Source organism: Calonectris borealis, chromosome 16 (genome assembly GCF_964195595.1).
Source record: "Calonectris borealis chromosome 16, bCalBor7.hap1.2, whole genome shotgun sequence".
NCBI lineage: Eukaryota > Metazoa > Chordata > Aves > Procellariiformes > Procellariidae > Calonectris > Calonectris borealis.
The window spans coordinates 8,517,550-8,641,634 of record NC_134327.1 but is presented as its reverse complement, the minus strand read 5'-3'; the positions used below and the strand labels follow the sequence as shown (position 1 = coordinate 8,641,634).

Genomic DNA, 124,085 nt, shown 5'->3' with positions numbered 1-124,085 from the left:
AAAGTGTCCTGGAAACACATGGTGTTACTAAATGCGACAGATGGATCTCCAGCATCTTGGGAAACAGTATATGGCACTGGCTTCCATGCTCAGCACAGACTGAAGACTGCTGCTTTTGTGAATAAGGTGCATGGGACAAATAATGCACGAGAGGAACCTACTGCACTCCCTTCGTGTGACTGTCAGGCTCTGGCAGAATCATCCGTTCTCTCCTCCTCAGCATGCCTGTCTTCCTGTTTTCCCACCTGGGATTGCTGTGATCCATAAAATTCATTGAAACATTTCCAAGTGTCTAAAAAGCTTTCTCAACTGAAAAAAAAAGAGAGAATAGAGCATGTTCCCACAAAATTCCTGGGAAAGTCAATCTTGTTTCAATTCCTCCAGTCTTTATTTAAATTTGTTCTCACAAGGTCATTAACCCAATACTTTTCTAGCACACAGAGTTTCAGAAAGAGTCTAATTAATCAGCAAGTGTATTACTGTTCTTCTTTGTATTCTTAGTGGTAAGAAAAGGAACATAAATAAAGAGCAAAACTGACCCCCCAGACATCCATAGGGAAGTCTTACACCGTAAGTGTTCCTATTTAAGGCAGAACTGGCCCTGCTCTATGTTCACAGCCAAAGACTGCCCACGCTTGGCTGGCTTCAAAGGACCAATAAAAGCAGGTACCTGGGCTCTGGTGGTGCAATACACATTCATATCTGGCATATGAATCGCACACTTAGCATGAATGCTGAACAATACTAAAGGATTTTTCAGAAATGCTTCCAACGGGTTTCAATCTCCAACATTGAAGTTGTTCAAAGAAAGCCCATGAAATGTGACGCTCAACCAAGGAACCAAAACTACCTGTGTAACGGGCTTCACTGAGGTATCCAGCTCTGTTACAAACAAGACGATCCTGCATGCTCTCAAGCTGAAGCACACCCAGCCTCTCGGGAGGGCAGCAGACAGTCAGGCAGCATCAGTCTTTGCTATATAAAGAATCCCACCTGAGAAAAATCATCCTGGAGATCTGTGAAAAGCAGAAGGGGAAAAAAGCAATGGGGTTGAATTCCTGCCCTCTTGTAGCCTCCAGAGTGACCTATTGAAGGATGAGGGCAAGTTATAGCTTATTCTGATGGAAAAATAGCTAAAAACCCTCTTAGTTATATTCTAGACCAATCTACCAGCACGAAGGCAAGAACACTTACAAAGTGTTTTCTTTTTTTTTTTTTTTTTAAAGTAGTTCAGTGCAAAAAGGAAGTTCCTGTACTTTAAATCCATGTCTCTGTATTTCGCAATTCCCCTTGAGATATATCTTTCTCCTCTGCCAGTACTACATCAGCTTACTCATCATAAACAGGTACATCTAAATTACTTTGAGAACTTACATTTTTATCAATAACATTTTATTGTTTTATTATGAAAACTGATTATCCACATAGATTTTTATTGCTAATAAAGCAATTTGAAAATCACATACCTAAGCTGGTAACACATAGGTGAGATAAGTTAAGAAATGTGCTCATTTGTGTCTGATTCAGCATCCTGGAACCCAATGATGACTTATTTTTAAAAGTACTGCAGAAAGTGGATGAGGAATGTTCAGAAAAATCTGGTTATTAATTTAACTACCAGTAGAATACAGTAAGAAACGCTAGAAATGCCTTTTTTTCCACATGTAATACTGTTGAAACTACTGGAAGTTTCATTTTCTTTTTTGTTAGACATGCTGTTACTTTCACACTAAAGGCGAGAATTATTCCAAGAAGTAAGTCCCTCAGGGATGTTTACTACAACACAAAAAGCACCCTCACTGTCAGATGGAAAAAGAGATCCAAGCATCTACTGACTTTGTTTGCTCCAGTTCATGCTCAGTTTTCACATTCAAGGGTAAAGTGTTGTTTCCACTGCAGCCTGTGTCACTGGATCTGATTGCTCAGAACAAGCTCCGGAGTTTGGGCTAATGACCTAATGGGAGTTGACCAAGTATCAGAGTTTGCAAGAAGCTTCTACAGCACCCAACACCAGCATGGACATTTAATAGTAACAGAAGACATCGAAACAGAGCCTATTTCTAAGGCAAACACCTGTGAGAGGCACCTGGCAGCCAGAAAACCCCGCTGCCCTGCAGGCAGGGTGCTTGGGCCTTGCCTCATTCTAACAGAGAGGGTGGTCTGCTCGCAGCCTTTACACCCGGCTGTGTTTCTCCACGATACTTTTAAACCCTTATTTTAAACCGACAAGTTTGACACAACGCGATGCCATGGAGGGAGGGAGGCCGGGAATAAAGACTGGGTGCTCGGTGCAGGAGGGAGCGGGCCTCGCGCGCCTCAGCCGCTCCCCTCGCGGCGGGCCGACCCCCGCCGCGCCCCGAGAAGCCCGGCGGGACCTGCCTGAGGGGCGAGGGCGGGCCGCCGTCTGCGGGGAGGGCGGCTGCGGGCGCCCCCTGCGGGTGAGGCGCCCCGGGGAAGGCGGCCCCAGCGGGGAGCCTCGCCCCCGCCCCGCCAGCGGCCCCGGCTCTCCGGCAGCGGCCGCCCCACAACTCTGCCGGCTCCGTTACGCCCGGAAATGGCAGCGCGGACGCGGGGCTCGGGCTTCCCCCAGGCAGACACGAGCGGGGCCGCCGCGGAGCCGCCGGGCTGGTGGCTGGGCAGCGGCAGCAGCGGTAAGGGCGGGGGGGAGGCAGGCACCGAGCGCCGCGGGGCGCAGACGGGGAGGCAGCACCCACCGGCGGGCGCCCGCGGCTCCGGCAGGTGGTGAGGGGAGGGAGGGACGCGCGGGAGCGGCGCTGCCCCCGCCTCGCCTCCCCCGCCTCGCCTCCCTCAGCGCGGTGGGGTCCCGGGGCGGCCGTGACAGGGCGGCGGGCGGGTGCCATGTTGTGGCGAGCCGCGCTCCGCAGCCCCTGTGCTTCCTCTCTCTCGCAGAGGTCTTTCTTCCTGAGGAGACGCGCGCCGCCGCACCTGTGGATTTCCTGCAGGAGCTGCCCAGCTACCAGTCGGCGCTGAGGCGCCGCGCCGCCGCCGGGGGCACCCAGGAGCGGCGGACGGCCCCGCAGGGCTCGGCGGGGCTCCGCGCTGCCGAGGCCCGAGGGCCGGAGCAAGAGGGAGGCGAGCTGGGTGTTCGCCCTGCGAGAGAATACCCCTTGAGTATTGCGGAGAAGAGGAGGTTAAGGTTAATCTTTACACGTTTTTTTCTTTTTTTAAAAAAAATTACCTTTTCCTAAACACATCACAGGTGCGATGGAAGGCTGAAGCAGAATTGGGTTCATCTGTATCTGTTTCTCCCTGTGGCATGTGGTTTTGACAAGAAGTTGCCCAGGTTCTCATGCCAAAATGTGGCAGGCTCCCTGTGGCACCTCCAGCTGCAGGAGTGTGGCCGAGGGCTCTTGGGTGCTGTGAGGGAGTAGCTGACTGGGGGGAGGAATAGGTTGAATTGGAAGAAATGAGTCAAAATTGGGAATTACCTACAGCAGCCAAAAACGTTTCTCTTTGGCTTCCTTTTTTTTTTGCCTCAGGGTTTTGTGCTTTTAAGGGTCACTGTGGGTTATCTGTCATCAGCAACCCCCTTCTGCTATGAGTGCTGCTGTGTTTGAGTCATCTTAGCAGTTCTTCCAAAATACATTGCGCTCTCTCTGGTGTGGCTCAATACAGGTGAAAAGAAGCTTTGCAGGACCATTTCTGCTTTTTTTTTCAATATCGCTTTTTACATTGCTCTTTGCTGTGAGCTGTAAGCAGTTCCTGCCCCTCCAGTGGTAAACCCCCAGCAGGGAGGGGATTGCAAAGCGCATGCCTTGCCCCGCCTGTATTCCTCTGCTTGTTGTCTCATGTCTTACTGCTAGGCTGAAAGCTCCTTTGAGGAGAGAGAATACAGTATGTGTTTTTACATTGTCGGGGAACAGCTGCACCTTTAAATCAGGTAGTTGTGGTTATGAACCAGGAGAGAGGTGAAAGTACAATTAATGTCTGGTGCTACACAGAGAACAAGAGTTACTCGCTTGCAAGAGCAGTGGGAAACAAGTTACAGCCTGACCCTGGAGTTAAGTTTAACCCTACAGCCTGTACACAAGGAACAGCAGAAGATCCAGGTCATGGTAAAGGAAAGAGCTCAATACATTGAATTTTTATTTGAAGTTGGATATCTAAAGCTCAGCTCTTCAAGAAAAAGGAACTGCAGTCCTGTGGCCATGGTGCATGTTAGGAACAGAGTTGGGATGTCCCAAGTTTGTTTACATGTTTTAGCACTGAGAAATTCTGGTGGGGCTTCTTGGCACTTCAGCGGATCAGTAATCTGTGCGTATTGTGCAGCAGCTGCCAGCACAAAGTGCTTGGTATAAATGTCCTGAAAACTGAACACTCAGCTTCTGTAACACAGATGAATATGCAGCCCACGCCTCTATTTAAAATGCAGACCAAACACAGGCCAGATAGTTCTACAAAGTGTCTGTTTAAAACACTACATGCTGCAGCCTGTAGTTTCCACAAAATTAAATCTTTTGAGAGTAGCTGTATTTGCACTTAAAGGTGAGGTCACCTGCTGCCTGCTTGATTGTTGCATATAGTGTTTAATTCGTCCTCCTGCCAAAATGCTGATTTTACTTTCAGCTGAGAAGTATATGGAAACTTTTTCAACATAAAGCACACATGGCAGTGGCATGGCATGGCATGGCAGTGAGTCACTTACGCACTTAAGTAGGGTTGTGTATAAAGTATTTTAAAATTGAAACCTTTGTCTTCTACTCTAGCACAGTGTCTTCATGGGTACTTAGCTGCTGCCCTTCTTCAGTGGCATCAGAGGCTGGAGCAGCATTTGCTGCGTACAAGTCAATCTTCAAGCTATGTTTCTGGGAAGTTTTGTCTGTTTCTAAGGTTCCTTAAAAGAAAAAATGAAATGCAAACTCTGAGCCACTCAGAATTCTCCTTGATGCTGTCGCTGACCATGCAGCAATTTAAAAAATGCAAATGTATGCATATAGTATGAAAATCTATAAGTGGGAAGTGAGTAAAAATTATAGACAGTTTGTGGCACATCCTTGGTGTTTGTTTGCAGCTTATTATCAGAACACTACACTCCCACACATGTTGGCAAAGAAATATGTTCTCAAATTCATTGAATTGGCACTTTTCCAGTGAATTTTTTAAAATACTGTAAAAACTAAATAATGAAAAATGGATAATTTTAATAACACTTGTTTTCTATTATGTACTGGAATGTGATATAAAAGTTAAAATTATAAAATCCAAAAGGAATATTTAAGCCTCTTTCTAGCTCTCTCTCTATTTTTTTTTACCTTTTTTTTCCCACAACATATTTTGACATTTCATTCTGATTTTGAGATCTGTGAATTTTCTACAAAAAAAGGAATAATATTTTATTTTGAACAGCTGCATTTATAACATTGAAAAAGGAAAGCTAAATATTTTAGAGATTTTTTTAAGAGCCTCTTGGTGAAGATGCTCTGGTCAGAATTTTTGAGGAAAGAATATTCTCTTCCTTTTCCAGCCATTTGTAAATATGAAATCATTAATAGCAACTTCCCTGAGATCCCACTGGGAAGTTCAGCTACATGTCTTTTCTGTGTTGTGCTATTGTCAATTGGATATTTTTTTTTCTCCGAGAGGCAAGTATTTTCTGTGAGAGGACTTGCTATGTTTGAATTAACTTGATGTTGCAGTTACCAGGAGGAACAGATCGGGACAGCTAGCCTATGTTACTCCCATTTTTAGCACTGTGCTATCCCTCTGAAGGCTGCAAGCAGGCTCCGTTGTGCTAGGCCCTGTTACATGTAGTGAAAAAGTATTTCTTGTGCTCAGTAACTGTTTTCTTGATTCTTAGGGACTGTCAGCAGGCTGATATAAAATATTTATCTGGATGGAAGCAGTGGAAAAGAACCAGCAGTAAATCATTGAAAAAAGTCCTCAATGAAGCCAAGGAGTTGTCATCTTACCTGGAGCTTTGGCGACATGATATTCGCAGCATAGAAGGTATTTACTGTCTTATGTCAATTTCTCCTCTTTCAAGTTGCTTCTGTTATTGGTATTTTTACCTGTGCAAGCATAATTTCAGATATAACTGTATGTGTTTAAGAAGTTACCTGCTTCCTTTATTATTGCTGATGTAAAATCCATATAGGGTAGAAGGGAATATATTGGACAAAATTATTAAAAAGTCGCATTTCCATTTCAGTTATATTGCTAAAAGCCTGCAGTAGTTAAAACTAGCTTTAGTAATGTTTTGTCAGTTAACTCAATGTAACTGAAATGATAATCTGCTCATTCTGTATCCTCCGTTATTTTATTGGCACATGTTTCTTTTATTCCCAGGGAAATTTGGTACTGGCATCCAGTCCTACTTCTCCTTCCTGCGTTTTCTGGTTCTGCTGAATTTTATAATTTTTATCCTGATGTTCAGTTTTGTTACCCTTCCCACCATAATTTCTGAATATGGGATATTCAACAGTAGCTTTGCTAAAATTCCTCCAAAGAACATAGGTAAACATCTTCTCTATGTACTGCTGTTGTTTGTAAGATTCCCCCTTTCCATCAGCTTCCCCTCCACCTCCCAGGGCAAAGAAATGCTTTTTTTATAAGAACTTGCTGTGTTTGAATTAACTTGATCCTTCAGTTTAACGGGCATTACCATTTGAGTGACTTTTCCTGCCTTTCTTTTGACAGAACCTCACTGCACAGTTTATAAACCTAGTGGTAATAAGGGACTTGTTTACTTTTATACTTACCTCAAAGATTTGCTCAGTGGCACTGTAAGTAATGAGAATTTTTTTTAATTAAGTTTCTGTGTCTTGCATAAATAAAGCTTTGATAAGTTTGAAAAATGATAAGGCATATGCGTCACTGGGGTAAAACGAGTCTTTATCCTTTTATCTGTGAGAAGGGGAGTTTTCAAACTGACTTTTACTGAGCGTCCACAAGGCCTGGTTGGCCCGTGCTGCAGCCTGCGCCTCTCCTCCCCAGCTGCTAAATGTTACATATTCTGGAGCACACTGCCTATTGTGCTGTCTGTGTAGGGTCTCAGTGTCCTTGGCATAGAGCTCTTTGATTGGAGAGGGGAGGGATTTTAGGCACGTAGTGTCTGCATTACGGTTTAGTAGAGGCAATGGCAGTATTTAGAAGCTACAGACTGTTGTGGCTTGCTGGGGGCCCCAGTAGTAATTTTAAATTTACAAAATTATTGCTTAATACCAGGTTGGATTTAACTGGGCAGTTGCTGCTACTGTTACAAATTCTATTTAAACTTCATGTTTTTGCAGGGGTTCCTTGAAGTCACAAGTTTGTTTTATGGCTATTACACAATAGATGCCGCGTGGCTCAGTATCCTGAGGTACAACTTGCCACTAGCATATCTGCTGGCCACATTTGCCTACCTTGCATTAAGTCTCCTCTGGATAATAAAAAGGTAAAGATGTTGGTATAATTTATTTACTGCTACCTGTTGCACAGTTTACATTGCATTTGTGCTTGTAGGGAGCATGCTGCATTCTAGAACTGTTTTATACGGAAATGGAGAATCTTTTGCTTGAGGATGCAATGCCACAGTAGCTTTTGTCTGTCTTTGGGAAACTGAGCCAGTGAAATAAATAAAAATAAATAAATTTGAAGTATTAGTTTTTCATATGTACACATACTTATAAATAAAAGACCCTCAGCTATACAGTAGTTGTTGTTGGAGGATTTTATTTTGGGTTTTTTTTTTGGGGGGGGGTTGCCATCTCAGTTTCCCGCACCAGCTCTTTGCAGTGTCAGAGAATCACTGGATGAGGTGAGAAGGTATGACTGTGGCTAAGTGCAGAGGGAAGTAACCTGTGTCAGTCATGGCTTCAGCTGACTGTGATTGCTGCAGAACCTCACGCTGAAAGCTTCCCAGAGACTTGCAAAAGCAAATGCGGCTGTTTGCTCGGTGGAGTGGGTCTGTCTGTGTGTGTCATTTAGGCTTTGTTGGGCCAGTTTGCTTGAGATGTGTTTTTTTGTTTTGTTTTCTGTGGATAAAATATGTCTTTTCATGAATGAAGTAAAGTTGCATTTTTCTCTAGGTCTGGGGAAGGATTTAAGCAGAACTTGGTGCATGATGAAGATCAATTTCAGAGTTACTGTAACAAAGTCTTTGCAGGCTGGGACTTCTGCATTACAGACCCAAATGCAGCACAGCTAAAACATCGCAGCTTGCAATATGAGCTTCAAGTGAGTAACTTTTATTTTTCTATGATTACGGTTTCATATAGCTTAGATGGCTAAAAAAGAGAGGTGTATAATTCTGCAGAAAATGGAATAGGGTTAAGAAGGATTGAAGTAGTTTATATTGGGGGCAGGGCAACCCACATCCTCTTGCATGCTTTCTAGGTAGCTAGAATTGTGGTGCAATATGAGAAGGATTGGCACTGAGGTTGACGGCCCTTCCCCCATCCAGTGGGAACTGAAGCCAGCCTGTTAACTGCTTGTCTTATCTGCCTCTTCCTCACACTCCAGTCCTGCTTCCTGTGTTGGTTTCTACATAATCCAACAGGAAAAGCTATCCCAGCTGTGGGCAAAACCCCTGTACTGTTGGGAATCAGTTTGAGTATACTGGGTTATAAGTCTGCAATGTGGTAGGCAGTAGTTTGGGGAGGAATAAAATTCAGATAGTACTCTTCATACAAGTTGAGAAGATACTGAAAGTTTTTCACTAGGTGTCTTTGACATACATGCACATACAAAATGCTGATGCAGCTAATAAATTTCCCAAATCATAAAACTCCCTGAAAAGAGAGTCTAAAAGGCTTTTCTGGTGAAACCAGTGCCTTCTTTTTGCTCTCTGTACACTGGAAACAGATTTGTGTAGTGAAACAATTACCTTTGAAAAGATACTTCCACTTCAAACCGCAAAGCAGTAATTACAGATTTCATAAATTACAGTGGGTTGCTTTCTGCTCTAGTAAAGTTCACAGTCATCTTTTTTTCATCATATAACGAGAGCCTCATTCACTTACCACACTTTTGCCTCTAGAACTCACACCTTAGAAAAACTTGCCCCTTAATTTACTGTTTGATGGAAGTAAGTCGTCAGAAAATACCTGGGTAATCTGTGGGTTTGCCCAGGTTAAATTGCCTTCACAGGCAATACTGTATTTTCACATCAGCTAAGGTGAAACCTACCAAGTTTACGTGCAAGCTGCTCAAGACTGTACTACTTTCTCTCTGTGCCGTCCCCCAATTTTCCTTCACAAAGAGTAGGAGAAGGAAGTTCGAGTCATAGCAGTGAGGACTGGTTACTGCTGATTTACCCATTTCAGAGTTTAGTACCAAGCTATCTGAGATCAGTCTCTCACAATAAACAGACAAGTTGTCTTTTTGTCCTCAAGGAGATAAGTTACTGATACAGTAGAGATAAGAGGATTAGGAGACACTTGTCTTTGGCTACAGGGCCCTCAGCCTGAAGAGACTGAGCACACTGGGGCTTCCAGTCCTGCATGGACCTGTTTCTGTCAATGAAAAGGCACTCTCAGTTCAGCGTGCTTGGGCAGGCGGTGGAGTGACCCTCCTAGAACAGGCTATGGATTTGCACATCCCAGAGGTAGAAAACATGGTGTCAAGTGTTGTGTGCTGCACCAGAAAATTACACATCCTTTTTCTTTTGTTTGTAGACAGACTTGGAGGAAGAAAGACTGAAGCGAAAAATAGCTGACAGGACAATGAAAGAAAAGCTACGCATCTACTCTCTGAGAATATTTATAAATATAATTGTCATTGCAGTTTTGTCAGGATGTTTCTACTCTATTTATAGAGCAACTGTCTTCTCTCAAGAAAACTCTAATGTAAGTATCGGACATGACATTAAGACAGATTCAATTGGGGCTGGTGATTACAGCAAGAGGAACTATTGTGAAAGAGTCAAGTGTCTTAATATAGCACCTTTCATGCAAGGGATCTGAAAATGCTTTCTACAGACCTCGATTTTTTTTAGTAGAGGAGAGTGAGAAGGATCAAGAAGCATGTCCAAAAAAACCTCAGTGATGTCTCCCTTTGATAGAGGCTCCGGTGTTATCTGCCTTGGAGTTAATGCAGCTGACAAGAAAAACAGCCCTTACTTCCCTGTAACTGTTCTCACCTTGCTGTGATCTGCTAGTACAAGTGCTTGTGTGTCTGGGCAGTGAACTGGCTCAGGGAACTGATCTGGTTAAAACAAACTTCATTGTGATCAGTTTCTTCATCGGGTTCACTGCTGAACTGCAAAAATGAACAGCAAGGGAAGGGGAGAGTAAAGATTATGATCTGTATTGTGGCTTGAGTTACAGCTATGTGGGGAAACAGGAAGACTTTGAACATGGAGCACTTTGCAGAAGAAAAGGTTCTTGCATCAGTAGTGGAAAGAATCAGGTTGGGTGAGGTTGTTCACCCCTGGCAGGACAAGCAGATGGGAAAAGTGGTTCAGAAGCAGAACAACGAGAACAGACAACAGTTTCAACAGTTTCACAACAGTAATTGACTTCTCTGTAGGACCCCAGGGTTGAATTAGACTGACATGAATGGAGACTGCACTTTTTCTCTCCCTCTGTTCATTGGTGATGTGATGGGCACTGACTGCGTATGCGGGAAGTTGTGCTCGTAGTGGACCTAACTCTTAACTTCTGTAAACTGCCAGGATTGCAGAGAGAAGCAGGAAACGGGGACTAAAGAAGTGTTTGTGTCAGGTATTGTTTGGGGGCAGAGGCAGAGGATAGCACAACACTGAACAACTTGAAAAATGGCCTCACTTGCTGTCGGCTTTATGTATAAGGGTTGATATCTTGACCTTGCCTAAATGAGTAGGTAGAGGAGCTTGTTAAGATGGTAGGAAAATCAGGGGAGCTGCTTGGCACCGGTGCAAATAACTTGAAAAGTGTCTGTACTTTGGCATAGGTGTAGAAGCTGGTAGCTGTAGTGCTGGGTTAGACAACATATCAGACACAAGGCTTGGTGAGATGAGACTCTTCAAACAGAAGCTTTGAGGAGGCACTAAAATACTCATACCTGGAGGTGGGGAGAGTTACTGGTGAAGGGAGCAAGAGAAAGCAAGGGTGTAGCAGCAAACTGAAGAGATAGGTAGCAGGGGTATGGCCTGTAGTTCCAAATGTAGGTGGAGGATGAAGGCATAGTAAAAGATGCTGAATCCTGGATCGCAGAGGCTGGTGGGTAGCTGGAGAGAGCACAATGTCAGGAAGGTACGTTTCTCTGAGTATTATCAGTCTCTCATCTCTTCTTGTACAGGATGTCAGCAATACGAACTTCCAGGCTAATCTCTTAGTGCAGTATTTACCTTCCATGGTGATCACATTGGCCAACTTCATTGCTCCTCAGATCTTCTCATTTCTCATCAGATTTGAAGATTATTCACCAGCCTTTGAAATCAGGCTGACACTCATGAGGTAAAGATGTTTTTATTGTGGCCTTGGATGTTTCAACAACTTGTTCTTGGTGTTATAAGTATTGTAAACATTGAAGTATCAAGAAGCAGAGAGGTTGGACTCTCTGCGCTGGAGGGGCTGGGCACTGGAAGCCAAGCAGGTATTGTTTGACTTATGTTTAGTTGGAAACTTTAATTTTAAATCTGGAAACAGTCTCCTGTTTTGATGACAGTACAGTGCAGTCATTTCAGTGTCCAAGTTTTTCTCTCAGTCCTATTTAGCTGTGTGATCTGGACATCTTCAACAACCTGAATAAACCGTCAGTAGAGAATTCGTGGCTGCAGAGCTGTGGATTCACACCACTTTGTGTGCTGCAGTTCCTTGAATGAGCAAATGTGTATGTACAGCAGTGACTGAAGCACGGCTTTGCTCAAGGCAGAAGTTAAAAGTTTTGGGCTAAAAGATACTTCAGTGTGAGAGCATGAAAAACTGGTGTTTGGCAGCTTAAGGCAGTAAGATCTGGGTTGAAGCATCTGAACTCTGCAAGCCCCTGTGCTTTGTATTTCTGGTTTGGCTAAGTGCCTCTGAAGGCCTGGAGCCACGTGAGAGGGAAATGCTGCACACAGAGTTGTCACCTGGCCTCTCAAACTGTACTTGAGAGAATCGCAGCCCATTGCGAGGTCAAGATCTGCAACTGAAATGACTCATATAGGAACAATGCAGAGAAAAGAAACAAGGGATTGTGGCCTAAAGCAGGGAAGGTGAAAAGCAATTTAACTTACTACTAAGGAAAGAAGTGTGTTTATTAAATAGCTTGTCGTTCCATTAAAGCTTTGTACAACCCTTTTGTGTTTCGAGCCTTCCTTGGGCTCCTGTGCAAGTTGAGCCGGGTGTTAGAATGGCTCTTTTCTGGCAGGTTTGGAATGGGGTTCTGCCTTTCTTCCAGGTGCATCTTTGTGCGTTTGGCCAATATCGGTGTTCTCTTGTTCTCGCTGTGGAGTCAGATCTCCTACTGTGCCACCGACAAGTGTAAGGCCTGTGGATACAATTACGAACTCTATCCTGTAAGCAGATTTATCTTGGTCTTTAATCATCTGAACTTGTGAACAGAGATTTGTTTTCCATGAAACTTGCTTGTCTAGAGGTATTCAGAATCAGACCTAGACCTGCCGTTCATGTTATACCTGGTGCTGATTCTTACTGCTTAGTGCAAACCAGTACAGTTCTTACATATATCTTTTGTTTATCTAAAACTTTGATTAGAATTAGAATAAACTAAACTATTTGTGTAGCATAGACTTTCTGACTACCAAGAGGATTGTTTGAGGTAGCTCTGTTTTGGAGACAATTGTGTTACTGCCTTTTGCTCCAATAAGACAAACAGTCTTTCCTCAAACAAAAAAAAAACAAAACCAGAAAAACAACAAACCCAAACAAAACACAACAAAACAAACAAACAAAAAACTTGACATGGAAGCTCTGAAACACATATTTTAGAAATGGGAGTTAATACAATTTGAACTTTATGGTGTTAACTGGCTGGGAAGTTTGTTGCTTTAGTGATTGACAGATGTATTTTTCACTTGTTATTTAGATTCCTAATCTTATTTTTTCCTGACTTGTTTTTATAGTGCTGGGAATCTGAAGTTGGGCAAGAAATGTATAAACTGATGATATTTGATTTTATTATAATTCTTGCTGTGACTCTCTTTATAGATTTTCCTAGAAAGTAAGTATCTCTGCCTTTTGATCATACTTTTGCAAATGACTTACGAAACCTGTTTCTTTTTTCTGTTATTAATTCTCCATATTTCTAACCAGATTACCAGTTTTAAAATAAAACATAAATATATTTCTGATAGTTTTTTGTAGCTGAGTCTTTTTTTTTTTCCCTTCAGACATTTTTCTGTTATATTGTCTAATGCTTAAATGCTAAATACCTGTGTGTTCCAAATGTGTTAAAATTCAGCTAAGCTCTGTAACTTCTGTTTAGAACTAATGATGTTCTTTGGTTTTAGGTTGTTAGTTACTCACTGCTCTTGCAAGCCAGTTCAGTGGTGTGGATTGCAAGAATTTGGAATTTCTGACAATGTCCTGGAAATCATTTATGGGCAGACTATCTGCTGGATTGGAACCTTCTTTTCACCACTTCTCCCTGCAATAGCAACTATAAAATACTTCATCATCTTTTATGTTAAAAAGGTAATAAAGGTTTGTGGTAAACAAATAAAATTGAGCACATCTCTGTGGCTTTTGTAATGTAGATATGCAGTTGATTTAAAACAAACAAACAATCAATCCTAAAAAAAACACCCAAGGATGCAGTGTACTGGAAATGAGGTAATGGTATTCCATTTTCTGTAGGTTGTTTGCTTTTAAGAGAAGGTAGAATATTGCTTTGAAATCAAGCAAAACAACGTTTTAATAATTACCTCATCAATTATTTGTCTGATTTTTAAAAAATAGAATCTTTTTATGTAATAAAGCTAGTTTATAACACTTCTCTGCAATAATCTGTTTACTAGCAACAGAGTTCAGAACTTGGACAAGATTTTGCCAAGCTGCTAAAAATTTGGAAGCAAATTGGATAATCCAAGCTGGACTGGATGTTCAAGACGTGGTTTCTGCGTATCAGAAGCTTTGTTTTATGACCAGACAGCTCCTTCTGTGCAACAAATTCTTACTGATATTTTAGTTCTTACCAGGGGGAATGAATCCAGTGAATCATAGAATCATAGAATCATTAAGGTTGGAAAAGACCTCTAAGATCATCGAGTCCAACCATCAACTCAACACCACCATGCCCACTACACCATGTCCCTAAGCACCTCATCGACACGTCTTTTAAATACTTCCAGGGTTGGTGACTCCACCACTTCCCTGGGCAGCCTGTTCCAAGGCCTGACCACTCTTTCAGTAAAGAAATTTTTCCTAATATCCAATCTAAAGATTTGGCAGATCAAAGCTAAAGGCTGTGCCATGGATCATACACCAAATGACTATGTCAGTTGACTCTGTGCAAGTGTATGAGGCCCTCTGGATTAAATTCTTACCCAAAATAGGAGACATTGACTTATACCAGAATGTGAAGCATTCTTATCTTAGCCCTTTTCAGTGAATGTACATCAAAGGAAGGATGATTATGTGGTAGCTGATAGCATATTTGAGGATGGAAAATTGAGTTGGTGGGGAAAGTATACTTGGACGTATGTATATAGATGTACTGGTAACAGTCTTGCTCACTTTCCGTCTTCAGATCAGTTTGATGCACACACGTAAACCTGCAGCTAGGCCTGTCAGAGCATCAAGTTCCAATTTTTTCTTCTTGGTGGTACTGTTGATTGGGCTCGTCTTGGCTTTTATTCCTTTGGGAATCAGCATAGCACAGTAAGTGACAATTTAACTTCTATGAAGTTGACGTTTGCTCTGAGGTTGTCAGTTCCCTAAAAACAGACACGCAACCTTGGAATGATAAATTGGAATAAAATATACTGTGTATAATAAATCAAATTACTATTTAGTTCATATAAATAAACATTACAGTTTTAAAGACAAAGGATATTTTTACCCCATCAGCAAAATGATGGTAGGCTTGTGTTGCATTATTTTATCTTTACATTTTGATACAGCATCTCCTTTCTGTTCTGCTTCTTTGGCAGTATCCCCTCCTCCAAGGCATGTGGGCCATTCAGGAGTTTTAACACTTCATGGGCAGTTGTTCCAGATACAATACTTGGGTTTCCGACAGGTCTGCAGCAGGTCCTTCATAGCATAGCATCAGAAGCCTTTGCAGTGCCTTTTTTTATGGTCATCTGGTGAGTACTGTGGAGACCTGATTCAGTCGTGCAGCTGCATGGTTCGTTTCCTTCCTTACTGAACTGATACCAAAAAACTATTAGACCAGATTTTTCATCTGCAGTCAAAAGCATCAAAGCCCAAACCTTGGTTTAAAAAAAACACCAAACCAAACCAAACAAACAAAAGCCCCAAAGCAGTCATTTTGTAAGATAAAATTATATAAGTATAGAATAATAGAATTTTTAAGGTTGGAAGTCACCTCTATAGATCGCCTAATCCAACCCTCCTGTTCAAAGCAGGGTCAAATAGAGTAGGTGCTCAGGAACCGTGTCCAGTTGGGTTTTGAATATCTCCGAAGATGGAGACACCACAACTTCTCTGGGCAACTTGTTCCAGTGTTTGGTCACTCTTCCAGTAAAATTTTTTTTTTCTTATGTTTAAATGGAATTTTTTTGCATTTCAGTTTAACCCAACTGTTTTCAGATCTTGGAGCCTTGCTACCTGATACTTTTGACAACTTCTATGCTTGAGAAACCATGCAGTTTATTTCAGACTCCACCCAGCCCTTTCTTCCATAACACATGTTTTCTGTTCTCCTGAACGGAACCTTTTACTGTGTACACAGGAAATATCAAATCCTCTTTTTCGGTTTGGTTTTTTTTTTTTTATTTTTTTACTTTATCATAAAGCCTGTGTAAGAGGTGGACGATGACTTCCACTGCTACCCTGCTACTTATTATTTGGAAAAGAAAATACATGATTTATATAGGCATTTGTGCCATTTTAGTTCTTGCTACTGCTCTTCTTCATTTAATGCACTGTGGATAATCTGGGTCACAGATTACATCTGGAATATGTGCTATAAGGAATGGCTGCAATACTGATCTGTGGCTGCTTACCATAGTTACAAACCCCAATGGAAGCAAAGAGTTACTCCAGTGAAACCTCATTAAACTTAATTTCTGAGGAGCAAAGCCCCCATGCATACACTTGGAGCAGGGCAGGAGCTGACAGTCTAGAGAGAGCTGTCAGAACACAACACGTAACATCTGAACGTGGCTGTGCCTCTACGTCCTCTAGCACTGTCCCTATCTGCTGGCAGCACAAATATCTCAGGAGATGCTTTTGAGCAGAACTATCCCCAACCTACCCCAGCTGTATATTGATTTTTTTTAAAATTTTTTTTTCTCCAGTAGCTCCTCATCTGAAGCAAATGCATAAACTGACAATTTCTCTAGCCCATAACAGCCTTTTTCTGACTAACGCTGTTTTGCATGATGCTAACATATAATGTTGGTTTGTTGTTTGTAGCCTCGTTATGTTCTATTTTATTGCCTTGGCTGGAGCACACAAACGAGTGGTTGAGCAGCTGAGGGAACAACTGGTTATGGTAAGATTTGACCCAGTTTTCTGTACCCCTAAAGTTTTCTTTGTTTTGTCAGTAATCAGGCATGCAGAGGAACAACAGTTTTCATAGTCTTCTGGATACTTGGTGTTTGCATAGGCAGTGAAGAATGTTTTACAAATTACACAGGAAAAATAACTGACGCACTATAGTGTTTCTCAGACTAGTTGGTTTTCTTGGGTGTCAGCTGCAACTGCGGCAACATCTGGTTATATCAGGCAACGTGCATGAGAGCGGTGCAATGAAGCGGTGTCCCTCTTCTTCATCTGTTGTCTTGCTTAAACCCACCCATCTGCATGTTTTTTTTCTGCCAAACAAGAACCTGGATCTTGTGCTTCCTGTCCCCTCCACCATCTTACACATCGCCGACCTCTGTTTCCTTCTCCGCTCTCACAAACAGGCACCCAACTCCCTGCCCTTCCCTCCAGCTCTGTCTTCCTACTTCATCATGTCTGGTTTTACTCCTGAGTGCAGGTCCCAGCACCACTTGCAACAGGTACTCAAAGTGGGGCAACTGACTAACTGGTCCTTTGGAGAACGGTGCCGGTGCAGGCGTGCTTCTTCGTGGCCGTCAAAAGCTGCTGCCATGTGTGACGGCATTCATATACTGTGGTCTGTCGAACTCTGCTCTAGTCGGAACCTAGCCTCACTAGTAAGACTTCGCACTTTCTTAGGAAATAACCAATTTGTGGTATGTGCTGCTTTTAGGTATGGCATTTAACAACCTGTCCTTAGAAAAACACTGTGCTGGGGAGAGATTTTTGAAGAATGAGGAATTTAGGAGTAAAAGCCTTACTGCTTTTTCAAGGGTTCCAAAATCAGTTAGGAATTCTGAAAATCCTTGCGTGCTTTTTATTTTTGTTTGTTCACTGTTCTTAGGCTTCTTGGAAGTATGGTTTTAAGTTTTTAGGTGTGTGAGATGCTTTTACTAGGCTCAATGCAGAACTGTTAATATGTGACCTAACATGAGATAAATGAAGTCAAGACTATTGTAAGCTTAAAATTGTTCAGGCAGTTGAGTGTGCTGGGAGCCATTAATCAGAGTACAATGTGGTGAGTGCCCCTATTTATTTCTAATAAAGAAATGAGCTGTTCATAGATAACTTGTACTACTTTTGTTAATCTAGAGCGTACTTTTTATTCTGTCTTTCCAGGAGAGTCGTGACAAGCTGTTCCTAATCAGAAAGATAACGGAAGCTCAGAGGCATCCTTGAAAACCACGAAAAGCCAGAAGAACTTGACTTCCTGAAACTCCCAGAACCACTAGATAAGAGTAGAAGCAGCAGCAGCACCTAAAAACTGAGCAGCTGACTGGCGCCCTGGCACTGCGGTCTATGTAATAGACGCTTATGGTCTTAGTCTTGATTATGCTAGTGGGCCTTAAAGTTTCCAAGACTGGAATTTTAGCCAATTTATTCTGGGTTAGACCTGTCCAAAAAATTGTATGGTTAGGACACTTTATTGCTGCTACAATTTCAGGGTTGTTGGGGTTTGTTAAGTCCCTATTTTGTCAGGGGTTTGGGGTAAAATGTGATCAAAACTGAAACTCTGTTTAAGAGTACTGTTTTTACAAATTATACTTTAAGAATCGGGAGGGAGGGGAAAGGTGTGGTTTTTACATATTTCCAACTTGCTTCTCTTTTAAAACCAAAGCAAAGGAGAGACTTACGTCAGTATTTTGAAATGGTGCATAGGAAAGAAAATATGGCATGGGTTTCAAATCAGTTTTCTAAATATTTTTAGAGAAGAGACTTTGATATTTATTTTGCTCTGAAATAGCAAGTGTGGTTAAACAGTGGATAACTTCACAAAATGGTTCAGAGAAAAGAAGCTGATAAAAGAGCTCTGAATAACCGCTGGGAGTAGGAAGAGACTGCCAGCCAGGTCACTGAACGGTGCACGTCTGCCGCAGGGAAAGCCATTGCTCGTGTACCAGCCTCACTGCTGTGGAGTAGCCTTTTTTTTTTTTTTTAAAATGTGTTAAGGCATTATTACTTGTGTTTTGTTCTTGTACAAACACCTTGACTACTGTTCTCTTTGTTCTAAAATGTGAATATTTGAGAGTTAAGTTATAGTTTGGAAATACAGCATTCAGAAACTTGTGTGTCAGTACCCTTTAAATTCATGTTTCTTCTCGCTTGAATGAAATGATGGAGCTGCGTGACTCCAAGGGACAACATTTCTAAGGGATTCCTACCGGTTTCCTTATTTAAAGATTGTGGTTAAGGATTTTCTGTACAGAGTTGTGTTTATTACTTGAAATTTGCCAGTAGCACACTGTTAGTATGTGAGAGACTGTTCTTTTTATATAAAGTTTTGGAATGTTTTCTGTCTTCATTTCAAATAAATTAACATTCAGCAAATGATTTTTTTTTAAAATATCATGTCTGATGTTTTTAAAATTAGTTTGCTTTGACTCGGAGAGGACCGGCCTTTGTGCAGCCTCCGCCGGGCGTGCAAACGCCTTTCAGGGCCCGGGGCCTGACGCCCCCCGGCGCTCCCGCCCTCAGCTCGCGCCCCCGGGCGCTGCCATCACCTCAGCCGGCACCTCCGCGCGGGCGGGGCGGCTGCCGGCGGCTCGCGCTGCCGCCTGGCGGGGCACCCGCCTCACTGCGCCTGCCCCCACAACGCCCCTTCACGCCGCAGGCGGTCGCCCCGCCCCCGTTCCCATGACAGCCAGGGGACGCCGGCCCTGACTGACAGCTCCGCTCTCCAGTGCGGTGGAGATGGGGAGCCAATCGGAATCGCGATAGGGCGGGATGGTGGCGGGAGGCCGGCGCGGAGGCGGCCCGCGGTGATGACGTTACGGCGGTGCGACGCGCCGGAGGAGGCGTCGGGGTCAGCGGGATGGAGGTGGCCGCCGCCCTGGCTCCGGCTGTGCGGCGCTCGCTGGGGCAGTGCCGGCCCCTCAGCTGCGGGGCGGGTAGGGGCCCGCGCCGGCTCCCGCGCCTGCCCACCCCTCACCTGTCGGGGCGCCGCCCGGGGCCGCCTCAGGCCGCCCGGCCCCGCGGGTGGCAGCGGGGGGCTGGGCGGCGGCAGAGCTCGCGTCACCTTTGTGTCTCCGGCAGGTCTCCGCGGGAGGTGGCCTTTGCCTCCGGCCTTTGCCGGAGGGGTTTCCCTCAGGCTCTGCAGCACGCGGGTGGCTCTGGAGGACATCAACAAGCCCGTCATAGACCGCATCATCCGGGTGGACCACGCGGGGGAGTACGGGGCGAATCGCATTTATGCGGGGCAGATGGCCGTCTTGGGTAGATCAAGTGTGGGACCGATTATCCAGGTTAGTGGACGTAAAAGTGATCGCTGTGTTTCTGGTTAATTTGCATGTGATTAGCAATAGTCGAATGAAGTTGCAAGACCATAGATTTCATAGTAAAATAGCTGTCCATCTTTTTCTAAACACGTTTAAACATGTGGGTTTATGAAGAGTGGCGGAATTACTTGGTAAGGGAGTTACCAATACTACAATTGCTATAGTAGTTTCACAAAGACTCTTATTTTGCAAATGTTTTTATGTTGCCTATTTATAACTATCCTCATCGGCTTTTCTTTAACATTTCTTCTTTGTGATGTGAATAGTATTACCTCTGCAGTAGAAGTGTGAGTGGCCTGAGCTGGTTGTTTTTCTTTGTGTTTATTAGTTTTATTGGAAATGTTTAGTTTTTCTGGTTTTATACTTTACTGTGATCTGGTTCTTTTGCAGCAAATGTGGAATCAAGAAAAAGACCACCTGAAAAAGTTCAATGAACTAATGGTTGCATACAGAGTTCGACCTACTGTTCTATTGCCTTTTTGGAATGTAGCAGGTTTTGTTTTAGGTGAGTCTGTATTATTACTATTATTGTTTTGTGAAGTCTTCAAATGTATAAATTATTTGTATTGCTTAAGATTTCAGTGTTTGTATATGTTTGCTACCACAATCACAGGGGCTGGAAGTGCTTTACTTGGAAAGAAAGGTGCAATGGCTTGCACAGTGGCAGTGGAAGAGAGTATATCGGATCACTACAATAGCCAGATCCGAACTCTTATGGAGGAAGATCCAGACAAGTACAAAGAACTATTGCAGGTATTTAACTACGACTTAAAAAGTGGTTTAACATATTCATTGAATTATCTAACGTGACTTCAGTCTTTTAAAATAATATGCTCATAGAATTTACAGTAGCTGAAGTCAACAGAAACTTTAAGTTTCTTATAAGTAAAAGGATGTTTTTTCCTTCAGCAGCACTAGATTGATCAAGCAGCAAAATTAAAATGTATGTTGGATTAGCTTCAGCATTTCCTTTTTGAGTGGGAGAACTATGCTTTAATTTTGATTAGTTTTCATTGAAAGGAGGGGTTTAGAGGGGAAACAAAAGGAGAAAATATGATTGTGTAGTAACATTTTGCTTATAGTGGATATGATTATATAGTTAGAATAGAATAGAATAGAATATTTGAGTTGAAAGGGACCTGCAATGATGATCTAGTCCAACTGCCTGACCAGTTCAGGGCTGACCAAGTTAAAGCATGTTATTAAGGGCATTGTCCAAATGCCTCTTAAACACCGACAGGCTTGAGGCATCAACCACCTCTCTAGAAAGCCTGTTCCAGTGTTTGACCACCCTCTCAGGAAAGAAATGCTTCCTAATGCCCAGTCTGAGCCTCGCCTGGCTCAGCTTTGAGCCATTCCCACACGTCCTATCACTGATCCCAGGAGAAGAGCTCAGCACCTCCCTCTCCACTTCCCCCCCTCAGGAAGCTGTAGAGAGCCATGAGGTTGCCCCTCAGCCTCCTTTTGTCCAAACTAGACAAACCCAGTCTCCTCAGCCACTCCTCATAGGACATTCCTTCCTTCCAGCCCTTTCACCAGCTTTGTTGTCCTCCTCTGGACACATTCAAGGACCTTCACATCCTTCTTAAATTGTGGGGCCCAGAACTGCACACAGTATTCAAGGTGAGGCCGTACCAATGCTGAACACGGGGACAATCGCCTCTTTTGATGGCTGGCTGTGCGGTGTTTGCACCCCAGGATGCGGTTTGCCCTCCGGGCTGCCAGGGCACACTGCTGACTCACACTGAGCCTGCTGTCAGCCAGCACCCCGTTCAAGTTCTAGTCTTGAATACTTTTCAGAGCATGTAAGGAGCTAATGTTTGTTAGCTCTGCAAGAAAATTGTTTCCCAAGCATTTTAGGCATCAGATTGGGACGCATTCCTGTAGGGTGCTCGTGAGAGACTGACCTGTTTCCACATGCAGCACATCGAGCTTGTTTGTGCTCTGTTTGGTGGGGGCTTGCTTTAGGGTCCGCGTGTTCATTTCCAGTTTTGCTGACTATCAGTATGTTCCGTTGTGCTTAGTTTAACATATAGCCAAGTCTGGTTACTCCAAATGTGTCTTCTTGTTGCAGAAATGGTATCTGAAGTAACCCAGGTTTTGGTGACATGTGCGCAAGGGAAATACTAGCCCTAAAAGTAAAGACTATAAACAGAGGGCACAAAACAAAGAGAAAAAGCTAAGCAGCAAGGTTATTCACAGTGTCAATATGAGGAGGACTAGCGTTGAAACCAAAAGTGATGCGAACCTGTTGGGTAGGGACAGTGCTTGGGTGTCTGTAAACCCTGAGCACGTTATTAAGCAATCCTAATTGCTTAATATCTGCAGGCATCTCAAGAGAAAATTCTTTAAACCTTTTTGTCCCAGTTGACACTATTTTTCTCTTCTAGTTTTTCCGTTAGAGCATGCTAGAATGGACAAAAGCCCTGTTGGCTTACAGGGAAACACCCTTGCTGATTATCTGGCAAGACAGGGACTTTAATTTCATTATTTAAATTGTCAGAATAACTTGTATATATGAAACTAATTAGTGTTATGAGTTACTATGACTATAGGTTACAGGTTTTCAGATGGTGCATGCAATGGTCTGCAGCATATAGTTTCATATACTATCTGCCTTGATTTCTCTGCAAAGTAGACTTACTAATTAACTGCTACTTTTAAAGGTAATAAAGCAATTTCGGGATGATGAACGGGAGCACCATGATATTGGGCTTGAGCATGATGCAGAAGCGGTAAGTACAATATGAACTAATTGGCACTGTTAGTTAGAATGTAGATGTGATGTAGTTCTTTATTTGAAAAATAGAAGATAAGGTGCTTGATATTCTTTCCCAAAGATAAATCTAAGAAAACATATTATAGCTTTCATTTTTCTAGAACAGAATTGAATCTGTTGGAACTCATGTCAAGTGTTTTCCCAAGAGGTGTCCTCTGCACAGTTTTTAATTTTATTTTAAGTTTATTTTTGAAGATAAGGGTAAAAAGTGCTATCCATACGGCTGGGAACTTGAGGCATCATCTTGGTAGACAAACACAACCATGTTAGGAATTGTGAAATACAAATTCTATGCTCCCTTGAATACCATATGAGGAACGTGTGACTTCTCTCCTTTCTTTCTCATACATTTGTGGAGAACTGGAAACATTCTGTGAAGTTGATAATTTTTAATTTAGTTTTCTCTAGGGTAGGTTAGTCTACAAATACAGGCGTGTTTTGGTGGCTGTTTTTTGTTTGTGTTTTTGCTTTGTTTTGTTTTTGTTCTTTTAGATAATGCTTACTATTCCTTACCACAAACTGGTTCAAACAAAACTTATTCTTTGTTCTACAGGCACCAGCTTACTCAGTTTTGAAGACAGCTATACAACTTGGATGCAAAGCTGCAATATTTTTATCAGAAAGAATTTAGTGATATTTTCCATAATGTTTGTGGCAATAAACTGTGACACAAAAGTGTATGGAAATTGCAGAAGACTGACAGTTATTTTATTAAGCCTTTTAAAATTTTCTTCACTAAGCATCCGATTCAGCCATCCTTTGTCACACTGAGTACCCGTTCAAAAAGTATCTATATTTTTGAGCTAAATGTGAATAAAGATGGCAGAATTGGGTCCGTATGAACTCTCCGTATTCAGAGATTGTTCACAAGGTGGCAGCAAAATATGTATGTATATATATAATATATGTGTGTGTATGTATACACACACACAAAAATGATAAATACGTTCTCTGTTGCCTTCAAATTTATATGTACTTGAAATAAGCTGGAGCTCTTCAGCTCATTTTAAAATGGTTAATACTGACTAAGTAGGATATTTGAGTTCTATTTTCAGGGTAAGTAAATGCAGTACTAGTAAGTATTTCTTTTCAGTCTATCTTGAATAAAGATTGGTATTTTAAGACTTTCATTTGAAGACTTGTTTGTGGTTTTTTGTGGTTTTTTTTCATGCTCAATTCTGAATTCTTTATTTAAGTAGAATTTTTCTTCCTTTGGGTTTTTTGTTGTTGTTGTGGGGGTTTTGGGTTTTTGTTGTTGTTTTGGTTTTTTGGGTTTTTTTTTTTTTCCTGAGTGTGTGTGTGTAAGGAATGTATCCCTGATATAAAGCAGGTGGAGAGAGCAACTTGGAGCACCTGTGGAATTGCACTTAATATTCTGTTAGAGCTTTCAAGTTTATCTTGCTTTGCTTCTGGTCTTCAGTGGCTCTTGAATAGAGACACTTTTGCTTTCTCAATGTTCCAACAATTTGCCCATGCTTTCTGTTGACAGCCTGGCATGGAGCAATAAAAATAAAAAAGACAAAAAGTTGTGCATGTCTGTTCTGTTAAACTCTAATTGAGGATGATAAAAGTAGAGCAATGGAATTAGTGTGTATTAAACTGGTGGGTATGAAAGGGACTTCTTGCAAGATTGTGTCTTTTGCTCTTTATGTCTTAAGAACTTCCTGACTATTCCATTCTTTTCCATCATTATGGAAATTGGCTAGCTCTTCAAATGCATATGGATTATATAGAAGATCCTGATATCTTGATACAAACATTTAAAGTCCCTGTGAGAGACTTCCATTTTTATAGCTGAGAAGCATGATCTTTTGATTGTATGTGGCAAGGCACATTCACAGGGAAACCCTGTGAATAAAATCGCGGGTCACACAGAAAGCACATATCCATGCTTTTCCCCTTATATCCACGCTTCTAAAACTTTGGGGAGACACGGCTTGTTTAACTGCCATAAGCTAAGGTTTGTTTCCCAATTTTATGGGTTTTCCAATTTCTACAGGTTTGTGGGTTTTGTTTTGTTTGGTTTTTTTTCTTAAGAATAGCTCAGCTGGACAGATCAGGGAGGAGAATTTGTTGTATCTCATTTTCTGGTTAAAAGCTGTGATGTATGAGAAGTCACTATGTCTTACCCCAGGCAATGGAGTATAACTAATTGAACAGGTCAGCTATGGATGTGGGATGTAATGGATATAAACCTAGCTGAAAAGGAAAGACTTGGAAACCAAGAAATAAAACAGCAGCAAGCGTTGGCCGTTACTGTCACGAAGAATGGGGCCGCTATTGCCGGTCTTGACTTTTACCTTATCTGGCAAAGCCACACAGATATATTGAGGCCAGTTGAGTAGTTTTACTGAGTTTTGCTGTGTGCTGTTTCCAGTTCTGTTGCGCTGACTTTGTAGCTGCTTTGAGTCCAGAGGAGGATAAGAAGTGCGGAGCTGCCGGCAGGAATCCAAGGCCTGTGGGAGCATCTCGGAGCATCCAAGCATCTGGGAGCTCGGTGAGGCTTCAGACAGCATTTAATCCAGGTACATCTGAGTCTACCTTTCTGAGTAGCTCTGTTAGTGTTTGTAGGCACTGATTGGTGTGTAATTTGACATGAAAGTCTTCTTAAAGAGGATTATTTTCCCTTTTTTTTGTGAAGGAGCTTAGACTGAAGGTTGAATCTTAATATAGAAACTCCTGTTCTGTATGATTTATTATGACTGACACTTTGTACATTCTTTAAGGATAATTTCTATCACTTACATCATTGCAAGTGTGGCCTGGTTATACTCAAACTACTGATGTTATTTACATTGTCCAAACAAAGTAGTGCTTGGTTCTCTATCTATGACTGGTTTGCACACCCACTGGAATAACTTGACTCGAGGAACTCAAAGCTAAATCGCAGATTTCTCAGGGACTGCGTAATAAGAAGATAGCTCTAAGGGATTCTCATTTTACGTGCCTCACTCCCAGAGAGTGAGCAGCATGCATGTAAACTTGAGTTTACTAAAGGTACGTCAGATTAGACTAACACAATGTCTTCCCTAACTTGACCAATTCTCTGAACAAAAGTTACATCTAGCAGATTTCTTGCCTTAATTTCTCTAAAGCATTCAGTATGCTGTCATGAGGAAAATTCCTAGGTAATTTGAAGAAGAAAGGAATCGGCATAAAAGAATGGTTAATTAAGGTGGCTAAAGGGGTAACAAGTGGTGTTGAAAGAACATGCAGTGCAGTCGTGTAAGTCATGGACTTTAATAATTGAGTAAAAAGAAGAGGAAAGATGGCTTGATGAATAGTCCATTGTAAAGCCTTTAATAACAGGGGCAGCATGGGACGGCATCTTTTAAAGTCCATTATTAGAACTGGGGAGGGAGGGGCACAGTATGGTTTGACTCAAAGCTGGAAGTTGCACACCCAAGCGTACAATGGTCTTGTGATATAAACTGGAAACCGAGCCAGAGAGTTTCCTGGTCTCTTAGCCATTACATCAGGATTGAATACTGGACAAGGCATCCGTGGGGCTTTCCTAGCTAGCTGGTACTCAGCTGAAGCCTGATATTCTCCAAGGCAGTGGTTACAGAGATTCTCTGAAGATGTCTGTAGTGGTGTTTAACAGTTGGGGGATTTGCTGCTGACATAGAGAAGCGTTCATGTGATCCTTTGCCCAAGATGTGGGTGGCCTCCGAGACCATCACGCACGGCTCACTTGGGACAACAGGGTTTAAGAGACAAATCTCATTTTTAATGCGTTTAGTTTGGCCAAAGGCTGGGAACATCAAATACCAGGAAATCACCATGTGAGGTCAGTGTGTTTGGCCATATCTGCAGTAACTGTGAAAGTGCTCACAGCCAGTTCTTTGTCCTCAGCAGCTGAAAACATCCTGCACATTTGAGTAGGCGTCAGACAGCAATACTGCCTCTAGCTGCGAGCATAAAATACGAATCAGGAGAACAACTCTGCTTAATGCTCCCGAGCAGGATTTGTTCCTTCTTTTTACTGGAGCAGCATATTTGCGCCCATCCATTAAAGTGTGGGTGAGCTGTTCTTCTGCCACTTCCAATGGCTGTGCATTTCCCTGCCCACTGGCAGTTACTCTTTTTTTGCTGTTTTACATAGAAAACGGAGTTGCTTTTCATTTTCCTCATGCAAAAGGGACTTTTTTTTTCTTTGTTTAAAAAGCTGTTTCAGATTTTGAAAGACTACAAAATGTGGTGGAAGGTTACAAAAGAACTAGAGATGCTCAAGTGCTGTACAGAGCTTCTATTGTACAACTGCTGCAAAGCTGTAGTTTCTTTTTTATGTTATTTTGAGGCAGAACTAAAGCTGACTAATGTCAGCCATCCTGGCAGGGGTTAATGGCAGGCAGAGGCCAAACTATATAGCTTATACAAGTCTGTTATCATAGTGATTCTCGATGAACTCTGGTCGTGTTGTCAGACGAAAAGGAGCTTGGATCAGACAGGGAGGCTGTGAAATGATGCATTTTCAAAACAGGGGGTGAGGAAGATGACAGGGTATTCACCATGCCTTTGGGTTTTGGGGCTCCCTTCTGAACTATAAGATAAGCACGTAGTTTGGGTCTTGTAATCCTTTCCCTCAAAGTAATGAGGGTTTCTTCTAGCTCCTGTGACAACCGAGGGCTTGATCCTGATTTTCTCCTCCAGAAGGAGAAAGGGTTTTATTTTTCAGTGAGGAGGAGCAGAGGGTATCCACCTGTGTGTGTAGGGGACATAGGGCTGTTATCTGCTCCTTGATCAGCATCTCGCCCCGTACTGTTTCCTCCTGCAGTCAGTGCTGGGGATGATCTGGCCCCTACTCTCCAGAGCTGCTCAGAGTCAGAGATTAAGGTAATGACGGTGCTTGGAGGCAAGTGACTCCGCCAGATGGTGCGGTCCATGTGCTGCGCATGGGGCTTTTTCTGGTGCTCTGACAGCTCTGAAGCAGGATCTTCGCACCGTCTGTATGCACCACGCTGGCTTGGGAGGAGGAAAACCCAGCAAAGGAAAGCAAACAGGCAACGGCAGCTCTGTCTCACGAAGCAAGAAGGATGGTTATGAAAATTCAAAGCAGCTCTGAAGATCTGTGGCCTGTCAGTAACAGCTACCAGGGTGGCAAGGCGCACGTGATGCCATGGCGGCGTAGGTCTGGCTGTGCCAGTACGTGTTTCAGCCTCTTGCTGCCGCAGCTAGGCTAGGCAAAAATCAAATCCGCATGGCTGTGATTAATGTGGTGATGCTGACATAAGCTGAATGGACTTATGCCACGAGTTATGTAAAATGGGACTTATAAGATGGTTTGGCAGAGAGCTAAATCATAGTCTGAGATGATAAATATTACAGATAGAAGAAATATCAGATCTAATGGGCTTGATCTTTGTCTGGAGTAAATCTGTGTGGCTCGCTTGAGCATAATAGTGCTAGGCTTGCTACAGATCGACTGAGGATATGCCATGCAATTCCCATGCTGGGGATGATATGGAGTGTACATCCCTATTTTTTCTTAGCATTTAAGGGGTTGTTTAATGTATACAGTCCCTTGTGTCTGCCTTGTTTCTTGACTTTAGGGAAGATATAATTTCAAATGGGTACCAGTCATTTTTTGTCACTAGCTTCAAAGCTGTGTCATGTCACTTGCATTGAATTCTGCACATATTTTCAGCTTGGGGAGCTTAAAGGGATAAGTCAAAAATATTGGCCAGTTTAAAGGAGGAATGTGTGTGGTAAAGGAGGAGATTGTTTAAAGCTACCATTTTTCTATTTGTTAATTCAGTTTCCCCAGAGTGGCTGAGATGAAAAATTTGAATAGATTTAGAGAATGACAGCAGCTTTGCAGAACTTAACTCGCATTGAAGAAAGCTTGCTGACACTCCTGTTTAGAGTTGGGGGGCTGATCTAATGTTGAGTAAGTGAATTAACAGTTAATTGGAACAGGTTCAGTGGGTAACAGGTCTCTAAAACAACTTGACTCTGTTAGAAGGAAAATTCTATTTGTTATCATTACATGCTTTCAATAAATGTAGCCTCCTGTTCACTTCAGGTGTTTTTGAGAAGTACCACCTTATACTACAGTTTTACAGAGCAGAACCCAAACCTAAGCTGACCAGGGGATGGTACCTCTGTGTCCAGTAACACAGCTTATGGCAGCAGCATCATTTCATCGTGTTAACATGCAGATAAATACATCTATGCTGATATTAAAAAAGCTTTTTTTTTTTGGTGCAAAGTATCTTTGTTTCACAAATTAAGGCCATGGCCCTGCCTTTACTTGTGCTTGTTCTTAACTGGAAGTAGATGATGTTCTGATGGAAGCCCAGGAATCACACAGTGTTGCTTGGAAGGGAGCTCTGGAGGTCATCTCGTCCAACCTCCCGCTGGCGGCAGGACTGCGGCCAGCACTAAAGCAGGTCAGCCGTGATTTTGGCTAGCCAGGTGGTGAAAACCTCCAAGGACAGAAATTCCACAGTCTCTATGGGCAGCCTGTTCCAGTGCTGCATTACCCTACCAGTGACACTTTTTTTTCTCCCGCCCCTCCAACATCCATCCTAAACCTTCCGAGATTGTGGCTGCTGCTGCTTGTTATGTCATGTGCTGCCGTGGAGAAGAGTTTGGCTCCACTATCTTAGTAAATATCCTTTGAGTAGTTTTAGGCAACTACGATCACCCTGTTCTTGCCTCCCCGGTGTACACGTCCTTCACCGAGCCCCGTGCTAAAGAGCAGCCTGGGAGGCGGTGAGCGAGGCGGTGGGAAACGGGGCACGGCTTGGTGTGCGCAGCTCTCCCCCTCCGCATGGCTGTATCGCTCCTGCTGCGTTTCCACTGCAGTTACGGCTTTCACAGCCAAAGGTACCTGCTGGCGGGACTGTCTCCCCAGCAAGGAGGGTGCAGAGCTGTAGCTCTCCTTGCAACGCCTGGTTCCTGAACTGGCACAGAGGAAAGTAAGAGATGCATCTAGTGGCCACCTTGGCAGTCTCATTATTTGTTTTAGACTCCAGGCTTCATATGAATGCCTGAAGCTGTCGTCTTTCCCTGCAGGTATTTTCTACCCAACTGTTTGCCTGTCAGTGATTTGTTTTTTAATGTAACCTGTGGCTAGGACAGATGGATTTATGGATTTGATGGTACAGATGGACATGTGTAGACCAAGGTATTAATGAAAGCAAGTCATATGCACACAGTGGGTGTTTTTCCCCTTTAAAATATCTTTTCTGGACTGCAGAATAAAAAGATTATTTCTGGCACTAGAAGTGCTTTTCTGTTTTCTTTGCGGCCGCTGGCCAGCTACCTGCCAGGGACTGCTCGGGTCAGAGCAGACGCAGCAGCGGGTGGGGGGGGATTTGAATTTTTTTGTGGTGCATTTTGAAGGCAAGCTCTGCCAGCTACATTGTAGCAAGCTGTCATGAATTTCTCCCAAGTTTGTGGTTTGAGGGCAGCTGTATAGTCAGAGGCTGCTAACTGTGTATGCAAATGGCTAAAACATTTAATGGAGTGAAAAGCATTTGCCTCTAGAAGACAGTCATGCAGTGCCAAGGCAGATGACTCAATCCCGTTGATCTATCCCATTGCTGTCTCTGGATTACAGTAAATCTGCTCTTTAAACAGCAGCCTATATCTAATTTAAAGCTGTCTCTCGTCTTGCTGGTAGATTGTTTCCTCCCTCCTTCGGGGGCTCCAGAGCTGGCACCCAGCTTCTGCGGCAGGAGAACACACAGGACTTGCTTTCCCAGGGCTAGTGCCCAAATGCCAAAACGCAGCGGGGCCTCTGCTCTCCGGGTGTATCGCCCCAAGTCTCCCCAGCCGATGGCGCGGGTCCCGCGGCGGGCGCAGCAGAGTCCCAGTCTCCTCTCAGGAGTGATCCTATCTGTTTAACAAATGTCTCTTCTTCACTAGCCCGCGGCATTCCCGTAAGAAAGGGGCTTTGCTTTAGGGCTGGATTAAGAGAAGGCTACTGGGTGCAAGTCTACTAGAGATGTAAGTTTATGCTTAGCTCTTAGCCCCAGAGCAACGGGGATAATTGGATGCTCCAGGCTAAACTTGTTCTGAGGCTTTAGCGAGTTGCCTGTGGCCACCTAGCAAGTCTGTGGCAGAAATACACTGGAAATACAATTTGAGAGGAGTTGAATCTCCCGGGTGCCTGCACTAGCTGTACAGCACTCCTGGCATCTGGCGAAAATGTGTAGACTTCACTGCTTTTAAGTGTTTTTATCCAGCAAAAGAATGGCAGCAGGACTTAAAATCACTGGTGAGATTGTTCTGCAAGTATAGCTTAATGGCTCAATTCCAGCCCTGACCTGGAAAGCTAACTGCTAGCGATGGATGAGGAGCTGTCTTCCACATCTCATCTTGTCAGCCCTCATTGTTCTGACTTCGGCAGGAAAAATGCAGTTTACTTGAAGACTTCGAAGGTGGCTGAAATGTTGTGATTTTTCTAAAAAAATACAACTGTCCACTTTTCAATTCCTCCCACCCAAATATCGCAGCAATACTTGCTAATGAGAAATAATTAAAACTCAATTTTAAGTGACACAAGTGCTATTGTTTACACAAAATGTGAGACTCTAGTAAGACATCAGGCATATGGTTAGAGGGATAATGCATGAGAAATCAGCTGTCTCTTCTCAGGGAGCTGAGCCTCGCAAGGGAAGATGACAGATACGTGTGTTTATAGACAGGCTCTAGAGCTGGTTGTATTTGCTTATCATTGTCATAAATGCGGAGACTTGCAGCACAAAGTACTCGTACAGCATAAGCTGGAACATATGCTCCTCTCCAACAGATGTGGCACCAATCCTAATGCTCACTGGATGTTTGAGGTCGGTGACCAGCCAGAGGATTTATCCTGGTAAGCATGTATGAGTAGCCTTGAGCCCTCCTGTGGGTTGTTGCCTAATCCACGGAAAAATCCCAAATGGAGCAGGCCAAGTACAGCCGGCGTTCAGCCTGCATCGCTGGCAATGCGTCACTGCTGAAAGAGCCACCTGGGCCTCCCTCATGCATTGCTTAGATATGATGTTGCAAAAGTGTTGGGATAAAAATGCTTACTTGAAGCTATTGCTTTGAAGTGACCTGTAGGCTGACCTGCTACTTGAATATTTCTTTCCAATTGACTCCTCATTCTCCATAGACTTGGTATTCAGACAGAAATAACTTTCACCGCTCACAGTAGTGAAAGCCCTGTGTCTTGTTTTCAGTGACTTTCCTATTAACAAGAAAATTCATGGTTATATTTTTCCCTCTTTTTGTCTTCCTTGCACTTACCAAAATACCTCTGGTAGTGGTACAGCCTTTGTTTTTAGAAGATGTGTTATAATGCACCCTCCATATGTCATCTCATACTGAGTGCTTATTCCAGGCTGAGCTGTAGTGAGTTAAGAATAATTAGCAGAACTCTCTAATATACTTGTCTGTCTGATTTACTGAAAAAACCCCAAACATTTCACTTACAAAGTCTTATTGTCAAAACCCAGAGAAACTAATAGAACAAATTACGTACATGAGCTGCATGTGTTCGGTGTGAAAACACAGGAAGAGGAAAAGTTTACAGAGGAGATTTCCTAGAGAATATTAGTCTCCATTGTAAAACCAATGATAAATCTTGCTGCATCTGGCAATTATTATGCCACACTCTGTTCTTACTCAGTGTTCACCCTGTTCATCTTAGGCAACACGTACTCATTCCCGAGTTCTCCCACATACCAAGATATTAATCTGCTTTTCATGTAAACAGTCAACAATCTGAAATCGCTACAACACACCATCATGGACTTGATTCAGTGGCTGCCTTGCTTTCTTTTGGTTATTGTTAAGGGTAAAGAATCCAAAGGGGATCAAAGTCCATTCAGTCTCTGGAGCTGGGCCCGTGCCCCTGCTTCTTGCCCCTTTGTTTAGACTTGCATGCTATGAAGTTTCAGAAGTCGTATCCACCACCCATCTGTATTTGCCTGAAATCAAGCAACTTCTTAAATGGATTTTAGGTGTTTCATTTTTCTTTGCTTTGCTGGGCGTAAGTAGGGTCTGATTTTTCTGTGGGCTTTGCTTTCCTTGGCTTCTAAAATCATTTTATAAGGTGTTGCAGATTCGAATCATGAGGTCACTGGGCGGGCCCAGCTGTGCCCCTTACCCAGCACTGCTCTGCTTCAGGGGGCTACAGAAAGAATCAAACTCTTGTGCTGAAGGTAACGAGTTACAAGTGCAAGGATTATCGTGACAATTGATTGTGACTATTAATGGGTGGGTGAAAGTCTCTATGCAAATGCACATCAGTGCGTGCCTCTTTATTAGTACTATATATCTCTGAGCCGAGGAATGGACAATGTGCCTTTTATTCAGAGAGAGTCTCCACAGAGATACGAGCTGCTACAGCCCCGCTTGCGATCACCAGCAATGAGCCGCGTCCAGGTGTGGAGTCGACTGCGCCCGGGTAGGCGACAAGTGGATAGGTGGTGGCTGCAACGCGGCTGTAGATGGAGCCATTTACATTTGGGAGAGCTGGCAGGACCATTTGACTTGCCACGTCTTCAAGTCCGCTGGGTGCTCTCCGCTGGCTCTCCTGGGATGCAGAGAGTGCACAGGCGTATTTTGGCCTTTCCTGGACTCAAAGCCTTCCAGCCCTTCTTGGTGAGCTGGTGACAAATGGTGCGTTCACACTGCTGAGCAGGAGCGGGGTCTCCCTCAAGCAGAGAGCTGGTTTCATGCCGTTACGATGACCTGCAGCTGGAGGCCAGGAGAGGACAACCTGGCTGTTGTTGGACTTCCACATACCGGACCACCGTGCCCTGTTCAGGGATATTTTGACCTGGGTGGCTTGCCTTTTGCTGACGGATGAAGATGGCCACTGAAACCAAGTTATGTTTGTTTCTACTCTTTTTTTTTTTTTTTTTTTTTAATATCTCTCCTCCCCCCCCTTCTTTGATCAATTGACAGGGTGTAAATGGACTTGTTGGCTGGCTGTTTGGGAGATACCTATTCTTTGTACAAATACCTGCCTTTGATTAATCTTATGTTATTATTTATTTAGTCATCTAATCAGGGAGCTAAATCAGTGCTGTAGCACATATGCACAGCACAAACTGAAAATGAGAAGAGGGTATTGGAGGCAAATAGTGTCCATGAAACCCACTGGTTCAAAATTGCTTATTCAAAGTATTTGGTGAAGAGCTTCAGGAAAGATAAATGTCCAAAAGTCCGTGAATGATTCATTAAAACAAGGGAAATAAATCCAATGAAGCATTCAATCATCATGAGTAATTCATTATACTCTAATATGTTTAGGAGAGATATTTAAAATATATTTCCTAGGCTTATAGTTCATAAACCTGACAAAAAACTGATCTAGAAAGAGGGTATATTATTTATTCCAGAGCCAAAGGCTGGTGCTGAAATTGTGTGAACTGAAATCTCTTAGTGAGCTCAGATGCAACCCTCGGTCTTTCATACTTCTGAAATGACTAAAAATCTTCCTGCAGAGATGAGTTGTTAAAGCTCCCGTCAGATCAGATCCCAGAAAAGCTATAACCACAGCGGAGCAAAAGGTATGGAAATTTCAAGTGTGTAACTTTCAATATCAAACTGCTCTCAGAGAGAGCTTGAAATTTGTTCAGCCTGAGGCATCTCCCCTTGAGCCTCTGTCATCTGTCACGCTGTGGCAGCAGACGGAGCGGAGAGATGGGAGGGGAATAATGCATTCATACAAGGACAATGTCGTGTCATTTAAAGAGCGGCAATCCGAGAAGCAGAAGTCTTGTTTTGGGTGGGTAACCATTCCTCTTTATTCTTCAATTCAAGCTTTTTGTTCTTTGGCCACCATGGATATCCCTTTTTTCTGCTACCGTGAGGATCAGCAAATTATTGCGAGGATGGCCAGTGACGTCTCCGCTCTGCAGTGCCACGTCCGCAGTCCCTACGTGTGATGCTGCAAAGGTGCCTGAGTCTGTTTCACTTTAACACTTTCTGTGTGGTCTTTTACTGCTCCATGCTTTCTCCAGCATTTGTGTCTTCCTTTAATTATGAGCATGTTCTTTTCCATTCAGAGAGGACCCAGACATAAAGATCCCAGAGGCACTGGTGACCCTACTGCTAGGGAAGGTGGTGGGTTTGGGCACTGCAAGACGAGCCCGATGCTGATGCGAAGCCGTCTGCAGGGAGCCAAACGGGCCTCTTGTCAGTGGAGATCAGGTACTGACGGCTGCCAAGGAGGACGTCTCAGCATCCTTCTTGCTCCTCTGGAAGGTGCCCTTGTGTCCCACCTGCAAAACCTCCCACTAGTTTCTCTGAGCGCTGTAAAAGCCCCCAGAGAGGCATCCACTCACTTGCAATAGCAGGACCTCAGCCAGGTCATGGACGTGTCCCTTCCCACCGCTGCCGAGACAGGGGAAAAACAACCTTTTGCATTCACCGTTCTCCTCCCCCGTTTGCAGGTACCACTTCAGAGACAGCAAAGGGAACAGGAGACGGAACATGTTCCTGCAGGTAAAGTAGGAAATAAAATGCAGCCGTGAACCAGCTTGTTGTAAAGACAGTTTGGGCTTGACCTCAGCCTCCCTTAGGTGAGCCTGTGCGGTTCCTGTTGTTTCGGTGGGTTTGCTCTGCATTTGTACCTATGTGAGATGAGAAGGATGACTCATATCTTACAGTTCCAGGGAGCAAATATGATGCCTTCCGTATCATAAATTAAAGAAATAGATTTAAATTTAATTAGGTAGGACATGAAAGATGATCCTACCTCTGTTCAAGGGGTCGGCACTGTAATAATAAGGAAACCTATGACACCAGATGTAAAAATAGCTGTCATTTAATGAGCTTGTCTGACTGGCCTTAAACAAAGAGAGGTATATTGCTGCACTTGCTGTCTTGCTAATGAAGTAATTGTGTTGCTTTGCATCGATCTGTGGAATGTTTAATCTTAGTTAAAGGGGCGCAGCCTGAGGAATCAGTGCGGAGGGATGCTGGGAAGAGATCAGGTTTAGCCTTCCTGGCGGGATTGCAGGCTCCAGCGCCGTAATGCTGGTCCCCTGCAGGGCAGGCGAGCAGGTAAAGAATTTCCCTTGAAGCAGGAAGATTACATGAGTGAGGCTGATTTTTAGGCATGATTTAAACAACTGCATGTGCAGACCTCTCCTATGCCAGGCACTGTGCTGCAGGGTTTTCATTTCAACCGATGATGAGCAGTGCCCGCAGCATCCCCCCAGCATCTTTCTGCCCAAATGGGGTGGGCCAGAGCAGTGCAGAGGACACTGCCCTGCGTGGGCTGGTGTTGCTGGGGTGGCACTTCCCGACGGAGATGCTGCCAGCTGGGGATTGCTGCCAGGCTCCCTGTGTAGGTGTGGGGTGAACCCTCCCTGAGCCCAAAGACCTCTGCTACAGCCCCTCTGGGAACGCAGGGGTGGGAAACAGTGCTGGCTCAGGCCCTTTTATCAGTTTTCGGGTTGCTTTTCCTTTTCTACGGGCCATTTTCCTTTTAAGCCATTAGCTTTTCCCCTCTCTATCCTTGACGGTAAGGGTCTAGGACAAGGCTTCCTAGAGCTACCGCTGCCCTCCAGCCCTGCAGGACGGGTGCTGTGAGCCAGAGCATCAGCTTTTCCCACCCTAATGTGCTGATAAGCCGGTTTCCCTGGACCGATCCTCCCTCGCTCAGGTTTCCTCCTACGCTGTTTTTCCCCTCCTTTTCCCCGGGTGGGTGATCCGGCCCAGGCTGATCAGGAGGAGTGTTAGCTGAGCCAGGATCATCTCATTATTTGAGGCTTTAAGCCTAAGCTTGCTCCCTGTTGTGCACTCACCTTTGATTCTATGTGCTGTATCTCATCGCTTTGTGCTGAAGCTTCATCTTTGCAGCTCGCTGCTGCAAACGGGTTATTTGTCAGGCTTAAAGCCCCTTCTCTAATTTCGTGGCAAGCTTAGGGGTACAGAAGCCCAAAGCTGAAAGACACGGAGGCCAGGCAGGCTCACGGCTGGGACCCGGGACCGAGAGTCACTGGGGGGGAGGCGGCTGCTGCCGCTGCTGCTCTTTGAAAGCCGTCAGTGACACAGACACAGCGCTGCTGAAACCAGCGGAAAGCTCTGGGACAAGCCCGAGGTCTCTTCTCTAACTCCCTTGCACTGGTTTATGAAAACCAGAAGCTTTTTTATTTTTGTTGTTGTGGTTAAGGTGATACTGTCGCCGAGGAGCTGTTTTCACTGTGTGACTCGAGACTCTGCCAGGATAAACTCTCAAATGCCGGTAGGGGGGATTTATACGTGTAGAGGTGAAGGTGAGGGAAGTTTTAGCCTGCTTTGTGAAAACTTGTATTTTTAAAGTTAAAAAAGGAACAGGTGATTCTCGGAGCAGCCAATGAGGTTTTGGCTTTATTGCTCTCAAGTGGAATGAGACGGCCAGGCAGTGCTGATATCCTTCTGCAGCCTGAGGACCTTAACAGGATCTTTCTTGTATGAAATTGCATACGTTAATGCTTTGGACATCTGCTTTCCTTCCCAATGCCTAATTTCAACCAAATTGATTGCAAAGTTATTTGGAGGGGGAGTGCTGGACAAGCAGCATAGTTTCTTTGGGAAGTAAAGGGAAAAGTGTGTTCCAATCATATGAGCAATAAATAGCAAGTTGAAACCTGTGTTAAATTCTCTTTCCTAAGTCCTCTCTTTGCTAGCAAACAGGCATTAAAGATCCAGACCTATTTAAAATGGTCCAATCTTGCTAAATTGGTTTTAAAATCAATCAAATGGCACAATAACCCCAAACAAGTATAACAAAACTGTTAACAATCCTCATTTAAATTATTCTGCTTTAATCAGCAAATTAGAGCTCAGCTACGTGATCAGTTTTTATTAGTTTAGCAAGTTATGGTGCAAATACATGTTTAAGTGACTTAACATTAATTAAGCTAAACCATTTCAGTCAGTGATTAAATTTACATTTGAATACACACACGTCCAGGTTTAATTAGATTGGTATTAAACTGTTTTTTGTTTAACACAAGCACATGATGCAAGATTTGGCTCTACCTGATGCTTTTCAAACCTGGGGGTTACCTGGCTCCATCTTGGGGGTCCTCAGACCCGTGAGCTCTGCTGAGCCCTGGGGGTGGTGGGGAAAGGGAAGGGCTGAGCAGGCTCCTGCTCCCCGGGAACTGCCCTGCACGGGGAGGGTGACATGCCGGGGCCTCGTCCTGCCACCCGAGCTCTCGGGTAAGAACCTGAAGTGCAGCAGGTAAGGCACGGCCACAGGGTTGATTTTTGGCAGCCCACTCCAGCAGGGCGCTGGGAGCACCAGCACAGCGCGTTAATCTCCCCCACTGCCCTGGGAGAGTTAGCAGGGCTTGTTGGCTGGAGCCTTTAACGTACAGCACTGGAAGCTACACATCAGCATGACTGTTGTCATTCATATTGGATCACATCAAATAATGAACTTAAAGAGCAAGCGCAAGACACATGACCTTGACCTGGAGAGTTTCTGTGTTTCCATTTTCAATGTAAGAAACATCTCTGATGGAAATACCCTTAGGTATCAGTTACTGCTGATTCCCCTTCCATATGAAGGCGGTATACTTGCACTCCCCTTGCTGAAAGATGTTTCCTTTCAATGATGCTGTAGTTGGCTTTCTGCACAATCCCGCGAGCTTCAGCTTTCTGGAGGACATGTGACGGCAGCTCCCATGCTCACAGCTTGTCTGATAGCGCTCAGCGTGCCGACTGAGACTGCTGCAGACAGGCTGGGGTTTTTTGTTCCTGTTTCATTGCTTAGCTGGAAATACATAGGCATGGCTTCCTGAATGCCAGTGTAATGGGTAAGTGTAAATGCCCTGCTCACACAAGTTTCTATGCAAAAAAAAGTCCTTGAGGGTTTTCGAACAATATGGGACAAGTTGGAGATGAGCCAGCTGATGCTGGTACTGTTCACCAGCGTAGAGCCAGGGTATTTCTGTCTGTGATGAGGACAGGCTTGGGCAAGAGATTGTGGTACGAATTACTCAGGAAGCCATCCTTCTACAGCAAGGAAATCCTGTATTGGGCTATATGTGGTTTATAGCAGCCAGGTCTGCTTGCGGGCTTTCTGATTAAGAAGTGCTACACCCTGCTGATAGCTAATAAGCAAACAGACTGGCAGAGGTGGGAAGGACATCCCGCTTATTAAATAGAAAATATTTTGAGAGAATGTGCAGTAACACCCCTACCCCCAAACTCCTCCGTGTCCATGCACGTGCTCTGGCGGTCTGGATTGCTGAGTCTCCTCAGCTGTCTGTGGTAGCAAGACACCCTCTCCTGTTTTCCTGTCCCTAAATGGGGACTCAGTCACCCTCCTGCTGTGACTGGCAGAGATTCGTTAGTCCACAATACAAAATGGATTCATGTCTGCCTGAGCGTGTTCGTTTATAATTGTAATTAATAGTATCCTGTAAAACCTGGGAGTCAGAGGAGCGGCAGGTGAAGGATGTTTATTTTGATTGTGACATCTCCCTCGCAGGACCACCCAGTGAGCTGGGGGAGGAGGTGTGCTAGCAGCTTTGCTTTCAGAGGAAATACTTAGAAGAGTAATGACTGGGGCTTGAAGTCAAGCGACCAATCTTTCAGACTTGTATTTTTTTGCAATCCATTATTGTACTCTTCTGTATAGACTGTTTAATAGTGCCTTATAATAAGTTGGAGGTATAACCCACTCACTGTAGGAAAGCGGCTGTACATCACCGATGCAGGAGGGGATCCCCATATATTTCCTCGCACAAGTTAAGACTGCAATAGACTCCATGCAGCTGTGGTTCGCCGGGGCAGATCCCGACCTGGGACAGCTGGTAGGAAGTGTGAGGCTTGTGTCTCAGGTACATCGTGAAAGGACCAGACAAATGTCTGTGCCTTCTGTCTTTCTGCCACTTTCTTCTACCTACTCGGACGGTGAGCTCACTGGTGCAGACTGCTCTTCCCACGTCTCAGACAGCGTCTGGCATACTGTAGCGTTAACAGATCAGTTACACAGATGTATGAAATACTGCTAACTGTGGAGAAACTTCAATGGATGCTGTATACCCAACACTTCCTTTTGCCTCTGCAAATCTCCCCCAGAGATATCAAGCAGATTGTATATACTGGGATATCTATTTTTAGCTCAGACTTGTATGTGAATAAGTATAACATTATTCCTTATTTAGTGAACAGGACATCCTGGATATGGGACATTCTGAAGCACGTGTTTAGATAACATCTATTTAAACAATGGGTGATTTAAACAATGGTAGTAAAAATTGATGTTGTGAATTCTCTCTGGTTCTCTCTGGTCCTGATTTTGAGGTCATCGTTGTTAGTGTACAACCTATTATTTTTCTGAAGTACACAATTGCTATTAAAAACCTCATAAACCTTTTTTTTTTTTTTGTGAGTTTTATGCAGGAGCAAGAAGACCACTGCTTAAGCGAAAAACGAGGAGCATCAGCATTATAACTCGCTAGCAGTGGAGTTTACAGATATTTTAATCCAAGCAAATGAGCTGCTACTTCTTTGGGAGACACAGAAAGAGGGAAATAAATCTGATAGCCACCACAGAAGTAAATGTATTGCATGTGGTCCAGCTCCTGGGAAGTGGTGGAAGACCATGCAGGAGAGGTGAGTCGCATCACTGCGACTTGTTCTCAAGTTCAACATATTCTTGTTACTAGAAGTGACAAGGGGAGCAAGGTACTCCAGACAAGATAAAATGGTTTGTTTCTTTTCCTCTGTGAAGGGTTGTAAAATGCAAACTATGGATAAGCTGTGATAATGTGAATGAACTGTATCCATTGCAAAGTAAATACAGCCCCTGCAGCGTAATTTCAGTGGGACTGGAATGGTGGATAACGAGGAATGATGCTTGTTGCTATTTGGTAACTGAAAGCAGTTTTGTGTTTATGACCACTTCAATTCTGGTACAGCAGCCATCAAATGCCCTTAACTTGTGCGAGCAGATAGATGGAGTGGCTCTTAAATTGGCTCTTTCCAGGTAAGGTCTGGATAGTAAAGCTGAGCACCTCTGTGAAGTCTCCCACCTCTGACATATCCAGTGTTTTGCCCAGAGACCCAGCCTGTGCTCAGGGAGCAGTGAAGCAGCCAGGGTCCCAGAAAATAGGCCGTTGGCCATCTTCTATCAGCCCCAGGCTCTACAGCTCTCATCTTGCCACTGGCTGAGGAGGTGAGAAAGGACTAGCTGGTAATTTAAACAGCGGTAGTAAAAATCAGTGTTGTGGATTCACTCTGGTCCTGATTTTGAGGTCACGGTTATTAGCGTACAACCTGTTATTCTGCAGCTTGGGTGAGCCTGCGCCAGGCCCCTCTGGCGCGTGTACAAGCATGTGCTGAGCCGGTGTTTGCACTGGCGGGTCTGGTGTGACTGGTCGCACGCTTCCTGCCAGCTGGCCCCGGGGCTTGTCCCCACACTGGCTGGGGTGACATCTGCATTTTCTCCAGCCTGTGGGGCCCACGGCTGGCCGGGAGGCTGCAGCCGTTCCCCTGGACGCAGGTCCCACAGCGATAATCGCCGTGCTGCTAAGCTCTAGGTCACCCCGTGGGCAGCAGCTGCCTGACAGGCACGAAGGGCCGTGCCAGCTCCTGCAGATGTAGCTGTCTGTCTCCTGCGCGTGGACGTGCAGCTAATCAAATCAACCTTGCATGAAAGAGAGCGCAGGCTGTCTTGAAAAATCAGTATGCCTGTAGCAAGACCTGATGGCACGTGAAACATGCTGGGCTTGAGGGTGTAAAAAAGCACAGGCTAGTAAAAATCGAACGTATGGGCCAATGGGTTCATAGAGTTCAACGGTATTTTTCAATAAAACATCTTGAAGGATAGGTTTCATACCAGCACAGCTGTGCTTTTTAAACATTTTTGGGTTTTGGGTGTGCAGAACAAAGTGTTTGAAGTGATGGGTCACAGGCAATAAGCAGCATGATGAATGTTTTTGTCCTCTTATCTGGCTTTGTGAAGAAATACAGGAAAACATGAAACAAGGAGTGGGAAGAAAGATGCTTTTTGCTTCCTGGTTGTTTTCAAAGATATGGCTGTTGTGGAATGACATTTCTGAGTAGCAAGGTTGTGGCTTCAGCTGTCCCACAGCTGTCAGAAAACATGCTCTTGGTCATGGGGCATGGAATATTGTGCTGGTTGAGATGTCATAAAATTGCCTACGGTTTCTTACCTTTACATCTACTTTATTTTTAATTAAAAAAACAAAACAAAACAAAAAACCTCTTGATTATAACTCCAAGGGTCAGTGTTGGAGTCGTTAGGGCATTTCTCTGTAGCTCTCAAGTGTATTCGGACTCTCATCCTGGTTTGGTTGTCTGTGAATTAATTCAGGCTGCTTGACCTTGGTTACCTAGTTTGACTTTGAGTGCAGCATCTTGGCTATAAAACATAAGCTTCTTTCTGTGAAGTATGATTTTTATGTACTTGAAGTCATGTTTTGTTTCATATAAAGACAAATTACATAACCAAGCATTTGTACAGCCTCTCCCTTGCACTTGGTTCTCTGACCTGCTCCTTGTTACAGCATTTTCAGCTTGCTGGGTTCAGTCTCTTGCATTCAAGCACTGCTCCTTCACCTTCATGGGGCCACCCATGACATTATGCAGATGCTGCAAGTTGCAGTAATGCACTAATAACTTGACCACCTCAAATTAAACCACAACAGAATGCTTTCACAGATGCTCCTTAAACTTCAGCAAACAGCTTCAAAACTCAGTAAACATTTATTGAACAAACAGAAGCCGAGGATGATGATCCTGACCCCAGCAACATCTGAGACAGAGCTAACACCCTTCCAGCAAAATACACATTTAAAAATGATCTTGAGTGTCTGTGCAGAAAGGTGGGGGGACGAATTCTAGAAAGAAAACAAGAGCAATACACAATCCAGTCAAGAAATACAGTGACAGATAAATGCTATATAAAGAAGTCTTGTCCTAAACCAGAAAAATGTCAGACCATCTTGATGACTGGATCTATGTGTTACTATGTGGCACAGTTTTCCTTTTCTCTAAATTTGAAATGCTGCTGTTACATCTTTAGGTAATTGGAATCTCCAAAGGCTTGCAGGAGCTTGATATGCTCGTTCCTCAGGTTTAATCATATCACCATCATAGAGCTCTCTTCAAGCTAAAGCTAGTTGGGACACAGGGACACATCCTGAAATACAGCTCAGCTACACTGGGGATGGTACAGCCCATGAGGGAGACGTATATGAGATATGAGGAAAGGTAGGCCCTAATCATAGAATCATAGAGTATCTCAAGTTGGAAGGGACCCATAAGGATCATGATCTCTTCAGACCTGCAACGCCCTGAAGCAGAAGTTTGGGTGAAGAAGTCTTAGTGACAGACAAGTCCCAGTGATTTCTATGGGGTTTAACGTGACTGCCCAACTCTCCAGAAGCGCCTGGAGGCTTTGGACGTGCAGTGATGTTTTTGTGCCCGTCTTTTGACCTGAATGTTTGGCCTGCTGTTTGCAGGCTTGGGATGATGGCCGAGGTAGCCCTCGTGTGTGTGCATATTTCTGAGGGATCTCAAATTCTTCCATTCGGTTCGTGCTGAGGGTGGTGCTGTGGGCAGAAGCGTCACACCAGTCGCAGTTAACACCAGCAGGCCTGGTATCATAGTGGCCGTCGTACAACAGAGGAGGCCCAAAGTCCCTGTGCAACAAATCCGTAACTTCTCCCAGCGTTATTTCTTCCTTTTTAGTTCGTCAGTGTCCAAATAATTTGGGCACAAGGTAAAAAACTCGGGCTTTTGAATGATGTGACTGCAAGCAGCTGTTGGTACGGCAGCAGACCACACACACCCCGCTGAATTAGCGGTGGCGGCTTTGCTGTCCCTTTGGCACCGAGACCCTTGGGCAGAGCTGCGAATGGGAGAGACTCCCTTGCAGCGGGACAGACCTTTAACACTTTTAAGGAAAAATGTGCATCGTGGAGCTTGTGACACAGCACTGCTGCCTGGGCAGCAGCACTCCCCAACGCCACAGCCCTCCCGCTGATGTGGGGGTACAGAAACACTCAGTTTTACACCAAGAATCCCTGCCGTATCCTGTTGCAGTGAGGGGGGCACGGAAGCGTGTTTGGCGCCCACAGAGCAGCTCCCGCTCTGCCTGCGGTGCCAGCGCAGGCAGGCCGCTGTGGGAGACCCTGCAAGGCGCGGCGGGGCTCTGCCCTCGGGGAAGGAGCCGCCCGGGATGTGGGGGGCCCGGCCTCACCCGTGGCACGGCCCGGGGCTTCGGGGGCGCGGTTCGGCCCCGAGGCTCGGCTGCCCTCCCTCGGCGCGGCGGCGGCGGGAAGGAGCGGGCGGCGCCGCTCCCCGCCCCGCGGGCGGCCCCGGGCCGTCCGGCCGGCCCCCGGGCGGACAACGCCCCCGGCCCTCACGCCGCGGCCGGGCCCGCCGCCCGTGGCATTTCCTCTGAGCTCACTCGGCGGCTGACGCGGCGCCGCTTCCCTCGGAAGAGGAAGCCTCGCAGCGGAGCGGCGGCGGCAGGCAGGGGGGCGCGCGGCCACCGCCGTGCCGGCGGCGGCGGGGCGGGGGGCAGCAGCGCGGCCCGCGCTGGGGGCGGCCGGGGCGGAGGAGGGGGGCGGCGGCGGCGGGGGCGGGCGCTCCCCGCCCGCGGGGCCGGGCGGCGGCCACCCCCGTGGGCCGAGCCCCCGCCGCGCCGTGCCCGTCTACACCCTCAACTTGCGGGTCTTCTGGCCGCTGGTGACCGGCCTCTGCACCGCGCTCCTCTGCCTCTACCAGGCCCTGCGGGGCGGCGCGGCCGGGGAGGGCGCGGCGGAGGCGGGCTCCGTCCCGCTCCTCAAGGGCTCGGCGCTGCTGCTGCTGGGCTGCCTGTTGGCCCGCTGCTGCGGCGCGGCGGGCGGCGGCCCGAGGCCCGGCGGGGTCCGGGCTGCGGCGGCGGCGGCGGGGTCGCGGCGCAGCGCCCTGGAGAGCTTCTACGCGCGGCAGCTGCGGCTCTCGCCCCATGTGCTGGGCCACAGCAAGGCGCACGTCGGGCGCGTCGTGGCCGAGCTGGTGCGCGCCGCCAAGGCGCAGGGGCTGCAGCCCGGCCCGCTGGCCCTCAGCCTGCGCGGGGACTTCGTGCGCATCGGCAGCGCCTATGAGCAGCACAAGGTGCGCAGCCCCGACTGCTTCGACATCCTGGTGCCCCTGCGGCTGCCGCCCCACCTGGAGCCCCAGCCGCGCTGCGCCGACGGGCTGGGGCCGCGCGGCGCCTTCGTCTGTGGCCTGCGGGCGAGGGTCGGCTGGCCGCGCCGCTACCGGCCCTTCGCCGAGGGCTTCTGTGTGGAGCTGCAGGGCCGCAGCCACCTCTCCTCGGGGCTGGTGCTGCGCTGGTTCCAGGGCCACCTGCAGCGCTGCCTGGGCGCCGTGCGGTACCGGCTGCAGGAGCGCTGCCGCATCAGCCTCTCGGCCTGCCCCGGGCGCCCGCCCACGCTGCACATCCTGCCCTGCTCCGACTACGTCTGCTGCCACATCTCCATGGCCGTGCGCCTCATCCCTGCCATCCCCCTCGGCGACGCGCTCTACCTCACGGCCCTGCCGCCCGAGGGCCCGCAGGCACCCCCGGCCCCCGAGGGCCTCTGGGGCCTCAACGCCTCCCGGCAGGAGCAGCGGCTGCTGAGCTGGCTGAAGGAGCAGGCCCCGGCCTCCTCCTGCCACCTCAAGTGCCTGCAGATCCTCAAGGGCCTGCGGGACCTCCGCGGGCAGGGCCTGGAGGAGCCCTTCTGCTCCCAGTGGGGCCGGGTGCTCTCCTCCTACGTGCTGAAGACGGCCCTCTTCTCCCTGCTGCTGCAGGGGCCCTTGGAGGCCTGGGACGAGCGGTTCCTGGTGGAGCGGCTGGAGGACCTGGTGCTGTACCTCAGGGACTGCCTGCGCAAGCAGGTGCTGATGCATTTCTTCCTGGGCAACGCCAGCCTCCCCGAGGCCGTGGCGCTGCCCCGGTTCCTCAAGGAAGCCGCCCCCGTGAACTTGCTGGCCGCCTTCGATGGGCCCACGCTGGACCTGGCCGCCTTCCAGCTGATCAACACCTGGATCCAGGCCCCGCACGTCATCAGGATGTACAGCAGCCCCCGGTACTTGCGACCAGCGCTCACCCCGTGCCGGCACGTCGCCGAGGCCAGGCAGGAGCCACCGGGAGAGTGAGCCGGTGGCCGGGTGAGCCAGCGTTGCCTGCGGACCCTGCCGGGGCAGCGCACACTCCCAGCCTGCCAGTCCGTCGAGAGCCCGCATCTGCCCGAGGAAGGTGGGATCCGTTTAAATGTGGTTGTGTGGTTTTGTCCCTGACCTGAGAAAACTAGGAAACCAGAGGCCAAGACTTAATGAAATTGTGATTCTTGTTTTTTAATCTCGTTGGTTGTTTGTGGGAAAATTCTGAAATTTCTGGGGAAATCCCTTAGTCAAGAAGCGTTGGGTTCAGTCGACTGTTTGCAAACCTGACTCTAACAGGCTCAAACTGACATTTCTGGAAGTCCATGTTAACTTGTTGTCTTAGTGGCAAAATTGACCTTTTTCTGAGATTTGCTTTTTATGATACAAAATCCATTTGGGATTTAAAAATTCTGTAAGTGCAAACAAACCCTCCCTAATGTACAAGATGCTCTTAAAATGCAATGAGCACTAGAGCATGGGTGTTGATCACTGCTTGAAATGCTCAATGACATGCTTCAAATTTCCTGTGTAATTGAATACATTGTGCTGAATAGAAATATAATATGCATGTTAATGTAAAATTGAGGGAAGAAGTGAAACCTCTCCGACAATAGTATGAAGAATCTAGTTGCACGTTTCTGTGTTCAAGTGAAGGTTAAATTGAAGGGTTGAAATATAGATAAAAGGAAACAAATAGCACTTTATTGTCACAAAGGCCTTCTTTTTAGGTTAATTGGCTGCACTAAATACTTGCTACGGAGGAGGCATTAGTATTTTGTTAAAGGGATGATATTTGAATCATCCTGAAGAAAACCTTCTTTTAAAGAAATACTCTGAGGTTCATTTGTTTGTGGGTTCTTGTTGAGATTTTTTTTTTTTGCCCCGGCTTCGAGTATTGTTTTCTTAGAATTTGCTTTACCTCAAGGACCAAGAAGAAAATTAAGAAATTCTGGTGTTTTTTTTTTTTTTTCTATTGGAACAAACCTTAAAGCAGTCTGAATCTCAGTGCTGTAAGCTGACTGCTGCGCCCTCCTGCTCTCCGGTAGGAGTTTGGTGGGATTTTTGGATGACTGCCTGACCAGTTGTCTGATTGTGGTAGTGTTTTGACCAAATAACCCAATGGGATTTTCTAGTGCTGTGCTATGGCAAATTGTTATCTTACTGCGGGGAGGAGGAAGTGAAATATTTCAGGGTACTTCAAAATTACTTTGCGCTAATTCATGGTACAGTGGCAGTCTTAGCCTATGGATTCTGGTCTCCTGTAAATACAGACATCAGCCAGATAATTTCCACTTCTTGCCTGGTTATGTCCCAGTCGCTGGAATAACCTGGCAAGTTGTAACGCAGCCAGCTCTGCAAATGTCCTTAGCTCCCGGTGCAGGTACCTGGGATACGGGAACCTGATGTGTCCGGGGGTGTCAGCAAATTCAGAATTTGAAATCCTTGCTTTATTGGTCACCTGCTCAAGTATTTGATGTATTAATACCCAAAATGTGTTGCTGAATTGCTGGTTTTCAGGAAGCTGAGCGTGTGCCTTATTATCCACTGTACTGTGTCCTAGGTGGGCAATCTGAAATGAATTATAAATGACCAAGTGTAACTCCTGGGAAGCTTTAGGATATCTAACATACTCCTCCTGTCCCTGATGTACACAGAGATACCAGTGTGCTTTATTCACAGTTCTATGCATCAGAGCACAAAACAAACATTTTCAAAATCTATGAAGCTTTGTAAAAATCTATTTTTCTAAATGGAAACACTCCCTAGGCAGATGTTTGCCTACTTCTGTCTATTTTTTTTAACTGCTCTTGCAGTCTTATTTTCAGGTAATTATAGCCTAGGTCACACCCGCAAGTTGGGTTATTTTTATATATGAAGCACTGTGCTTCTTTCTACAAATACAAATAGTGTATTTATAGGTAGTGTTGATCAAATGTTCTTTGCACATGGTATTTAAGGCTAAGTGAGCTACCTTGGTGTTTTGATATTTTTTTTTTAGTAGTAGACCATGATACGTACTATTTTTGCAGACTTGTGTTACTTGGTATTTGAAATAAAATGCAGTTCTGCAATTGATGCCATTGAATCTTTTGCCCAAAGAAGGACTAGATGACCAGCCCAGGGTATTGTGGCTGCCTGAACGCATGACATAAAAACCCTTTAGCTGTTAATTCTGGCATCATAACCACTTCAGTCAGCTGTTGGTTTGTTTACATCACTGTGCATCCCTGTCTCTGAAGAGTGATCTTTTCTCTGAAAAGGGATGCACATTTGGTGTATATTTAGTATTGCTGCAATACATGGAAATCTGTAATAGCCTTGGTAAGGACGTTCTCACTAAAATGTAGTAATGCCATTAGGAAAAGACAGTTGCATCAGGAAATGCGTGACAAGGAAAGATGGTGAGAATATAAATAGTTTAGCAAATGAAAGTTGGGCTGAGGGATGAGTGAGAATGATGGTAAACTCTCAGTGAAGACGCACTGCAAACAAGCCAAAGGACATGGGAATAAAATTGGAGGAGAGCTATTGAAAGCAAGGCAGATTTGGAGTGTAGGGAAAAGAGATTTGAGAGGGTTTTGCTTTGACAATATTTCCAAAGTGGTTGAATCCATCAGGGCTGAATAGTGAGGCAAACCCTCGGTTTATTAGCCTTGTAGGCAGATCTCCAGTATGAGTTCTTGCTCAGCAAGGCATTTTTGAGTTTGTGATGGCTGGTGATGGGAGAAAATGAATGCATTTGCTTTAACCTTAGGCTTGGGCAAGCTTTCTTGAGAGGGGGCTTCCTGCCAGTAAGGCAATGTACATGCAGTTGGTGGGAGGTCTGAGAAAATCTCTTAGACTAACTTGTGGCTCTGTTGTACGACTGAGATATTAAGTGTATTTTCTTTATCTTCTATAAAGCATGCATTCATCAATACGATAGACAAAAGGAGCTGATGAAAGTTGGGTTCTGTTATGGTATTCATCTTATTCCACAACAAACGTGACAGCACTGGTACCTGCAGCGTCCTGGAGCTATTCCAGGGCCTTATCTGCAAGGAGGTGTACAGAGAACTTGACCTACATGAGTAATCCCATGGGCCTTTTTCCTCCTTCTTCTCCCAACCCATGGTTGCTGTACACAGAACAAGGTTATGAATACGTATTTGTTAAGGTCGTAACTGTTATAATGTACCATAGATTCAGCATGGTTGCCTGTGTGTGTGTAAACTGAAACACAAACATAGAAGAAAGAGCGTGTTATTTAGCACTAATGTGGGTTCTTGGTCCTCTTTATCTGCAACCTAATTTTGCAAAGACTCTATGCAAATGAAGTTTTTATTGAACATTGATTGGGAAGAGAATAAGTTTATTTACAGTACCAAAATGCATAAATGTGACTTTGTTTTGTATTGAAAAATGCTGTGTATTTCTCAAAGACGTTGTTATTTCTTATCTGACTAAATATCTCGAAAACATTCCTCTTTTGATTTTGAATCTCTGCAGAGTAATGTAAATTTTAAGTATCTGTTTGCAATAGAGATTCTTGGTACAACTATTTTTTGCTGGTTAATAATCAGACCAAAGATTAAACTAAAATGTTCAGCTGCTATTGTTTCTTTTTTTAAAAAAAAAGTGTTTCTAGGCTCAAAGTGTCAGCCCATCTTAATGAAACATTTATAAATTCATTTCCTATTTAATATCAAAATACATTTGCACTTTTATTGTTTCCATAAAAAGTTGGTGGTTTTAATATTTCACTGTAGTAATAAACAGCTGTTTTAAAGCATCTATGCCTCAAGATTTAAATTCCTTGTTATCTTTTTTCAGTAAAGGCTACCTGCAGCCACAAAAATGTGATTGGCAGGTTTATGTGCTCTTTAGGAGGAGACTATTAAAGTGGCAAAACCATGGGAAAGCAGGAAGTCCACGCCTTGGGAGTTGTGCAGAGGGATATGGGAGGAGAGCCAGGAGAGAGACTAGAGCACGGCTGGCACCGTCTGTGGTGTTGCTGACTTTTGAAATGGAGCACGTTGGGGTTTGTGGCTGTCTCGCTCAGAGGTTAAGAAGGCATCAGTTCATGTTTCTCTGGCTCCAGTTTCAGGTTGCTGCATAAAATCCGCTTTTTCTGGTGCTTAGTGAAGAGCTAGGACTTCATTTCACAGTATCTCTGTGAGCTTTTCCGTATGGTATGTACAGACACGTCTCCGTTCCAAACTGCGCAGGTCGCGCTTTATTAAATATGGAAAAAGTCCTGCTGAAGCCAGCAGGAGTTTTGTGGATGGGCCAGCAACTTACCTGTCCTTTATTAGTCTTTGGTAAGATGCCAGAACTGTACACTCATGGGTTGTGCTGATGTTCCCTGTTAAAGAATGAAATAACAGCAAGACCCATAGCTTTTTAATCATTAAGTCAAAGCTAGGCTGCAAATAACTATCTCCGGATCTTTGTGTGCCTGCCTCTTACCTTGCAGGGAGCAGCTTCTGTGAGAGGGGCAGCAGTGGTTGGTACAGTGCTGAAGCAGCCCAGCTGGCTAACGGACTTCTCGCTGGCAAAGACTGGAAGTGCCAACACTCAGTCACCCAAGTCAGTGTGGAGGAAGTATATTTAGATCTTTTGCCTCTCTAATAGCATTATCTCATGTTAATAGCTTCCTTTAAAAGCAATAACCATCCTCTGGTCTCCATTCATTCCTTGCTCTGAAATATTTCTCTGTTTGAAGCCTGAGTTTCTATTCAGCAGAAAATCATTAAAGAAACATAGGAGTTTCCTTTCGCGATAAATCTGTTAACAAAGAATTAACTGGCCTAAGGACTTGCATGCTTGGTGTTTAAAGAAAAGCCTGTTTGCATCCAACTCATTGGATAAATTGTTTAAAATCTTTCCATCCCTGTGCAAATACCTCCTTTGTAATGCAGCCAAGGTCAGTAGTGAATTGCTGATTAAGGACTGCTAATGCAAGTTAAAGTTGCCTGGAAGGGAAGGGACTTTTATTTGTGCATCCCATTTTCATAAGGCTCCAAAAGAGTTCAGACATGAGAAATTTGCTTTTCTAGGCTGGTTTGTTTCCTGTGTCGCCTCCTTAAATGTCTGCCTGGTGAGTCTTCCCTGAGGTAGGTGACATTCTGACTGGTGATAATTAATTTGAGTAGCTGGCAGAAAAGCAGCCAGCCCCACTTCGTTGGGCCGATAGCACTGGGAAGCTGGCGGTCGATGTAGGGGCAAGGACCTGTACCCCTTGAAGCACAAGCACGTGGATTTGCTTTCAGTGCTTGCCGATGCTTTAGAGCAAGCGCTCTGCTTACTCGAGGGGTCTGAGTAGCTCACAACTCCAAAATAAGCAGGATATGGAGGGCTGACCATACTTAGATCTGCCTGTACATTATATTACCGTTGTGGGTTTCTCAAACATACGGTATGCCTAATTAAGAGACTACCTGTGCTCTTGTGTGTGTGCCTGCAGTGTCCTATTTTAAATATGTAACCAAGAATTGGCATATTTGCAACTCCTTCATAAGAGATTCAAAGCACCGTAATACTCGATCAGCAACAGAGCTATAGATAACGTACGTTCTGTATCTATGCGACAGTCTGTTAGGATTCAAATAACGATTTACATGTAAAACTCTTAAAGGTTGTTAGAAATGCGTATGCATCAAATGTCATCATGTTAAGGAAGCCTTATTTTTCCCCCTTAAAGGATAGCGATGCTGATTCAAAGACTCAGAAAATTTCTGTGTACTCAAGATACAGGCATCCATTTCTTGAAACCCCTGGGAATTTTTTTTTCCCCCTAAAAGCAGGACCAAAGGTGCATACAGGATAATCAGTTTTGGGGGCTGGACTGGATGTAATAAGGGTTTGCTAGTGTTTTCATGACACTCGTGATCCTCTATAGGCTTCTATTCCTGCCACAATCCTGTCCATACAATAATCTGGGTGGGAAAATAAAAGAGAGAGGCAAGGAATCAAGAAGAGAGGAGTGACAGGGGTTATGCTGTAAAGGTTACTAGCTATCAAATTAAGGATGAAAAATTACCCATGTGATGGATTTCTAGCAGAGAAAATGGAAGAGTTGCTTTGGAGAGTCTTGCTGTTCTGACAGAAACCCGCTAGCTGTAGAAACAGAGGAAGAACAGTAGTAAAATCCAACAAGATAGCCCACTTCGCTGCTATTTCAGTCTGCTCCTTTCCGGTTTCAAGTAGGGGAGAAGAGAAACTTAGAGCTGAATTCACTGGTAAATTAGCGTGCTTACTAGCCACGCTTCAGGGGAGGGCAAGGGAGAGAGCAACTCTCGGCTCGTTCTTCCAATGTTTTATTGTGTGCAACATTAAAACGCTGAAATACAATACTCCCATCAAGGGAGGGAGCGCTCAGGAACCGTTTGCAAATCTGCCTCCTCTGCTATCCCAGATGACCATCTGGGATCACTGGTTTTAAAGACAAGTCCCGGTCGAAATTCAGCTAGGTTTATGTATGCTGGAAACTGCTCCTGATTTTCCCAATTCCTGCTGGCACGGCACAGGGAGCCGCTCCGCTGCCTGTGCGAGTGAAGCGCCGGAGCAGGAGCTACAGAGGAAATGAGTCATTCCTCTATTTCTGTTGCAAAAGACTTCTCTGTGCTGTACAATGCGTTTAGGAATATATTCTTATGGCTTCTTGGAAATTCGCCTGCTAGGACCACGTTTAGGCATACAAACATCAGTGTATTAACAGGCACATGATAGACTTTCATTTGATTTTAAATATGTTGTGCAGACTTGGCTTCTGCGGGGAGGTGTTGCCCAGGGTCTTCCTCGAGCTGGTATTTCATGCAGCTGTCAGTTCTGGGTCTGTCTGCTGACGGAGGGGCTGCTGCCAGAGGTGGTTGTGTGAGGGTATTAGTGCGTCTTCTGAGCATCTTAGTTTGTCATACACGCTTGGAGGCTTGTTTAAGTGCGTTTCAAAAAGAAGAAACTCGCTGGTCATAAGGATTGTGAATCATGGGCACTTCTCCAAAAAGTATTTCTGTATGGAGCCTGTAAGTGTTTTCACAGAAGCTATTTGAGATCACCAGCCATTCAGACCCTACCAAAACTAATGACATCTCCTGAACATTAAAAAAAAAAAGGGGAGTTTGTGGGAGAAGAATAGCAGTAGACTCTGACAAACCAATAAACCCATTTCTCCCCTTTTATTTCAGTGTGGTGTTTTCCAGAGCGCTGCAACCAGACGTTAAACTGGGTGTGGGGAGGATGGCTGGTTTAAGAGGCACGGTGCGTATGAAGCATTACCTGATGAGACAGCATCAGTCCTCTGTCTCCTCACTGCTGCCCTGGCAGGTGGATGACTGAATGAAGTGGACTGGCACTCAGCTGTAACTTCTGCTGCGAGAGCGCAGGAGATCTTGGTAAGAATTCGGCAAATTGTCTGGTTTCAAATCTCACAGGAGTCTAACTTGTTTAGGAACAAAGCAAGTCTCAGACAAAGCTTTGTCTATGCTTATGGATGAGTTTCTTCTAACAGTCTACTCATCTCTTGGCTCCTTGAGTGGCTGCCTACCTTGAAGTGCAGAGTCTTTGGGATGTCCTGCATGCTTCCACCTGGCTGAGAGCACCAGTTCCAGCAGAGCATGGGGGCAGCGCAACTGTCCTGTGGCATTTACCCCTCACATTTTAGAGGTGCTCCTTAAAATGTTCCCACTTTCAGTATAAAGACATGGTGGGTGCCAGAGGGAGAGAGACTGGTAGCAACTTGTGTGGTATTCTCCTTGGAAATGCTAGTAGTACTCAAAGAAACGGTGCAAATCCAGAGCTTATGTGAACAGCGGTGTTTTAAATTTGTCTTTTGAAATCATTCTCATTACCCAAAACGTTTATAAGGACACACAACGAGCTTTCAACACTCAATTCCTCAAGGAAGAATCGTTATGGTCGTGCAAAATGGTCCCTATGTCAAGTGGCAATTAAGAGCTAATTATAATGAGATATGGCGGGATGAAATTAGTATCCAACTTAGAGCAACCACAGAAACATCCATGTAGGTAAGCTAGAGGGGAGATGGTGGGAGAAAGGGGAAAGTAGGGAATGCAGCAGCTACGCTGCAAGGAGGGGCAGGTGCATCACCTTGGAGCAGATGGCGACGAACTGGACGGTCATCAGAAGAGTCAGCTCTCAATAGAAAACGTGACGGCTTTTCTGAGGGCTAACTCTGGGATTTGCATGAACTTCTTCGGCAAAAGCTTTCAAGGCTTGGAGCTTTCCTGGAAGAAGATGTGGTTTGAGCGCTGCTTTCTGCCTTCCAAAACGTCAGCTGGTGAAAGTGCTGTTCACCCATCTCCGGCAGCTGGAGGGGTATGATGTCTGCTACCTGAAAAAGGGCTGTTTTGGCAGTGAAATTAATCTCTGTGGCCGATAAAGACCTTTATAATGAGACTTGCATATCAAAGGGCTCTGGGAGTCCAACAGTTTGAGTATTTATTTGCCTGACTGCCACTGGAGTAGCTGCATGTGAAGTGCACAGGTATTTTATCTGAATAAAAATTCTTGCTCTCAGTGGTTGGCAAACACAGCTGCTCAAGAAACCGGTGAGTTGCAGAGCAGAAGTTAACTTTAGGTGGATAATGTGATTGAACACAGGAGCCCACACATACCGGGATACGCCGTGCTGGCTGCTCTGGCATGTCTTTGCCTCTCGAGAGCGGCTAGGGTTTGTTTTCAGCAGATTTTTCCCCTGCGTGATGGGTCCGGGCTTGTAGAGGAGGCAGCCCCTTGCAGCGAAGGGAGCAGACGGATAACTCCCGTCTCCCTCCCGCGCAGTATTTTCATAACCTTTTAATGGCATCCCGGCGGAACAGGGACAGGATGGCGATCGCGCGCTGGCCACAGCCGCTCCATTTCTTCCAGTGGGGGAGGAAGCCAGGATGAGATTGGATTTACTTTTTTCCCTTTTCTGCTTGGAAACTTATTTGCGTTGCTAACGAGGTCCCCAGTTCAACGCCGTAAAAGGGATGCTGCAGGGAGGGGGACAAGTACGCTTCCTCCCTTGGGAAAGGCCTAATGCAGTCCTTGACTGATATAAACTGCTTTTCTGAGGTCAGTGGGCATGCGGTTAGTCACCCGCGATGCAGGTGATACTGGTTGAGCTATTGGCACAGTGGGATGAGGTGGCAGATAGAGCTGGACCCGCACCGGGACGTTGCTCAGGAACAGAGACATCTTCCCTGCTGGCACCAACAGATCAGCTGCAGGTTTCTGGGCACAATATGAGGGGAGGAACATACCCTGCTGCTCCCCGAGTAACGTGGGGAGCAAACGTGTTCCGAACTAATCCATAAGAAGAGGTTTCTTCAGTCAGAGCCCGGGGGAACGCCCAGCGGCAAGGAGGAATTCTATCACCTGGAATTGAGCTGCTCCTGCAGACTTTTGTGTATGAGGTGGCTCGGTCTGTGATGAAGAGAGGTTTGCCTTCCAAGTTCAGCTCTGAATCGGAATGGTGGAGAGCACAGTGTGTTGCTCTGTGTAGTGATTTTGGTTTCCATTAATGTCCAGAGACGAGATTCCTCCTGAGAAGGAAATTTTAATTTGGAAAGGACTTGGTTCATTTATATTGGTTGCATTTAACTGGATTTACAGATTCCCTCTTCAGCAGGGCTACGTCCTAGTGAAAACACTGCAGGGTAAACGCATAGGAATGGGGTGTAGGGGAAAAAAAATTAACAACAGAAACAGACAGGTGAAACCGAGGTCCCTATGAGGCAGAAATATTCAGTAATTCCATGTATTTCTTAGCTATAGCACTGCAGGGCTTTAGAATGCAAATTATTCTGTTAACCCACCCAGTTTAGCTCTACTGCGTAATACAGTATTTTGCACATCTGCTTAATGAGATGGGAAAACCAGATGTAACGGTCACTGCTGCTGCGAGGGGAGGATTGGAAAAGGAGCCTTTTGTAATAAAAATAGCCCTGCCCTTTTGAACCTGTTGAATTCTGAAGCCGACATGGGCATGTTTTTGCAAATGATGATTTGGTATTTGCAGCTGAATGATCCTGAACTCATTCCCGTAGCTGTTCCTTCGCAGCTCAGAAGTGGGTTTTACTGCTGTTGATACTGTTTTTTCCAAAAGCTTTAAGCAATCTTTTATTTTTCTGTTTTGGTCCTTTCTTTCATAATTTAAGAGTTTTTCTCTTACCAGCCATGTTTAAATGGTTTTGGATAACTTTTGCTACATTTTACAGCTGCACAGCCCCGGGGCTCAGTTAGAAAGCCTTGCTGATTTAGTTGAAGAAAGTGTGCTTGACCACCTCTGTTTCTGTGTTAACTTACGTCTTTAGGCCACTGCTGGAAAGGAGAAAACTGTAAATGCCAGTTCCTCCCCCTCCTCTTTCTAGGTTTGATATAGTTTTTAATATTCATATGAATAGGAAAGGAATATTTAAAATTGTGACTTATTAAAATCAGTGTGAATCAAATAGGAAGAGTCGTAGCACAGTTATTCAAACAGCTTCCAGAGGATAAGAATGCTCTTCTAAAATAAGTCATCCATGAGTTTGTAACGCAACCAAAACCCTCTGCATTTATCTTACAATTTTATCCTTGCGTCTCAGAGAGACAACCTCGAGTGAGCCTGAGCCTGACTTTGCCTTATTCTATAAAATCCCACATTTGGACCTTCTTAGAAGATATCCTCTTACTTTTTAAGATAGGCACTCAAGATATCGTGAGTATCTTTATCTCTAAAGTTGTGTCACTTTGGAGACCTGGGTTCTGTCTCCCATTTGCTCAGCCCCCCCTTGCCGGGGTCGCTCTGCATCCCCCCGGTGCCTGGGAAGCCGCGTCTGCAGCTCCCATCCAGCTCCTCTTGGTAGGAATGACTCTCATTCTGCTGAATTTGTCTTCCCGAGAAATGGGGATAATACTTCTCGGCTTCAGAAAGGCTGATGTTGCTCGTTTCTCAGTCATGAGAATAAAACAAATACTAAGTAGAAATTTTCTATAAAAACAGAACTCGCTTCCTTAGGAATTTGCTTCAGTGGGGACTATGAGATAGTCTCTCTCTAATGATTTATATGGTAAAAATAGCTCTGTCCTATGTCTGCAAACAGTTAGAAATGTGAGCCTGGAAAAGAAATCTAGCAGCTAACTCCTCACCCTTACAGCTGGAATAAACCAATCGTAAACAAAATGAATTACAAAAGAAACTGAAAAACTGAACTTCCCTATAAATACAACATTCTCTCCTCGGAAGTCTGAAAATACTCCAGGCTTTTTAGCATGACCCAAAATGTACCGTATCCAAGCTTTTTTGGCCTAAAAGCAAGGAGTGAGTTCCAAAGCAGAAGAGTCCTGGCAGCACCGAGCCTTCTCTGGGGGACTCTCCAGCTGCCGAAATTGCACCGAACCAGGAGGGACCCTGCAAGCGAGTCCCAGGCAAGAGAGGTCCCGTCTTTATTGCAAAATGAGGTCGTCGAAAGAACATGACCTCAAATTCATATTTACACGTGACCTAGCAGTCACCACTTGCCTTCAACACTGTTGCTGATGCTCACATGTAGTGACACCGCGTGAAGCCACCGAGGGCTCTGCTACGACGGGACTAGTGCCGAGACGTGGTCAGCGTGTTGGAACCCAGCACCACTTAACGGGGCGGCAATGGCTCCCTCCGGGGACGGGTTTCCTTTGAGCAGGAACTTGGATTCAAGTGCTTGATACAATAGTACGCGGTGCCTGCCTCCTCGGAGGCTGCGTGCCCTTTGGCTGTGGTTTTTATCTCTGTTTACTATAGAAATAGCTTTAGTAGATTATGCTGCGTCATTCAGTTCCCTGCCAGAATGTATGTTAAAGACAAAACAGAAAGCGTGAGTGCAAGAGAGTAGCTGTAATTTTTATAGCATAAGCAGGGCCATTATAAATTATACGAGGCAATGAGGATCTTAGGATTTTAGATCAAATTTAGCCACTTTATCTGGAGACTTAAGAAAAGAGAAAAATGTGCTTTTACTGATATTGCCAATTAGGGAGCTGCCAGGTGGCCAGTTAATAATCCAGATGCGCCGCAGAAGATGCAGCATCAGCAGAGGCTGTTTCTGAAGTGAAGCAGGGGAGTGCTTTCCAGGGCACAGCGAGAAGCCAGGGGAGCGCCAGCGGTTTCCTCCCGGCCACGGGCGTGAGTGCGGTATGGGAGATGTGACAAGAGGGATATCCCGGGGCAGATAATGCCAAACCAGAAAGGGATAAGAGCTTTGGAAAATTGCAGAGAAGGAGGATGTAATATAATATGGCAATGTAATATAAAGAACAGTTGGCTACTGAAAATGCAGAAGCCTGGGAAATGGTATCTTGGCTTCGAATTGGGCATATTCATAGGCATCCATGGAGTTGATCAGCTAATTTAGAGACGGTTGAGACCAAAGGCTGGATGAGTCATGGAAATGGGTTGTAGCACCTTCCCCTTTTGTCACTAGCTGGAATCTGTGTCTGTCACACTGATGTCAGCCCAGTTCCTGCTGGAAACTGCATCATCGCTGGCACAAGACCCACTGCTATGACCCTCGTATGCCTCAAGGGGCCAGAGCTTGGGACGGAGGCGCTGGGGACCCAGGCTTCTTGCTGAGCCCCGGAGTGCAGCGGGAGTGATTGGGAGAAGGGCATAACCTTTCCCTACTCCAAACAACGCCGTCTGGGTACACTGCTACCTGGGAATTTGGGAGAAGGGATTGAAGGGAGCACGTGAGCCTGGGTGGGCAGCCGGTGGGGTTTAGCTTGCACCTTTGCCGTCAGCAGGAAGCAGAACTCAGCTCAGGACACTTCAGGCATTTTCTGCACTTGTAACGAGGCACGACACAGACCCTGACACCGACTTAGTCCTAGAGCTAGAATAAATACAGGTTCCTACGGCAAAGTTGAAGCTAAAGCTAATCCTTGCTGCTGAAAGACTATGAGGTGTGGGGCCAGCATGGCAGAGCTGTCCTGCCCCAGAGCAAACTGTCCCTCTCACTCACACTGCGTGTCAGGTCTCTGCTGGGACGCAGCTGGGGGCAAAGGCAGGTGAGCAGAGTTTGCTGCTTTCTACTTTGACAGCTGGGGTAGATCTGCTTCTCAGAGCCTGGCTTGCACTCCCAAATAGGGGTATTTACCCAGTTTTTTTCCCCCATGTGCCACTCCGCTGCTCAGGGTCTCTGCATCAGTGCCCACTGGCCCTTCATCTCTCCCAGGTGCGGGTTGCAGGGGACAGTCAGGCTCCTGGTTGCCCAAAACTTCTTGGATAAAACCTCATGGACTTGCCTCTTCAGGGTACAAACACCAAGGCAGAAAAAGGCCTGAAAAACCACAGAGGGAAACCGCGTTTCCATGAAACTTGTAAGGAGACAAGCATGTTGCTAGAGATGGCTCTGGAAGAGTGAATCCGAGATGCTTTTGTTGGAGGGGTGATGCTGTGGGGAACGAAGCTAATCCTGTAATGATGAGAGACACTGGGCCTTTATGGGCTGCCAACACCTGTGGGGACGCACCAGGTACAATGGCTTGCCATTTATAAAAACATCTGGAGATAAGAAGCTTATTTTTAGGCAGAGTGGTAGCCGACTATTCCAGCAGGCTCAAGGGATGATGATAAGGACTTGGCATATGAACAGCAGAGTAAGACATCTCATCTTATCTTGCGCCACCACTTTTCTCCTCGCTTTCCCCCTTGCAGCAGAAAAAAGCACTGCCAATTGCTTTAAGAGGATTCAAATGAAAATCCTTTAAAATAGTCATCAGATTTCTTTCCTTTCTTTCGCCACTCTTTCATCACTTTTTCAGAGTGATGCTCCTCTCTTAACTTTAAGGCATGAAGCAGCTGAAAGGCTTTGACTAGGGTTTGGAAGACACGCGCAGACATGGCATTTTGAATACCTGCAGCCCTGGTTCTGGTTTGTCTGAGAAGCTGCTGAACTGATTTGCTGGGCTGGAGGTAGATTTTGCTACTTGCTGGGCTGGTTGTAATGATTCAAGCGCATGCTCTGGATGTGGCTGATGTTATTCCCAATGTGTATTAATATCAGTAAGAACAGAAATTTATCATAAAATCACATTCTGCAGAAGCAGTGTTAATTACCTTGTTTTCTGCGTAGAAATTTTGCATTTGCAAGCCTCGCCATCTGCATTGCAGCCATTACATGTGGGAAGTATGGAATGTGTCTTATCAGACACAGAGCGTGCACAGCAAAGGACATCCAAAGGTCATGTTGTCATCATGTCAAATGGGTCTGTTTATTCTGAGTGCTGTAGAAGCAGAGCTTAATCAGAGCATCAGCCATATGCAGATTTGAAATTAGATTTTACAATAACCACCTGTCTGCTGTTTCGAATCCATCATATTCTTTGGGTTAGAGCTGTGTTTGCTTAGCGAATATATTTGCTGAGAGACTGTAATCTAAAAGCCTTCAAACAACAGTGTAAAAGGCACTTAAATGCATGTATATGTATGAGTGTGCAAGGGAGGCACATCTATCTTATAGCTTTGTGCTACAGTCTGCTACTAAAGCATGTGAGGAAAAAAAAGGCATTTTTCCATGTAAAAATCAATAGTATTAGCGAACCACCCCGATAAACTTCTTTTGCTCTTCTTTTTGGGTTCATACTACTTATATGTGTCAGCCAAAAAAATGTGACAATTGATGCAGCATTGGATCTTCCTTTCTCTGTCCTAAACGTTTTTAAAGGAGTAAGTACAAACATGCACATAATGTTTATATGGGGAGATATGCCATAGTTTTTGTGACTCACAGCATGGACTCAAAAAAATCTGTCTGAAAAGTTTAAGCTTCTCTCTACTATGTTGTAAGATGGAAAAAAAAATCTATGTGTTCACTTATTGCAAGCTGCATCAAGGCAGTGGTGAGTCAAGATTGAAAAGAGCAACGATATTCAAAGTAAAGGCTGACATTTTAAACACTGGCACTTGGAAAGAAATGGAATTAAAAAGAATTGCAGAGCAAAAATTGACAAACAACTTGTACCACAATTTAATCATATGCTCAAAACTTCCTGAAACAAATAAGTCCTACTTTTTTTTCTTGCTTATCTCCACTATGGTAATTATTCTTCTAAAGCGGTAGCTGCTCTCCCTGGGGAAAAAGAGAATTTATTTTTTTAACTCTGAGTATGGCCCTTCCCACGGAAGTTTCTCATTGAATTCAATGAGAACTTAAATGGGCCATTAAATGAGATCAGTAACGCAGGAGCTTTCCAAAGCCATCCTGCCCCAGAGGCTCCCTCCTCACCACGCGGAGCAGTAGTGACCTGTGTTTTTAGGGTGGCCAACATGTGAAGCTGTACATAACCCCTTCTCCAGAGTGGGAGTGGTTTTGCCATTCACCACCGTAAGCTGAAATGTAACGGGGTTGTTGTGAGGCAGGAAAGTGCCCTGTAGCACACAACTGCCGACCGTGCAGCTGGGCTGAGCTGTAAAACACTGCTTCTCGCCTCTTCACCTCTATCCAGGGTTTAGTGTAAATCCACGTGCTAGGAAGGTGCCAGAAGTGTAGCCGGAGAGTGTCCTCCAAAGCCGAGGGCAGGAGCCTTCGTTTACAGTGGCGCGTAGGGAAGCCTGTAATTTGTGTGGTACCAAGGTGGTGCTCAAGAGGAACAGCCCCAAATCTCCACCTTTCCTGTGCTTTCCCTTTCCAAGAGTTTGACCTCAAAAGAGATGGCTTTCTTACTTGAGTTCCCCAGGTCCAACCACCCATGCGGTGGGATTTGCTGGAGAGAGTCCCATCACTGGGCCACATCTCCTCTGGCTGAGACCCGATATGTCAGCATAAGGACATGAAGGCAAGCAACATGATGCTTAGTGTGGTCCGTGGGTTAAAAGCTCGCTTCTTCCTCCAGCTCCTCATCTTTGCTTGGGAAGATGCGAGTCTGTATGTTTTAACTTTGTTCATTCAAGCTCATAAAACAACCGCATCCCTGCTGAAACTCTGGTGTGCTCCTAGCATCTTCTCATACAGCGAGCTCTTTGGAGGAAAACACTGCTATAAAAATTGCTTTATCAGACAAAGCCACCGCGCTCACACCCGCTGCTGCCGCCCCACACGTACGCACCTCCGCTTCTACCGACACCTTCCCGCTGCCGGCGGCTCCGCGCCGTGCCGCGCCGCGCCGTGCCGTGCCGCCCCCGGCTGTGCCCCGGGGCCGGGGGGGTTCCAGCCCTGAATTTCCGCGCCGGGCCCTCTGGAGGTCAGTGTTTGCCCGCGCTGCAGCGGACCTGTTGCACCCGCGGCTCGCGCCGCGCCGCGCAGCCCCGCGGAGGCTCCGCGGGCAGGGCCAGGCAGGAGCCTGCCCGCTCGGAGCCTCCGCCAGCCCCCGCGGAGCGCAAACCCCCCGCGCGTTTTACGACCCGATCAGCCGAGGGGCGCGGCGGGTCTCCTCGCCCTGACGGCGCCCCCGGCCTCCGCGGTGCCTGCGCGGCCGCGGAGCCGCTCCTCGCCCGCGGGGCGCTGCAGCCGCGCCCCCCCCCCCCCGCCCGGGGCGGTGCCGCACCGCGGGGCGTATCGCGGCGCAGCGGGCGCGGGTGGAGCGGCGCGGCGGGAGGCGCCGCGCGCGCCCCGCGGTGCGCCCCGCGGAAGATGGCGTACATCCAGGTGGGTGCGGAGCGGCGGGCCCCCGCGGTGATCCGCGTCGCCGGCCGGGGCTGGGTGGGGGGCGTCTGGGGCGTGTGCGGGGGGACCTTGTGCTTCGCCTGCGGGACGGGTGCCGGTGCCGCGGCGGGCCCCCCCCGCGCTCCTTGCCCGGTGCTGGTGCGCAACTTCGGGTTAACTTCTGGGGAGGAGTTCCCGGCGGCGGCAGCAGCCCCCGGCGAGGGGAGCCGGCGGGGCCGGGGCAGGAGCAGGAGCGGGGCTCGCAGCCTGCTGTTCGCGAGGCGCCGGGGTAGCAGCGGGGGTCGGCGAGTAGCCCTCAGCCCGCTCTCCTCTCTGCCGGGGGGAGTGGGGTGGCCCCGGGTGCGTGCGAGCCCGGCCCGAGCCCGCACAAGGACTTCTTGGGGGGAGCAGGATGCTGCACCCCGCGGGCAGACCGAGATGCGCTGGGGGCTTAACCGGCCCCTCCAGCCCGGGCACAGCCCGGCGGGGTGGGGGGCACCGCAGGGCACAGCCTGGCGAGCCCCAGCCTTCGGCGTGATGGATGGGACCCCCCCAGCAGTGTGAGGCTGAATTAAATTTTGGGCTGGTTTAAACCCTGAGCGATTTTCCCCTCCGGCCCTGCAGTTCCCAGCTGCCTGTTTTCCATCTGTAGCTCCGAAGGCTGCCGCCCAGTTTTAAGATAAACCCGAGCGGAGCATTTCCAGCGGCGCGGGGGGTCTGGGCGCCGGGGCGTTGATGGAGACACCCGCTATCGAGACACCCATGACCCCCAGTCCCACGGGTGGGTGTCCGCCTCCAGCGGCTCCGCCGTGCCCCCACGGCCCCCCTCCCACTCGGGGTAGCGCCGCCGCGGCTCCCGGGGGTGCGAGCAGGGAGCGCAGCGGGCGCTGCCCCCGAGGGGGCGGGCGGGAGCCGCCCGCGGGTGAGCCCCGCCGGAGTGGGTGCGGGGCTCCCGGGGCCCCTCGGCTCGGCGGGGACCTCGAGTGGGGCCAGGCCAGCCCTCTGGCAGCGCCGCTGTCAGGGCCCCCGTGTGCGAGGTGGGCGTACCTGGGTGGGGACGAGGGCAGTGGGGATACCCTGTTACCCCACACTGTGGTGTTGGTCAGGTTGGGGTGGTGGGAGGCCACCCACGGGTGTGTGGCTGGGGGCACCCCACTATCCCTAGGCTGCGGTGTCCACTGTGGTGGGGCTTGTGAGCCTTCCCTGGGGGTGTAACTGCAGGGGCACAACACGGTCCATCACTGGTGGGGACCCCACCCAGCTGCAGCATCCTTGGGGACACTGCCATGGCAGGTTGTTGTAGCTGGTCCCTTGACCTGTTTGTGACCAGTGGCTGTGCTGCTTTGGAGCAGGTGACCCTCCCCGTGGGCAGATTGGGGGTGCTGGGCTCCTGCAGCAAGGTGTGAAGCGGCGATGTAGCCCTGCCTTGCACCTGACTCCCAGCGAGGGGATGTGCCTGGGACAGCTGCGATCGGCCCTTGTCGAGGGTTCACTTGTGGCTGGGGCCTCCCAGCTGGGTTGTCCTCTGCTCATCCGGCTTGGGGCGACATGGCAGGGCATGACGGTGTCTCCCTGACGCTGGGGGCCAAGCCCTTCTCCTGAGGGTGCTGAGCGCGTTGCAGAGCTTTGCACCCTGGGATCCCCCAGCACCTGTGGGCTGTTGCATCCTTTCCTAAACCTCTGCCCTTCCCCTGCCCGGTGCGAGCGAGGCGGATGCACACAGCTGGTCGTGTTTGCTTTCCTTTCGTAGGTCCCTGTGTTTAAGCCCTGTACGGCACTGGTTACTTGTTTACCTCTTCAGCACTGTAATATTTAGTTCTTATTTTTGTCCTCCCATTTCCTGGCAGAGATTTGCGGGTGGTCACAGAGGCACCTGTGGGACCGCTGCGTGTGCTCTTGGGGCCGGTGGCACACTGGAGTGGTTTCACATCACTGGTGGTTGATCATAACCGGGAGGGCTGTTTGACACAGCCTACCGTGCGTCCCTGCGGGCCGTTGGGAAATGCCACTTCCTTCGCACAGCACGTGCTACGGCGTTCGATCGTGTGGCACGGATCCAGCCGCTTCATTTTAGAGCAATTTAAATATTCTTGTTGCAGCTTTGCTAAACCACTGTAGCTTTGGCTGCAACTTTGCATTAATAAGGAATGATAAAGCCCTTTAAACCGTTTAGGATTTTCTTAAATAGTTGGTCCACGGGTATCTGGTAATCACTGTCTTGTCACATTGCACTGCAGCATTTCCAGTCTCTTAATTTGTGTTTCAAACAAGTGGTGGCCTTTTCACCAAGCACTGGTTTCCGAGAAGTTTAGAAGGGAGGCTTGGGCTGAAATGTGGTCCATGGGAGAGTTCTTGGAACTAAAGGCAACTTCTGCATCCTGGCTTCTTTATAAAAGGCTGCTCTTGTGTCTGTCATGAGCATAAAGCTAGAAACCAATTTCTACATGTGGAAGAGTTTAGAAGAGTGGGGTTTTTTGTGTGTTTTTTTTGTTGTGTGGTTTTTGTGTTGGTTTTTTTTTCTTCTATAGAAAGACAGCCGGGAGAATTAGGAAACTCTTAGACATTAGAGAGAAAGCGATAGGAAAGACATTTCAGCAGGCATCTGAAATGCTACTAAGTCTCCAGTTACCAATGAAGATGGTCAAGTATAATGTTCCAAGGGTGGCTTTGTGAATAAAACACTGGCTTGCGATGATTTCTTCCTTTGCTGTAGATTTTCTCCGTGCCTTGGGGGAAGGGGCTGCAGTGCAGATTTTCCAACTGGAGTGCGTGACTCAAGTTTTAAGCACTTAAATTCTATTTTTTGTGTTCTTCAAGTCACATCTGAGGGGGAGACTGAAGATGCCCGGCTTCCTTGAGTGGTGTGTACATAATGGGGAGTATTCTGAGTCTGTGCCCCTTCCTAGGAATGTTGCTTTTAGTGAGTTGGCACTGAAACTGTGTTTACATGGCCTGAATCTGGAGGAAAGCCTTTTTTGCCACTGTGGCATCTAGCTGGAAAATTTGGATATGGTTTGCTGTTAGCAGCAAGTAGTTGCTGCAATTAGAGACAGGTTGTTAAAGAAAAGGAAATAAGTGGTTGCACGTGATACCCTGTTAGCCAAGGGGTGGTAAGCAGGATTTTCATGCTCCGGGATGGGTTTGGGAATTTTGCTCCTGGGGAAGGAGGAGCAGAGGGAGCTTGATGGGGAGGGACTGGAAACAGCAGAAGCTGATGCCTGGTCAGGAGACCTCTCCTTCCTCTAACGTTTTCAAGGTACTGTCTTGCCAGAAATCCAAGCTCATCCCAGGCCGGGGCACATCATGGCAGAAAATTTAAAGTTATTTGAGCATTGCTAACCTGTTTTTGTCTTTTTCATTTTGTTCCTCTTTGCTTCATCCTGGATGTCTAAAAGGACAGTTGGAACCAATAAATGAGGTGAGTTAATCTGATGATTCACTCTCCGCTCTGTCTCCTCGCTCCGTCCTGAGGGGATTGTCTCGTATTTTCTGACTCTTTACTGATGTCCTAGATAGAAGTAATGCACCGCATTTTGGGCTGGTAATTTTTTTTTTTTTGCAATGTTCAGATTTTGTTTATGGAAAAAACTGTGTGTTTCACTGGAGCAAAAAGAAATGTTCGTGTGGAGTCTTCTCTGCAGATCTGCGTTCCTCAGAGGAAACCCCTTTGCGTGGTGTGATAGTGCCCTTGTATCTGCGTGAATACCATCTCAAGTATTTTGGGGGGATATCTACAGAGAAGTTCTCACATGCTTTATTTCTTCAGCTTCTTAGGAACATTTCAAGGTCACATACGATCGTAAAGCGATTCGACCCTGGACGTGCACGTGCTGTACTCTTGCAGCTGCGTGTCTCCCCCCGTGGCTACGGAGCGATGCCCTTTAGTAGCAGTGCCCTTGTGCTGCTTAATGAACCTTCTTACAAACCGCGGGAGTTGGAGCTGGCGTGGGTGGAAAACGGGCTAGGGTTTGGCTTTCTGCTCCTCTTGAAGCAAGCAGAGCTTTGAAGCGGAGGGAAGGCTGTAGGGATGGCCTGGAAATGGGGCAGCAGCCTGTTGCCCCTCCGATGGGGTACACTCACACCCCGTGGTTGTAACAGTGGAGGAGCACTGTTATAGGGGATGCTGCCAGTGCCGCCATGGAAACCTAAGAAATTAAATACTTTTCTGGGTCAAGTAACTTCTTTTAAAAAAATCTTTGAAGGTTCTTCATTAAATTAATTATCATAGCAGAGGGGAGGCATGTGCATAGCATACTTTTGCTAATCCATTTTAGTGGCAAGTTTGTCGGGTTGTAATGCTCTATGTGTATGGATCATACAAATGTTATGTGCTGATACATTTACAGGGACGAAATGTGTTCACATTGCTGTGTTAAGATTTTCAAATTAAATAGACCCTTGTCGGATTAAATCGGAGCTTTCACTTACCTTCTGTTTTTAATTCCTTCTGTTGTACATTTGCCGATCTATTAGTTTGTTGATGTGCGTGAAAGAATAAGCATGTTTCCACTCTAGCATATTTGTGTATGCCATAGTGTTTTGTAAATCACCCTCTTGCCAACCTACATAATAATACATCGCTACTAGAGGGAAAATACCTGCAGTGAATGCTTATTTTCCTGCCTTGTTATGGAATCAGTGAAGTTGGGCTGGTAACTGCATAGCTCTTGTCTGTTGATATAGATGGAATAAATATAGCTCTTAATGTTCTGTTGCAGAAACACAAACATAAATACAGCTGAATGTTATTTCTCAATAGCTATTGATGGGTTGTAATCTTGTACTTTGGTTTCCAATGGCTTCAGGGTCTGCTCGCTAGAATCTCGGATCTCTTGCTGTGCCGGTGGACTTGTAGAAATTGTTGTCAGAAGTGTTTCGACTGTAGCTGTTGTCAAACAAACGAAGATGAAGTTGAAATCCTGGGACCTTTTCCTGCTCAAACTCCAGCCTGGCTGTAAGTTTAGATGCACAATTTCATAGCTTTAACTGAGGAGTAGGGCTGTTCAGCTGTGATGAGGGTATTGATACGAAATGGCGATAGGATGTTCAGAGGATGCCACGTAGAAAGGAGGAACCTCCTGCTGAGGGTGGGAACGTAGGTTACTCAACAGCAAGGTGAAAAAGGGCAGCCCTGTTAGCTCAACTAGTAAGGTTAGTCTTTGTAAAACACTTTTCTGATGAGTAAGACAGAAGTTATTTTGTAAGCTAGCATAGCAAGCTGATAACTGATTGAGCTGTGCACCCTTTTCTAAAGATGCTTTTCATCTTCAGTCCTATTTCCTCTTCAAATGGACCAGCCCTTTGGGGCACTTCAGCTTAGCTGAAATGCTGATGAGGTTGTTTTGAAACATTTTCTTATCCTAGCGTGAAGGTGGTTATCATACAGGCAGATGAAAGGCGTACCTCGTGCGTGCTCTAAAGGGGAAATTCATCTAAAGTTTCATTTAGCAAGCCTTGATCTCCTGCGTCATCTTAGCACTCTTCAAGATTTCCTCTTGAATCATTAAAGAACAGCGGCAATGCCAGGTTTCATCTGGAGCTTTGATTAGTGTTTTTGCAAATCTATTACAAAGAAAGTCAGTGGAGTCTTCCCTGTTTTACTCCCTCTCGTTTGGGAATTTGCAGCACAGAGGTGACCCCGTGGAGGCATTAATAAAACAAAGAAGGGGGCAGAGGTCTCCTGTCTTTTAGTGTCTGCTCTGTTGGCTGGGCTGGGCTGTCTTCTGTGAGAGCAGATGTTTGATGGACACAGCTTTGGTGTGTCCAGGAGCTGTGGCACAGGAGGTGCCTATTTAGTGCATCATATGGTGCTCAGAAGTTGGTACCTAGGCACTGAGACACTCAGTTAATTTTATCTACTCCTGTGAGTACCTGCTGTTATTGTGTGTCAGGTTTGGAAGGTCCACGTCTTGGTGCTGCACGAAATAAATTGTCTCATGTTAAACTCATGTGGCAGGTTTGGAAGGTCTGTGTCTTGGTGCTGCACGAAATAAATTGTCTCGTGTTAAACTCATGTTTAAATCGCAGTCTTGTCTACATACTCTTTTGAATCCAGATAGAATAGGATGCTAATTAATACTGAAGCAATAAAAATAGAGATGTTCAAGATGTGTTAGAGTGGTTTTTAAATGTGGAGCGGCGCATTTAAGAGTCTGATACATGCCCAGAAATGGATTCACCTGCAATTAATGGGAAATGGAAGCAAAATCAATGCTAAATAGGAAAGCATTGCACACAGGAGAACACGGTGATGAGGTTGCAGTATTGGACGTAGAAGGATTGCTGCAGGAACGATTACATACTTGGGAACAGGTAGCTAGGCTTGTTGTGAGAGGATCCTTTGGAGCTTCTCTGGTGTGCTGAGGAGCAGAAGGGACATCATGTGTGTTTGGGGGTGTGGGGTGATTGTCCCATGGTGTAGTTTTTGGCTGCTGGATTCATCTGTCTGGCTAAAGGGGCATTGTAAGCATTGAAGTTCTGTTCTTTTGATCTCAAAACTCAGACGTGTGGTGACTTTGCAGATGAGCTGGACTTTGCCACAGGCAGAGAACATGGAGACCTTTGGACTCATAAAATGCTCTCTCCAGCCTGTGTTGTTTTCCCCCAGTCCTGCTCCATCTGAAAGCCTCTATGATTAACTTACTGGAATGGCCATAAGCAGAAGACAATGTGCTCTGAAAAAAAAAGCCCAGTTCTTCAGCCATGTTGTGCTTTATGCCGCACCTACTCATGCTAGCAGCCCTGGGTAGGGTCCCTGGGACCCCAGCCTAGGTCACGTATCCATCTTTCCTTCCAGCTTCAGGCGATCTGGTACAGTGAGGGTCTCCCTGTTCTGCTCTAGTGCTGAGAGAAGGCGAGTTCCCAGAGGTGATGCCCGAGGGGGCAGCAGGTATCCAAGAAGAGGATACACAAGAGAAGCAGCTTTGCTTTGCGAGGAGGCGTGGGTGCTGCCATGCCTTAGGATCACTGAAGTCACCACCTCCTCTGGCACTGTTGCAAATCCTGGCATCTCTAAGGATGCCTGTTAACACACCTTGATGTGGAAGCTGGAGATCAGGCTTTGCTTGAAAAGGCTGTTGGCTCCTCTTCTTGAGCTGGGAGGGACCCAGGGTGGTGCCAGGGAAGATTGTGATGCTTTAAGCTTCCAGGGTGACTTTGTTGGAAAATGGTGAGGGAACCCAGCAATGAGTCGAGTGAGGAGGGCAAAGAGAGCAGAGGAGATACGGAGAGGGAAAGGAGCTGAGGGGATGTGATTGAGAGGAAAGGGGGAGAAAATGAGCCTGTAGAGGAACAAAAGTCTGCAAGACAAAGAGGAAGGGAGAGTAAAAGGCAGGAGACAGAACCGGTGTATTTTGTTTGCTGATCAATAGGAGGGCTACGCTTTTTGTGTGTGCAGGTTTCAGGTGGAAATGATCCCATGCAGCCTCTGCTGGCTCAGAATTCAAAAGCCGAACAAGATTTCTGTTTTCCCTATGTTGATCTTATACTCTTAAATCTCCGTATGTGTTTTTGAAGGTAGGAAACAATGTCTGGAGTTAGATGTGTGAGCAGAGTAAGGGTTTGGAATTGGTTTCAGAATAAGGTGTTTAATGGGTATGTTTTTAAGTGCTCAGAGATCTGTGTATACCAATTGACTCCTCATCCTTTTTTTTTTCTTTCATTTTTGAAAAGGGGGCTTTTGGATTCAGTGGGAACCCCTAAAATGGAAGACGGATTTGACACCACCATATTCTGCGTTTAGATGCGTGCATTGAATTTGGGAACAAATCAATTTATTGTATTCCCTGCTCGCAGCCTGAAAGTGTTTTAAAAATAGATCTAGGTTTTCAGCTGAGATCTTTCCATCTTGCCACTTCTTCTTGGGCCCAGGACACTGGTGTAATGCAGAACGCAATTTGCTCCTTCCTTACCTCCCCATCTGGTCCCCAGGGGAAAACTGCTTTTATGGTCTTCATTGGCCTACTAGCAAACATCAGAACACCCGTGCTTAATAATCCATCCTTTATTTTTGCCCGTAGGTTTTCCCTTTGGCAGCTCTGAGACATCTCATTGACCTGGCAATTCGGGAGGGGACGTTAAAGCTGCAAGTTCAAGCCCTTCCACTTGGGAGACTGTTGATTTTTCTCACTTTCTGAATTTTTTACAGTGGCAACTTAGCAAAAACATTTCTTACTGAAGTGAATCTAATTGTATTGACCTGAATGCGTGTTAGCTTCTTGTTATTGCACGAGGAGCGCTTGCATCCTGGCCTTTGCAGAGACGGGCTGGGAGCGAGGGTGTGCATCGGCGCTGCCTGTTATGGAATATTCTACATAACCCCCAAAGATAAGCGGTGCGCGGTCTGTAAGACTGAATTGAAATCAGGACACGACTCCTCTTCCCAAAGGTTCGGATTAAACAGAAACAGAGCTGCTTTAACCAGAGCCAAAGTTTATTTGAGGAAAAATTATTGTGGCTCAGTAGCAATTTCCTTACTAAAGGTCATCTGTATGTTATTAACTCACTATTACGTTTACCCGTTGTAGAACATCCTTAATGCCTCTCTTCCTGATTCCCTTTTCACCCTGCCTTCTCCTCGTTCTGTGCATTTGCTTCTCAAACACAAGTATATCCAAATGTTACCCGTGATTGTGTAGACCCGCATTTAGGCATGAAAAAGCTATTTGTGTTCCAAGTACCGATTATATGTCAAACTGCATGATTTGGACTGCCTTTAATGGGCTGCACAGTTGTGCAAATATTGTATGCCCCTTTTAGCATAGGGTTTGGTTTTGATTATTAGCAGACTTTTTTTTAATGTGGATGAGTTGTGTGATTCTGGGTTGGTGAGATTTGCATAGATCCTGCTGTGAACTTTGTGAATTTGGATGAGAAATTCCAGTTTAAATCTATTTTATATTTGGGGGGCCTCTTCTATGAGTTTACTGCTTTTTTCAGAATATATTTATTGCTCTAGTCCAGTCATTGGTTACTAAAGCAAATGATTCAACGTATTTTGTTTATACCCAACCATGCACGTAGAAAGGGTGAATCAGGAGCAAAGCTCGCGCGGTATTCCTCTTTGCTCTGCTCATTTCATGCAGACGCTTTCCTTGTGATCCGCTGCTATTTTTTGGAGTACTCTGTCTCATGGATTAACCGAAAGGCTTATTTTGCATGATGCACTACACATCACATACCATCGTGTGATTTCATTTCCATCGGCAGATGCCTGCCAGCAGCTCCCCTCTGAACGTGCAGTTGGAGACTTCATCTCCTCTGTTTGTTACTGTCTGCTCTTGCTCTTCTTTCAGTCAAGGTTGGGAGGTCCTGACTGCTTTTGTGAGCCACGGCGGCTGTGACACATTGAGGTTTTTAACCAGAATGTTCTTTTATATGAAAACAACATGTGTTTGAGTGTACATATATATGTAAACTGAAATGGGAATTACATGTGGACTTCTTCATGACGCCAGTCTTCTGTTGACTCTTCTCAAAGATGCTCCAGCTCTCACTGCAACTTGCTTTGTTATTGAGATCCTGCCAACTTCCCTGCTCCCACTGAGACCCCTGGGCAGTAAAATTACTATCTTGTGAGAACCACCTCTGCTTTGTAGAAGTGGATAAAAAGCAGCCAATTATTTAAAAAGGCATGTCAATAAATAGCTGTTAATTAATTGTGTTTATAAGATCGAGTATTGAAACCTTAGCGGTGTACCTGCAAAGCAATATTTTACTGAGAGGTGTGTGGTGGGTTTGAGATGTCTGAGGGTGGTGGTTTCCCATGCTGGTTCATTCCTAGTGAAGGCTGTGCTTCCAAAGTGTAGCTGTGAATTTACAGCAATAAGCTGCTGTTTGGGTTTTATGGTTTGTGGGTATTTTTTTTTTCCTTTTTTTTTTTTTCCTTAAAGACAAATATAATACTTCTGATCAAGATCTGAGTCACACGTGCCCATGTGGCCTGTGTTGTGCTCTAATACTATTACAAGTCTGTTTGAAAGACAGGCAGAAAGATAAAGAATCTGTTTTTTACATAGATCCGAAGTCAGTTGCTCAGTCTTTTGCTTGCCAAATAGATCAGGAGATACCCCACAGCATCCAGGGATGTGCACCCAAGATTAGACCCAGAATACCAGAATGCATTTTTATTCTGTATATACTCCTTTTACTGGGTTGAATCACCCAAAGGTCTCTCATTGTAACAGGATAAGCAGCCAAAATGAGGACAAAGATGGAGACTCTGATAATACGATCAGCGAGCTGCCTCCCACTCTTCAGGATGTTTCCCCTGACAGAAGGCGGTCGTCTTCAGATGCATCACGGTCCACTTACAGCCTCACGAGGCGGATTTCAAGTAAGGTCATCCTTCCAACATTAATGTAATTCTTGTGGGGAAGAAAATCAAACTGCAGTGCTTGCTCTTTCATCTTCTAGACAGGGAATCAAGTCAAGTTGAAGGTACATTGATTAAAATCTCATCCTGTTCGGCAGGAAGGGGCCAGCCCTGTTTTTCTTGCTGAAGCGTATGCGTGGTAATTGCATGTGAAAATGGACGGGGGGGGAAAAGTGTAGCTGAGCTTGCACTTCAGCGTAACGAAGGGTGCTATTGATTGTTGGCAATGTCATGGCGAAAAGTCCCACCGGGGAGCCTGCCGTGCTGAGCATTGCACAGACACAGAATAGCTGTACCCAAAGAAGCACAAGTTGACTCGCGCCTGTAATGGCTTCAGTTGAGTTTCTAACGATCCTATTTGTGCATTTCTCTCGTTCAGGTTTAGAGTCGAGAAGGCCAAGTTCTCCGTTGATTGACATTAAACCTATCGAGTTTGGAATAATAGGAGCTAAGAAAGAAATAGTTCAGCCAACTATCCTGCGAAAAACCTATACCCCAGATGACTATTTTAGAAAATTTGAACCAAGACTGTACTCTCTTGACTCGAATAGCGATGATATGGACTCCTTGACAGATGAGGAGATCTTGTCAAAGTATCAGCTGGGCATGCTGCATTTTAGCACTCAGTACGACCTGTTGCATAATTATCTAATAGTGCGAGTCATTGAGGCTAAAGATCTGCCTCCTCCAATTTCTTACGACGGTTCAAGGCAAGACATGGCTCACTCCAACCCCTATGTGAAGATCTGCCTTCTTCCCGATCAGAAGAACTCCAAGCAGACTGGAGTGAAACGCAAAACGCAGAACCCGGTGTTTGAAGAGAGGTACACATTTGAAATCCCCTTTTTAGAAGCCCAGAGAAGAACTCTGCTTTTAACCGTAGTGGATTTTGACAAATTCTCACGCCATTGTGTTATTGGCAAAGTGTCAATGCCCTTGAGCGATGTAGACCTTGTGAAAGGCGGACACTGGTGGAAAGCCCTTGTGCCTAGTTCTCAGGTAACAGAATTTATCAGATTATTGCCACAATTTTTGTTGCTGTTTTTTTGTGCGGTTCGTTTGCTTGTTGGCCAGTAATGCAGTTTCTAATTAGTCATTGTCATCTTGTTAATACAGCATCTGCTGGGTTATAATAATATTGGGCCTATAACTGGTCTTACAGCTAATACTGTGAGGTAGGGGAGCTGTCCTCTTTCATATTCAAAGGAGGTGGCATGACAAAAGATCCTATGTCAACTCTATTGAGAATAAATCAAGATTGCTTTGGAAGTCTGCAGCTTTTGGAAGGTCGTTCTTGTCGCTGCAGTGACCTGCATCCGTTCCCAGACACTGCAGTGGCACTGTCCCATCTGGGTCACCCCTGTGGTTGTTGACATGATTGTGCTTTGGGAACGTGAGTTGAACCGCTGGTGCCAGTTCGGTAATAATTTGATGCAAGAAAGCGTATAGAAGACACAATCTCTACAGACTTACGACATAATGCATGAGCAAAAAATTGCAAGGCAGCGGTAGATTTATTTTCATCATGTCCCTTGACCATGCAAGGAAATAAACTTGCCATAGGTTTTGTTTCATGTGAGTGGCATGTTGCATGCATGCAAGTCTGAGCATGCATTTTGGACTAGATTCAACCACCAGATGGGATGGGAGGAGAAGGTGTAGAGGGTCTGTGTGCTTCCATGTCCGTTCTCAGGATAGGGCCCCGGTCAGCGCCACCTCCTCTCCAGCAGGAAAAGAGCTGTTCAATGGGAAAATCTGAACTTTGCAACCAGGAACAGTGGTTAGCTAACAAATTTGCTGCTAGCCATGTCACCCACATAGCTAGCAGCATAGGGAAAAAACCAGGCTAGCAGCTTGGCATGAGCATCATCTCAGGCATTTGTGCTAAGGACAGGAGTACCACTCAAGGTTGGTGTAACACGATTGCCTCTCCCAGTTCCTCACCAGCTCTGGGATTGCAATTTCTACATTTTAGAGCTTTCGCTGAATCAAAACCCTGCGTGAACTTGGATGGTTCACAGTTTGTTTGATTTTTATGGGTTCACTAAAGGGTGGCATAGCCAGAGGTATTAGACGTGATGAACAGTAAATCGTTGAACCCTCACCGCTGATTTACAGTGTGGGTCCGAGAGTCTGATTTGGAGTGGAAACTTGTGATCAGACACTTGTGGAAGTAAAATCCACCGAGCAGTGTTTATACGCGAAGTCAGCCGGGTCTCTGACCCTGCCTGGCCCCCTCTCTGTGTGCAGCGGGGCTGGAGAGAGCTTTTACCTCTTGCTCAAACCTTTGCAGTGTGTAAGGGAGAAGATCAAGACCCCTGGTAACTGCAGGAGAGCCCGCTAGATTTGCTGTGATAGGAGTCTTACGGAATTAGCCTGAACATTGTTCATGCAAAAAGGAAAGTTTTGAAAGTTGTGCAGAAGTCAAAATCGTGGGGTCCCTGGGGGTGTCTTTATGTAGGACATGTCTTCGTGTCGGTGGGATCTGCTTTGCTCGGTAGGGTGGCAGTGGGGGTGAGGGGCCAGCTGTGTTACGGAACGGTTCATAAGGAAAATGAACAAGGACAGATATTCCCGGGCTCCCCTCACTGCCTGGGCCTTTTCCCCAAATGTTTGTTTACAAATGCCTGCAACAGTTTTTCTCTTTTTGGTGTTCGTGGTTCATCTCGGGCTCTGCGTTGTGTAGCTGAGGACAGAGCTCTCCTCTTTGCATCCCAGGATTTACACCATGCAGCCTTGCTTTTTTTTCCCCCCCTCTGCTTTTGCATGATAAATACTTCTCTGTATTATGTATCTCTTTATTAGTAACGTGGATTCATTCCACAGCTAATACAGACCTTGATTAGACAAGATCATCTCTGCCTTCGTGTGCCAAGCGCGGAGCCAGCCCTCCCTCCCTCCCTCCCTCTCCAAAGTTTCATTGAAAGCTGCTGCTGTTTTCAGCAGTGCTGTCTGCTTCACCAGGATTGAAGATAAATTATTTATGCAGAAATTGGCATTTCTGATATTTAGAAAAGGAAGGAGAAAAAAGAGAAAACTCCCTTTGAATGGGCAGGCCTAACCTTACAAGCCTTTTGCATTTATCTGCTTGCTATCATACGGAAAAACTTAATTTAAGCAAAAAGTCCTTTGCACCTTGATTACTGAAGTGCCTTGTTTTGGTCTTTTCATACTTCCTTGTCCTTGGCGGGGCCGTAGCTGACAGACTGCAACTGCAAAGAGAACAGCAGCACTTGCACTAGGATATCCAGGGAGGATGTTTGGTATCATCTTCCCGTGTTTTCCCAGTGATAAGATTTTTAAAGTTCATTGAATAAGGTGTATTTTCTCGTAGTAGTGATGGAAGTAAATGCATTGATCAAAGGGTTAAAATAAGTCCTGGAAGAAGTAAAATAATAAAGCTTTTTACTTTGAAAAACTGCATTTTAATGTCTTTCAATAACAGTGATGCTTGTGCTAGAAATTTTGAGGGTTTTTTTGTTTGCTAATTGGAAGATTCTGCCTGTGGAATGATAGATTTGATATGTTGACAACTTTTTTTATACTTCTCACTTTCTGGCTTGATTAGTTGAGGGACAGACAGCCTTTATTAGTTTCTTGTTGGATTGAACCTGAGTCAGTTCTGATCATGAGTCGATGAAAATTTTGCAGGCTGGGTTGGCCGCCCTGCGTCTGACTGGGAGCAGCAGCTGGCAGCAGCACCCCCCGGCGATAAAGATCGTGGTGGAGAAAATGCTGAAGCAGGTGCTTGGAAAACCAGTAACGGGCGGGAGAGAAAAACAGACAGGCATAGACGTGATATGTAAAGATGAAAGGCACAAAATATGTGATTTTTTTTTTTTTTTTAACTGGCATTTATAGACAGAAACATGAGCTGGAGAGATGGAGGAAAGTGAATCCAGATGGCAGGAGCTGTGGAGAAGGTTTTCTCTTTGTACTGGTGGGAGTGGGATGGGGCAAGGTCTGTGGAAGAGCAAAGAAAGCAGCCTGAATGGTATCGGCTGAGGTGAACATCTGTTCTGCACTTGCTGTATCCGCCTGGAAGCCATTGCCATGGAGGGTGCTGATAAAGGCAGGTGCTGGGTCCTTGTCCCACCCTCGCGCTGAGCCCCATCAAGCCCAGAGCTGGCACACGCCTCACTACAGGACCGCGCCAGCACGAGTGAGCCCTGCTAAAAAATTGGGGGATGCCAGCAATCTCTTGGTGCCTGTGGCATCGGCAGGGACGGGTGGGTTTCTCCCAGGCTGAGGCATGGTCCAGCTTCTACAGCCAATGACTCCATTGACTCCACTGCGAGCTGGACCAGGATAAGCTCCTTAGGGCTGTGAGATGGGATGTACAGCTCCTCAGTGGGTGAAAGCCCATCACCATCAATAGCAGAGTATCTTCATTACCACCTCATGGAGTTGCTTGTTAACTAACAGCCTGAGAACTTACCTTGGGTGTAACGCGGCGGGCTGTGCAGCATTGCCGTGCTCGTTATGTCAGGGATGGGTCGTCAGAGAACCCGAATATAGGTGAGCGATGTGCTGTCCTCTGAGCCTTGAGGAATGGGTGCAATAAAACACTTACGCTAAGATTCAGGCAAAAGACCGTATGTGTGCATAAGCGCTTTTTTAGCTTGGATGATGTGTTCGGCACTGGGTGGGATCGAGTCCAAAGCGGAGGCACAGGGGAGCTGCCGTCCAGTACATCATCAGAGCCAGCGACTAAGCAGAAGGACTTATTCCCTGTAGAAAATGTCAGTGCAGGTATTGCCAAATTCTTTATCCCTGGTAGTTCTGGGAGGCTTTTTCTTGCAGAGTAACTAATGTGTTTCTAAAGCACGGTAGCTGCTCATGGAGTGGTTCTTGAGTCTGGTCCCCATAGGAACACTCTGTGCTCCTTAAATATCCCCTTAAACGTGTGTGGCTTTGCTTAATTACCATGAATGAAGTTGGCAGGCCGTGCTGTCGCTGGGCTCAGATTCGCACATTTCGCTGTTAAGATTAATTCTGAAACACATGTTCAGGACCCCAAGTTTTATTGACATATGATTCACTTCTCTTTTGGCAGATTTGAGTGGGCAGGAATAAACGTTTTAGACCAGCAGTAATGAAAGCTTGGAGATCATTCTGCGAAAGAAAAAAAAAATTGCCTGGTTGTGCTGGGGAAATAGCATAAAAATTCCTTCTCCCCTCAAATTAGGCCATTTTTATAGTAGAGGAGGTATGTATTGGACGTGCTTTTTAAACTTTGTACTCTGAGTGCACTAGAATAACAGTCATTTAAGGAGCTGTCAGCTTTTTACGTTCAAAATGGCATGTGCTTCACAAATGGAGAGGCTTTCCTATGGCAGCTCTCTACAATTTTGGATTCCCATCTCAGGGATAAGCCTGCAACAAGTACTGCACTGTTGTTCTTACCTTGCCTTGGTTGGGAAGAAAGAGGGAAAAAGGAATTTGAAATTCAGGTAATGAGTCATTTCGGAGCTTTTCTTTTGGGTGTTACGTTGAAATCTGCCGTGCAGCCAGCTGGTTATGGCCTGCGGCTTGGAGGCCTCCAGTTGTGCGTTACCAAGTTTGTCCTTGGCTTATCCATTGCCTCCCTGAGAAGGAGCCATCCTTGGGGAACACGGATGATGCCTTGCGTTTGGTAGCACAGCGTATTATTGAAAATAATGCCAGCACCCCTCTCTCGTGCAGGCATCAAGCATTGGGCTGATGTAGAAGTGGCCAGGCAGAGACTTGGTTCAAAGAGTTGACCCAACAGTTGACTCGGGGCTGTGTGCATGAGTGCGGCACAGGGGGCTGAGTTCCTGACAGTCATGGGAAATTAAATATGGAAGTGAGTGTTGTCAGGGTTTTTCCTTTTCTTCCTTGTTTTTTTAGCTGTCCAAAAGCTTAGCGGCTGCTTAATTAAAGGAATGATGCAGAACCACTAATGAACGTGGCTTGGTTACGTGGGGGTCTGCTCACTCATTAACGGGATGTTAAAATCAACCTGGCAGCTTACCTGTGTCCGGCGGGAGAGATGCCCTGGGCAAAGCCTGGCTGGAGGCGGGATGCCACCACCCTGCAGGTCACTGGAGTTGAGGGAAGAGTGACGGGATGCCGTGATGGGCGTTTATCCATCCCCCCGCCTTCCCAGGAAAGGCTCAGCAGCAGTGCAGGAGGCTTCTGGCTTTTCACACTCCTTCCCCATGTGGTCTTGTCTCCTGACAACGTTTTTTGCTCTTAACCTGTGATTTGTTGTTGTATTTTGGCTTATGGCATTCTACCATCTTTCTTTCACTGTATCTTTATTTTTTCCCCAGATCCATTTCAGTTGTTTTTTTCCCCCTTTCCTTTTCCAGACTTTAAAGCTCCAGCACTGAGAAATTTTTCTTCTTGATCATTTTCTCTTCTTTATCCTTATCCATCTCTTCTGCTTCCAGCTGCCATCTCAGTCACCTCACCCCTTCCCCTCTGTGCTCTTCACTCCTTGCCCTTTCTGTGGAGGACTGGGATGCTCGGGGTTTATTTTGCTGAGGAGGAGCCCAGAGGAGGGGCTGGTGGGGGGCATGGGCCGGAGCTTTCCGTAGGAAGTCTTCCCTCACCAGCCCAAAGGTCTTTGCACAGGAGAGGTTTCTCATGGCTGGGCAAACTGATCGAAAGCCAGTTGGACTTTAGAAGGGGTTTTGTGACTCCTCACCATATATCTACGCAGCATCTGTTACATAGGTAACGTTGTTCTTACCCATTGGTAAGTATATATATTTTTTTTTCAGGTTCTGGTCCTTAATAGCTCAGCCTTCACGAAATGATTGCTGTGTGTCACAGATGCTGTAGAAAGCCTGTTAGAGCAAACTGTTCTAAACCATCAGTTTTCTAATGTGCCTGGAGGTACCATCACAGATAACCTTGAGGAGGAAAATCAATCTGAAACTTCATTAGGAGCGTTGCATAGATGTCTGTGCTGATGTAATGTGCTCTGGTTCCCGTCGGGAACCGGGGAGGTTTTCAGCTGCAGGATTTTGCTGGTGTTGTAGCAATGCAGAGCGAACAGTCTGGGGGGGCTGCGAGGAAAGAATTGTCCTGATCCAAACGAGATAGGCAAATGGCATTAATTAAAAACTCCTCTTCCCTTGAGGTAGCCTCTTTGTGTTTCAGAGATGACAGAAAAGGAAAAAAAAACTTCTTATGTGTGTCTGGTTCAACCCAAACGGTAACTGCAGAAGGTTCTGGATCACAGGCGAGCCCAAGGGTGCAAATCCAACCGGCTGGCTGTGTAATACAGCTGCAGAGAGGAACAGCCAGGAGTGAAATGTTAATCAGAGCTTCAGGAGAGCCTCAGACATCCCAGACTTGGTGTCACTCCGGCACCTCATCAAACAGGAAATTGCTTTTCCAGGGTCATCTGGGATCTCCGCACAAATCAGCACGTCATCAGCATAATAATGGCGACTAAAATGATGCCTCTGCACGCTGCGTTCTGTGAGCAAAATATTCAAGGCGAAACCAACAGCATTTTAGTTTCCTGACGAAAAGACCTAAGAAAAGTAAAATTCAGGCACTTCCTTTCCCTACGGTGAACAATGTGCCGATGACACCTCTCGTGCATAAGCATCCCTCTCCGCCGCTCAGCCCCTCTGTGAGTCTGAGCTTTGGGGAGGCTCCAGCTGTGACAAAACAAAAGCCACGCTTCTGTGCCTGCAGTCCCCCAGCAAGACGCGTCTTAACACCGTTGCTGATAAAGTTGCCTATAAACAAGGTGATGGGCATGGGGATCAATGGTTATGGCAACACAGGGTGTTTCCAAGGTGCAGGTGAGCTCCGTGGGTCCATGGCTGGAGGAGCACCCTGGGCAGCTCCTACGGCCCCACGAGCCATCTGAGACCTCTGTGGCAACTCATCCCTCCCTCAGCTGCGTCTCCTGCCTGACCTGTAACAAGGAGGGTCCCGTTTCTCCATCTCGCAGTGGACCCCACTGTGCTCCCCAGTTATCACCGTTTTGCCCGCTGAGCCAGCAAGTCTGTGAAGCTGCAGCTCTGTCTGCATCTTCTTCATCTCTGACGCAAACTGTGCCACCAGTGTTTCTTATTAGCAAGACTGTCACATCAGCAAAGGTACGCGAGTTTGTCGGGGAGAGCACGGAGAACTAAAACCTGAGGAGGTATGGCTTGTACCTTGGGCTTCTTGGAGCAACTCGTTAATTCCTTGCTTGTTTGCTGATGATGACAGGTGACCAGGAGAAAGCTAGCGAGCGTGGAGCAGCACGGCACGGTGGAGGCAGTGCCGGTCCGACGCGCCGGGGAGGAACGTGTGATGGCTGCTGGCCACTGATTTGTTTTCTCGAGTGCTTGACGTCCCCTCAGGCACCGTGGCAGGATCTGAAGCATGTTTCCTAGATCCTTGCAGCTAAGCTAGAAATAATGGGTTTATAAGATCAGAGGCAGTTCACTGCTCGAGTGAAGTGCCTTGAAAAGGCTGAGTCACTTGTACGGGGAGGTGAGCTACCCGGGGATCTGGGTTTCCTTCTGAAAACACCTTTTGCTATCGCTGCAAACGCTCTTGCTGCTCTGCCTACAGCGGGGCTGCGCATTTCTTGCTGGCTTTGAGCACCCATCCCGCCGTGGCCTCTCTGGGTTGGATTGTATGTTCCTTCCCTTAAAATAATTAAGAGAAATCTGGGCATGCTTGAAAAGCGTTAAGAGGCAGAAAGTGCTATTGAGATTTGGGAAATCAGGCCTGATCTGAGACTCATTAAAGCTGGCGGTAGTCTGTCTTCTGACTTCAGTGGATCACACGTACAGAGTATAGCATTTTATGTCTCACCTTACTCAAATCTAATCCCAGATAGTAAAAAAGATTTTTCGAGAGGTGCCAATATCCCTGTTGGGTTAGGTCCTACGGAAAATCAGGGATTCAGCTTTACCTTTACCTGTCGAAGGCTCGTGGGTCAGGCAGCAGTGTGATGGTTGCGTTATGGTGGCTCCTTCAGTAACCTCTGCAGGGGTTAGGGGACACGCTGCTGGGGAGGGTTCAGGTGGGCGTAGGGGCCTGGTTCTCCTGCCTGTGGTGGGTGTTACATACCCAGTCTGGTATTGTCAGCGTACAATATGGGGCAATTTTTTTAAAAAGGAGCGTAAATGTGAATGTGTTGGAAGCGTGGAGATCTGCCTTCCCTTGCTGAGCTTCACCGCTCCTCCCTGACCCAGCGAAGCCCCTTAGTTCCTGCAGGGCTTGGGTAAGGCCAACAGGTTCCACCAGTGGACGAATCCAGAAGTAATTACCCCAAATCTTAATGCGGATTTTCAGCACTCTAAGCTGGAGGTGACTTGAGAGGTCCTACCGCCCTGCCCAGAGCCAGCCTGCCTCCTGGCTGTGCCAGAAGTTTGGTATTTGCAGCCGGAGCTGTTTGATTGTCTCTTCCCAGCAGGTAATAACATCACTAATTAGTTTCCTAATTTGTGCTGTCCAAATGTACCTGAATTTCTAGGAATTAAAGCCTGCATGAAACCGGACGCAGCGGTGAGTGCAAGTGGAAGTAGGACTGGGTATGTTAAAAATGTTGTTGATATGTTACAAAAAATGAGCTGGGGTCGAGGGGTACCTCAGGTGGATCGTGTTGTGCGCGGCGTTGTGGGCGCTGCGGTGCTTCGTTACTGTCTGGTAATTTAGAAGTCACCTAGTGATTTAGAAGTCACCGACTGTTATCGATGATAAACGTGTCTTCAAGCTATTCCAGCCACAGGCCCGAGAGGAGCGGTTTTGGGGAAAATCAAACCAAAGATGATAGTTTAAATGAGATAGATGACATTTAAATCACTTGGATGTGAGACTCTCTTATAGATCCTCATGTTGTGCAACCATTGGGCACAACGGTGTATGTAGGTATGGCTTGACCTCGCAAAAGCCGTGAGCGTTGTGTGCATATTGGGTCAGGTTTGTGTTGGGGAATGGCTTTCTGATAGAAAAAACTTAAAATAAGATATATCGAACAGAACTGTGATATGGGAGCTGGCAGAGGTTGACAGAAGTGGGGTGCCTTCTCGGTGAAGCAAAAATACCGTAGCATCGGAAGAAAACGCACGCGGTGAATGTGAGTGTGTATCTACTGCCACATAACGTGACCCAAGAGATGCTGTGACAAAAGGAGTCTGGGGTAAGAAACCAGATGCTTTTTCTCGTGGGGGAGAAGGGCTGTGGAGAAGGTCAGGTAGAAAGTGGGCCAGCTTGGGGTGGATGCTGCCAGCTTGGCTCTGGAGCTGGTTCCTGGGGCAGCGGAGCGTGCGAGGAGGGCACATGGGTTTGCCTTAGGATCTGTGATGCAGAGCCGCGCTTTTCGCCCGGGGGCTGAGTCAGGGTGCTTGCAGCCTTCGCCCTGCTGCCCGCACGGTGCTTCCCTCGTCCTTTGCTTATTAAACATGCAGGGTTAAACACAGAGGGATTGCTCTGCCAGCTCCTGAAACGCAGAGACCTTTGATGTGAAATCGGGCAGCCTATTGCCGTATTTTCCATGGAAAGCCAAAAAAAAAAGATAGTGAATTAAATTGAATTGTATTATGTAGTATCGGAGGTGCAGGACTTCCTCAGCCTGCCACCTGCTCCTGCGTGCCGCACACGTCCCGCTGCCTTCCCCGGGAGTAGGCAACAGCAACAGGAGAGGAGGCAAAGTGCCTCGGGGAAAACTTTTAATACCATTACCTGACGTCAGTTTTAGCGCTTGGCTCGTTAGGTGAGGAGCCGAGTGGCCTGCCGTTAGCGGGAGCCGTTCGGAGCTGCCGGCCGGCCAGGCAAGAGGTGCTGTGCTGCTCCTGGCAGAGGGACGGGGCTTTTCCCGAGTGCCTCCTCGGGTTCGGTCCGAGGTTCACCTGCACTCGGGGGAAATGGTGCTTTTCCATTTGCAGCTGAATAGCCGTGAACTGGTTGGGTTTCCCGGCAGCCCTGGCCCCAGTTTCCCCAGAGCTGTTGATAGCTTTGGTGCCTCGTGTTCTGGCCCATCTGCTGATGAACCTGGTTCTTTGGGTCAATTCAGGCTGGGACTGCATCTCAGAGCTTTTTTCTTTATTGTCTACTCAGTCCTTTAGATTTCTGTAATCTAATATTTGGGGCATTAAGCCTTTTGTTATGATTGCAGTACCACTGCAGCTCCTTTTCCTTTTGGGAATGGGCTGTCGGCATCCGATCTAGGCTTGGTTTGGAACTGTTTGGCTATTTGGGATGAAGAACTAGGTCTGCACTCCTGCATGGTCCTGAGACGAGGCAGATGGATCGATGCCCTGCCCGGACTGGCTGGCGTGTTTTCAGGCTCCAGAGTTGTTTCACTGTGTGTATTTTGCATCCGAGAATAACAGCATCTCAGAGCCAGGTCATGCTGGGGGGAGAGGTTATTTTAATCTGTCACGTTTGAGGAGCAGTGATGTCAGTTCTCCAGCTCTTTTTTTTGAATTACTAGTTTTAAGCATCATTAAGTAAAACGAAAAGAAATAATGGCTGAACATTGCTGTGAAGCTATGGCCATGGTACAGCCTGATGAACAGCGAGGGCACAGTTAAGCTGTGCCGTGGTGTCTGGGTAGAACGGGCCAGATGCCGAGGGGATGTCTCCTCTGAATTGCCTTCCTGTGACCCAGGGGTGCATTAACCATCTTGTGCCTGAACTTCCCAAGTGGCTGGTGTGGTCCTTGGGGGCTGGGCAGGAAAGAGGATGTCTTCTCCAATGGGTCTGGGTTTTGTACATTAATAAGGATGTGAGGCTGGTATGATCAGAACCACCTGGAACCGTTCAAAATGGAGCAGGTGGAAACTACTGACCTTGTATTCATTCCTCCTTATGGGTCCTCTTTGCATGACTGCTGAAAAGCTGGTGAAGGATCAGCGATTAAAGCACGAGTATTCTTTCTTGTTTCTGCTCAGCACGAGGTACCACCAGATGGTTCTTGGTTGCAGTTTAGAGCGTGACTAAAATTTATTTTTCAGGCACTTAGACAAACGGGATTTATTTAATTTCCCTTCCTGCTCTTCCCTTCCCCTCCGAGCTCTGTTCTGAATTTCCATGTTCCCTTTTCCCTGCAGAATGAAGTGGAGCTGGGAGAGCTGCTGTTGTCACTAAACTACCTACCCAGCGCGGGAAGACTGAACGTGGATATCATTAGAGCAAAACAGCTTCTTCAGACAGACATGAGCCAAGGTTCAGGTAAAGGGCAGTGCATTTCTCACATTACTCATGCACAGATTATATGTGCTTTTAAAGCAGGTCAGTGGTGAGGCTGCAGTTTGTGGGGGACCCCGGGGGATTTGGATGCTCAGTTCCCATTAATACGAGGCTCCAGATATTCGTTTTACCTATATAGCCAACAATAACGAAAGTATTTGGAACACTTACCCTGAGATAAAATGGAGGGTGTGAATGCCTTTGACATATTTAAAGTAAAAATCTCTGAACCAGGGTGAGGTGAGGAACCAGGAGCTGTAAATTTACCCCCGTGTTGTGTTCTGTAAGGCAGCCTGTTTGTGGCTGCCCTGCGTTTTGCAGATGCTGCGTGCTGCCTGAGTGCTAACGGTGCGGCGGTTTCGTTTACGATCTCTAGCTGCTCTGTGGATGGTGTGAGGTTTTTCCAGTGTCCATGCGTTGCTCCCTGCCGTTTCTGAGCGTGCTGGCTGGTAATTGCTTCATGTGTATGTCCTCAGGTGTTTTTCCCATGTTCCCTTCCCCAGCCACTGCTGCTGCCAGAATACTGGCATTTTCCAAAAAGAACAGCACGCTTGGCCTCTGTCAAGGCTGCTGTTAATTGTGGTTTTGGCAGGGAGCGTTTTTAAGCCAGCTGCCTGACTTTTATCTCCACTGCAGATCCCTGGGAGCGGCGCAGTGGTACAAGTCCCAGTCATTTCCAAATGCCGTTTTCCAGCGGTAAAAGGCCGATGGCACGGTCCATCCCTGCGGTGCCCAGCCTTTGCAAACCGGGGGTACTGACTCACAACGTCCGTAACGCAGAGCCTCTGTTTTGTGTTTTTTGTCAGATCCCTTTGTGAAAATTCAGCTTGTCCATGGATTAAAATTAACAAAAACCAAGAAGACCTCCTGCATGCGAGGGACGATAGATCCTTTCTACAATGAGTCCTTCAGCTTCAAGGTTCCACAGGAAGAACTGGAGAACGCCAGCCTAGTGTTCACAGGTAAACGTGGTGGTGTTACCGACTTGGCACGGCCGTGGTTGCCTCCCAGGTGCACAAAGAAGCAGTTGTGGGTGTGCAGATGAGCCTGTGCAGCACGGTGTTTATCCCAGTAGCCACCCTGCAAGGGGTGACCATTGCTGGGGTCTCCAGGGAGGCTTAATTAGCACTCCATCCTCTGCAGAAGCTGTGCCCAGCCTTACCATCTGACGGCTGGAGCTGGCTGGGAGCACACCTCGTCGGTCTCATGCTTAATTGGTGCTATTGGGAATGCTTTTGTGCAGAGGAGGAGGAGACATTAATTGCACTTTTCAGTGGCAACCAACTTGGGCATAAAGTCAAAAATTAGAAGAATGAGAGGGAAGTACTGAACGATCCCAGAGCCCAAACACTGGCAAAGATAACTTCTGGTACTTGACGTAATTTGCCGGTGAGCTGATGCAGCTATAGGTGTTTGACACTGACATCACCTGTTCTGCGAGCAGGTTTGGTCATGCCTTTATTTTCCAAGGGCTGGGACTCGGTGCCAAGCCCTGCGTGGCACGGCTGAGAGAGACCAAGACGCAGAGCAGGCAGGCTGTGGGCCAGGAGGAGTCCCAGAGCTAACCTCACTCAAGGGCTTTGTCAGCGCTGGAGATGTTTGGCTGGGATAGGAATTCTTAATTTTAAACAATTTCTGAATCTCCTGGTTTTGTTCTCTAGGCGTGAAAACAGTCGGTAGAAACTGGCAGTTGGGCGTGCTGCTCGGAGCAGGAGTAGCGGAGTGCAGGGATGAGTCCGGCTGCGCTCTCGCCCGCAGGCTGGGCAGCAGCGGTGGGGCTGAACTGAGGCCATGGACCCACTGTGGCCGGTGGCCTTTTCTGCCATTCCACAGCGTGGAGGTCTTGGGCAGGGCTGCAGGGACCCCTAGGAAGTGGTGGGTTTCCCTCCTGTGCCATGACTTCGCCCAGCCTGTGTGTGCTGTGGAGCTCAGGCACCGTCGGGAGCAGGGTCAGACCTTCTGCCCTCTGGAGGAGAGAGAGGCTGGGCGGTGGGACCCACGCTCTTCTGCCACACTGCGCTCCCATGTTTCACAAACACGTTTTTTGGCAACTTTCCACCCATTACTCACCATCTTTCAGTGAAGAGAAAGGAATCTGCATCTGAAAGAACATATTTTGAAGCATTTTTAAATTTTATTTCTTACATGGCAGATACCGGTGTCAAAGCTGGTACAAGGAGCCTAATTCCAACCCATTAGTTTGTTTCCAAACATGTTATAACAAAAGTGGTGCTGATCAGCAATTTAAATTCTGCCCTTCATGCTCAGAAATTTCCTCAGCAAAAAGTCTATAATTAATCACTGCTTTGCATGCACATCACCCTGACTGTACCTTGCATGTGCAACGATGAATTTGTTCTTGGAAGCTTCCATCAGGTGATCTTGTGACAGGCATGAAATACTCTTTTCTTTGTTTTCCCTTTTTCCTGGTAGGAGAGGAAAAGGCAAACAGAGTAGCAGCTCTGTGCAGTCAGAAGCGGGGGGGGAATACGCTGCTCCTCGCCACGGCTGATGAAGTTAGCGTTAATGAGTGGATGTCTGATTATCTTTTTCTGTGCAAATGGATATATTCTCAAATAAATCAATGGGAAGTTAGCTGAGTTATAATCATACGTAATGCAGTTGGATTTCAGTGGCGTGCCTTTTAAGTGGTGCTTTACTTTCTACGTAATGTGTTGCTTGCTTTGAACGTTGCAATAAATAATCCCAGGCCAGAAACGTCACCAGCAGCTCCAAAGCTGGGAAGGAGCGTGCAGAGCCTTTTGGGGGAGCAGCGGGGCCAGGGTCTCGTGGCCGCTCTCGGACTGAAGGGTGACTGATCGCGGCTCGGGCATGGCACTGCTGCGGGTGTCGTTGGGCTTGCTGCTTCTGCTGTGGTTGGGACTCTGTTGTTTGAGATAACGTGGTTTATGTAGCCAATATATAGCTGGAGCCAGAGGTGTTGGTCACATTGTTGTGTGTGCAGTCTTCTGCTGGTTCGGTGCCGGCACCACCTCCCGTTGTTAGAGGAGCCAAGACCGTTAGAGGAGCCAAGAACCCGTCTTGTTGCGAGGACCTTTGAATCAGGACTCCTGCCCAGGCATCTGTGGTGTCACGGGAGTGAGGTGGTTCAGGGGACGTCGTGGTGGTGAAGGTGCTGAGCCATGCTCAGTGTTCACCTAAGTGATGGAGATGCTCCGGATGTCGGGGGAAGCGTGTCCCCAGCAGGGAGTGCAGCACCAGTTTCTTCTTGTGCGCATCTGTGAGGTTGTAATAAAATGAGTATCAGCGTGCAGCTTGGCTGAAGTTCTGGGATGGGGATGGTGGTATTCCCCATAGAGCTGCCTTCTTGGCATGTTAGGGTATTGCGCAACTTAAAAGCTTGTAAAGGGCTTTGGGATCTTCTGTTAAAAGATGGTAAAGAGCAAATGGTTGCCAGCCTGGAGAAGTTGTACCTTGCAATGTCAGGATCTTATTATTTTGCATCTCACAAAGCAGGAGCATAAGCCACATTTTTTTTCTCTAGGTTTTTTGGTTTTACTTGGGGTTTTTTTGGCTGCAATGGTGGTTCTTTCTGTTGTGTGTTTTGTGGGAGTTGTTTTTTATTTCTTATTTTTTTCAATCTACAGCTCTAGTCCATTAGGTCAGTTAATTAAATTTGCTGTTGAGTCAAAGTCCAATTGAAAAGGAAAATAATCCTGCTTGAAGGGTGGGTGACTATGCTTTGAATGAAGAGAGAGCTGTAAAAGCAGTCGTGGGAGCCAGAAGTGAGTATATCTTCAATAATTTAAAGGAACCTTTTTTGTGGCTTCATATTTTGGACCCAGTCTGCAGCTGTCTTTACATTGGCTTGGCTTCACTGGAAAGCAGTGGAGCCGTGCCAGTCCCTATCGGCTGAGGCTCCTGGCTCCCTCTGTGCGGCTGGTACCACGCTGCAAAGTAAGGCACTATCTAGACAAAGTAAGATTAATTTTTTTTTTCCCCTGTGTGTTTTTCTCCTCTGCATCTTGAATCAAACTGTCTGGGTTTAGTGCACTGCAGTAAGAATTTATGCACCGTTTTGCTGCGACTTTAGCAAGCAAACGCTGCGGATGGACCGTTTTCTGTGAAGCACCGTTCTGCTCCCTGCTTTCCTGGTGGTGCTCTGGAGAGCTGGGCTTCGGACCGAACGCAGGGTTGGAGTGCAGCGGCCTAGGAGACGGGCAGGGGGTGCCTCCAAGATGGGGTGCACAGGGTTAGCCAAGATTGGACTTAGCCAAGAAAGGGGGTTTGGACTGGTTCTTAGATCTTTCCTCCTCTGTAGGCATACTAGGATTCAACACTGTAAATTATTGTCATTTACAGACCAAAATGCTTCTCCTTCCATGTTGGTGCAGGACATCTGGTACAAGCTGTCTTTCTGCCTTCCCCTCTGTTCCTACCTCAGATGCTTACTGGAGCTGTCGCTAACTCACATGTCCCAGTTTAGTGCCTAAAATGAGGTGGGATGAGCTCAGGTGGAGATGTCTTCTCCAGGAGGAAGCATCCAGGCTCAGGATTGCTGCTGCAAGTGTCGTCTGTTCACAGCTTCTCACCAAAAGAGGCTAAAACCAGGAAAGGACGATGGTCATAACACGTCTAATGTCCCGACAGAAAAAAGATGATGAGTGAGGCAACAGCTAGTGGAGAAGATGTTTGATTTTCATTTACTCCATCAAACATGTTGTCTAGGTAATGAGCATCTGTATACATACTGCAACAGAAATGCACTTTTTTGGGTGGTTCTTTTTTCCACTGTTTTTTTGGCAACTTGACGCACACCCCCCATGTGCCGTCTGCTGCTTGAGTGCAAGCAAGTCACGGGTTCACCTCTTGCAGAGAAATGGGGCAGGCTTTAAAAGACAGTATGTTCTCCTAACCACCTATACCTGCGAACAAAGGTGTTAATTATTCTTTGTCCCATGGGAAGGGGAAGGTGGAGCTTGGCCCTGGCAGCAGGGCTGAAAGCTGCCGCCCGAGGTCACTTCCAAGCAGAAAAAGGGATATTTGAGGTGCGACTGCAGCCTCTGCGCTCGGGAGGGCTGGATGCTGGCGCCTAGAGACACCGCGCTCTCCCTGCTGGGGGATTTTGGGCAGGCTGTCCTCTAAATCCAGCCTAACCTTCGGAAAGCCTGGGCTGTGCAGCAGGAGGTGAGACGATACCTGAAATCCGAGCACTGTGGTATTTTGTTAATGATTATAATGTTGTTAATAACAATCGTCGGTAATGCTGTTTGCGTTGCAGTAAAGCCCAGATGGCCCAATAAAAAACACCAGCGCTCCAGGGCAAACCGCATCTTGGTGACTCGTTAACATCTTTTGATCACTTACCATAAAAAATACAACCTTCAGCACTCGCGGTTAGGGAATATGTATCTCCGTGAGGTCCTGTGGTGACTGTGTGTGTCTTTCTCCATCTAAATAAGCTCTTGTACATCTTTATATGCCAGGATCTTTAGGGCTTGTGAAGCAAGCAGGGTCCCCAAAGAGGGAAAAATCATTTTTGTGCTCTGGGTATCGTCTGTGCAAATGCAGAGGGAAAACCTGCTTTGCTGTCTGAGACCGTAGCCGGCGCTGGGACAAGCATCGGGGCTGATGGTCTCTGGTGGAGAGCGGTGGTGGGGCTCATCCCACTGCACCGTTCCCCTGTGAAAGGTGGCCATGGCTCCGGCAGGACAGGATGCTCTGCCCAGGGGAGGGCAGTGGGCCGGGGCAGGGTTTGCTTGTCGGTGGAGAGGTGTCCTCGACACGTGCGTGACAGCTGGTGGGATCTTCATCAGAAGTACTGGCTGAGGAGGCAGCTCACAGGCACTCTCTCTCCTGAACCATTCGTAGGATTTTTATAGGATTCTCTTCATTCTTCAGTATGTTTTCAAAATGGCCCATGCCTCTCTTTTCTATAATGATTTAGGACCATTTCTTGCTAAGTATTTGAGTTCCTGAGGGAGCGTTGTCGAACAGTGAGACTTTGCACACCTGTACCGGTGGTTTCAACAGCTACTGCAGAGGGGTGCTGATGATACCATCAAGTGTCTCCCTGCACCGGGTGCTGTAACACCGCATGTCTTCAGACCCCCGTCACTTTAATGCTTTATCCCAGGGCTCTAGTAACTTCCAGTTAATTGGCAGTACTTGATTAAAGTAACAGATTGCTCTTCAATAGCAATATACCTTGTTCCCCTGTTGCCTCGTTTTCCCTTTCCCTTGGCTTTTGGGAAAATTTAAGGACTGTTTAATAAAGTTTGAATTTTTAGTGGAGGGGGAAAAACATCATCGTTGGTGTGTGTTGCTAATGGTGCAGTTCTGGATAGTTTAGTTTGGTTTGCTTTGACTGAAATATTTTCTTTTTGAAGAAACACTGCCTGTTTGAGCGTATTCTCCCCTCTCAAGCTGTAACGGCACAAAAGGAACGGAATTGGTTCTTTCTTGAAATTGTGACTTCTTGTTGGAGGTGGATGTTTTGGGATGTTTCTCTATTTGGAATAAATGGTCACTAATGGCTCAAACAGCCCCTGATGAGCACAGCTCTGGCCCGCTGTCACCCTTTGCTCCCGGGGATGTTAGAGATGCTCGGGTACAGACCGGTTTGGCTTTGTACGTTGTCTGATGAGCATTTTTTGGATGTTTAATAGAAAATGTTTTGGGGCGCTCTTGATCCACATCGTTGGTGGAGATGGAGGGAGGGAGAGCAGCCCTGACCTGGCAGAAAAGGCTGTATGGAGATGGGCCAAAGCTGAAGGTGTTCATCAGCTCCAGACCTCACCTTCCAAGTGAGCCCAGCTTAGGTGGAGGGACTGCGCCAAAGCTCACAGACCGCACTTACCCATCGCAACTGGGAATAAAACTAACTAGGATTCATTCTGGGTGAGTCCTAAAGTTGGTCCTCCAGGCGGCTTGAGACCTGGTTGAGGAGAAGATGACTGAAGCTCCTCAAACCTTAAATCTATTCATTTTTCCCCATCTGGTGGGGACTCATGGTCAGACTCGTGGTGTAGCTGTTGGACACAAGGTGATGCTTTTGGTGTTTGCCTGCGCTGCACAAGACTTGTAAACGTCCTGTGAATGGGATGCAGAGATATCAAGGCTTTTCAATGGTACTTCTTTAATTAATGGCCTGATTTCCAAATGTCCCAATTAGCTGAGCAGGTTGAAGGCTGATAATGATTTTGGCCTTGGGCTTCTCCAGAAATACACCTGAATTTTGATTTGCCTGGCTGTGTGAAAGCATGACCTTCAGATGCCAGCATCATCCTTAGGTGCCCGTTTGCAGGAATGGAAACCGTGATGTGTTTGGGGTCATTACACATCTACATTTTGACTTGCTGCTTCAGATGCTCATCTCTTGTTTCTCCTATTGTTTTTTCTTTCCCTCGAAAAATATTCAGGCACTTTGTCTTTTGCACACATATATGGGCGAAAAAAAAAATCTCCTCCTCTTCAGGCAACTGAAACTTTTTTTTTTCCCCATGGAAGAAGTAGCAGTTTCTGTTTTGAAACACTATCATGTTAGGCACCATAACATCTCTTAGATGGATAGATAATTAGGCAACTTGCTGCTAGGAAATTGTTTCTTGTTGTCTATTAGACGTGTGTTTCTGAAGCATTGGAGTGTCTGTATATTCCACCTATCTCAGAAGCAGAATCTAATCTGTGCTTAATCCTGTCTTAGCCAAAGGGGGGGAAAAAAAAGAAAAAAAACATTGATGTCAGTGGAGGATTTTCTGGGGATTTATACCTGTTTAATTTAGATCAGAATTTGGCCTTTGTGTCTGGTGTTATAAAATACTTCATGTATTTATGCACCAGACACCATATGGTGCGTGCTCGGGTCTGGGGAGAGCAGAGTGCTCCTGGCTGGTGCCTCCCGCGGTCCCGGCTGCTTTGCTCTGGGTCCTGTGGCCACAGGAGGTCACCCAGCAGGTCTGCTGAGGACGTCTCCTGCTCTTGGGGTGATGGGAGAGGGGCACGGGGAGGTGTGCTGGCAGCGGGAGACCTTGCCCTCCTGGAGACCGCCCTCCCTGCCTGGCAGAGCCTCTCCGCAGCGGGTAGGACGCACGGGCTTCCAAACCCTTCTGGTAGGAGGAAGGTCCCCATTGCTCTCCATCCTCCAGATCCCCATCTGTGGCTTCCCGGTCTCCACGATAGGTGCTGTTTGTCAGCCTGGAGCAGGTGACAGCAGAGGGGACAGCGAGGGTTGGTCGGAGACGCTGAGTGGGGGTCCTGCAGCCCCGATCCTGCCTGGCGTCACCTCTGGTTTAGGGCCTCCTGGGGAAGATGCTCCAGGAATGGATTTGGCTCTTTGCAGCAGGCTCGCTGCTTTAACGAGGAGGAGTGAAACACTATTAATCCTGGAGAGAGCAACAAGATGCTGACACTTCCTGAGCCAATCTGTTGCTTGCTTAGAAGGCAAAATTAGACTCTTCAAGTGGACTGACTTAGTTAATAAGTCGTCTGTGGCTTCAGAGTCCATACCTCATTGCAGACATGGCAGAAACCGCTTGTCCTGGAGCTCTCTGGAATTTCTTGGGAGTCTTTTTCTCCTAGAGAAAGGAGCAAACCCTCCTCTCTCCAGGCTGATCATCAGCGCTTGCTCGTTTTGCCAAGCCCATTAATTTAAGCGGTGTCACGCCTCTCTCGACCTCGGTGTTTTATCTTGTTTTGCTCATGCCACGGTGAAAGAAATTGTTGAAACATCTCACAAGGCCGTCATCTTTCTGTGTATCAAACGAGGAAAAATCTCTGTGGCAGTAGCCGCTGTGGGCGGCGGAGCGGTGTCTGGAGATGAAATGCCTGTGCCTGGCCCCGTGGCCGTCGGAGGAGACGCATGAACGTGCCGGCAGAGGCTGCCTCCCCCGCGCCGCCATCCCTGCCTTCGTTTGCAGGTGCTGTATGGCCTTGGTGCTGGAGCCTGTTCGTGTGAGGTGTATAAATATGCATGAAGCCATTCACGTGCTTTGTTGGGTCTGGGGCTCACAGCACAGAGAATTAAGATGCAATTTAAAAAAAAAAAAGAGGAATTGGAGGTGTAAAAAGCCATCTGTAGATACTCCTTTTGTATATCCTCCGGGCTGTTGCAATACATGCATCCAGTCCGTTATTCCAGTTTCTCCTGATGAGATAATTTCATGAGGTGTCATCCCTGTGTGTCCTTGAGACCTCTGCAAGACACACTTGGGCATTTGCGTTTCCCCGGCTCCCTGGGTCCCTGCTCTCTCCTACGGGACTTTCCTCTCCCTATCAGAGGCCAAACCCCGATTAGCCAAACGCCCGGCTCCGAGCGCACCGCCGGGTGCCTCCGCAGGGTCCCCTTCCCAGGTGGCCCCAACCAGAGCACAGGGGCTGTGCTCGCAGGAGGATGAGGAGGGGAAATGGTTTTCCAAAGAGAGTTTCCTTGGTGTGGTGGCGTTCTCCCACGTGGAGCAGCAGCTGGACGCTGGAGCCGCGGTGGGTTTGTGCATGGCCAGGATTTGGCCACGCACTCAAGCGGGTTCCAGTTCCCTCTGGAGCTGGGCAGGCGCAGACGTTGCAGGGAGCAGCCTCATGGAGGAGGTGCTGGGAAGCGAGTTTTACGTGCGCATCAGAGCCTGATGGAGATTAAACTGATAAATGTGAAACCACTGCCTCTTCTCCCGTGCTTTTCTGTCCTCTCTACTAAATATTACAGGCCACGCGCAAGGAGCCAGGGGCAGAAGTTGGTCTGTACCTGTGCCCTTCGCAGTGCGCATCATTAGTCTTGCTGCTGCCTGCTCCTAGCAGCACCCTCTTTGTGCTAAACAGCTTTTTAATATTGATGTCAAGCCGTTCAGAAGTAGCTTGCAGACCTGCTTAACCTGACAGCTCAGACCCGCTAGCTGGTGGCAGAGCTCAGCGGCCAGCATAGGAAGAGGCTGGGCACTGGTTTCTGCCCGCAAAGGATGGGGAAGCGTTGCCTGCGTGAGTGGTGCACGCATGTGAAATAGGGCACTTCTTGAGACCCTGCCAAGCCCTGAGGCTGAAGTGGGGAAGTGCAGGGAGTGTTGCTGGGTCAGTGCTAACAGGCTTGTGGTTCCTGCTGGAGAGACCCCGTGGTCTCGTGAGACCTGTGTCCTCGGGGAGACTCCGCCGCTCCGTTGTCCGTGTGCAGCCTCGGGCACGTCTTTGCTTATTTTTCCCTTTTCCCCTGGTTTGGCTGTAATCCGAGGTTGCCTCTGGGCACAGCGTGCGATGTGGCCGCCGGAGCAGGATGCTAATGGCCGAAGGTTTCTGGGTGTAGGTTTTGCAGCTGCAGCAAGCAGGGCTGCAGGGGTGCAGTCGCGTCTCTGGCTGCGGGGTTAGGTGTGCCTGTGCTGCAAAGCCCTTGCAGTGAGAACATTTACCGTGTAGGTGTTTATTCAGTTCCTAGCCTGGTGGGCCAAGGGTATCAGGTGAAACTTTCACAGGCTGTGGCAACAGCAATTGCAGGTATATAATAGTGGGTAGGATTTTTTTTAACGACTTTCATGCCTGATGATTGTCTCAGGCACCCAATATTCTCCCCTAGACCAGCTATAAAAATTAAGCTGGATTTTTGCTCTCTAGTATTTAGATTGAATAGCTTTATTTATTGAATAGCTTCTTCACAGGGGAGCTGGTTCCTGTGGCTGGCTGCTGTGCTGGGAAATGCGGCGGCCGCGGCGGGCTGGCTCTGTAATTGTAGCGGCTGGCGTGTTGTGCTGCGACGTCGTGTGTCAGAGGGGTGCACGTGAGCCGCACCGAGGGGTGCTCCATTATTTAAAGCCTTTTAAAATATGCAGGATGCAACCAAATTGCATTTAAAATAAATAAATAAATATAAAAAAAGAAAACAACTTTGGGGGCAGTTTGTTAGAGAGTGGGTGGTGGTGTGCTGTAAATAAGCTAATGGCAAACTAGTATAAACTGGGTGAAGATGTTCTGCTTGATGTCTAGCCTGAGTAAGAAGGCAGATGAAAAACAGAGGCACATTCCTGCTTGTTATTTTTCTTCTCTCTGAGCTAAATGGTTTTAATTGCATTGCAGGTAACTGATGTAGGTGACTGGAGAAGAGTTAAATTATTTTTGCCGGAGCTCCCGCCCACTCCAGTGCGCTGAGATTTCTCTGCCCGTTACTCCCGGAGAGGCTGCAGTAGGTGCTCCGGCAGCTGCAGGCGGCAGCAGCGGTGCTGCGCGGCCGTAACTGCTGAGTAACTGCTGGGCATGTCTGGCAGAGGGTTTACAGGAGGTGCAGATGGTTTGTGACCCCAGCTGAGCAAGGTGCTTCTGCGTGAAGCTTGTCCCCCACCACATAAATGGTACCGATAGCATTGAAGTTAGCTTGAGGAAATTGTCGAATTACTGCTTTTTTCCATTTCAAGGCTGCTAGTATGTTCAGTCAAAGGATGAATTAATATTTAAATGCCAACTTAAATTCTACTATTGCACATAAGTCATAAATCACGATCGCTGTGCAGTCATGCTCTTCACAACTGCTCGGTTTGCCTCAGTGTAGAGGCAAAGGGGAAGGTAAAGGGCGTTTGGGCTGGGTCCGGTGCCTGGGCTGGTGCCACCCAGGCAAACTCCTGGCGAGTGCCAGATTACGTAGTGACAGGCGAAACTGTCGACCGGTGAAAAGCAATTCCACGTGACCGAGGTTGGTAGGAGAGACGGGAAAGCTCAGGCTGGAATTGCACTTGGAGCCAAATGTTGGAGTTCTGAGTCCCATCGCATCTCCTGACAGTCCCGGGCACCCCTGGGGAGCAGCCCTGGGCTGTGCAGTGCCCGGTCCCCGCCGTGCCGTGGTGCTCAGCCCTGCAGGGAGCGCGGCAGCCGGGCTGGGGCTGTGACGCAGCCACCCCTCCTGCGCAGGAGCCCCGCGGGCGACAGGGGCCATTGCCTGCCTGATTGCTCTGCTCCCTACCCCGAAGAAAAGTTTCATGTAGCACCCAGGCCCCCGTCAGTTTGATATGGGTCATTTAGGAGCCATGCATCAATAAGTATATAACATAAAAATGTTTTATTTACATCGCATCGCTTGTCCTCAAGAATTCAACCCTTTTAATGGACGTGAGTGAACCCAATTTTCTTTTATATTTCAGCATTTCTATTATAAAGAGTTTTTTTTAAAGAAGCCTTTCTGTTTCCAAATGCATCCCTCAGTAAAGAGCAGCTGTAGAAGGAACTAGTTTGACCTCTGCTTCCTTAATTGCTTTTTGCTCTGTGTTGGCCTGGAAATGGATGTTGCTATTGTGTAAATTACTGCGATGGTGGGAAAAAAGCCCATGAGATCAGGTGTATAGTTTCTGTCAGGAAAATAGGTTTCTTAAATGGAAAGCAATGTCTACCTGCCCATAACCAGAGTCTGGGTCAGTCTGAAAACCTCAAATGATAATTACCTCATTTTCTGCTTCTGAGCAGCTCCATGGAGTTACTGGGTTTTGTAGCCAAGAGCAGATTTAATCTGAAAACTACTCTGAGCTCCTTTCAGACTCTGGAGGGGGACGCTCACACATTGGGTAGTACAGCTCGGTCTACTTGTACCGTAACCTGGGCTCGGAGCGTGGCGCAGCTGCTGGGCACAGGGGCTTCTCCTCCTCTACCTCTTGTGGAAGAAGCTGAAAGGAAAGAGCAGGAGCTTTTTTTCCTGCCGGGGCTGAAGGCGTGAGCTTGTGTGGAGTTGGCTCCACTGCAGGTGGGACTTATAGCCACGGTATGCAGGTCACTGCATGCATGTGGGTGCAAAAAGCAGAAGGGCTCTGGCAGAGCCTGCCCATCCCCGGGCTGGTGGCCCCTCCGCAGCTCTGCAGGGGTTTTCTGCTCAAAGGGGCTCCCAGGTCTCCCCGCAGACGCCTGCTGCATCGGCCGGTCCCCTTCTAGCCAGGGTCAGCCCCGGAACGGTGTGCAGCTCGCCTTGTATCTTGAAAAGTTGTCTTTTTGGGACACCCAGGAGCCCTGGTCAGTACCTGAGTGGTACGTATGGGGTCTGTATCCAGAGCGTGATATTAGCCACTTCTGTGGGGCTTTGGAGCAGGCTGAGGTGTCAGACGTGAGTGTAAATGGTGTAATAAGTGTAATGGCTGGTGCATGCTTGTGGGTGTTCAAGGAGATGCTTCCTCATCTGTTTGAGAAGAGAAGCGATTGCTGCAGCAGGGGAAGGAACGGGGGAGAGCTGCTCCCCTCCCTGCACCAGGACGGGAGCCCGCGGTGCAGAACGGCTCCAGCCCCGTGCAGCAAGTGCCAGCAACACAGCCAGCCGCTGCTTTCAGCTTCTCTCCTGGGCTTGTGGGCTCCTACAGTTTTCCTTTCCAAGCTGTTCTTGGAAGAACCGGTGACAGCAACAGGGAAAATTGTGCTCCTGGATGTGAGCAAAGAAAAGGGCTTATTTTCACTACACTAACGTTAGCCTTCTCCTGGGTAAGGTCCATGCAACAGCTCCGTGCACCTCAACCATCAGCAAATACTGGCCATTTTAAGAGTGGAATAAAGCAATTAGCCTCCGAGAAAGGCATGTCCTTGAGTTTTGAAGGCTTGTGAACTGATGAGTGAAGCTGAATTTTTGACACACAAAGATCTCTCATCTTTTGAGAAAGCTGCCGCAGTGAAACTGCGAGTTTGTAAACCTGAGGTCGAATCTAGTGCCACCTCTTACCGTCTGCATGTTGAATAGGCATTTGGCCTTGGAAAATGTCTTACCCGTTCTTCAGCAATAAGTCTACCTCTGTGCTATCTAAACGAGTTAACGATAGAAGCAGCAATGCTTGTATAATTAGCCCATTAATACCCTAAAGGAATCAACATGCTAATTACCCGACACGATGAGATTAGCAAGTTGCTTTATAAGGATTCAAAATACTCGGATCAACAGTAAAATAACAGGTCCCCTTAGTTAGCACACCTACTCATTTTACAATCCTGACATGGATTATTTTTGAAGAATTAGTATGCCTGGGGTACTTCCCCACTCTTAATTTATCCTGTGATTAATTGATGGCCTTTAAGACTTCTTGGTTTAAATTACTTGGTATTGTCTCCCAGGATTAGGCTTCATCTTCTTTCATTCTTGAAAAAAAGAATGGAAAAAGAGAAGGAAAAAAAAATCCTGTATAAAAAATTAGGGAGGCATTTGGTTTGGGGGTACTTTTATGTGATTTTATCACAATATTTGTTTTCTCTAGGATAATAAATCATAGCAGAACACGTAGCATAGCCATGCTAGCTACGCTTGTGATCCATTGCCTTGTAGGAGAACTCGTTAATAACTCTGGCAGGCTGTGTACTAGTTGGAGACGTATGGCTTAAAATTCGTCACCGCATCCTCCAAAGGTGGCCTTTCCAAATAGCACCAACCGGCCTCTTGACAGCGGCACTTCCTCGGGGGCACGTCGCAGAGAGCTGATGGCATCACCCCTAGATAACTGATGCCGACAAGCAGGAGAGCTGCGGTCTTCCTAAGGGGAAGATGTACCCCCAATTCATTTTTAACTGCAATTTGAAGATAGACTTACAATGCTCTGAGTTGCCCTGTAATTTTTTTTTTAGTGCAATTATTTGGAGAAATGATTGGGACATTTGAAGGTTTGCTGTTACCAAAAATATCCTCAGGTAATTTGGTGTGGAGAAGCACCTCTGCCCATAAACTGTGTGTCAGAGCTGCGGGAAGGTATAAAGCGAGATGTAACCTTGTGCAGCTTTATTTTGGGACTGCACTGTGGGTGGCACCTGAGTCACCCAGAGCAGGCTCCCGTACTGGTGCAGTAGCTAGGAACCAGCCTTTGCAGAGCATGGAGGTGGTAGAGATACCGAGTGGCACGTTAAAATAATACTAATTAACCGTGGGATATATTATAATAGGAAATACACAGCCGTGACAAAGATGTGTGGCTAAAAGCAAGGTCGGGTGCTTAGTGCTCGGTGTCCTGCCTGCCTGGAAGGGCACGCGCTGCAGCGGGTGGTGCTGCCGCCGGGGATCCCAAACGTTGCTTTGCTGCCGGCGCGGGTTTCCCGCAGCCCTGGCGAGCTGGTGCCACTGGCAGAGCAGCGGCGGCCGCGCTCGGCTCCGTGCCAGGCTCACGGCTCCGCGCCAGGCTGCGCTCCCCCTTTGAACTGGCTCTTGCTGCACACGCCTGGGTGGATTTGGAGCCCCTGCAGCCATTTGTTCTTAAAAATCCCTCTCTTTCCTGAGGAGATTTTTTTAATCCTTAATATTCCAGCCAGTGCCTGTGGATATTCTGGCTTCAGCTTGGATGGACTTCTTGTTCAACTTTCTAATGAGCCGAGGCAGGGCTTCAGTTTGCAGAACACAAAGTGGTTTTGCTCCTGTCCGGCAGCAGTGTGCAGCCTTTCCCGGGATCAGGCCCATCATTAGAGATTGCTGCTGTCTGCGATCTTTTGTTCCAGCCCCAGGAGACGGGGCTAATCCAAAGGACGGGGTGTTGGGTTGATGTCTCTCCCTCGGTTGCTTTCCTGGACTTTAACAAGTAGCTGCAGTGATAATTATGGCAAATTGTTTCTGTATAAACATCCCACTAACAGCCTGTACGTGCGTGATTCCTGTCTCTGAGTCGGGAAGCACTGGATTAGCACTGGAACAGTGCATGAACATTTGCATTTGGAGGAGGACAGTTTGAGACGCTGCTTATTTATTTACCCAGGTGTGGGCCGCTTGGCTGCTTTCATCGTTTCACGATGCCCGGGCAGAGCTTTTGGCATTTCTTTACACCACGTAATTCTACTTCAAGGCCAGGTTGGATGGGGCTTTGAGCGACCTGCTCTAGCGGAAGGTGTCCCTGCCCATGGCAGAGGGGTTGGAACTAGGTGATCTTTAAGGTCCCTTCCAACCCCAACCATCCTATGATTCTACTTCACCTATTCTTGCTAAATACCATGATAACTGTGGATTTGTGTCCTGTTTATTTGAATTGTATTTCAATCTGTATTAGAGCTTATCTTATTCCTTCCAAACTCCTGATTCGGTCTCCCTAACAAACATTTTTGAGGTGCTGAGTTACATCCAAAAGCGCTGGCGTCTGGCGTGCTGCGTGAGCGGGCGCTGCAGGACGTTTGGCTTTGCAGGGGCAGGGGTCCGGGAGGACGAGCAGTGCTTTTGCCTTGACCGCTCTCCGTTTCTGCTCTCCCCAGTGTACGGGCACAACGTGAAGAGCAGCAACGACTTCATTGGGAGGATCGTGATCGGGCAGTACTCGACGGGCGCCCCCGAGTCCAACCACTGGCGCCGGATGCTCAACGCGCACCGGACGGCCGTGGAGCAGTGGCACAGCCTGCGGTCCCGGGAGGAGTGCGACCGCGTCTCTCCGGCGTCCCTGGAGGTAACATGAGGTGGGGGACTAACAGCAGCCAGACCGAGCAGGCAGACGAGGAAAAAAAATAAACCACTGACCGAAACACCCCACCTCACACCCTACACGCACCCCACAGCAGCTCCGTTGGATTGAAGCGGCTGCCGGCACCCAACCGGCCGCGCTGGCCTCTGCGAACCGTGTCCCACCGGGTCCTGGCCGTTCCCCTGGGGCCACCAGCGGCCCGGCCGGCCGGACCTCTTGCTGCTCGCACCCGGCACTGCTCGGCTGTGTGCATCCCGTGCAGCGGAGCGCGTGGCCGGGCGGCGTGGGCTGTGCGTGGAGGTGCCGCGGGAAGCGCTGAGCGGGTGGAAGAGTTGGGAGTTGCCTCCGCTGTCCTTCCAGTCCAAATCCATGGCTCATCCTCTCGGAGATATAAGTACCCGTGTGCTCTCGTTGGTGAACGTGGTAATTAGGCTAGAATATTTTTTTAAACGGTAGAACCTGTGGTGAAATCGATTCTGACTCCAGTTTTGTCCTTGTACTAGTTTTAACAGAATTAAGCTCCTGTTAGTACGTACGCGTGCATTTGTGTGCCGGGGCACGCGCGTGCGTGTGGCCGTGCAGCCCCATGTCAAACAGATCCGATGTCACGTCAGCGGTGAGACCTGCCACTCTCGATAGCAGTCTGTGTGCGTCAAGTAGATACAGTGATGATATAGCAAAGTAAACATTTCCAATAGCATTTGTACCGGGAAAGCCAGCTCATGTCTTTTCAAACCTGTGTTGTGCAAAAGAAACCTCCTGCGGGGACTTTTGCAGTTAAGAAGACCCAAAATACACAATTTTAATTCTCTCACAGACTGCAGTGGCTCTTTCTGTGTTGTGTGTGTTAGCCCAGGTAGTTTTCCAGGTCACCAAGTGAACTTAGCTACGGTCCAGCTGTCCTGTTGGTTGCTTCTGTACATTTTATTTTTTCACAGCATATTGTCTGGTATGATGCAGATTGTATATTTATTGAAAATAAAATTCTATTTAATTGTGCCATGTAGACTGGGGTGATACTTGTTAGCAGAATTCATCTTTGTGTTGAGCTCCATCAGTTATGTTTGTGGTACAAGAAAAGCCAAAACGATGGCGTTTACCCCCTTGTTACCCACTGCAGATGAACCAGGAGCAATGTGAGAGACACTGGGGACCAGCTGATGGAGACGGGTCAGGAGAGGGAGCCCGGTGCGTTGGTCCGGCCGTGCGTGGTTCCCAGCCGGAGCACACCCAGCGCGCTGCGGGTCGGACGTGCCAAAGTCTCTGCACCGGGCTCTGGGTCTCGGTTCTTTGCAGGAGCAGGCCCCAAATTATTATTATTATTTTATTGCTCTATTTATCGACATTGAGACTGTATAAAAATCTGTATCTTGCTTACAGCCCGCTCAAGAAATCAAACAAGAAGGACATCGCCCTGAAGAGAGCTGGGCCTGGCCCATGACTTTATTGTCTTTCCCTGTCTTCGTTTTGGAGAAGGAGGGATCTGTTCTGGCTTCAGCAGTGTTTATCCGCGTTGGGCCGGAAAGGCTCGGGGTGTTACGGATGGGTCGGCTCTGCGCCACATCAGTGCTGCTGTGATCAAAGAGAGGAGGTGGGGAAGGGCCCCGGGCTCTGGCCGAATCCTGCTCCCTCGGTCACCTGTGTAATCGCTGGGTGGTAGCCCGTGGCCCTGCTCCCCCTCCGTGCACCCCGGGGTGCAGAGCCTTCCCGCGGCCGTGCCGGTACCAGGGTCTGCGTCGGCTGCTCGGGAGAGGCGCAGACCAGCTCCCTGCCCTGGCTCAGTCCCTTTTTGCTAGAAGCGGGAGAGTTGCCTTGGGCAAAATAAAGGTGGTGTTTGGGGCAGGGACTTGGGGCTGGGTGCTGCGGGCAGCTCTGCCTTCGCTTGTGGCCCTTCGCCCTTTGAAACTGGAGGTCGGAGCGATGGCAGCCCAGAGCTGGCAGGCGGCGGGGCAGGCAGCAGTCATTTCCCTCCTCTCTCTTCATCAAATGCAGCCCAGAGTGAGCTCCCGTTACCTCCCGTGCTTTTAGTATTTTGATTTTTAGAAAGAAAACAACAGATACATGCATATTTCATCTCTGTCTGTTGTTTGGCTGGTTCGGTTAAGGACAGGTGAGTCTTAAAAAGCAAAGAAATATCCCAACCTTGGTACTTGTTTGGGCAGATGTCGGTGCGTTGGTCAATAGTCCTTGCTGCCCAGGGTGTTTGTGCTCCAGCGTGAAGGTCTGTGTTGTAGCTCTGACGGCAGCACCCCCGCAGCACCTCCGGTCGGGGACCTGCTGCCGTTTACAGAGTCCTGGGTGTTTCGTTCCCTTCTGCGCTCTGTGCATCCCTGTGCACGCTCTGCGTGTGACGGCCAAGCCTGATACGGCGACCCTGCCATCGTGGAGGAGGGAATGCAATGAATATAAGGAGGCTGCAAGAGATGTCTCCACTCTGCATCAAAAAGCCGTCTCTCAGCGGCTGGGGGAGGACACCCTTCTCCTGGGCAGAGCACAGCATGGCCTTGGATAGAGGATGGCAAAAAAAGGCCTCGGTGACCATGTTGCCGAACCATCGCTCAGTTGCTGTGGCTGGGGGTGGACAGAGGTAGGAGCTTACCCTTGGTGTGGTCATGCACGCTGTCCCCTGGTGAACACCCTTGCTTCTTACTGACCACTGCACGTGGCTCCCTGCTGCTCTCCAGCGCAGCTGGCGTACGACAGCAGCGCAAAGCGATGGGGACAGCAGGGCTGTCCATGGGCATCCTCTTTCCGAGCATGTTGTGGATGGTGGATTTCAATGCTAACCTGCCTCTCTGCAAGGTGAAATTTCTCCTCTGTCCCGCAGCGAGGTCGATAGCAGATCTCTGTTCTCTGGCTTCCTCCTGCTTTGTCTCATCAATAAATCACAGCGGAGAAGGAGCCGGGGGGGAGTCCTGGGCAAACACGCGCTGTAGGAGGCTGATCTCTTCCCGTAACTTGAAAAGGCTCAGGCAAGGGGCCGTGGTTTTGCAGTCACTGCCATCAACGTTAACATTCTTCCCACGTGGGGTCTATGGGCAGCAGCTCTGGGCATCCACGGAAGCTGACCTGAGACCTTGCTCAGGCACTGGGGATGAAATGTTAAGGCGCTCTTGCCCCTGAGTCTGTCCTTGGAGCCACGGGTCTCTGTTTCACAGGGTGAGTGGGTGTCTGTGTGTGTGTGTGTCTGTCTGTCATGTACATACACTGCCAAAAATTGGCGAGGAAACCCTGAGGAAAGGTCAATAAATCAGGACTGAGGAGCTCCCGACCTGGAGGGCAATCAGAAACCAGCGTGGGGAGGGAGAGGAGCAGAAGAGCTGAATAGGCGAGACGTGGCCCTGCTCCTGGGGCCACCAGCAGATAAAGACATCTCACGTTTTGTGAAATCAGAAGGTAAGCCAAAGCGCAGCTGCAACTCCAGCCGGCTCTGCGTGCACGATATGCGTGTACTGTCCCAGTGCTGGGAGCGAAGCTGGTGCCCAGCTGCTGTGCCGGGCACGGAGCCGCCGGCGCGGGGGCAGCCCGGGGGCTCGGTGCTCCCGCCTGCGCTGGGGGGGATGCTGCTGCGGTGGGTCTGTCGTTAGGAACGGGACTAAAGTTATTCTGGATCTCTGCTCTCTCTTTAAGTGTAAACATTTGTGCTTTGGGAGTAGATTAATATGCTCAAAGAGTGTTGTTCCACAGTTTGCTGATAATTGCTTATAACATTGGCTTTATCTGGGGATGGTGCACAGTTAAGAAGGGAGAAGGCGTGCCTTGGCTTCTAATACTCTTGAATTCCATCATTTCTGCTGGTCTGATGTATCAATAGACTTTTCCTTGAGCCATATAGTTTCAGATCAATGTCTGGAACTGCAAATGAAAGGGGGAGGGGAGTTTTCTTAAAAGGTTTTATTTAATGCAAAGAAAATTTAATATGTGAAAGTTGATTGAATGAGTTACTGTCTCTGGCGTAAGTCTGGGTACTTTGCTGTACTGAAAGCTTTCTGTCACCCCAAATTGTTCCTACCTGGGTCTTGCCGGTAAAAACAGGGATCATCCCAACTGAAGTCCCAGAAAACGCTGAAAATTTTAATCTGTAGCTAAAAATAAAAAGGGAATAGCATTGGCTGTGTTTCTAAGCAGTTCGTTCAATGCTGAGTTTAGACAAAAATTCAAAAAGGAGCAGGACCACAAACATTGCATAGCATTTGTGCCTATACTGTTTCTCTTACCAGTGCAACAGCTAGGAAAGGACTTCATACAATATTTTTAAAAATCTGAAGTTTATTTCCAAAAAATTTTTACCACAGAAAGGAGATGTGCTAAATAATATTACTGTTAATAATATTGACTGCTGCCTGATGCGGAAGGTTTTCTGCTGTTACAGGACTGTGTGGAGCAGGCGCAGAGCCTGCAGCTGGGCACAGCCTGGGTCCTGAGGGAGCCTCGGACCCCCGGGCACAGTTGGTGGTTTCCCCCTCCAGGCGGTTTCCGTGTGTCAAAGCATTGCCTTTCCCTGGTTTAAAAAAAAAACAAAAACAAGCACAAGATGGGGAAGTGATGGGTTAAACCCCACAGTTCGAGGCTGCATAAAGCCTCGCACAAGGCTCTCCCCCTCTCCACCTGCTTCCCCCAGCCGCAGCCTGCCTTACCCCCAGGTGCCCACCCTGCCCAGCCGCAGCTTCCCCTGCAGCAGCGCAGCCCTCGCCTCCCAGCTCTGTGTGAAGGGCTCTACCCTCTGTTGAAGGACGCCGGTCCTGCACGGCAGGCAAAAGGGGCACGTTTTTCAGGCACCCCAAGGTGAAGGTCTGCCCCGAGCTCCCCTCGGCGCCTGGCCGCTGGTGCCTGCAGGCAGCCAGCACAGCCCGGTTGGGCAGTGCTAGATTTGGGACGCAAAATAATGTCTCGGGAAGCAACTGGGGGGGTAGATCAGGGATTTCCTTGCTCGCCTGCAGCCTCCGGCGTGTGACAAAGGCTCTCTGGGAGGAGACGTGCACCCCCCGAGCCAGGCCGTGGGCGAAGGTCTGGGCGCAGGTCCCTCAGGGTGGGATGCAACGAGCGCGCCCGGGCTCAGCTGGCGGCGGGTGGGGAGGCGCGTGTCGCCGGGAGAGCCCCTGCTTTTGGGGGAGGGAGCAGCACAGCGCCTATATCCACCTCCGCGCAGGCAGCCTCCCTGGCACAGCCGGGAGGTCCCGGACCGAGCGGCGACCCCTGCAACCGGCTGCCTGCCCCGTCCTCCCTCCCTGGCGATGGGCACCGGCTGGGACGTGTGCGCGCTCCTCTCCGCGGTGTTGCTCGGCGCCCAGGCTTTCCCCCAGACAAACATAAAGATCAGCCAAGGTGAGTGCAAAGTGTTGATTGCGGCTTGGGGTAAAGGTAATCCTTAAACTGTGACGGCTGTAGCGGGGAGAGGAGAGCGCGTACCTCCTGCAGGGTCAGCGGCTGGCTTTCCCCTTTCTCCGACTTCTTCAGAAATCTCTGGCTTTCCTTGAAATCAACTTTCTTCTTCACTGGGGGGACGTGCCAAGAGCAGCCCCGCTCGCTCTCCCCCGGGATATTGAAGCTGTCTCTGCTCTGCCTTTGTTTCTGTGCGTAAGGGGCTGCGCTTTCGCCTTCAGCAACGCGCGCTCCTGTGGCACGATGCCGTGGACCTTCAGCCGTCCCTGCCGTGGGTCTGGCACGGGCAACAGGGGCAGCGGGCAGAAACAACTGCACGGAGGCACAGGCGTGAGTGGTGCAGGACTGCAGCCTGGCAGGACAGGCGGGGAGGACCACCGAGGCACCTGGTTTATTTATTCACACTTATTGCATGTGAAAAGTGGCCACAAATAAGTGATTCCCCCTTATTCCCCCCCTTTTTCTTTTTTTTCTAAGCTGTTAGTGACGGCGGCTGCTTTATGTCACTCAAGGCTCTTGCAAACTTTTGCGTGGGGCTGGCGTGAACAAGAGTCGCTGCTCTGAGTTTGTTCTTGCCCTGTTAGATTTGTATGGGAACGTGGGCAGAGAGGGACTCCTTAAGTGCTGTTTGGTGAGTTCGTGAGAAAAAGGATTGACACGATCCCGGCTTTCCTGCCAGATGCCTAATCCGTGGGAGCTTCGCCAAAACTAATTAAGGAGGAAAAAAGCCATGCAAGATAACTCCTATCTGTTAGTGCCGGCTGCAGGGGGGCTGCTGCCGGCGCCTGCCGTAGCCTCACAACTACAAACATACCTGAAGATTTGAAGCTGAAAACCAGCTTGGTTTTGTTACAGGATTTAGAAAACCAAAGCCCTCTGTGTGAAGGGATGTCACTTCCAACATGCTTCGACTGGCATTTAGAATTTTACTTGGAAATTTGTAACGTGCTTTAAAAAACACATCAGAGTGTGTAAAATATTGCCCAGTTATTAAATGAGCTTCACGTCCATCAGTGGATACCATCCCCTCCAGCTCCATACATCCCCCAGACACACAGAGCCCGAAAACCCTCCCATGAACTGCTTGTTCTGAAGGTGGATGCTAAGCAAGAGACTTTTTCATCTGTTAATGAAAGATAAATACTGCAAATCACATGAAGGTGGGATTGTTTGTCCGTAATGACTGTGGTGTCAGGGCTTAAGGACGTGCTCCTAAAGCCATGGGTGACCTGAGGCATCCCAGCATCACACAGTAGCACTGTCTTAGCCCCTGCCACACGCTCCTGCCCACCAAACCCCCTTTTTAATGCTTATTTTTTGGGTTTATTCAATAAAGAGGATGGGGGCTGGCAGATGTGTCGAGGCTGTGGTGGGATGGAGGTCTGGCTCAGCTGGCACTTTGAACCCCCCACCTCGCCGCAGTCTGCTTCTGCTGAAGCTGTCCTGGGGGGTCCTGGGGCTGCCCTGTCCCAGCCCTGTTGTCTCACCCATCCCCTGTAACTGCCCACTGCTCTGGCAGCGCCGACACAGGGTAAAGCCGTGCTGCTGGTCTTCCCCATGGCCCCGAGCTCGTAAGAAGCAACTTGGTGTTGGTGAGCACCGGGATGCTTGTCCTGAGCCCCTGCTCTGATCACCGGCGGGGGAGCGCTCCCCACCCCTCGCTCTCAGCATCGCAGCCCTCGGGTACCAGCGGGGGGGCTCCACAGGCAGCTCTGCCCTGGGAAGGACCCAGCCTTGCACATGATGGGGATCTCCTCAGCTCTTCTCCGTTGGCATCAACTTCAGACAAGCCACTTGGGCGTTGATGGACACCGTCCAAACCCAGTTGCTTGCCAAGAACTGAAGAGGTTCACTTGTTTTTTCAGGTCAGACGGCAGCATTAGCTTATGGATGTGTTAAGAGGGGTGTTTCAAGCCCATGCTCTTTCAGTGAGGTGTCTCCTAGCATCTCTAAGCTTTTTGGTAAGTCATCAGCTGTTGATGAAACGGAGCCCTTCAATACCCTGCAGCAAGAAGAGCATCTGCTGCCAGCACTGACCTGATCCGATCTGCCGTCCAAAACGATTTGATGGAGCTGCAGTATCCCCAGGAGTCTTCCTTGCATGGACATCTCTTGCCAAGCTTCTCCTAGCCCCAAATGTCGTATCTGAAATCTGCAGGTCGCTGGAGGTGAGGCAGCATTGCACCTTGGGGTGAAGCTGTTCAGGAAAAAACCTGCTCTTCCCCGGCTGAGTCATGGGAGTCACACAGTTGGTATTTTATCTTTTTCAGTAGCATCCTGGAATAAAAAACCCGCATGAAACTGGCTGGGGTTTTCTCAGTTAATTATTTCTAGCTGGAAAGTGGCCACTTGGGGAAGTGAAACTTTTTGGCAGAGCAGCGCCAGCTTCTGCAAGATTGTGACAAGTGATTTTCCCGGCGGTTCTGCAGTGGGTCTCAGCTAGTAAATAAATTAAAAGGCTCCTGTTTCATTGGCACTAACACAAATCCAGACAGCACAAAACTCTTTTTCTGACCCAATACTCTTGTTTTCCAGCTTTTCTGAGTTAGTAACAGCTGCCTGATATGAATCTTATCCTCAATCAAATTTGGACATCTCTTTTGCTGGTGCTGCGTTAAAACATGGCCCTGACCTTAAAGGTACTTGCACTGTAAATAAGCAAGAGGAGGAAGGATTCCTACCACCATTTTTCACCAGGAATTTGGGGACAAATGGATGAACTGACTTGGGGTCGGCAGGAGCCCCTGTCCCGCGGGCAGTGGCTGTGCTGCTCCTGCCCTGTGCGGAGGAGCGGATGCTGCTGGGGGTGATGTTTGCTGGGGTGCTTAAAAGTGAAGATCTGGTCTAAATAGCCCCAAAATGCTTCCCCTGTCCCCTTTTAGATCAAAATACCATTAGCAGCTGCTGGCTTGGTTTATGAGGTTTTCCTACAGAGCCATGTGTGGACTCAGGTACTCACAACCATACATCCAATTTCTTATGGCCTTTCTGCTAAAAATAGCCCCCAAAGACCCCAGATAAAGCAGCACTCCCAGTTGTTCCTGCCTGTAAAACTGGGAGCAATAGTTCTCCTCCAAAGAGACAGCCAAAGCCTCTGATCCTGACCTAACAGAAAAGATGCTAATTAAATGCTGACCTCCCATATTTTCCTTTTCAGTATATTTAACCTTAAATTCCTTCAGGCACCTCTGGTTCGCTGAAGCTCGTCAAATTAATGCTACCTAATGGGAAGCAGTATGGAATAACAAAGAAGGACTGTCTCCATCTCTGACTTGGTTTTGGCTGCTCTGAACAAAATGAGGGTGATTTTCCTGGACCATCGGGGCACTGACGGGCCCGGCTTGGAGCCAGGGCACCGGGACGCCCACTGCAATTAGCACTTGGGAGCGAAGGGCCCCGTTTGCTGGGGATGCTGCTGGGTTAAGCCCTGTGAATTTTGCCACCATGCTGCTAGAGGTGAAGAGTTTGTCAAGGCGCCTCACAGCCTCTATAATAAAACCCCAGTTGCTGGGGGAGCTGGCGGTGCCCGTCAGACCCCCGGGGGCTCTCGGCAGGAGGGCACAGCAACCTGGAGTCGCTGTGAACCAGGACCAGATCCCAGCTCTGTCCCGGATGGGGGGACGCGCCTCGGCTGTGACCTGACAGTGAAGCTGAAGCCTCGTCCCGTGGGTTTGACCCTCTGCCCTTGCTCTGCTTCGCTTTCAGAGTGGCCGGGACCCCCGGCCGGCGCCACGTGGGGAGGAGGGCTTGGCTCCCAGGAAATCACATCTTGGCATTCCTGGTTCTTCTGCTCTATTGCTATAATAGCAACAATTTGCTTTTTTTAGGGCTATTCCAAGGTTTTTCCAAACGCAAAGATGGCTGGGTGTGAATCCGAGAGCTGAACCCTGCATTGCCACTGAGCTGGCTGTGGCTTGGCCACCCTCCTGTAAAGCTGTTCCTCTTGTTTCCAGTCCGGTGTGCCTTATCTTTTTCCCTCCGCAGCCCATAACTAGTGCTGATGAGGGTGGGAGAGCCCCTCGCTGCTCTCGGCGGGTTTGTTGCTGTGGGGTGCAGAGCTGCTCCCAGCCATGGCTCCTCCAGAGCGAGTGGCGGGGGCCCCAAGGCGGGGGTGATGGGGCGACAGCCCCGCGGGGCTCGGCACAGCGGGTGCTACTGGCAGTCGGGTTGGCCTCCGCGCCCTGCTCAAGAGATAAAAAAGGCTCTTTGCATTTGTGGTTTGTCGCCTGGGAGGGGTGTGTGACAGGAGGGACCCCGGGCTGGCGGGTGTTTGTAAAACGCTCAGAGATCCCCACGTGGAAAGAGCTGATGAAATACGAAATTATTGCCTGGAGCTGCCAGTGCGGGGGCAGGGAAGGATTCGGCTCCACAAACGTTCCCGCAGCTGCTTTGGATTCACCTCGCCTCTCCTTTTCCCCACGCCGATGCTGCCCTCGCCGCTCCCGTGTCCCGCGCTGCCGCTGGCAGGGTTTTGCTCTCCCCACCCTCAAGGAAAGCCATCCCCCCCAGCCCCTCAGTACCGGGGGCCCTGTACTAGCACCCTGACCTCTCCGGGCTTGAGCCTGTTACTGCTTGGATAGTTTCATGGCATCTGACGTGTGCCGTAACCCCCTGCTCCCCCGCCCTGCCCACCTCCCCGCTCGCTCCGGCAGGACCCCACGGGGATGCGGGAACTGGCTCTGGGGGAGCTGGCAATTCCCCAAGGCCCAAAAACCAGCAGCTAGGAGAGTTAAGCCTACGTGCCACGAGATTTGGGGGTTACGCGTGCGTTAGTGTCTGGGGGGGGGGGTGTTGTGCGTGGGCATTGCATCCTCCCCACGTGTGACAGGGGAGCGTGAGGTGGAGGAGGTCAGAGGGAGGTGTTAACACCACTGCTGCGTTTACTCAGCAGCAACAGCAAAGGCTCCAGAAATGCATCCTGCCCCCCCCCCCCAAATGGCCTCTTTCGGGGTAACTCCCCTGCTGTGCTGAGAAGTGGCGGGGGAGGAGGAGCAGCCCCACGGAGCCCCAGCTCTTATCTGGTGGTGGGAGGCAGATAGCCCGGCACCGCTCCCGGCGGCACGCGCGCCTTGCCTGGCTATTTATGGGGCCGAAATCCAACGCATGGATACGTGCACGGCTGCGTCCGGGCCAGGGACACAGGGGATGGTGAGGGGGTTTGCTCGGAGGGAGGAGGTGCAAGTCGGCCTTGCAGGAGGCGAGAGCAGGAGGGCAGAGCGTGGCCATAACCCTGCAGCCCCCGGCTGTCAGCTCCCATCCCAGCACGGCAGCTCTGGCAGTGCCTGACAGAGGCGAGAGGAGCCCTTATCTCGGTTTCCCCCGTAGCAAATGTCAGTGCCTTTATTTTAAGCACCCTCTGCCTAAAACGATGTCAAACTGGCTTGAAGTGTCCCTCCTGATTTAGGCAGATGCTAAAACCGAGAAACCCACGGCTTTTGCAAAACGTGTTTTGCCTTTTGCAAACTCTGGCATGGCTTCTGCAGCCGTTGGTTTTTCCATGCATGTGTTTGGTGGTTATTTGCCCGGGTGAGGTGGGGGGGAGCAGGGCTGGGCAGTGCTGCCTCCACTGCCTGCTCGGCTGCCCGGCCACGCTGCTTCGCCATCAGCTGCTGGATGTCCTCTGCTCTGCCCCCAGCCATGCCGGAGCCCGTCCACGCCTACTCCTGCCCGCTCTTCTGGACAGAGTATGAAGGCCATTGCTACCGGTACTTTCCCATCAATAAAACCTGGGCTGAAGCCGACCTCTATTGCGCCGAGTTCTCCATTGGCATCAGATCAGCCAAGCTGGCCTCCATCCACAGGTGAGGGGCGCAGAAACGTGTCATCCCACCCTGGCACGGCCTGGGGAAGAAGGAAAACAGGGACGAAGTCCCATTCCCACAGCACAACCTCTGTGCCAGCTGCAAGCTTGTGTCCCAGCCTAAGCATCCCTCTGCACCAGCCTAAGCATCCCTCTGCGACCGGGTCAAGTCTGATGCGCTGGGCGCACAAAGGCGATGTAAAAAATGCCTTTTCCTGGCCTGGCAGGAAAACTGACGTAGTATTCCCTAATTTCCCAAAACTGCATTTTTTACTCTTGAAAAAGGGATAGAAATACAACGTGATTACACAGGCTTTTTCCCCCGCTCCCTCTCCCCCAGCTCTCCCCCGCACTGCGCACCTCTTGCACAGACCCGGGAAAGTAATCAACAGCAATTAGAAGAGGGGGACCCATTTGGCCATGCTGTAGGGCGAGTGTTAGGGGCATGCCTGACCGTTTGCCTGACATACCCTCAGCGGCTCCGTACTGCTCTGTTTTGCCAGCTGGGAAGAAAACGTCTTCGTGTACGACCTGGTGAACAGCCGTGTGCCGGGCATCCCCACCGACATCTGGACGGGGCTCAACGACCTGCGGCAGGTGAGAGCTGGCCATAATCACGTGAGAAATGGCTTTCAAAAAGTCACTTCCCTGTGTTTTCCCCCTTGGAAAGCCACTTGGTTTTCTCCTTCGCTCCTTATAGCCCCATTAATCAGGTGGTGGCGTAGGGTCTGTTGTGCAGCGCATGGGGAAAGTTGTCATTTCATCCCCTCCAGTCTGTTTTTAAAAGAAAAGTGTTACTAGAATTAATAGATTAATAATTACTAATTATTCACATCATATTTTATTAAGGGATTAATAGAAAGAGTATTGTGCTGCTGGTCCAAGAAAAGCAAATAAACTGAAAATGTCTCCGATGTCAATAATCACCAAGTTTCATTGTTTTCTTGTGATAATCTGCAACTTTTCAAAGCTGACATGTTGGAAATATATAGTCTAATATGTAACAAAGAAAAATCGAAACCATCGGAAGAACAGTCCCATGCCAGCAAATTTTTTGTAGATATTGGGAAAGGAATGGAAAAGAAAAAGGAAAAGGAACACAGAATTGGGTGGGCGTGTTAAAAAATATATGGGTTTAATTTCTGGGCTTCCCTGGTGAGAACACTGCGATGCTGGAGCCTTCTGGGGGTAAGTTTTCAGTTGTAAAACCCAAATGAGCTGTTTGGCCTTTGCTGAGCAGTGACAGTCTCCCGCCGTGTCCCCATGTGGCACCGGGGGTGGGGACCGGGACGGGGTCTGCGCGGGAGCGGGACCCCCCGACCCCCACAAATGCAGCTCTGCGATCGCCGCCTTTCTCCGCTCGCCCCGCGCCAGGAGGGTCACTTCGAGTGGACGGACGGCTCCTCCTACGACTACCACTACTGGGACGGCAGTCAGCCCGACGACGGGATCCACTCCATCCCGGAGGAGGAGGACTGCGTGCAGATCTGGTACAGGCACAGCAGCGGTGAGTGCCGCGCCGGGCGTCGAGGGCACCTTGAGTCTTATTTGCATGTCAATAAATTCAATCCACTGCGGCTCATGCTTTTCTGAAGAGGTTGCTGGCAGGCTGAGGATTTGCATTTTAATTTTTTATTATTATTTTCTTTTTTCTTTGCAGAGAAGGGATGTGTTTTCTCTTTCCCCACGTACACACATACGCACACACACTGGCTTTCACAGCCCATCTCCCTCTCCCATAGCAGCGGCAGGAGGGGAGCATCATCCACTTTGAAGAATTACCGAATTTAGCCTAAGGTCAAATTTTCCCATTTCCCCTCCCACACAGGAGGCCCGTGGAAACACCCATCGGTTGGCCAGCTTTTCCCTCTGTCGCTCGGGTCAGGGGCATCTCGCTGAAGTGGGGCAAGACCCTGCTTGTGCAAAAATCCCACTTCACACCCTCATTGCCAGTGAGACCAGTCAGGTGTATCCAGACCCCCTGGACATACCTAAACGCCTCATCCATGGGCAGCCTGTTGATATTTTGTGGGGTACGGGGCTGTGTTTGCAGCTGCCTCCCCACTACCATGTTCGAGTCAGGGCCAGGCATCCCTGCCAGCACCCGCAGGGTGGGGGTGGGGATGCTGGGGGGGCACGGCTGGGAGCAGTGCAAATGGAAGCACATCTGGGGAAAGCCTCCCGCAACAGCAGGAGGTCCCAGTCCCAAGGGCGGTGCGTGGTTACCTCCTCGTGCCTTTTTTTGGCTAACACCTTGGTTTTTTTGGGGGGTAGCACTGCGCTCCTGGAACGACAACGCCTGTGGCAGAGCCTTCCCCTTCGTCTGCAAGATCCCCTCGCTGGCCCTGGACTGAAGCTGCCGGCGCTGCCCGCGCCCCCTTCATTTTGGGTCACCTCTCCAGCCGTGCCGGGGAAGAGCGGCCGGGACGTGGCACGGGTGGCGAGAGCCGCGGAGCTGCTCGGCATCCCCAGCCAGACCCCAGCTGCAAAAATCCCTCCTGGGAGCGCCGCGGGGATGAACCCAGCGCTCACCCTCCCCACGGGCAAATGGCGGCGGGAGCTGTGTTAAACAGCGAAGGAGTCCCCCAAGCCTGAGCTTTGGGTTTCAGATCAACTATCGCAGCGTATTAGAGGAAACCCATGATTTTACCAACACACCAAACCGTTAGCACAAAAAAATAGCCATGTGTAGGAAACGATTTTGCCCGTTGATCTGTAAAGAGTGGAGGAAAAGTGTTATTTTCTGTTAAGTTATGCAAAATGCCTCTTGTGCGCATTGCTTTTCTCTCCGCTACAATAAACGGCAAACAGCAGGTGGAGGCTCCTCCGTCTTTCTAGCACCCGAGTAGCAGCGACTCCCCGGGGACCTGGGGTCTCGTGCAAAAGGAGCCGGTTTTACCCCAATCTGCTCTGTATTAAAAAGGTGTGTTGGGGGGAAGCGGATACCTGGGAAAGTTTATTTTATTGATCCCGACTGGTTTTTGGGGTCCCCGGGGCAGCCTGTGTGCACACCCTGCCCTCGGCCCGGCCCCCATCGCCACACGGCGTCACCGTGCCGGGTGTGTGGGGCCCACGGCGGGTGAGCGGGGCTTGGCCCCGGCTGCTTTGGGCTGGGCGTTACAAGAAGGCGGCTGAAGGGCTGATGCGCCCCAGCTGAGGGTCAGCCCCCTCCCAAACCTTTCCTGGGTGGGGAGAGCTCACAGCTCTGGGTGCAGCCCTGTTTCCCAGTGGGATGATGCTCTTCCCTGCAGCTGATGGCCTCCTGTTCTGTGCTGGCACCACAGACGTCCTTTTATCTACCAGGTAAATAATTTTTGGGGAGGCGCGTGTTGTTGTGGCAGCCCCAGCGTGCCTTGAGTGGCTCAGGGGGAGATGGGACCCGAATTTGCGGGGCCTGGGTGCAAGTGGGGCTGTGGTGGTGCCAGGGCCCAAGGGAAGGGCAGCGCTGTCGAGGCAAAAACGTGCTTCTCCTTCAGGGGACGTGGCTGCAAGGGCACTACTGCACCCAGCCAAATGCGATAAATCCAGTTCTCCCTTGCTCCGGTCCTGCACAGCCCCGTGGCATCCAGGTGGCTTTGCAAGAAGCCCCGTGCAGAGGATGTGTCCCTTTTGTCCCTGCTCCGGCAAAGCCCCAGGGTCTCATGGCACCAAAGCAGCCGGGACAGCCCTGCCTGCACAGATGAGTAAAAGCATCCGCGTAAAATTGTCTGGTCTCCCTTGATGTCACCATCGTAGAGACATAAAATTTCAAAACTAAGACTTTCCAGAGCGATTACACTGGGTACAATGAGGTAAATAACTGAGGCTCCGCTGGGAGAGTCTAACCGCTTCCTCGGGTGTCAGCACGGCTTTCAGTTAAAATGCATTTGCACTTGGAGAGAAACTGCAAAACTTGGTGGGGGTAACAGCCGTGTTCTGAGTGGAACATCTGTGTTGGAGAAGGTTTCTAAAATAAGGAAATACCGTCATCACTCATTATGTATTTTTATATATATAAATATTGTAATATAATACATATAAATAAAAATATATTATTTTAATGGATTTTATATATATATACACTATCCATATATTTATGTGGAAAGTAAGCAAGTTGCGTAATTTTCAGTCCTGGGCAGGAGACAGCGTTGAATGTGGTTTCTTGAGGCTTTTGCTTGAGGAACCATTTTGATTTCTGCCCTAGAGGTCACCTGTGGACGGGTCCTGTGCCCGCTGCCGGCACGAGGACAGCAGGGTCGGGCATCTGAGTGGCACGGGACATTCATCTGACTGACTGCTGGCTCCGAGCCCCGTGCCGAAGTGTGGTCCCGTCTCCGTGGCGGAGATCAGCCGCGCCGCAGGGGCCCGGAGCCAGCGCACCCCGCAGAGCCCACCTCCGGCTCGGCCGTGCCCAGAGCCCGTCACCCGGATGGGGAGGGTCGGGGAGCTGGGGGGTGGCCGCCCCCCTGGGTGATGCTGCCGCACGGTGCCAAGCTCTGCCCCGGGCTCCGGGCTGCCTCTCCCCAGTTTCTTTTCCCTGTTCCTCCCGTGTCCCCCGTTCAGAGGAGCCGGGAGTTTGTCACAGCCGGGGCTTGGTTCACCTCGAGCCAAAAAACTGGTTTTTTTCCCTGCAAATGGCATGAGATGTTTCAAAAGAAAGGTTAAAACCTTCCCTTGGGAAAGCATTTGAATACTTGGGCCCTACTGTGGCTAAAAATGTTGCTAATGGGGAAACCTATGAAAGCTGTCGGCTCCAATTAACGTCTTCATTTCCAGGTAAAAAGAACCGAACGTGCGTGACCTGAAAGTCGGGACCAAAGTTAATAGGGGCTTTGTTTTGCAGCCTCCCCGGCTTTCTCCCCAGACTCCAGGATCCTTACTTAAAAAACAACCCTTTCTCCTCGCTAGCGTCTTCTGTTTCACAGTAATCAAATAAAATTCAGAAAACAACAGGACTTTTCACCTCCCTAATGAACTTCTAGTGGATCTGGCGAGGTCAGTGCTCGGTGGAAGATTGGACGTGCCCTTTCCCTTGGCATGGACAGTCCCGGCTCTGGGTGGCCGGGAGGAGCTACAGCTCTTCAGGCTGAACTTTTTTATTTTATTTTTCTGTACTCTTTGTCCCATAACTCCTAACTCCCCTGTTATCTTTAATTTCTCCATCCTGCCTTGCCATATGGTGCAGGCAGTGGGAAACCTGGCAGCGGCGGGACTCTCCCACACCTCTCCTGCACATCACTTGCAAGTGACTGATGCCAGGGGGTCCTTTTATGTTTTTTAGGAGCTGACACTTCTTCCTTCGTAACACATGAAAGTTGGGGTAAGTGTGAAGTGTGTGACGTAGCCTGGGAGTGACCAAAAATAATTGCCTCTCGGTGACATATGTCTTTACCCTTCTCTACCCCATTTCATGGTGGGTAAGGATAACGTTGCCCCCAGCCCTGGGCAGAGAGATGGGCCCGCCTGGGCCATTTGTCTTTTATTCTTTTTTTCCCCTATTATTATTATTCTTTATTTCCCGAAATACGCTGCTGGATGTCAGGGAAGGGAGCTGTGCTGTCAGCAGCTTGCCGGGGCGTGCTGGTGCTGCCAGCCGGCGCAGCCTGCCCGGCGCAGGCAGCCTGTGATGACTTTGCTCCCCAGTTTCTAATCTGGACTTCTCGGGCGGCCGGCTGGGCTGGGCTGGGCTGAGCTTTCCTTTCCTCTAGTGATTCAGTAAGACGTTTTTCCCCTGAAAATTACTGGGAGGGGGAGGCCTGTACAGCTGAATTGTGAGCTTTTTCTTGTGCGGCTCCTTTTCCCGCCCCTGGTTTCCCTCGGTTTTAATTGCCTGCCCAACGGAGCAGCTCCTGCCCCGGGGCGAGGACGCTGCAGAGCAGTTCCCTTTGACAGGGAACAAAAATATCTCAGCGCCAAAAAAAAGGCAACAAAGTGAGTAAATGATAGACATTTACTGGCTGTGGCAGTGAGGTCCATCACAAAAAAACCAACCCCCAGACCACAAAACCTTATGATAAATGACGTTACCTACCTATGCGATGGTGTTAGCATTAAACCCCCAGCCTTGGTGCATCCCATACGTGTGCTGCAGGGAGAGACAGAGCAGCGGGGCACGAGGAAGGCGAGCAGGATTTGGCCCCGTGCTCTGCGAGTCCCAGCGGATATTGGCTTAACCAAGATGTTCCTCCCGTTCTGCGGGGGGGGTTCCCATCCCACCTCGCACCAGCTGCTCCCTGCTGCTGCCAGGGAACGAGCGGGACGGCGGGGAGCCAGCGGGGATGAACTTGCTGGGAAATGCGTCTCCTTCTGGGCACGGCGGGCAGGGGGCTCGGCTGAGGTGGCCGTCAAGAGAAGGGCCAGAGACGTGATCGAAGGTGGATTTATAAACGGTGCAAGCTGCTGGCGTGTGATGGCACCTTAATTAATTGCAAAAGCTGAGTGAAGCTTCAAGCAGTGCCGGTTTTCCTCCGGGAGAGGCTTGTTGCTGCCGGGGGCTCCTCCAGCGTGGGGGACCCCAGGACAGGGCTGGCTCAGCACAGGGGCTGCCTCACGCCAGCACCAGGGCCCGTTTTGCTGTTGATTGCTCCTTATCGGTACCCCAAAAGCCTCCCTGTCTTTTGTGGCCAAGGATTTCCAGGCTTCCTGCGAAAAGTGCCTTGATGGGGAGCGGTGGCCCGAGGGTCAGCAGCCCTGTCCCCCTTTTGGCGCAGGGCTCTGCGGCACAGCCACCTGAAGAGGATGGTAAAGTTTTTTTATTAACTGCTTTTGTTTTGCAGGGGCTTGGTAACTTGGCTGGGAACTTTCATTCCTGGGTGCAAATTGTCAGAGACCCCGCTGCTCAGACGTAAAGCGCAGCTCTGACGAGAGAGCAATTCCCGCTGTGGTTTCTGCTCGTAAAACCGGTCGGCCTTGCAGGCCGCAGAGCCAAAGCGCAGGTGACGTGAGAGAGAAAGGAATCGCAGCTGGCACCGCCAGCGTGAACCCCCTGGGGTCAGCTAGCGAGGGTGGAGCCTTTTTGGGCAGATTGCCGAAAGAGCTGACGCTCCTCAGCAACCCCTGGTTGCTGGCCCCGAGCGAGGTCCCGGGTGCCACGCTCCTGCTGCGTTGGCAAAACGTAGCTGGATTTGGTAATCTGCAAGGGTCTGGTCCAGCTCTTGGGGTTACCATGGCAACCAGATCTTTGCTCATTTGTATTTCTTGAAAATTATGCTGGGCTGTTGATTGCATCGTTTGTGAGGCTCTTTGACGGGGGGCCGTTAGAGCATTGTTTGTCAGGGCTGTACAGGAGTGACTGGTGCTGTTGTTAAGCAGATTTCCAAAAGGGAACTTTGCCGGAGCGCGGTGTGTGTTATGACTGCATCCCTGCCGCAGAAACCCAGTGCCATAACCCCTGGCCTAGGAAGTGTGTGTTTGCTCTGCTCGTCCCCTCTGACATCCATTTGTACTCGTGCTGTTGCTTGGGATAATGCAAAATCCGAGTGACTCGCCATGGGAGACCTTGCTAAGGACGGGGCAGGGGAAGGTTTGCAGGAGCAGCTTTCTTCTTGTGCCTCCTTAGCTCTACTAAAATATCCTCCTTCGGCTGCGCTCGGAAATCTGTCACGGGGTGGGAAGGCGAGGAGGTTTGATTCGAAGGTAGTTTGAGGAATCGCCGTCTCCCCGTGTGATCGGGAGAGGAGGTGAGAGCAGCGCGGCTGGAGGGGCCCCGGGAGCAGCCCCTGCGGCCGCGATGGGAGGGCTGTGGTCCTGCTCCCGGGGGAATAACCACCATCTTCCGCTTAAAGAGTGCATGGAGACTTTGAGGTTTGGGAAAATGCCAGCTTAGATTAAAAGTTTATTAATTTTTGGTATTGCAAAGCCGGCATTCACTGTGGAGCACCGGGAAAGGACGGTGCTGCAGGGTTGGCTTGAATTTTCAGAGGTGGCTGTAGAAAAGGATAGGGAAGGGTTCTTTTTTTTTATACTGAAGACAAAGTTAGTTTGATTTGGATGGTGTTTAGACTCAATGGCTATTGGTTCCCGAATGTCAATTGACCCACAATCCAGCGGTGGTTTAAGAGCTCAGCGTTTGTTGTCAAGTATTTGTTTAATGGCGAAAATCCACTTGCCACTAATTCCTCTTTTATCTTGTTGAGATAATTAAATTAGGAGGCAGGACACCGTGGCAGGTCTGCAGATGGAAGTTGTTTTGTGCAGCTTGTCCACATGAGGACATAACATGGGGACTCCAGGTCTGCTCATTGGTGGTGGCACTGGTGCTCGCATGGAGCATGGGGCTGCTGGACCTCATCTCCTCCATCACGGCCAACCTCCTCCATCTTCCCACCACCGGCCATGGGTTGCACCCAGCAAACACCGAACATGAAGGTCACAGGCGGAGGGAAGGGAAGGAGATGGCAGAAGTGAGGGTTAAAGCAATTAAATGTGGTATTTCATCCGTGTGGAGGGCAAGCACTCGCAGGAAAGGGCTGCGGCCTTTATTAATCTCCAAAGCATCACACAAAGTCACGATCCCAATAAAAGCTGCAATGATGCATGTGACATGCAAATGACAAACGTATTCATCTAATATGGATAGTTACCCTGGACTTAGCTGGGTTGTGAAAGCGATTATAATTTGGTAATAGCGATAAGATTAACAGCTCTAATGAAATCTCAAATGCCAGGTTTGTAACCTGCCCTTTTTTCTGCATTGACTCCATCCAGCAACGTGCTGTAGCTGTCCGGGGGGCTGTGTGTCGCTTTGCACGTGATCCCTCCGATCCCCCGTGCACACCTGGCCTGACTGGGATTTCGGCATTATTTATTACCCTGCACCCCACAATCACACAGGTAACACGGAGTGGCTCCCGCTCTGGCAGTAACGCAGGCAGGGCACTGAAAATCCTTGCTCAGATTTGACATTTTTGGGTGTATTCTGCATCTACAGTAAATTCACCCTTCATTGCACGTTATCCTGGCCCCTTGGCTGCTCCCTGCATCTGCGGGGATGTCCCTGGAGGGGACGACTGCCAGGGCACTAGCCATCGGGCTCCCAAAGCATCCTGGCGCTGGTGGGTTTGGTCCCTTCAACCCTGGGTACCCCCAGGACGTGACTTTTGGGGAAGGACTGGTGAGTTTGTGGCTTTTGGTGGAGAGGGGTGAGGCAGTGGTGAAGCATGCTCGCAGTTTCTTCCACTCCTGGTTTTAGCATAGAGCCATACAAGGCACAAAATGCCCGGGTGGGGTTTTTAACTTTAAAATGCCAGTGCCGACTCTCACTGCTCATATTATCTGGCAGCTACAGCACCACATCCTCTCTCGCATTACTTTCTCCATTTTTCTGGTTTAAACTGAGCAAACCCAAAAAAAGCTGCTGTTTTGTTCAGACGGCTCAGTGCAGTGAATGACCCATTTTTCTTCTTGGATGAGTCATGGATCCTCCTCTGAAAGATCTCATTATTAATATGTCATTTGGGGGATATGTCTGAATTTTCCAGCAGTGGCAGCAGCCTTGTCTGTGCTCACTAAGGGAACTTACACAATTAATGGCATATGCCAAATGGCTGCACCCTAATGCAACGGATTTAGTATCTATGTATTTTTAAGATACAACATGCTTAACGCTTTTTCCTTATTAGAAATTTGTTTAAATTCTTCACGTAAGCAGGGGAAGGGGATCCCTCCCCAGATGGCATGTCTCACAAAAGAGAAGCAGAAGAGGACGGGGGACAGTATTTTTCACGTACAGGATGGTCACGGAGTGGGGTTGCAGCTCAGGGAGAGGGCAACCATCACCCCTGCGTCTGGGCTGCCAGGGCAGCACACCCCAAAGCCCTGCTCTTTGCACAGACCTCGTTAAGCTGTTGGAGAAAACGAACCCTTGTGACAGAAGCCCCCTACAAGGGGAAATGCAGAGTCCTAAGGGAGGAGAACAGAGTCGAGTTTATTTTTGGAAGAGGCCAAATGCACCGCCTGGGCCGTCTGAACCCCACCTCAGAGGGAGGTAGTGTGCTCGTTTTACAATGGTACCTTTATTTACAAGTTGAAATATGTTTTTCCTTATATTTGTGGAGCTCCTGCCTCCAAAACACCACCTGAAGTGTGACTTTAAACAACACCTTCCTAGTCTAGCAGATATGTTAATTCGAGGGTACCTCATGCAAGCTGAAGGAGGATTATGTTCCTCCTATTTTCCATTTCTTGGTTTCCCCTGGGCTGCATTTTCAGAACTTGACTTCTCTGGAGCATCCTGCAAACGCTCCTTCTCCAGCAAGCCTAGTGAAAACATTTAACCATATATACATACACGTACATATATATTCATTATATATACATGTTTAATCATACATAAATACACATATTTATGTATTGCATTACTATTATATCATTTTATGTACACACGCACGCATCTTCTGCATGTCCCACATCTCACTCTCCCTTTCTCCCACCCCATGCAGAGTAACGAGTCACCCATAGACATTTCTTCTGCAGAAGAGTCCAATTACATCATTTTGACGTTTCAAGCAACATATTTTGTAAGATTTACACTAAAGCCTAATTTCAGGCTGATTATATACCATGGGAAGTTGCGGTGCGTATCGCCTCATTAGCCTGATTAGCTGGCTGAGCTGAAGGACGATGTTCTGTGCTCTGCGCTCTGCTGAGAACAGCTTATAGAAAAAAGGCCCAATAGTCAATAAGGTTTTTGGCAGCACTGAGTATATTTGCTAGTTTGGGGGTAATTCTGTTTATGGGGATTTGGGGATCAGCCAGGTGCTGGGATCGGCCTCGTGGATAAGCAGCTATTTGTGCGGCTCAGTCTGCTGGGAGACCGAGACGTCCCCCTGATTAGATTAGTTTTGCACACTGAGCTCTGCCCTTTTTTTGTTTTCCTTCCCCTAATCCCATGCCTATTATTGCAGATCTGCTGAAAATAACAGGTCTTTGCCGATTTTGGAGCTGGGCTTGGGCTGGGGCAGAGCCTGGTCACATCTCAGCCCCCCTTTCCTGATCTGGGGGGAGCTGTGGGATGGCAGCGTTACCTCCGAGTTGGGCAAGAGGTTTCTAAAGAACTAAGTGACAAGGGAGCCAGGGACAGAGCTCTGGGGGCCGGGGCAGTCGGCACCCGCCTGGGAACGTGCTGGGGTCTACGGCTTCATCCCTGCTGCTGACGTGCCCCAGCCATGTCCCGCTCAGCCCTTCATCGCTCTGGGAACACAAGGATCAGCTTTTTGGGGCAGCTCATGTTGGTCACTGGTCTCTTGTGTCCCCTGCAGCATGGTGAAGGTCTGCCGCACGCTCACCCATCCCAGAAAGCAAAGCAGAGGCGATCTCATGTGTAGCTTCGTCAAACAGAAACCGATGTCATATTTGATTAAAAGATGGGAAAGAGACTGAGAAATAAATTAACCTCTATGGCACTCATCGCCTTGGGAAAACCAGCGCTGGGAGTTTGCACCTCTGGTGCCTCCTGGAGTCCCAGGCAGAGCTGCAGAGCTGGATAGGAGGTTTTACATCGTGTGCGTTGGGGATCGAATCTTGGCCCGAAAAATGGGAAATCCCATCTGCCTGATCTCGGGTCGGGCAGTTTCTCTGGGCCTTGCTTTGGGCGAGAGCTGTGCTGGGGCAGGGGGCTCGGCTGTCACAAGGCTGTGTCTCCTTCTTGGAAAGGCTGCGGCTGTCGGAGGCTATTGTATTGCAAGTTATCATCATGCAGATAGTGCAGCACAT

General features: G+C 48.1%; 5 protein-coding genes across 8 annotated transcripts; all 5 read left to right on the top strand.

The window, feature by feature from the left end:
* The first annotated feature begins 2,486 nt into the window (after positions 1–2,486).
* On the top strand, positions 2,487–18,926 carry TMC7 (transmembrane channel like 7). 3 transcript variants are annotated; one of them, XM_075165110.1, is made up of 16 exons: positions 2,488–2,651; positions 2,911–3,157; positions 5,819–5,967; positions 6,307–6,474; positions 6,658–6,743; positions 7,251–7,396; positions 8,031–8,178; positions 9,618–9,788; positions 11,221–11,378; positions 12,304–12,421; positions 12,989–13,086; positions 13,376–13,559; positions 14,614–14,744; positions 15,017–15,172; positions 16,467–16,545; positions 17,715–18,926. In XM_075165110.1, exons 1-16 carry the CDS (start codon positions 2,555–2,557, stop codon positions 17,772–17,774), a joined length of 2,196 nt encoding a protein of 731 aa, XP_075021211.1. In that variant the 5' UTR covers positions 2,488–2,554; the 3' UTR covers positions 17,775–18,926. The 3 variants fall into 3 exon arrangements, with proteins under 3 accessions (XP_075021209.1, XP_075021211.1, XP_075021210.1); XM_075165108.1 differs by lacking the exon at positions 17,715–18,926 and having other exon boundaries at positions 2,487–2,651; positions 16,467–16,758; XM_075165109.1 differs by lacking the exon at positions 17,715–18,926 and having other exon boundaries at positions 2,488–2,642; positions 16,467–16,758.
* A 439-nt stretch (positions 18,927–19,365) lies between these two features.
* Positions 19,366–23,787, top strand: COQ7 (coenzyme Q7, hydroxylase). Of its 2 annotated transcripts, XM_075165105.1 has the most exons (6): positions 19,366–19,483; positions 19,629–19,837; positions 20,261–20,375; positions 20,484–20,623; positions 22,537–22,605; positions 23,203–23,787. In XM_075165105.1, exons 1-6 carry the CDS (start codon positions 19,408–19,410, stop codon positions 23,278–23,280), a joined length of 687 nt encoding a protein of 228 aa, XP_075021206.1. In that variant the 5' UTR covers positions 19,366–19,407; the 3' UTR covers positions 23,281–23,787. The 2 variants fall into 2 exon arrangements, with proteins under 2 accessions (XP_075021206.1, XP_075021207.1); XM_075165106.1 differs by lacking the exons at positions 22,537–22,605; positions 23,203–23,787 and adding an exon at positions 21,398–21,555 and having other exon boundaries at positions 19,392–19,483.
* A 19,008-nt stretch (positions 23,788–42,795) lies between these two features.
* ITPRIPL2 (ITPRIP like 2) lies at positions 42,796–49,539 on the top strand. The gene is made up of 2 exons (XM_075166045.1): positions 42,796–42,839; positions 44,075–49,539. Exons 1-2 carry the CDS (start codon positions 42,796–42,798, stop codon positions 45,759–45,761), a joined length of 1,731 nt encoding a protein of 576 aa, XP_075022146.1. The 3' UTR covers positions 45,762–49,539.
* Positions 49,540–62,269: 12,730 nt separating this feature from the next.
* SYT17 (synaptotagmin 17) lies at positions 62,270–102,211 on the top strand. Its single transcript, XM_075165104.1, has 8 exons — positions 62,270–62,356; positions 65,754–65,771; positions 67,159–67,307; positions 72,538–72,686; positions 73,105–73,724; positions 84,764–84,884; positions 85,709–85,864; positions 101,010–102,211. The coding sequence occupies exons 1-8, from the start codon at positions 62,342–62,344 to the stop codon at positions 101,204–101,206; spliced, it is 1,425 nt and encodes a 474-aa protein (XP_075021205.1). The 5' UTR covers positions 62,270–62,341; the 3' UTR covers positions 101,207–102,211.
* Positions 102,212–106,446: 4,235 nt separating this feature from the next.
* On the top strand, positions 106,447–115,052 carry CLEC19A (C-type lectin domain containing 19A). The gene is made up of 5 exons (XM_075166044.1): positions 106,447–106,537; positions 112,230–112,395; positions 112,898–112,991; positions 113,769–113,901; positions 114,669–115,052. Exons 1-5 carry the CDS (start codon positions 106,447–106,449, stop codon positions 114,746–114,748), a joined length of 564 nt encoding a protein of 187 aa, XP_075022145.1. The 3' UTR covers positions 114,749–115,052.
* Positions 115,053–124,085: the final 9,033 nt, after the last annotated feature.

Bases quoted from the DNA above. Each gene is read 5' to 3' on its own strand.
- TMC7 (XM_075165108.1), top strand. From the start codon at position 2,555: ATGGCAGCGCGGACGCGGGGCTCGGGCTTCCCCCAGGCAGACACGAGC. The intron at 7,397-8,030 runs GTAAAGATGTTG...ATTTTTCTCTAG, and splicing joins CTCCTCTGGATAATAAAAAG to GTCTGGGGAAGGATTTAAGC. The intron at 12,422-12,988 runs GTAAGCAGATTT...TTGTTTTTATAG, and splicing joins ACAATTACGAACTCTATCCT to TGCTGGGAATCTGAAGTTGG.
- COQ7 (XM_075165105.1), top strand. From the start codon at position 19,408: ATGGAGGTGGCCGCCGCCCTGGCTCCGGCTGTGCGGCGCTCGCTGGGG. The intron at 19,484-19,628 runs GTAGGGGCCCGC...TGTCTCCGGCAG, and splicing joins GCCCCTCAGCTGCGGGGCGG to GTCTCCGCGGGAGGTGGCCT. The intron at 22,606-23,202 runs GTAAGTACAATA...TTTGTTCTACAG, and splicing joins TTGAGCATGATGCAGAAGCG to GCACCAGCTTACTCAGTTTT.
- ITPRIPL2 (XM_075166045.1), top strand. From the start codon at position 42,796: ATGGTACAGCCCATGAGGGAGACGTATATGAGATATGAGGAAAG. The intron at 42,840-44,074 runs GTAGGCCCTAAT...TTCCCTCGGAAG, and splicing joins TATATGAGATATGAGGAAAG to AGGAAGCCTCGCAGCGGAGC.
- SYT17 (XM_075165104.1), top strand. The intron at 67,308-72,537 runs GTAAGTTTAGAT...TCATTGTAACAG, and splicing joins GCTCAAACTCCAGCCTGGCT to GATAAGCAGCCAAAATGAGG. The intron at 84,885-85,708 runs GTAAAGGGCAGT...GTTTTTTGTCAG, and splicing joins AGACATGAGCCAAGGTTCAG to ATCCCTTTGTGAAAATTCAG.
- CLEC19A (XM_075166044.1), top strand. From the start codon at position 106,447: ATGGGCACCGGCTGGGACGTGTGCGCGCTCCTCTCCGCGGTGTTGCTC. The intron at 112,396-112,897 runs GTGAGGGGCGCA...CTGTTTTGCCAG, and splicing joins AAGCTGGCCTCCATCCACAG to CTGGGAAGAAAACGTCTTCG. The intron at 112,992-113,768 runs GTGAGAGCTGGC...GCCCCGCGCCAG, and splicing joins GGCTCAACGACCTGCGGCAG to GAGGGTCACTTCGAGTGGAC.